The 144,179-nt window shown below is 37.8% G+C and overlaps 8 protein-coding genes across 8 annotated transcripts in view; 6 read left to right on the top strand and 2 right to left on the bottom strand.

Annotated features, from left to right (window-relative positions):
- The window catches only part of LOC139735759 (probable thiopurine S-methyltransferase), a 5,578-nt gene extending 983 nt beyond the window's left edge, over positions 1 to 4,595 (top strand). Inside the window, exons 2-4 of the mRNA XM_071646510.1 lie at positions 2,218 to 2,310; positions 3,107 to 3,239; positions 4,536 to 4,595. Coding sequence (XP_071502611.1) covers positions 2,218 to 2,310; positions 3,107 to 3,239; positions 4,536 to 4,595 — 286 coding nt within the window. The remainder of the gene's footprint in view (positions 1 to 2,217; positions 2,311 to 3,106; positions 3,240 to 4,535) is intronic.
- A 7,640-nt stretch (positions 4,596 to 12,235) lies between these two features.
- LOC139735790 (aromatic-L-amino-acid decarboxylase-like) lies at positions 12,236 to 37,291 on the bottom strand. Its single transcript, XM_071646540.1, has 11 exons — positions 37,088 to 37,291; positions 24,444 to 24,557; positions 22,850 to 22,969; positions 21,429 to 21,563; positions 20,083 to 20,226; positions 18,874 to 18,940; positions 18,124 to 18,218; positions 17,531 to 17,689; positions 15,669 to 15,767; positions 14,659 to 14,760; positions 12,236 to 13,458 (listed from the first exon to the last, which is right to left on the bottom strand). The coding sequence occupies exons 1-11, from the start codon at positions 37,289 to 37,291 to the stop codon at positions 13,237 to 13,239; spliced, it is 1,461 nt and encodes a 486-aa protein (XP_071502641.1). The 3' UTR covers positions 12,236 to 13,236.
- A 19,644-nt stretch (positions 37,292 to 56,935) lies between these two features.
- On the bottom strand, positions 56,936 to 72,420 carry LOC139735789 (solute carrier family 15 member 4-like). Its single transcript, XM_071646539.1, has 7 exons — positions 71,716 to 72,420; positions 66,997 to 67,123; positions 65,764 to 65,938; positions 64,434 to 64,596; positions 62,669 to 62,737; positions 59,356 to 59,701; positions 56,936 to 57,294 (listed from the first exon to the last, which is right to left on the bottom strand). Exons 1-7 carry the CDS (start codon positions 72,319 to 72,321, stop codon positions 56,936 to 56,938), a joined length of 1,845 nt encoding a protein of 614 aa, XP_071502640.1. The 5' UTR covers positions 72,322 to 72,420.
- A 9,152-nt stretch (positions 72,421 to 81,572) lies between these two features.
- On the top strand, positions 81,573 to 89,731 carry LOC139735788 (C-signal-like). The gene is made up of 5 exons (XM_071646538.1): positions 81,573 to 81,896; positions 83,963 to 84,014; positions 84,416 to 84,603; positions 86,068 to 86,214; positions 87,724 to 89,731. The coding sequence occupies exons 1-5, from the start codon at positions 81,771 to 81,773 to the stop codon at positions 87,952 to 87,954; spliced, it is 744 nt and encodes a 247-aa protein (XP_071502639.1). The 5' UTR covers positions 81,573 to 81,770; the 3' UTR covers positions 87,955 to 89,731.
- Positions 89,732 to 92,987: 3,256 nt separating this feature from the next.
- Positions 92,988 to 100,108, top strand: LOC139735786 (C-signal-like). The gene is made up of 5 exons (XM_071646537.1): positions 92,988 to 93,113; positions 95,462 to 95,513; positions 96,398 to 96,585; positions 97,674 to 97,820; positions 98,449 to 100,108. Exons 1-5 carry the CDS (start codon positions 92,988 to 92,990, stop codon positions 98,677 to 98,679), a joined length of 744 nt encoding a protein of 247 aa, XP_071502638.1. The 3' UTR covers positions 98,680 to 100,108.
- A 2,567-nt stretch (positions 100,109 to 102,675) lies between these two features.
- Positions 102,676 to 111,313, top strand: LOC139735758 (C-signal-like). Its single transcript, XM_071646509.1, has 5 exons — positions 102,676 to 102,801; positions 107,072 to 107,123; positions 107,764 to 107,951; positions 109,438 to 109,584; positions 111,083 to 111,313. Exons 1-5 carry the CDS (start codon positions 102,676 to 102,678, stop codon positions 111,311 to 111,313), a joined length of 744 nt encoding a protein of 247 aa, XP_071502610.1.
- An 8,630-nt stretch (positions 111,314 to 119,943) lies between these two features.
- Positions 119,944 to 128,165, top strand: LOC139735785 (uncharacterized). The gene is made up of 8 exons (XM_071646536.1): positions 119,944 to 120,029; positions 121,428 to 121,615; positions 122,269 to 122,373; positions 122,990 to 123,113; positions 124,306 to 124,748; positions 125,675 to 125,763; positions 126,648 to 126,734; positions 127,961 to 128,165. The coding sequence occupies exons 2-8, from the start codon at positions 121,499 to 121,501 to the stop codon at positions 128,163 to 128,165; spliced, it is 1,170 nt and encodes a 389-aa protein (XP_071502637.1). The 5' UTR covers positions 119,944 to 120,029; positions 121,428 to 121,498.
- Positions 128,166 to 134,061: 5,896 nt separating this feature from the next.
- LOC139735757 (uncharacterized) lies at positions 134,062 to 141,957 on the top strand. The gene is made up of 4 exons (XM_071646508.1): positions 134,062 to 134,179; positions 136,663 to 136,785; positions 138,231 to 138,326; positions 139,158 to 141,957. The coding sequence occupies exons 1-4, from the start codon at positions 134,098 to 134,100 to the stop codon at positions 141,713 to 141,715; spliced, it is 2,859 nt and encodes a 952-aa protein (XP_071502609.1). The 5' UTR covers positions 134,062 to 134,097; the 3' UTR covers positions 141,716 to 141,957.
- The last annotated feature ends 2,222 nt before the right edge of the window (positions 141,958 to 144,179 follow it).

The following is a 144,179-nucleotide window of genomic DNA, read 5'->3' as shown; positions in this document are numbered from 1 at the left end:
GGGGAGGGGATCATCGATCCTGCATGCATTCATGCTACGCCTGACTTTCCGCGGGTCTCTTGTCCATATATGGTACCGTGAAACGTCTGCCTCCTTTTTATGTGGATTTACACCATAGCCACAGCTTATGTTCCTTTGAAATCAATTTTCAGCTGACTGTGTTGTGTTGTGCAGAGTTAGTACCTATGGTATCATTCATTCATTAGTAATTATTCAAACTTGCAACGAATAGCGGATACCAGGTTAGAACTTACTGCACTTTCTAGTGCACGCGATTGGTTCGAAAGGCACAAACTTGAATGAGACAATTCGAGAAAATGAAGTGAAAACCCCCCGTAAATCCCCAAATAGTATCTTACAACAAAATATATTTTCAAAATGTTTTGCATTCTGTTGATATTAGACTGCGTAATTACCTTACTGCTATAGTTGGATGAAGTCAATCTGAAATACGTGTATTAAAGGTCGTGTTTACCTTTGGGAGCAGTAATAAACCCCCCCCCCCCCAAGATATTACATACACTATGTGTAGGTCTGTTGTATTACAAAACACCCTATCATAACATTTTCACTATAAAGCATAAAATATAAGGAGATATCAGTATTTTTCTCATTATACCATAACTGTATTGGTAGACGTTTAGTCTGGAGACATTTTACTTATAACTATTGTTCACATTTTGTGTATTTCAATATACTTAACATGGAGGATTCAATAATCTTTACATTTGTTTTTTTTTATATCCCTAACTCGCATTTCAGAACTGTTTTAAAGCACTAATGCTTGGTTCTTGTTTCATCTGCAAATGGTTAATTAGGCCTTTAACACTTTTTAGAGAACACTGCATTGTTTTTTCGCGGAGTGAAGGAATTTACAAAAAAAAATATGAAAGAACAGATGAATCTCAAAGTCAGGTGAACAATGGAAATATACGTTAGTCTCAAATGTTTTGCGCTCTGCTATAGCTTGTCAGTGTATTACTGTTTGTGACATTGAGGTCGTTCCCATGATTTACATTTAATACCAACGTCACGGTCCGGATACACTCATGGAACACACTTCCTGAGGAATTGAAACAATGTGCCTCCTTGTTTTCATTCAAAGCAAACTTAAAGAAGCACATATTATTACAGTATACTTCAAATACGAACTAAAAACTAATAATTTATATGACTATAGAATGTTGGTCTCCCGATAGCAACATCGCATATCGTCCCCTCTTCCAGCAAACCAATTCTATTATTCTAAATTCCAGCCTATCTGCCCTTGCGCACTTTCAAGCACTTGCACGCACACACCATCACACATCAGAGTTTATTTTCCCCTGCTATCTTCGCTGCAGAATTTGTATTGTTACGAATCTTGTATAGTACGTCCCTACCTTTTCCTCGGGCCGGTCATCTTTTCAAGCAATGCTTACAATGGCGGCCCTCTGCATAATCGCTTCTTAAATTGTTGTTGTAATCCCCGCTGCATAGACATGCATATTGTATATCATAATATCATTAATTTCCTTTTATATCGTTGTTTATGCAAGTCTAACGACTCTGTTTTGAATTTACTTTGTATATTTCCCCACATGTTCATGATTATGTAACTTATATGTATATTGATTTGCTGATTGAGTTATTGATTTGCAGAAAATAAAGTATCTATTAAACAAAAACAAATAAACTTGAAATATCACCACTTCATTAGTTAAAGAACATTGGTCAGTTTAATAGGAGTCCATCCTTGTTTTGATGGATCACGTTATTTGTTTTCTGCAGGTTTTAAAATCTTGGTGTGTTTTTGTTTGTTTGTTTGTTTATCTGAAATACCGAAATATCGAATTGTAAATAATAACAAACCCAAATGATGTTAGATCTCCCAGGAGGTATCTTTAATTATAATGGTCACTTTTTGTTTATGAGTATTGTGTACTATATTTCTGCATGTTTTTATGAACTATCTTATCGATCGTATATGTGCTTTCTATGAAGAGAATTAAAGGATACGATGATGTATGTTTTGTTTTGTTATGTTTTGATTTTGTTTTGTTTTATGTGTGTGTGTGTGTTTTTTTTTACTTTGTCCAGGAATCTGATTAAATATGGAGAGAAGATAACCCGAGGGAAGAAAATCTGCAGAATCTTTGTCCCATTATGTTTTGTTTTGTTATGTTTTGATTTTGTTTTGTTTTATGTGTGTGTGTGTTTTTTTTTTACTTTGTCCAGGAATCTGATTAAATATGGAGAGAAGATAACCCGAGGGAAGAAAATCTGCAGAATCTTTGTCCCATTATGTGGAAAGTCTGCAGACATGAGATGGTGAGTTTCTTGTGTGTGTGTGTGTGTGTGTGTGTGTGCAATGTGCGTGTGAGTGTTTTCTTTGAGATCATTATAGGGCAACATTGTGCTGTCAAAAGGGCCAAACTTGACGTTACATCGAACGGACAAAGGACTAGGAGTTCAAAGGACAAAATTAATGTCGTAACGAATTTGATTATGAATTGCGTTAAAGACAAAAAGGAATCGAATACACCAAGAAAAAAATACCGAAGAATGAATACAATGATGCATCGTTAAGTCTTCTACCACCCAACGCCAAATCAGCTACTAGTATGTAGTGATAAGACGTACGTCTTCCAATTTATTTTGAGCCAAACGAGTTATCTTCCTATTCCCCTCTGTCATGGCATTCAAAAACAAAACGGATGTAACATCAATTTATTCCAATGCTTTTGCTTACACGTAGAATAATATTAAAGATAGCAATTATTTCACATTGTAAAAATACTCAAGCACAAATTAATGTTGGCAATCAGTCGCGTAGAAGTACATTGTATGTATATTGGGAACATAACATATCATGCTCGCAAAAAAAAAGAAACAGCATAGGAATAAGAATGTTTGAGAGATAACTGGGCTTTGTTTCCTATGGAGAGACTATTCTTATTGTTATACAGATTAGTTGATTTAAACCAGAACCTAAACTGGCTTGAAAGAAGGATATAACCTCTGAAAAATGTGGCAAAGCTTGTGCCTCCATGAAGTCATTTGAAAAAGCGCATTGTTTCCTTTAATTTTTATTAATTTGCTGATCTTTCTTCTGTTTTTTCGTCAGGTTGTGGGAACAAGGCCATTTCGTTGTTGGTGTAGAGATCAGTAGGAAAGCAATAACTGAGTTCTTCCTGGACCAAAGTATAGACTACAGTGTGTCAGATATCCCCACGGTTATGAATGGAAAACTGTATCAGGTTTGACAGTATGATAAATTATTGTATGTAATTGCTTTATTGTTAAAGGGATCATATAGTTTTGGTTGAGACCTAACTTCAGGTCTGTATTTTTTTTTTTTTTTTTTGCTGTGAGATAATGAAAAACCTCTTATGAAACATGAAAGAGCAATGAAATGAGTCCGACGTTTATTTCATGAATTTTTTTTTTTTTTTTTTTTTGGGGGGGGGGGTGATATCCAAAATAAAGCGACCCACGTTTTATATCATGATCGCTTTGTTTTACTTTGTTTTTGGATGTTTCAACCATTCCAAAACCGATTTTCATAAAATGAACTTTGAATTCCTCTTAAAACGGTATTTTCTTTAGTGCTATTTCATTAGTGATTTCTTGGTATCTTGCAAGTAGTTAAAAGCCTAATCCTCATCTCCACCAATACTATATCTTCCCTTTAAGCAGTTAATTTACGCGGAACAACTCGATGAAAGAAAAACAAAACAAAACAACACAAAACAAAGCCGCGATTTTTTTTTTCATTTTATCCTCGATTTCATAAACTTATCATTTGTTCTTCTTTTTAGGGTGGGGCATTAAAAAAACAGATCGGTCTCTTTTTTCTTTTCTTTTTTAATTTCCCCGATTTTTGCCCTCATAGCGCAACTGCTGCTTCCCGAAAAAAAAGAAAAGGGGTTCGCATTCTAGGCTCACATTCCTACAACGCCATCAACGATGAAATATTAGTATGCTCTCTCATAGACTGTACTGTGTGGAAAGCTGCACGGACGAGGGCGCATTATGTAAAAGGAGTACAGTTGGCAAAGGGTCTAGAAACCAGACTAATGTTAGATTTACTGTATGCATTTATGACGGCTAAAGAAGCACACGATTACCTATGAAGGTTAGAAAAAAAAAAGACCGATGAAGAAGAGGTTATTTCCATCCATCCGGGCAGAATTTCGTTATAGCCTCTTGACTATGACAACTGACAAATGTATTGTATGGTTTGTCTGGGATGTCTTTATCTGTCATGTATAGAATCATGATTTCTATATTGTTTGATTGTTTTCTGGAATTTCTTTATCAACTTCTTACAAGAAAATCGGTACAGACATAGATTACTGATACATGCAATAGAATGACAACAAATGAAATGATTTCAGCAAATTTGTCTGCCCTCATCGACTAGGAATTTCAGTCTATTTCGTTTCAGATTCTTATACTTCAAACTGTTACACCATGTTTTCAGCACTCACACATGAGTGCATTCGACAACATTTTTTTTTTTTAATTTGAAAATGTTTTTCTTTTGTGTACAGAGCAAGGATCTGAGGATAACGATCTACCAGTGTGATTTGTTTGTACTCAACAGGTATTAAAGAATTTTTAAAATATTGCATTCCAGTAAATGTTCTGCCTATCATTTGCAGCCATTTATCTTTTAGACAATGTAATATACAGGGACGTAATTTGAAGTGCACTCAACAAAAACTGTGCTTTTATTTGATGTTCTCGTTTTCAGTGCATTTAAGTTATGTTTTGTTATTTAACATCCCTCTCATACTCAAGTCTGTCAATAAAAATCTCTCAATATAAAGAAGACAATCTGGTGTAGACGTCTAATATGATGTATCGACTACACGTAAATATTGGTATTCTCATCCATATGTCCATTATATTATTACGCAGCCTCACTGCTCATAATATCATTTCTAAGTTGGAACGCTTGTGAATTGTGAGGTAATGGTAAGCATATAACACTATTCGAAACACTATAACCGTGTTGCAGCTTTTGCATTCCTAAATACCCCATACACCTTATTTTCGGAACATTTTTTTCATCAAGAAAACTATCAAAGTGAATGATTAGATTGAACAAAAAACGAAATCAAATTACATCGTCATCAGCTGGTAGTCGAGATGATTCTACATTGGTCATTATCATAGTGGTAGCGGTATATAGTAAATATAGTTGTAATATCACTACTTTACTATGGCGTAAGGATCTGACAAGCCGCCGTGGAAATAGCAGCATGATTGATATTGTATAAACTGGCGCAATTAATATTAGAGGCTTTCATATCTCAACTTTTTGTATACTTATGCGCAACAAATGTAACGATGTTTTCTCTTTTATTTATAATAGTGAACATTTAGGAATATTCGATGCTGTTTGGGACTGCGGATCAATGGTCGCCATAAATCCAAGCGAACGAACAAGGTAATTAATTCTACACAGTAAACATCAATTTTTATAACGGAAATCAATAGATTATTTTGATCAAAGAGATGGAGATAAAGATTACGTACTTACGTTAGATTCCATTTATCAAAACAAAGCTGTTTCTATATCAGTATACCTAATTCTTATTCAGTGCGGATATTATTCTCCGAAACCATATACATGTATACTCCGTTCTGTAAACATAATTCCCATTCCTGTGTAGGAAAAACAAACCGATATTCATATTAGTACATAAAGTGGAAGCAGATGAAGAATTCTACCCAGATGTAGTGCATCCCAATCGGGAGCTCTCCTTTATTTTTTGATAAAACAAAAGAAATGAAAAGGAAAAATGGGTGGAGGTGGGGGGACGTGCGCCCACCTTTGATTTTGTGAAGGGACCCCTCTTTACGGAATCCCTGGATCCGCCCCTGGTGCATGGACACAATCATACAGAAGTCTGTTGTCAGATGTTTGTTTTTATGGAATTTAGTTGATGATCATGACAGCCATATATTTTTTTTTCCTAAAGTGACCCACCGCAATAGTACCCTGCAAATTCTGTTTAAATTCAGATACGCCAAGTTGATCAAGTCTTTACTCCTGAGGGAAGGGAGAGTCTTGTTGGAATCTTACCTATTTGACCCGACGGGGTACGCACGAAAGAGTAAGTTACTATATTAGACGATGACTTGTATACTTTAAAGGAAACCAAAACCCAAAGAGAAATGGGGATTGAGCGAAAGCAGCAACATTAGTAGAACATATCAGTGAAAGTTTGAGGAAAATCAGACAATCGATGCGAAAGTTATGAGTTTTTAAAGTTTTGGTGTTGGAACCGCTGGATGAGGAGACTATCACCAGAAGTTATGACGTATGTGTAGACAACAATGTAAAGAAAATATAAAGGGAGTTCCACAAAATTCACTTTTCTAGCATGTTATTAAATGAAAGAGCACTTGACTAACCGCTTTCAGAAAGCAGGGGGAATAACTGCTACCCTTAACATTATGTCAGTATCAAGTTGATGGTATAATGAAAATGTGTAATTTTCATGAAAAATGATTTTTTTTGTGTGGAATTCCCTTTATATTTTCTTTATAAAGTTTGTTGTCCACAAATGACTTCATAACCTCTAGCAGGCTCCTCATCCAGCGGTTCCAGCACCAAAAAGTTTGCATCGATTGTCCAATTTCCCTCAATTTTTCACTAATGTGTTCTACTAATGTTGCTGCTTTCACTCAATCCACATTTCACTTTGGGTTTTGGTTTCTTCTGAAGTATTTCATTTATGACATTTCCTGAAAATCACGGTTGTATTACTATTATAACATAATAGATACGCGATGGACAATCTTATTGTAATGGTAAAGACTTAGTGAGGCACCTAAAAGAGGCGCCAGAGGCTGTTTAATGATATGTGAAACGTACCTGTCAGATATGGGGCTTTTCCCTAAGTTCTAACGACATTCTGGCTTTTCGTGTCTATTTGTATCTTTTGTGTAATGAGATCATGCAAATTGTATTCTCGTATATTTTATGTATGGTGTACAGTCCTGGCAAGATTCAGCATTCTCATTTTGCAATACATGCGTTTGACACATGCAGAAGTAAAACTTTTTCCCTCTTTGGAACGTGCTCCTAAAGGCAAGGAGGCATAAACCCATTCCCTTACATGCTAATTCTATATATAATTATAATAACGCTGAACAAATCTCGACATCAACAAATCTCATACGGAAAATATTACACAGTACATACCAAAGATATAGATATCAGTTAGGCGTCTTTGGTACATACCCTATGCTTTCATTCTGGTGTTTTATATACTTGCAGGTCGTGCTCCATTTTGTCTTCCTCTGCGTCAAGTTCAAACTTTATTTGGTAAGCGTCACGTTACCCATTTTTGAAATATATTTTGTAGTGGATCTGTTTAATGTATAAAAATTGCAGACGTAGATAAACATCCATTTCAGCATGCAGCCACAACCACAAAGAAGTAAAATTATTCTGAGATAAGTTGGACTGTGTGATGTTTTCAATTTTTTCAGACATGGCCAACTCAAAACGTAGTTTACAACAACGAAATCCGTTAATTTATAGCGAAAACATTTTCGGTGATTAGAAATGATAAAGATCTTTACTACTTCACTGACCGCTTCAACGTTCTTCTATGAATACATTCTTTTATTTTTGGCAATTGGGGAATAAGAAATAGCAAGCCATGGGATATCGTTTGATAAAAAGTTTACCAATCGCTCCCTTCACTCCCAATCAAAATATCGATTTTTATATTACAGCGCACTCCCGTTATAATGGACACGGTTTTAACGAAATTCCGCTTACAATGAAGGAAAAATTCAGGCCGCATCATTATCCGCTCTGTGCACTTTTATTGTTTATTTGTTCGCATAATAAAGAAACTTCGATATAACGAAAGAAAACCGCGAATTTCGTTATAACGGGAGTCAATTGGTATACATTGTAACTACGAGTATGTCCTGCAGGTTTTTTTTTTTTTCTCTCTCTCTCTCGCTTTGGAATGTGCATCATAACTTTGAAATATTTCATTCCTTCCATATTTCGTTTCATAAAATGTTGCATCGAAATCCAAGGTTCAGACTGTGTGGTGGAACTGCTGTGTACGAAGGACGCACTCAACGACCACTACAAACAACAAGGTCTCCAGTCCCTGGAAATAGCAATGCTCCTCGTCTGTTTCAAAGCCATATGTAGTTACACCCGATTATAGCTCCGGATATAATGCCGAAGCGTTATATCTATTGTAATGCGTATTGTTTTGTACGTTTTACTGGCCATATTATAGAAAGCACCTTGAAAGATCACTCATCCCATGACTTTTTTTTTCCATATAGGCCCTAAAGACATGATGGATTAGGGCCTATTGCTTTTTCTGGTGATGCACTAGTATGGCTTGTTGCCACCTGCCAATATGGCGTCTTGTCAAGGATTACTAGTAACATAACGACCACTACAGACAACAAGGTCTGAAGTCCCTGGAAATAACATTACGGTCCTTGAATATTTTGAAACCGCAATGTAGCAAGAACCCATAATAGCTCCAACTTATTTAATACCGAATTAGTTCATCCGTAACCATGGTAACATACAATACAGTACCTTGTACCTTTTACTTGCCATATTATAGCCCCGGGATTATAGCAAGTACTTCCAGTGTCACTCATTCTCTGAATGTTTCTTCGTATTGTTTTACCTTATGTAGTGTTAATTCTTACCACCTGGCACTAAGGCGCCTTGTGGAGGAAGCTAGTGCCTCGTTATGGCGTACTGCTGATGTAGAACACCAGTTGTAGTGAAAAAATGTGGTACACACTACATTCAATTAGCGCCTTAAAGAGGAAATCCACTCCCCCCCCCCCCCAAAAAAAAAAAAAAAAAAACTTCAAAAGAAAGAGAAAATTTTATCTACAAAACGAAACGAAAATGATACAAATCGGATGAGAAATAACTGGAAGATATTAAATTTTGAAATTTCACATTTTTTTGGAGAACATTTCTAGGACAGTCCTCATGAATATTCAAATTAGAGAGTTGAGGTCAGACCTCACAATTTTACATGCTTGTTATATCTGAAATTCGAAATTCTCATACTTACATCAAGATATATCAGAGTTAACATTTGTTATTTTTTATTTTGGGTGGTTTCAAAGCAAGTTCTATCTATGCAGCTGAAATATGAGATTTTTGTCATTTCTGTATATTAACTGAATAAGAAATTGCGAGAGCATGACATCGTCAACTTGCTCACATTTTCATAAGGACTAGTTAAGAGATGTCCCCACCCCCCCCCCAAGAAAAAAAGTCATATCTTAATTCCTTACTTATCCGATTTATGTCATTACCGTATCAGTAGGGAAATATTTTTCTTTCTTTAGAAATTTATTTAGTTTGGGGTGGATTTCTTTTAAGCCTTCTGAGTTAGATCTAAGAAGGCCTCCATGATATGACGCCAGCCACCACTCATCTAAACTACTAAAGTGACAAATATTCTGGATGAAGACCAGCCACAATTACCGTAAGGTATTTCCCTTATTGTTCCATTAACATTGCACATATTATGCAACATACGCACATGTATACACAGACGCAGACACAGACACACACACACACACACACACACACACACACACACACACATGCAGTTACATTGCATAAGGGTATTAATCATGCAGTCTGCGTCAGGACGAGTGCCATCTTGAATGGAAAGAAATTCGTCATTCAATTAGCTCTTGCTCAGATCAGAGAATATAATATGCATGTCTTGTATGTGTATAAAGGAACGATTATTTTTGAAATGAAAAATAATGATAGTGCAGAGTTGAATTGTACCATTTTAATGTTGTAACTCTAATTGTGATTACAAAATAAGGTCTTACAATTTATAGTCGATTTTAATTTGTTTTGATAGGTCTTAATTCTGACTTTCAATTGCAGTCTGACAGAACAAAAGAGTTTTTCAAGCACTAATACTATATAGTAGATAATAATAAACAGTATAAACAATATTGTAATGTTTGTATTTTACGAACAAATTTATGGAAATGAATATTGTATTACTCCTTCCAAATCAAGTGCAAGAAAGTGCAAAAAAGTTATAGAAAAGTAAAAGTAACAGAGCAAGATTTGTAAGAGGGCCCCTAACTGGTAATATGGTGCCCATAATCATTATGACACGCGTATATTTACACTTTCGTCGGATTCTACGTCGAATAAGTACAACAACGGATCATACCCGCGCTCACACATTGCATATCAACAAAAGAAAGCAAAAACAAACGACACCCGAAAAATGAATCCATGCTATAAGGGAAATCTTATTCATGGTTAATCGTAGACGGAATCTTTGTCCATTGTGGTAGATCTTAAACGATGTTACGAAAATATCGAACGTCCTATGTGGGGCAATCACCGTTTCTCACTGTGGTATTATAGTTACATTTGTGTGCGTGTAAGTTTGTAGTTATATGTCTTTCTTGTTGGTGGAGGTCAATTTATTCACTCCTGAGTTGAAACTTTTGATGCAATTTTTACGAAATAAGAATGCATTTACAAAACTCAAGAAGTGAATCAAAAAGTTTTTATTCGTTTAACTTTTTATTTGTATATAGGTAGATGCATTAATTCTGAGAGATGATAATCACCACAAATTATAGAAATATATTGCCGAGATAAAACATAAAAACACGATTAAATACGAGGGCGTGTTTTTCTATCCTTGCTATTGCCTATAGTATCACATGTTACTAAGTTTCAATGCAAATCTATAGCTATTAAACTTGCTTGGTGACATAAGATCTCTAATTATTGTAAAGTTGAATCGTTCTAATTTTATCTTTTATCATTATCTTCTGTATATGCTCCGTCATTCACGGTAATGTTCGTTGTAATTTCACACTTCCGCCGTCTTGTCAGAAAAAAAATATATGCATGTATACATACATATATATATATATATATGCATATATATGCATATATATATATATATATATGCATATATACAATCTGTATTGTGTCGATGTGGCACCCATGAATAACTATCTATTGGAAGGAAAGAAATCAGGACATGTGCTGTTCTTTTTGTCGGAATCATCAAAGGCACTGAGGTAAATTGACGGAAAATAAATTCGATTAATTTTCAAGACAGCAGCAAAATACAAAACCATAAACATTCAAACTTGATATGTCTATTCTATTTATCAAGAGGTCATGGAATGCATCTATACATCATGACTCTTCTCCGTTAATTACTACTTATGAATACTATTTCCTCTCAGACTATTTGAATAAAACTATTTTGGGGGGTAATTCTTTGACTATCTTTGCAATTCGTGTAATGCCATTCCGTCTATACAATCTTAGCAAAATCATCAAAGGATTTTTTCTTTCTAACCAACTCAGGATTTCCCGGGTTTTTTCTCTTTCTTTTCTCTGTTTGGAAACTCACTATGAAAAAATTATTGCACATCGACAACGTTAAACTTTCGGCTTTGTACCTATTCAGACTCCTATAAGGTACACACGTAAAGGTTGATAATGCATGGATTATTATTGTTACTATAACTACTACTAACAATAATGACACTAAACAAAATGATTCTGTTTAAGTAACCAAAGGTAAAAATAAAACCATATTTTAAGTTTAAACTTACCATTCGGGAATAAGGAATGTCATGACAGACATACCTAAGATTTAAACAATCTATCGGTGAAGAATATAGCAGTGAAATGACGTGATGTTGTAATCTACCATTAGTGCATTAAAGACATATCGATGTACTTGCTTTCTTCTATATCACATAATTATGCATGCGTTTGTTAAACGTACTTACGAAAAGTTGAATCTTTCTTGTACTAATGCTTCTGATTACAAAATACGTTATTAAGATTAGCGCAAAAATGTGCAACAAGGTATGTGTATCCCATTCTTCCCATTTAGTAATTATATCAATGCGAAACTCGGCGTTTCTCAATGAGTACAAACGTAATCGTTGTGTAAATACATAAACGTGTATTGGAATTGTAATCATTTGTAAACAGTTCATGTATACATGTATCATGTATATAGGACATGTTATATATATGTATATATATATATATATATATATATATATACATGTATATATATATATGTGTGTGTGTGTGTGTGTGTGTAACTTGGAATGTCAAGTGTCAAATATCCAGTTTTACTTTTTGTTTCTCATGAATAGTATATCACTTATTATGTAGCATTACTCGAAACATGCATGTCAGAAACAAGTGGCGGAATGTTTATTTTTAATGTTTGAATGTGGAAGAATAAAGATTATTGAAAATAAAATCAACCCACTGCTCATGATAATTGAGATTTTCTTACTAAGATAAACTATTTAGTATCATATCAGGGGCCTATACAAAATCAACATTGTTCACACGTTCCTCCAGTAACCATGGTAACCATGTAATCTGCTGGTGTCCAGTCCATCCATTACAGGTTCGTAAAGTTTAGATCTCTATCATTTTATCATCTTCTAATCATGAGTAAATTGCCTCCTCCACCAATACTTACAATACCGTCCGTAAATCACCTAGAATAGATACACTCTGACAGAATAAATTAAGATATCTACCGTTGCCCCTGCACCCGTAAAAAGAATAACAAAAAAGAATCTCCACACTGTAACACCGTATAATGAGTAGAGAAAGTGAAGTATAATTACACTTGCGTGCCTATATAATCCACGGCTGCTACCTGTATAGGATCATAAACCAATACCTACCCTCCATCTTTCTGAATCAGTCTACGAATTCAGGCACGTGACTCATTGGTTTATCTCTTCGTCACATTTTTAGGACGGAAAATCGAACAGAATACATTCAGCAATAAATAATTCAACGGAGTCACAAATTGATACTATAGTCTAGACCTTGTGCTTCAGAAATGAAATTACCATTCGCATGATTATAACCAAAAACCAACTATATTATCAAGAAACCATTCCGAAATGTGTCTCACTACATGAGATTTCGTATGCTGACGGAAATCTTATACTACATGAAAGAAATATATATTCCTATGTAACAACGTTGCATTTTTAAGTGCAATAAAATCGCACGGAAGATGATGAACGCGGGCTCTTTCTCAGAGTAAAATGTATACAACAGCTTGGTAAGGCGTTCTTGATTTATCTGACCTACAGGCAAGAATTTGTTCTATATAGTTGAGCTTGTTTTAAAATATATCTGACCTAATGATAAGACCCACTCCTGCGTTCGTTTTACTTGCCGCAGACAGCGTGCCCATTCGGGCACTCGCCCCCAAGTTTCGCGGTCTCCTCCCGTATGACGTCCCAAGCCTGCGCCATGTGCCGCGACTCGGTTTGCGTGCCGCAGACCGCTAGACGCAGAATGTAGCGTCCCTTGAGAACAGAACCCACCATGTGGATCTTCCCGCCGGAGTTGATGCGGTCCAGGAGAGTCTTGTTGACGTCATCTGAACCCTAGATTATCAAACGCAGGGACAAGGAATACTTCAATGTGTGAACCCAACATGTCTGTTGAAAATCCTTCTTCAAACCACAGGACTCTAGAATATTATCAGCCAATTAAATGTGGAAGTTGTTGGTATGAGAGTTGTTGATGGTAATGACTTTTGAGAGATGAAGAGAATTTGTCAGGTTAGTATCCAGGGAGGTGGCTCTCACCTCCCTGGGTTATCATAATCATTCTCCAAGAATCGGCGGGGTCGGGTAAGCTTGTTTATTTATTCATTTATTCCGTTTTATTTTCACAGGGTAGCGCTTTCAGTTAAAAAAGCATCAGTTACGTCTCGTTATGAGAGCCCTGGCAATCATTATAAGTGACTCCACTGTAGGCACCCTACTCGACCTGCAGGCTGATAAATTCTTCCTCTGAATTAAAGGAGTCATCCAGATTATATATAGACTTTTGTATTTGAAAATCTATGACTTGGTTACATTGGGTAGCCTACAGAGTGTCAGAATTCGTGATTAGGATGAGGAATGAGAATGTCTTCAAAATTCAAGACAAATCTCAACGAACGAGGATGATGACATAGCAGCTTCACATTAGAATGCATGATAGACCGCTTCTGTATAATGTGTTTAGATTTTATGCATGCTTTGTCCACAAAAGTTGATTTGAGTGTCCGATTGCTGTTTATATCACTACAATTCTGTGAAAACATCTAAACCCTCACAATTTCAAATTTCTGTTATCTATTAGTATTTGTTCATCTAATTTACGTAATTCAACTTGAACATGGCCTTGAATTGCTTTTCTACTATAATAAGTTTGCAACGGAGTAATGCATACATAAATATTAATGATGATCGATTGATTAGTAGCAGATGACTGAAAGAGCTAGACTGCCTTGTCTGTTGGCTTGTGCTGAGAGGGGCTATTGATATGAATCAATTCAGATGATCGATGAATTTAATTGAGTTATTGCGTTTAGTTTTCAACTTATATCTTTTTTCTCATTCACAAGAAATAAACTATCGATAAAACAGGTATTTCTGGTTATAAGTTCAAATCAGAACTTTCGCAAAAGCCAATAAATTATACAGCAAATTGTGTGAATTTTGAGAATAAATTCTATGAAAGTTCGATAGCGAAAACTCCATCAATCCTTTCTCTCTCTCTCTCTCTCTCTCTCTCTCTCACACACGTTTTGTTACCTTCAGCCTGAAGCACACGAGTCCGAGAACGACATCGGCCACGATTTCGAAGCGATCATCAGCAGCGACCATGGCCTCAAATTCCTTGGCCAAGGACACTTGCTGGAGTGAAAAAAAAATGAACCAATCTCACAAAGGTGTGTCTGCCTTAACAGGGTTAATTGACCTTGTAGCCAGTATACCCTGTCAATTCATGTATTATCGCCCATTTTGACTAAATCCTTTTTCTATTAAACGTTACACATTTCCACATTTCACTCCTAATTTGACACAAACTGATGGGCAAAAGGAAGTTTGGAACATGACAGGTAATCTTCACTTCTAATCTATTTTTTTCCCGACATGTTTGTTAAAATATGGATCAGCAGTTTCGATCATATACATCAATTTGTACAGAGCGAGAATATAATGATAACAATCTTTCATAACACATCTTCCCCCCTCGGCCTTAATAATCTCTTGATTTCATAAAAAAAAAACCCGTTGGTATACAGCTCGGAGAGTACTAGTATTTCGTTGTTAAGAAATATGATTTAAGATGTCTTTGTTATTCAATAGAAGTAACTATTCTGCTGATGGGTGCAACCTGCTATAAAGATGGTACCTTAGGCAACTATACTAGTATTTTGAAGAGAGAAAAAGTTAGTCGTGATATTCTATATAGCAGCAAGACAACGGCATGACCAGTGCTGTGTACAACATCACACATTATTTGCAGTCTCATTCGTCATACATTCTGGATTAATGTGATACTACGTTCTTGGAATATGAACGATGTACAACATTAGTACAGGGGCGGATCCAGGAATTCCGTAAAGGAGAGGCGCCTTTACAAAATTAAAGGGGCGCACGCTCCCCCCCCCCATTTTCTTCTTTTTATATTTTGTTTTGTTTTAACAAATAATCAAGAGGATGCCCGCGCGCGGTGCGCCCCCTCTAGGTCCGCCACTTTACATGTATTACGACTATTAATGCATGGTCGTGTTACCTCTTTCAATATAGTTGCTCACCTTCCTGACATGATCTTGAAGCTTCTCAACTCCAAACAGCCTGAAAACAAACCAGAGTTTCAGCGACCTGAACCGACGACCCAGTGGAATCTGCCAGTGCTGAATTTGAGAAAAGTATTATTATATCATGATTAACTATAAAGTGAATTCACAAATCAAAAAAAAAAACAACAAACACGATTTACTTAGTTCTTGACAACAGTTGTAAACTCATAAGCATAATTAATAATGTTTAGAAAGCGTCGCGAAGAAAGAAGCACACGGTCTGTCGTGCGTTATTCCAAATTCGCTCCTTCACGTATTTGTATGTAAGTGTATCATATAGTTCATATGCTTTTTGCGCCTTAGTCTAAATATCGCATTTCACTCCTTCGTACACGCTCTGTACTTACACAATGTGATCTTCTGCTTAGTCAACACTTGGTCTTCAAATTTAGCATTGGGCATAACATCCGTAAGCTGTACTGCAAATGTGACAATGTGAACAATATTGCGTAATCGTTCATGTAATTTTCATTCTTCGACTTCACTAGTTGTTTTATCTTTTTATTTGATGACTGCTTGTATGTCAGATCTATTTGATCTCAAAACATCCAAAATTTTAATGAAAACTGCTTTAAAACGAGCTTGCATTTACGTAAATATGCCCGTCAATGGTAATTTCGTTACATGGTATTCAGTCAATATCATCGTATGCCACCGACCATTTGGGTCATTTGTGTTTATGTTCAGTAATAACATTCAGTTGTATTACATTTGTCGTTTTAATGTATTGTATTCAATTTAGTATCATCGTTTGAGAAATATGAACAAGTGGAGGAATGAAAATGAAATAACAGGGCAACAAACATGGGGAGACTTCTTGTGATATTGAGCGATGTTCTTCCAACAGTGCAGGTTATACCTTTGCCTACATTCTGAGTTGGGTTTTTTTCTTCTTTTTGTTTGTTTTTTTTTGTTTTTTGCTTTGTTCATCTCTCGGCGCCATCGTGATAAAAACATTACGTACTGGAAATTTGCTGCAAATTTATGTAACTTGTTAGAGAGAGATTAAGGGCTAGGGACCAATCCCGAGATTCAAAAAGTTTCTCAGCCTCAGAGATTAGTGACCATACGAATAGCTCGGAAAACTAGCTTCTTTTTTTAGCTCTCAAGTTGTTCGTTTTTGTTTGCTTGCATTTGTCTTGAAACCCGAGTATGATTTTGACCAAGGATGTACAAATTCTATTCATATGTTCGCTGCCTGTAGGCTTGACGTCAGCATGACGTTTACGAAATAAAGCCTTACCAATCTACAATGAACAAGAAAATCATCATCAGTGGAAGCAGTATGTGCAAGTTACGTAGGAACGCCCTTCGTTTCTTCTTTCCTTGAGAGTTCAGTCTTTAATTTTACAGTTATGCCACTCTACTACGTAATTCTAAGCTTTGATTCTGAAGTTAAAAAAAAGGAAGAAAAAATATTAAAGGGAGAAATCATGGTCTGTTCTTCTCTTCTCTTCTTGCACTCATAGAACTTCACATGACGTAGACGATTTCGATGTACGTTGTATTTAGAATCATTTTCAAGCTACCATGAATTTCCTTTCGTTATATTTTTAGCCTTATCTGTGTCGGAAGACGAAAAAATGAGGACAGGTTTTCTAAGACGGAAATCCGGAACTATTTACAATATTTCCCCAGTACCTTTTATCACATTGATTGGCCATTGATTCTTCTGTTGCCATGCAATAGCCATGAACATTAAAATGACTACTGGTTATCATTCGCATAAATCAGCATTTAAAGCAAGGTGAGCTGCAAAATAGAAAAGTGTATCGAATTCACACGACCATTTACGAGACGTGCATTCTTCCACCTACCCTGTAATCAATAACCACGTCTTCGTGGTTGTGTTTCAGGTAAGCCGGGCTGACATGAAAAGCTCCCTCTATAGCCGACCTGTCTCTAGTCCACAGGGTTGAGCAGTCAAAGGTCACGTTCAAGAATTTGTGCGGGTTGAAGTTGAACGAATCTGCATACTGGATATAAATCATGTTGAAAGTGGGAGGGGCATGATGATGAACGAAATTTAGCAAAAATCACAGCATGTTTATTTACACGGGGACATACAGCTCACAGAAGAAAAGACATTAAGCAGCATTTGTTATTCAAACTAATACCTCCAAGCCATTTCAATTTACAAAGTTCATATACACATCCTTTAAGGTCAAAGGTCAAATTATCATTTCTAATTTTTTCACTAGATTCACTTCATCGTATTTCGTGGAATGATACAATATAAATTCACCATGTCGACTTTAGTTGATTCTTCCACCAGTTTACATCTATCTAAACAGATACAATAATTTTTTTTTTACCGTAGTCGATGATTTTAGATGCATAAGAATAGTAAACGCTGCAATTGTCAAATTCTTCTCTTGAAATAAAATTGTCGATTTTAGGATCTACTTACTTCTACTCCATTGAGGAGATGTCTGAATTCTGGACAGATGAAAGAACTTCCGGCATATGCCGCGTCAATATGCAGCCATATTCCTTCCTCTTGGCCTGGGGGAAAAAATCGTTCGAAAACATGGTGTTACGAACCGAAGTTTGAAAATTATTGCCACTTAATCTAGGTCAGCGATATTAGTGGTGGCTCATTACATTCGCCTTCTTCAACGAAAACTAATTTGTTCCACTTATTACGTAACTCATGTAGCTCTGTCACATTGTGGCTTCATCAGACTTTATATGGAATTCAGAAGTTTCAAAAATAGCATATAATCTATATAATATTCTTATCGGATTTCCAATTAATGCGTTTGGTACAACTGCTTTACATATAATTTATGAGGAGGAATGTACATAAATACATACCTTTTGACAACAGTATTTTTTCAACTTATGTTATTCCTTTCTGTATACAAACAACTTTTGTAATCTTTTTGCCAAGAGTGAATACGAATGACAATTACCATCTTATTGACGTACACACAGGCAATGACAAAAGTTGTCGTCGTTCAGTTTGGCACAGTCATTTTCTGCATAAAAATCCGACCAAGCCACATCAAGTGCGGGAAGCAAGTGGTAGCAAGATTTTGACGACATACATTTTCTTGGTGAATGACGTATATAGATTAATGTCATTTTATTGAATAGAGAGATGTATACTCAGTAGTCATATGGAATACATTCACGGATGCTGACTATGTCTACTCACATACGAGTCCAAGCTCAGAAATGTTGTCGAACGCACACGAAGTTGTCGTGCCAAGCGTTGCGCAAACCTGGAAAGGAATATAGAATCAAATGCAAACAGTTGCTATACATACGCTGGAATATACCTCACATTGCTGTCACACAATCAATCCACATTCATCTTAGGACAAGATTCCTCCTCTCCAAACCTCAGCGTCCCCAACTCTCTCCCTAAAATGAAGATGATTAACCCTCAGCATGTCATCAATTCCCTGTCCATAGACTTTGTGTGTGAAACTAAATTGTGCGCAATAATTCATGGCACGGAAGGGGTTAAAAGATACCACACGTAGCCCACCCCAATCTTTACCTCACTTTTATATAGCTCAAGTTGAGCAAAGAGACATGAAAACAATATTTTTTAAATCTCCATTGACTTTGAATTGTCTCTGTAATCTAAGCGAGATTTCAAATAACTGTCAGAAAAGTAAATTCGATTCATTCATCAGTTTGCAGGACGTGTTTAAATGAAATGGAACTCATTGTGTGCTTTGGTTGCCGATTAGTACAGAAAAGCACATTGCGTTGTTAACACCATCCAAACCACTGGTTCAAGATAGGGTTAATCGTCAGTGCCAACTGTTAAGCGTTGCACCTTGCATACAACACCAATGGCATACTGAGGGCCCGACATGGCCATGAGAGGGTTAAAACAGGTGCATGGAAAGTAGTCGAGGCTCCCCATGACTCCCGCATCCCAGAAAATGTTCACTCCTTTTATGAAGTTGCTTACTTATGTGCATTTTATACTTTGTTATGAAAGTAATGTATCTTCGAGCTGCGTTTTTTTTTTTTCACTTGATATTACTATTAGAAAACTCTGTAATGAAATAGCGATAGGCAGTGCAGTGATACGCTTTTCAAACAGCATTTGAAAACAGGCAAAGCGGTTTACTATCCATGAATGCAGGTTATTAATGTTTTGGAAATGACATCGATTCTTGTTCGACTGAATCCAGCAAAGCAGAAAACAGGAACAGAGGGAGATACACGTGACTCTTTGCAGACTTCTGACGAAACCCAGTGTGCCACTACAAGGCGCCGGTTATGATGCATGCATATAAAAGATACTGATCCAATAATAAGAAAGTATTATCCTTGAGAGAGTTAAGGGCATGTCCAGGGAAGCATACGATGTGTTTGTAGGGCAAGGTAGGGTAAGGTGTCTTACAAAGACTGGTATTCGTCCCTTCGCCTTATCCTCCTCGATGGCTACTCGCAGAGTCTCGCCCCTCAGCGCGTGTTTCTCGTCCGTTTGCAGTGACCTGATGCGCACGCTGGCGATCAGAGCTGCACGCTCTACAGAGGAATGGCTCTATAGAACGGATAGAGAGAGAAAATGTTACGTGAGAGTAATCACTTTGAAATGGCCGACACGTAAGATTTCAACCATTCACTTCCACTACAACTATGACAACTACTAGTACTTGCTACTTCTACCACTACTTGTATACCACTACTACTACTACTACTACTACTACTACTACTACTACTACTACTACTACTTATACTACTACTACTACACTACTACTACTTCCTACTACTATACTTCTACTTCACATTTGCTCCTACTAATGATTTAAACAAGCAGAACAAGAAACGTTTGATTCTCGGTGTCATATTTGCGTGTCTTTTTTATTATATATTATAATACACACACATGAATGTAGTGTATTTTCATATATATTTATAGTTTCTCGCATTTCTCAAATAATATGATATAACATTGTTTTTGTAACAATTATTATATTATATTCAAAAGAAAAAAAATAAACCTAAAGATTATTGTACAGAAAAGGGAAAAAACAATTGAAGGGTATTAGAATATAGATTAACAACAAAAAAATTGAGTGATTTTGTGAACAGTTTCCTATACCTTTGTATACTTTTTTATATATACATATTTACCTCTTGATATATCTATGACAGTTCATCCTTTACACTTCTACCTGGCGCCGTATCCACATTTTATGACATTATTCTGATATATCTCTGAAGCAAGGCCTACTGGTATAGATCATTAATGTGAATCTGTCCTTGGGTCATGAACATGTCAGTTATACATGATGACAAACAGATATGTTGGGTCTGATATTAATGGCACATCCTCTACGATTTCGTCAGGGTATACGACTACTACTAATGCCGTTTCTATACTTTCAACAGCATCACTTCCATACTGCCACTGCCATTACTACTACTACTACTACTACTACTACTACTACTTTACTTTTTAAACTACAAACTATGACTACTTGGCTTTTGAGTGGTAATCCTTCACATTACCACTGTTTTAACTGATTATCCCTCACATAACCACCATTACCACTACTATACGATGTACATTACTTTTACCATATGATATTCTATACTACAATTTCATGTACATATCCAATACCGTCAGTACTGATATTGGAGCCACTACCACTACACCTATACTACTTTGCGTATTGAAACTATCAATATATTGATCCTACATTACATAAAGTGTTCCTAATTATACGTTGCCAAATGTACCTGGTCCGATGTATATGCGACGAGTTTGGACATGATGTCGTACTGATCGAGGCCCGGGTTGGCCGCCTGCTGTTGTCGAATGGCTCTCATCTTGGCGGCTAGGAGCGCCACAAGGGTCGCTTCGCTCGCAGTCCCCTGTGTGACGTATACGTCAATAGAATGTATCATTATTATCCCTTATAGCAGAAATCCTGTTTGGTGATTGGTCTACATAGCGTCATGTGACCAAACATAAGATTGCCATAATGCAGATGCTGTTGAAAGTACCAATGGAGAAAATGTGCTATACCGTGACGACATTTATAGCGTCTTATACCATCAATGTCATACATGTACATCATAAGATCAATCACTGAAAATGAAAATGTATTACATAAAAACAAAAATTAAAGAAGATCGAATAATAGATTCGCATGGTCGTGAAGCATTACTCGATATTTGGCAGTTCAATAGCAGAAGGGACGAGGGTAGATTGTTATCAAACGTTATGGGTGTTTCCTCCTTTATGAACATGATGAAGGGTCGAATGCACGTTGTCATGAAAAATGGATAGAGCAGTCTCTATACTGCATTGAGTGTTTTATGGGACTCCCGGATAGCACTTAACTGTCTTCTGTAAATGGCTTCCAAGTTTCCATGGTAACTAATATTGCAATGCTTTGGCGGATCGCTACATATATATTTTGATCTTGTGCCAAAAATGAAACGACTTTCAAGTTACTTTATACGCTGGATTTGAATTTTGGAAGCGAAACCAACAGACAGATAAAAACTTGGGCAATATTGTGCAAATATGAACAAAGATAATCGAGAAGGAGTGTCCTCCATTCATCTCACTCAATATCTAACGGGTATTTTCACACAAATTTACATGAAGTTAACATCACTGACGATTTTTTTAAATGGTCGTCGCACGAAAATAACCAGCTCTCATAACAGGAGTGTTCCCTCAAAAGAAAAAAATCCTGCATACATGTAGATGCATCAATAACATTATGTCTTTACATCATCCATAGGGCAGAGGTGAACATCTCTTTTCTGTAAGATGCAAGGAAATAGAATGATATAGGTCTTTTTGCTTGTAAAACAAATAAGGATCTCCATTGATTCGGAGTCGCATTGAAGTACGGCGATAAGAGCATCCCTTATCATTAATCAGATAATACTCATTTAACCGCCTTTGTCTAAGTTTTTTTTTTTTTTTAAAGAAAAAGAATTTGATTGATACAAAGGACATTCTCAGTGAAAAGACAATGATATAAATTTCAGGGAAATAGAAATTCCTTCAAATATGATTCTTTCTCGGTTCAAAGAAACTAATTAAAATATGAAACATACTCAGTGAAAAAGATGTGATTAAAATGTAGAACGTTTCCTCTCTTGGGCAAAGCCCCATTGGATTTGATAGGTAGCCTACTGACCTGTATGACTCCTCCGCCTCGGCTGTCCTTTCCGAAGAGATATTCCTCGGGAAGATGCAGCATTCGTGCCAACCAGTTCATCATGACCATCTCCAACTCCGTGCAGGCGGGACTCGCGATCTAAGATTGTTATAGCATGATTTCAAAACAATATAGATAACATGTACATATACAAAATCTAGAGCTTCCTTAATAGATACAATTTGGGGTCCGGTTTATTATGCGTACACGATGTCAGACGATGCTAGACGCGATGTTAGTATATGTATGATGTTAGGGTTTGGTATTGTTAATGGGCTGTTGGTTTTAATGAGAAACTTGAAATGCAGTTTATGGAAAAGCAATGAATAAGGTGTTAAATGGATTAAAGGAAAGTTATAGAGTCAGGGGAAGGGCAAAAGAAAGGAGGGACCTGAAGAGTTTAAAAATAAGGAGGGTATAGGGAGAAAGAGAGATAAGAGGGGGGAGATCGTGTGTTGTGCAGCAGGGGGCAGGTAACAAGTTAGAAGGAGGCTGATGAAGATTAAATGGAAAGAGAAAAAAGAGTGAGCTAATAAAGGAAGGAGAGGGAGAGGGAAGAAAACAGAAGAATGAGACAAAATTGTGTGATTGAGACAGAAATGTAGCGTTTTAGAATCAAATATGAAATATATTTACATTTATTTGTGAATACTTACAATTTTTATTTGGTTATATTTGTAATTGTTGAGTGCATTTATTACTGTGTAAAGGCATATTCAGATGCTATTCTGTATAACATATATATATATATATATATATATATATATATATATATATATATAATTGCAGGGGCGGATCCAGGGAGGACCGCAACCGGCGCACGCCCCCCCCCCCTTATTTTTTGTTGAAACAAAAGAAATAAAAAGAAAAAAATGGGGGAAGGGGTGCGTGCGCCCCCTTTAATTTTGTAAACACGCCCCCTCTTTACGGAATTCCTGGATCCGCCCCTGAATTGTTATATATTTGTAATTGTTGGGTACATGTTGTACTGTGTAAAGGTATATTCAGATGCTATTCTGTAAGATCTTTTTATGAAACATGTGTCATGAATCTCTGTCTGTTATGCTTTTCTTTTCTTTCTTTTTCATCTGTGCCTTGTGTCTCCTGCTTTATTCACGAAGCAACCTAGGCTTTCCATGATATATTGTTTGTTGATGTGATAAAAGATGTTGAACTACAACCAAGATTTATCGATCAATGATTACATTATGATTCATGGCCGTCCAAACTTGACTTGCTATTTTAATTTAATATTGATTCGTCTTATATGTGGGGGCGCTGTGGCATAGTGGATAAGACTCCCGACTCCCAATCGGAGGACCCGAGTTCGATTCCCGCCGAGTGCTTACGGCCTTGTAAACACAATGTCCCTCTCGACACAGGTCTATCAAAAGGGTACGTGGCAACGCTGGGGTAATAATACTGGCAGAACCCTCTTCTGGTAGAGCAGTGGCGACACTGAAGAGGCTACCCTGTTAGATAAGACCGCATTATTATTATCATTATTATTACTATTATCATTATTGGTATTATTATTATCATCATCATCATTATTATACACTGTGATACACACCCATGAAAAACCGATACAGCCAATGGCGTCGGATACCATATCACCCAGGATGGCCGCGAAGGAGTTGGCGGTTGGGAAGTAGGCGTGGAAGTTTGGATGATTCCAGTGCGACACCTGTTGTGAAGAGGATTAATATAAAGTCTAATATTACCCACTGGTATAGATGCAGTGTGTTAGTGGTCAATGCAACCCGTCCGGAAATGTTCAAAGGGGGCAATTCCGAGCCAGTTACTACTGAGTCTGAAAAGAAAGAGTAGAATTCTATAATTGCAACAGTAACAATTTGATCAAAATCGGATGAAAATAAGGGAAGTTATATTAAAAAAAAATGGTGAATTATGAATATGCAAATGAGTGGCCTGATGGTGCAATCATCTCACAATATTTCATTATGTAAAAAAGAAAATTGACGAAAGTTCAATGTTTGTGCTGTAAAAGTGCAAAATTTAATGCCATTCCTGGCTAAATAATTCAAAGATAATGGTCAGTCTGATACATAAGGATTTTTTTTTTTTATTTTATTTCAACATATTTTGACAGGATAACAAGATCAGCAAGTGAATGCTGTTTTACATCAAGGTCCTGTACAATCCAACTATATGAATACAAAAATCATGTTACATAAATATAAGCATAAAAACCACTACAATTAAACAAGCAATCAGAGCTGAAAGGAGCAATACGTTAAATTGAAATCAGTAGTAACCAGTCTAAGTATAATATAATGAAACAATATGATGCAAAAGAATATATTAAAACAGTGAATAAAATGATGCAAGATTATATACACAATCATACCATTTGGTGTACAAAAGGAATGTAAAAACTCTGCCAGAAAGGACTTGAATCAACAAGCCCACGATCATAAAAAGCAGATAGAAATTCTATGTAAAAATCTACACTAATAAATAGATTACATGCAATCTGGCAGTCATGCCCGTTTAACCTAATCAGTCGAATGCATGTATACCCATAACACACATTCATGGATTCATGCACACATAATTTGCACCAGGCAAGTGTGGGTAACACAGTGTGACAAAAAATAATATGGTACATATTATGTAAAAACAGGGCGTTTGATAAAATCAGTGAAAATACATTTTCTTATATAACAACTTAAAAGCTGACAATGACTTTGATTTCTTTAAAACATTTGGTAGTGAGTTCCATACCTTTCCTCCTGCATATCTAAAACAGCTTTTAAAACACTCTACATTCGGTTTAGGTGGTACCACATTCAAAGAATCAGCTGCTCTTGTGTTAAACCCATGCCTGTCAAAAATCATCTCAATATTATTGCACATTCGTGTGGGGGCAAGTCCATCGACACAGGTCTATCAAAAGGGTACGTGGCAACGCTGGGGTAATAATAATTTCAGATTTGAGAATGGGGCATAATTTCGTTTAACAAAAACAAAACAAAAACCCCTGGAAATTTCAAGACTTTGTGTACAAACTATGTGGCAAGTAGAAAGGCGATGACTTGGTCAACTCACTCATTTGCAAATTCATATTGACCGTTCAAAATCCGCTTTCTGAAAATTAGAGAAATTTCAGATTTTCGTCACTTGTCGAATTTCATCCAATGTTGACAAAATGTTCACTGTTGAATTATGCTTCACTGTTTCTTTTCAGGCTAATTTCAAACTGGTCCTGAACTGCAGTTCGACGAGGTTAAATTTAAGTTAGCTCTAGTGCGTCATCCACAGTGGAGGATTTCATAGATTGTACCTGAGAAGTTGTGATGACGATGAAAGTTTTGGGGCAATCCCTGACGCAGTTGCCTCATTTATTGTCCCATCTTATACATTTCTTCTCTATCTCTACTGATCAGTGAGCACAAAATGAACCACTTTATAGTTGAACACCCGATCATCTTGATTTCCTTCTTTTTTCTATCAGATAATGTTTAAACTCACAGCAGAAATTACTATAAAGAATGAATAGACAGGAAAATCCAAAACATTTTTAGAACGTTATTATGAAGTACGTATAAACTGATAATGTGCTGTTTGAAAATTAGAAATGATCTATACATGTATCATTGCACTGTTGTACCTTTACTAGTTTGTCCGGCAGCAGAACGTAATAACGTAACTGACGATCTAAAGTAGATATAAACATCTATGTGCGCATACGGGTGGCCAAGTGTGTGTGTGTGTGTGTGTGTGTGTGTGTGTGTGTGTGTGTGTGTGTGTGAATGTGTGTGAATGTGCGTATAAGCTAGGGACAATAGTGTAAAATATATTTGTTTTACCAATAACATGTGAGTGCACTGAGTGTGCAAATCATGGAAAAACGTAATTGGCATGGCATAGCCCACTAAGAATCAACCAAGTTTGGTGTGTACCGATGTGGATGTATCAGAGCTGTACTGTAATTGCAAGATGACGCCAGGGTCGATAATGACATTTCCCCCCTCCTGAAAAACCACAATATTCACGCAGGCTTTATTACAGCGCAGATTAATTACCACAGCGATAGAAGCATGTATCGCCATTAAACAGTTAAAAGTAAACACTGTAGGATGGGTGTTAATAGTAATACGATCCCACTCGTACCTACTTCATACGTCACTACACTGTTGGCTAGGTTTTCCTCTTTAATGATAGCAATTTACGAGTCTTTTTTTTTTACCTCCCTTGATTTTTTTTTACTTCCATGAAAAGTTACCTCTTCCATTTCTCCCTCATTATCACTTCACATATCTGTACTAAGACACGTACCCACCGACACACACCTCAAAACATCCTCTTACACTTCAGCAAAGTATTTAAAAACACAACAAAAACAAAACAAAAATCTAACAAAAACGAGAGAACTATACTAACACACACACACACACACACACACACACACACACACAAATGAAAATCGGAAGATGAATAAATACGCCCATTGGGACTGGTCAATTAGCGAGAATAAAAACTAAATTTTGCTACATATTACAAATATACCGTTAAAGTAGATACGTGGGCAAACATAAAGAAGACAATTTCTGATTGGAAGCGAATATCTCCCACAGGGTGTAAAATATCATTCACTTCCACTTAATTCCCCTATGCGCACAGATTATTCTCAAAATGAGGCTTTTTAGGGTAATGGAAAGCTTTGTCTTCGAGTAGCAATTAGTCTTGGTTGCCCCGTATTATACATCACTACGTCTGGACTAATCATCTGTGTTCTTGAATCTCTTGGTAGTTGGACCTTTGGACCTTTGCGTCTCATCAGGGAGGTGGTACCACCTCCCTGGTCTCATTAGAACTATCACGAAAGACCACCCAGCTTACGAGTAATTAGAAACAGGCTGGCTCTAACAGCGGTTATAGTTATAAGGTTTAATGGGTCAATCGGCAAGGGTTCACTGTGTTTCGAGAAATTTCTAGCGAATCGCAAGGTTGAATATTCCAACGCCATCAGCATCGGAAATGTAAGACACGCATGTCTTCATACACTTCTTCTTCTTATAGAATAGAATAGGTTTATTGTCATCAAAACATGCAGACAGGTGAAAAGTCTCAAGACATAATTTCCGTTTACAAAATACAAAAATATATAAAAGATTAAGATATCTTTTAAAATACACAGTGTATCATAATTGACAAGAAATGATTAAAATAACGAAGGATCGCTACACACACGCACACACACACATACACACACACACACACACACACACACACACACGCACACACACACACACACACACACACACACACACACACACACACAAGAAAACAGGTACACGAGCTAACCAGAAACACGTCATGCAATGGACTTATCAATCCCAAAATACTGTACTCTTAAAAAGAAACCTTGACCTTGACAACCCCCCCCCCCCCGTTCCGGAGCGCCCCATCCCACCCCGCCCACACACATTGAAAACGTTCCGAGGCCCCTGAAAGGTCACAAAAGTATCGTGACAGAAAATGTAAACAGTAGAGGCCTATGTACAAAATCACATGTTTCAATGTTTCCTGCTAAAAATATGCATTAGTGGGGTAGAAAAAATATATATACCTGTATATAAGAAAATCGAGAAGTTTTGCTTCGTGGGGGACAATGGGGAGGGAAGGTCTCGCTCTATATCACAATGGATGTCTACGGTGGAGGTAGGTGGGAGGTATAAACACTCGCGCTCCAAGGCAGACAAACACATGCATATCATTTTCTATTTTCTTCTTCATTCTGTTGAGATATTTGAAAAGCTCTTAATTCCTTGTCATCAGTCAACCGTGCATTTCGGTACTTGGCAGTCTCACTGGGACCCTGTACCTCATTTCACCTACATTGCCACTACCACCGTGGCTCTCGATATGAATATCATAACATGCAAAGGGGTAGAAGGTACCCATCCATAATCACGATCAATGTATCATTCTTTGGTGCTATTTGGGCTTTGCTCAGTAAGAACATGGCAGAGGTCATTTTACAAAACTCTGATATAGCAACACTTCACTTTCTCTTGTTACTATCATATATATATATACATTATAATGAATTATTTGCTCTGCGTGTCAGCACTTTCATTCCTGACTAAGGGGGAGGCCCCCGAAAATTTGGATTTTGAATAAAAACCAAGGCAGTTGGCATTTACTGCATTCCTCTATCGTGACATTACTATATTCTTACAATAACACTAAAATACCTGTTGTTTATTTCTTTCCACCACTGGGTGCCCTCACTTCTCATGTAGATGTAATACTCTCGATCCGAATGGCGATTATGAACACGACAATGTCTGAGAAATTTCTATCTAATGCATGTACTGCAATCCGCAGTGCCCACTGCGTCCCGACAAAAAAAAAAAAAAAAAGAGTCATCGCCGAAAATGCGACGTGTAGAACGTTAAGACGGCGGTCATCTGAGATCATTCGTCCGTGTTGACGTCTTTCTGTGCTCATAGTTGGTGCTGGCCCGCCTTTCCTTGGAATATTTGAAGGATTTCGCGGACACGTTTGAACTCAAAATATTTCCATGACCACTAACATGCCCTCCTTTAAGAGCCCTTTGAAATACATTGGAATGTTTCGTCTTTTGTCAGTAATCTCGTACTGATTAATTTCATGACGCGTATGTGCTCCCCCACCCACAACGTGTTTTCAGCTTCTTTTTAGTGGCGACGATTGGTGTACAATCTTAGCACGGATAATGAATGACAGGATTGTTCGGGGACACAGTCTAATGATTTCTAACTTTTCAGCAGCGGTCTGCTCTGAACCTCACCAAGCAGTCGCACGATAGGTCTCGGCATTCACATCTATACATTTAAAGTTTAGACATCTGAAGTTTGCTTGTCTGTTTGAGGTGCAACACAGTTGTCAGGTACAGGCCACTTAGCAAAATAAATGCATGTGAATAACACCAACTCATTTACTCTACTTTAGTATTTCCCTCAAGTGACTTTAGGCCTAACATGCCTAAATGCTGATTTAATGAGGTGCAGGTATATCTGGCATCTAAGTTTTCTTTATTACCTCCTCAGCATTTCAAACACACATACACGCACACATTTATACACATACACTTTCTTTCTTTCTCTCTCTCTCTCGTTAGAACTCTACTAGCCTTCAAGGTTGCTTGGAAAACTTGATCTTTAAAGCACAATTTTGAATCTGCTAAAACTCCAAGGTCTTTCTCAACATAACCCTCCTTGAGAGCTACATGTGCATAGTTCTCTCTTCCGAATAAATCTTCCGAATAAAGCTGCCACTTTACAGTCCATTTTCAACTTACTCAGTCATTTGTTTAGGTGAAAGATTATCTCCCCCTCTCCCACCCCCCCCCCCAAAAAAAACCCCGATAGATTTCTGTAAAAAAAAAGAAGAAGAAGAAGAAAACGGCCCCCTGGGCAATTACCCCGGACCCTTCCCCTGGCCCTAATCCTAATCCTGAACCTAATCCTAACCCTAACCCAAACCCCGAACCCTACAACCCAACCCTAACCCTAATCTTTACTCTGACCTTACCACTAACCAGTATTTAGCCGGGGGTAAAATTGCCCTCTGGGGGTAATTGCCCGGATACTTGCCAAGAGCGTTAACTTTAACGCATGATATAAAGTGCCACATTTGTAATCAATCATGTTGAAAAACACATCACAATCATTAAAAACACACACCTGATCAGAACTCAAGCGCAAAACCACGTTATCACACAAAACCATTAAATCAATTATTCCTAATGGCTTTAATCTGTGAAGGGTAAGCTGTCTTGCCTATGACAAATCCCTATAATTCGAAAATATATGTAGTGATTAGAATATGGATACAGTAATACCATAAGTATCCACTAAAAAAAATCTGATTGCTGTGATTGAGTGATTAAACACAATAAACCATTTTTCATATTCGAAGCACTGCTGTCCATCTACAAAGAGACACAAAGTGTAAAATCGTATCTCATTTCAAACAAGCCTGTTAAGAAGCCCTACATGCACTCCAAACTACCTGAAAGATTTCCATATCAATCACAAAAAAGACATATTGTGATTACACTCATTAATTTGATTATACCGTGTAAATCACACATTTCCATTCATTGATTTGTGAATCTCAATGGAATGATCTGCCGTTGCCCATACGGGAGTGCACTTCAACATACTCATTAGGTAGATCTCTAAAATCACATTTGTTGGCTGTGCAATACCCAAAATATAATTGTGTACTTTCTCCAATTCAACTGTTGAATATATACAATACTATATGTATATATATAATTATTATATTTATAGTAGTATATTTCCTTGCTTATTGCAGCTACATTGTTTTAGACCCACATATTCTATTTATACTAGAACATGCATTATCATGTCAAGATTTCTACTCAAATGTATGTAAATAGTTGTAAATATAGATATTCATATTTTCATGTATTTTCAAACTAGAACTATTCATTGTCCATGTACTTACTAATACTTATTTAGAACATTTGCATTATAGAGGTTTATCAAACTTTGTTTGCATTCATGCAATTTTCTGGTACATCTATCGTGTATTAATCCATGACGGCGTGTGTCATTTTGTTATATGCATTATGCCATCTAAACATGTGAATATGGATAATGATAAACTTCAACTTCAACTTCAACCCCATTTCTGCGGTCACTGAGAGGCTTACCACAAATGCTTCATGACTAACATTTCAATAGATCAGAAACGGATTTGGGTAGAGGCAGTGATTGTAGATACGAAAGTCATAGATTAAACGATAGATGCAAAAGCCGCCATGTTACAACAGCGTATGGTCATACTTCATCATGAGGGACGTAACAGATGTTTACGTGCCATCGCGAGGGATCCACCGACCCCATCCCCGAATTCTGCATCACGTATTTCACTCTTTGCTGTGTGTCAGAGGCATTGGGCACTAATTACAGTTCAGACGACGGCACATTTTACGACGATTCTGCCATATCATCAAGCAGTGTCGCAGAAGACAAATTAATTCCTCTACAATCCAGAGCCCCGCACTCTAGCATGTTGTCAGGACGTTTGGACGCGTTCAGACAAGAGTGCGTACATGATACAACGTATAGGGGGGGTCTAGGGCAATTACCCCCTGGGCAATTACCCCGGACCCTTCCCCTGTCCCTAATCCTAATCCTAATCCGGAAACTAATCCTAACCATAACCCAAACTCCTAACACTAAACCCAACCCTAACCCTAATCTTAACTCTAACCTTACCACTAACCAGTATTTAGCCGGGGGGTAATTGCCCTCTGGGGGTAATTGCCCGGATACGTATAGGGGCAATTCTGCGTCCCGTTTCAGTAACAGATCATCTTTGCTACAATATTCTCATTTGCTCATCGCCAAAAAGCATATAACATATTGTTTTTGTTGTCGAATAATCACATTATAAAGAAGGTAGTTTCCGTTTATACACTTTACATAGCCTCTCGAAATTCTTTTGATTTCAGTTCATTTCTGCATTTTTCAATAAGTAACAACCATAGCGTTACAATAACTTTTTCCACAAATAATTATGCATAGGACCAAGAAGTACATATATCAATCGTAAATTTTAGTAATACATGAACAGAAAAATCATTAATTGTTCAATCAAATTATTACGAACAATGCAGGAGACCACTATCTTAAGCGGAAGGTTGAGTTTGGTGACGGCCTCTGAAAAGAGGCCGTCATCATTAATAGCGCCAATGTTAAATGGAAGGTGGCGCATGAATTAATGATTTGTGTGTTTGTGTGTGTGATGTTGTGTTGTGTTGTGTACGTTAGTCTGTCGGGGAGTGTGTATGAATGTGCCGGTGCCCATGCACGCATATAATCGTAGACTCACATTCACACACAGGCCACGTTCAAACTGGTCAAGAATATTACATATAATTAATTAATATAAATAGGCCACCACGAAACCTGGTGATGATGGCGTAACCATAGTTACACATCATATAAGAAACCGTATAAAAACAAAATCTACAACAAAGGAAAAAGTCAACAATGTCAACAAATCCGCCATACATCATTCCCTTATTCATTTAAGGAAAGTCGTGCAAGGTTGTAAACAAGAATGAAAATGAATACAATAATTTTCACGTTATGTTAATGGAAAGAGAAAGACTGTGTCCTTACCTCTTAATCTAACCTATCCATCTTTCGTATCAGACGAGCAATAAGGAATCAGTGAACGAAGCATATTTTCCAGAGCCATCTGAACGCGATTCATTTTGCCCCCGCCGAAATTAGGCAGACGACACCTTCTGTCTATTAATAGCCCGCCAGAGGCCGAATGTATCGATCCTAAGCGTGGAAGACCAGAATTATGTATCAAATTCTTCTTCCGATTTCGTCTCGGCTTGTTTCTTGCAAGGCACTCTATTATCGGTGAGTGAGACAAGCCTAACGAATGCCACGTCAACTAACAAGATGAAACACTAAATAGACGAAATAAAATAAAGAAGAAACTTGAATCGTCTCTAACCTTATTCGGAATTGAATTTGTTATCTATGTTTAGTAAGCAAGGAAATATAATGAAAACAGCTGTTTCACTTGGTTCAAATACTTGTAACGCTACCTATTGATGTATTATTTCATGAGTCCATGATTTTCATATCCTACATGCTTATAGGGAAACTTTCCAAAAAATTGTAGAATCGTTGTGTGGTCATCCCTGCCAATCAAAGAACAAAGACAGTTAGATTAATTCAGATTCTGACGAAAGGTTATGCCAGATGACGAATGAATTCATATAATGGACAATGTTGACCTTGGTTTATATACCCACGAAATATCCTTCAAGATTAACGGAAATATCATCTTGAAACGACATACCTTGCTTTTATGGCAGTTTGTTTTTATTTTCGTGATATTAATGTGTCTGGAAACACATCGGTCTTTATCTGCATTCTTGACTCGTCTCAAAAAGTGCAGCAGTTATTAAAATGAAAAATCGTAAACGTCTAAGCTGTATAGTGGCTTTCTAGGTTGGTCCCTCCAACATACAGTTCTGAACACTTAATGTTTCTTTTTTCCTTTTGCTGTTTATTCCCATTGTTTATGCTTTACAACTTAATCAGTACAATTTTTGTGATTTCACCCACATTATGCGTGTTTCGTAACTGTTTGTGGATTCTGTTGTTAAAGAACCACTAATTGATGTGCCCCCTACAGAGCAGATAAGCTCAATTATATACTTCCCGAGAATATTATAGAAAGACGAATGACGTAATATTCATAGGGGATGATAATGACGCAGAACAAATTTAAGAATGGCGTACGGTGCATCACAAGGGGTGGAAATTGCGTAAATCCGATTAAAAATGACCATAGCGCAATTGTTAGGAAAGTTAACCTATACGTGGAAAGAATCTGCGTGATAAAGGGATCATGGCTTATTCTTTTCTTTTTTTTAACTGTTTGGACTTCGTGTAACCCATGATGTAGACTTTCCCAATAACAGCTCGGTCCCATTGGCCGGAAAATAATTTCGAGTGGTCTATAATACAGATGTAATGATAATATGTGCAGAAATGACATAGCAAAGACGTTACAGCCAGGCCCTGAATCATAATGACAGACGGAATGATAAGAGTTAGTGTCAAATACATTAACTGGTGATAGAATTAAATGAATAGCTAGATGAATAGATCAACATGGACTATGGAAGAGTTAAGGAATTGAATCATTTAGCCCCGCAAAAATTACACAAAGAAAAAAAAAACCACAATGACTCCTAAGTTATTGTTGCTTGACATCTTAATTTAGATAGACGGTCATTCACTTTTGATAATATTAAATCATTAATCATAATTGGAGGAACTTGAGTTTTAGGTCAATCAGTGGCAGATCTACGGGGGTGGTTTAGGGGTCTACTTACCTCCTCCTCCCCCCCCCCCCCCTTTAGCTCTTTTTTGTTTTGTTTTGTTTGGGGTTTATGGGAGGTTTAACCCCCTTGGGTTTTTTTTTTTGTCTTTGTTTAGCTTCTTTTTTTTTTTGCTAGTCATGACCCATATCGGCATTGGGTTAACCCCCCCTTCCCCTTAGCAAAAAGCTAGATCCGCCCCTGACAATATAGTTGTTGCAAAGTTTGTATTATTTCCATCTTTGCGGGGTTTTGTCTCAAATAACGTTTCTTAAACTAAAGGGCTCTGACAATTACCCAGCATTGCATTGTAAATTTGAAGCAATGAAGAGAGCGCATTTCAAAGACGTGGCGCCTCAATGTTCTGCGTCAGAAGGACGAGTACTAGTGGTTACATGCAATCACTTAATAGTTTCATGATAAAACTTGCGATGATGAAGATGAAAATAATCTTGATCACGGCGATGCTGACATCAGCAATAATAGAGTGAACGATTGACATTCCCCTTTTCCACCTACGATGATGATGTGCATTTAAGAGCCAACTAACTACCAGTATGCGCGAGCCCGAGCTCGCACACACACAGATGCACACATTCACACACGCACGTAATAAGAAATACTATAAACGGGGGAAGTGGAGGAGAAGGGTATGCTTTGATAAAGACAAAGGGTAATGAAGCAAATTAAGAGAGACATTTTATAGATCTACATCCTAACTAATGTATGTAGGCCTATATATGAATATTATATATCCATATCATATCTTTATATCATATTCTGCATGTCGGGAGAATATGATATTAGATATATTACACTACATACAAACCATACAATGGTCACCATAAAACAACTATGCTACAAACATGAATTTGAAATCAACAAGGCAGAAGGGTAAACATTCAAGGACAAAACCGGCACGATGTTTCGTGTCACATTAATGATAAAAACGTCGAAGAGAATTATCAGGTCACGACAGTGCCTCACTACGTCTCTTTGTACTGCGTTGCCTGCTGCCTTGTTAGGCAGTTTTCACGTTTTCCCAGCTCGTATTTTTGAATGTATGGCGTCAGACAGCCGATGTGATAACCAACCAGACCACTGAAGGAATGACTTGATGGTTTAGAATTTGGAAACAGACGAGCCTTTGACCGATCGCAGTCAGCCTGAAAACTATGTAATTTTTCCAATTCAATTCAATTCAATTCAATTCAATTCAATTCAATTCAATTCAATTCAAATCAAATCAATTCAATTCAATTTAATTTAATTCAATTCAATTCAATCTAATTCAATTCAATTTAATTCAATTCAATTTAATTCAATTCAATTATTTTTTATTCTCATTAAAACCAACTCGAGAAAATCAGAACATTACGTAAGTGGAATATAGTTTCTAATAAAATGGACATGAAAGGGATGAAGGAAATTATGCGGTCTACTTGATTATCACGGTTTTTAGGTTGTGTATTTTCTATGAGTTTCATGCAACCCTCTTCTGACTGAGTCAATGTTTGCGGAGTATTCGGTGTTAGCACCGATGATGCCTGCCCGCATCTTCCCGCCGCCCCAACAGGATATTGCCGGCCAGAAGTTATGTTGACAGAGAAATCTCTGTCGGAGAGAATTGACAGGGAGAAAAATGAACATCCCAAGACGAAAAAAAAAAGTAGAAAATTAGCTGATGCTGACATAGAGTGAGATCAACATTCATCGTGAATAATCGAACGTCTATATTTGACAAATTGACGAAAACGTCTTCCGTAATGACGCAGATAGATCTGAAGTGAGATCCAGGCAACCGGGGTAAAAACGATCCATTTATCAGCAGAGCATGAATTACTTTTATTTCGATGTCTTTTCCGCACATACTTCTTCCTGTTCTAGTGATTCTTTCTTTTAATTTCTCTTTTTTTCTATCTCTCTCCTGTCTTCTCTGTGTTTGATTTATAATCTGTGTTCCGTTGGAACTAGGCGTGTAAACTTGATAGCATTCACGATCAAGTCATAGGATCTGTGTGATGCGCGCAAATTGGCATGAAATCAAAATTGCCATGAACAAGATTGCATGCATTGCGAGCAAACAAGTATGCAAAATCACCGGACACCATGGACAAATAATACACTGAGGCCCGAATTCACGATGATAGTTCAATCTTTGTCCATGGTTTTAACTATGGTCTAAGTTTGTACCAGGTTTACATAGACCACGGTTTCAAAGCATATGGTTTAATCTTGTTCCACCTTCGTGATTTCCGGCCTGAGAGTTTATCATTGCGCAACCGGTAACATTTCAAACGACTTGATGGCCTTACCCCCGGCATAATGAGTCGCTCCACGTCGGATAGGACATCCTTCCACTCATCAGGCTTGACCGGGGCCTCTTTGGGTATCTGCTCCAGGAGATAGCCTGGAGAGACCTGGGCCAGGGCGGGGCGCTCTTCGATCTGGTCCTGGTAGTCTGAGATGTAGTCCACCATCTCCTTGCCCCATATTCGGAAATCATCTGAGTTTGTCATGGCAACGATCGGTCGGTAAAAAAATCGGCGGTGCGCTCACAGGCCTGTCTTGCTTGTCACAGCGTCATACGTTGGAAAAGAGCCCTGTATCTGACAGTGATCAAACAGAGCACAAAATAGATTAACATGATGATGGTAATGTTGATGTTGATAATAATGATCATGATCATCACACTTGATAATGATAATGATGTTGCCAATATAATGTGATCTATATAACCAATAAGATAAGCGCTTCATTGAATGCAATGTTTTGCTGGAGTTTTCGGCGTTCTTCAGCTTACCGGTGTCGTAATGAGCTTTTCTTTTTATTTTCATTTAATCATTTTTGTGCTGTTCAACATTAACAACAAAGCAAGGCAGAAAGATATAAACACTAAATTACAGTATATAATAGGCCTACTTATGCATTACCACCACCAACGAAAAAAGCAAAGAACAAAATTTTTGTCTAAAGAAGTTTCTTTCTGACTTATCTAAATTTCTTTCTGCATATTTGTTTTTTTTTTCAATAGATACCTGCCAATATTATTGGCCAATGTGATAGAAGTCGCCATCTTGGTAATCATGGGAAATGGGATGGTGGGGGCGGGGGAGGGGCGATGCTTTAGAAATGCGTGGCTTCGATACAACGCTCACACCCGACTTACAGTCAATGTATATACAGTAGTAGTTGGAAACGTTTAATACGAGCAAACACAAAAGGCTAAATTACGTAACAGTCTCGTAGCAAGTGTTTGGGAGAGCGCTCTGTATATGAAAGCATATACGCATTGGTATGGGTAATTGCAATCTGCCACGGGTCGGAGGATCACTGTTGAGTATAGTTGTACTATGGAACCCATTCCCGAGAGAGCTGAAGATGGGATACAATGCATTAAAGTCTCTTGAAGACATCAAATTAATGGTGAGACTAACAATGGTCTACAAATGTAACGGGCATGATGAGTGCAATGTTCTATTGCAGATCGAAGGTCGACATTGTATAGCTGTATTGTTTACACTATATACATTCTTCGGCGCCCGGCGTCAACCAACTTATCTGTTCAAGATAAATATCCGCCTTCGATTTTATTTCGATGAGTCACAAACTAAAATGTGTAGAAAACACCACATTTTGGACGAATGCAGCTCTTAAAAAAAGAAGGAAATACCCTTCTAGTTACACCATACAAGGATGAACAATATTAAACTAAATGGCATTACTCGCTCAGTTAATTATCTTGGACGTCGAACAGATTAACAATCCTACATCTGGTAGACTCTTAAAAAAAACAAACACGATAATCAAAGTGATAGACAGGTACAGATAATTATATCAAACACAAAGCCAAAGCGTCCAGTGAAAGTGATTCTTATCACACGCAGATGCGGATAGCTGAAGATGGAGTAAGGAAGAAAAAGTAATAAAAAAATAAGGAGTACTCACAAATGAAGATTTTATTATGAAATGAAGAGTCGTATCTTCTTTTCAGTCGCACTTTTACTCGAGATCAAACTAATATGTCGAACGAAGTATTGGACGGAGGCAGCAGACACCTTGCAGCTATCCCGAATGGCGTCGAGCGTTCGTACACCCGATACTTAAACTTGTTGCACACCCGGCCGAGCGATCGACGCGCGGTCGATCGTCGCGATCCTCGTACGCAGACGACACTGGCTGATGGAATACTGGTACTCGCGGCAAGTTAAGGACCGTATGCAAACAGAAATAGGTAATACGGCTCGCGCGGGCATAATGAACTATTTGTGCATGCTGATCGACCAATGTTTAACGACAAAAGATTGATGGTGTATGCTGGGTAAGATTATGTTCTCGTGTAAGATAGACTGACGAAAGCAGACGGAGTGAAGACACCACACCCAAACCTACAACATTTCCCTCCTCCGGAGGAATGTGATGAATGGTATAAGCTTAGACCTTTTTCGAACAGAAAGATAAAAGGAAGATGAAGGAAGAAGACAACGACGAAGAAGAAGAAGAGTGAGAAGTAGATAATGGAAACAGGTCTATCAGACAGAGTAGAAAAGTAGAAGAAGTAGAAGGGGCGAAAGAAAAAGATTTTGACGATTGCTGATCATAACCATAATGGAGGATCAGGAAGGGAACTTCAAGGTGATAATGACGAGGAAGAAGAACAAACAAAAAGAAAGGAAGACATTGAAGATATGAAGAAGAGAGAAAACATTGGGAAAGAAGAGAAAAGAAACCAAAAGAGCAAGTAAAGAGCAAATCAAATTCATGGTGAATGAGAAAAAGAGATAGAAATAGACATAGTACTATCTGTCAAAAACGTTTCTATAGCATACACACACTTAGCTTAATAACTCCAAAGAGTGATGTGTAATATAGAAACTGCTGACTTAAGAGTGATTGAAGTTATGCCAATCATGTAATGTGTGTCGTCATGCAAGAGTTATTGTATTATAAATCAGACTATATCCCTCTTGTGGTTATGACTGTATGGGCAGGGGGTCTCTTTGCTCACAAACAAACCATTTGTATTTCGCAGCTTACATTTTAATTGACTAATTCTATTGTTCATGCCCACCGATGCCTTCAAAAGAATTTAATGTACTTTACAAAACTACATCTTACTTAGACTTTCTTTCGCGGTTATGATAATTATATACGTATATATGATATATATATATATATATATATATATATATATATATATATATATATATATATATATATAACTCGTTACAGCTGATCAACCCGAATGAAAGTCAAACAAGATGCTAACGTGATGAACGTGATTGTCATTGTATCACAAATGTAGCTACTACAGCACAGTTAATAGAATGCATTTTAGTGATTGTGTGGAGGAGATAAACGATTTGGGTATAATACTTGACCAGCAGACGACACTAATGACAGCTAACGTCATGCACTGGTCACTATAATCACTGACCGAATGGCTGGAAATGCGCGCTCTGGATGACGAGCACTTGTTGCTTCCACCTTATAACATGCTGTCCTGATAAGACGCACTGATCGAGCGAGCACATTATACGCGTGTTCTCTCATCTGCCCTTTATCACCGGCGACAATATTATATGGCTTCGCATCGACCGTGGCGGACGGCTTCGATCAATAATACCGAGGAATCTTTATGAGGAGAATTTAGATTGCACGGAGAGACATAGCTCGCAAACCAAGAAAGATGAGCGGTGTGCGTGTGTATGTGTATGTGTGTGTGTGTGTATGTGTGTGTATTTGCTTTGTCTTTATCCCTTTTCTGTATACAAAATTCTTTCTTTTTCATTCGTAATACTGACAATGTGGAATTTATGTTGTCATAAAGAAATTTGTATTATTTTGTAATTAACCAATTTGCATATTGTTTATATGAAAAAAAGAAAGAAAAACAAAAAAGTGTACGTAGGCGTGTATGTGTGTGTGTGTGTGTGTGTGTGTGTGTGTGTGTGTGTGTGTGTGTGTGTGTATTCAATTTCAATTTCAATTTCAAAGTTTATTTCATTTTTGGACAAAATATACGTATTTCACTTGCTTTGATAACAGAGAATAAGGTAAAAAGAACATTGTAGAATGAAAAGACTATACAATAATATTGAGGAACCGTATAGTAATTATACATTTTAGTAAAAAAGACACAGAAGCGGTCGAAGTAAAGTACATGACCTTGCATAATGTGCGAAAAATAGAGGGACCACTAAAATGACAGAGCTTGTAGAATGTAGAAAAGAGAAGACGAAGAAGTGGTGAAATCCACTGAAATATAGATTAACAGATAAAAACACTTACATAGACGCGAACAAACATGAAACGAGACTAGACAACAATATAACTACTGAAGGAAAGGCTGTACGAGACAAGACTAACAAACAGAAGACAAAATAGCAAACAAAAACGCACAACGGAAACAGCGATCTTCGGCAGAAGTATGTCCAGAGAAACAATTGATGGGCGATTTCAACATAGAATCTCTATTGTCTCTCCGTTATTTTTTTGATAGATTTTGTCACTTCATTTATTATTGTAAGATTATTAGGGTCTACAGAAAATAATACTGTCCTTATGATTCTGATTTGGGAATAAGTTGATATAGGCTATTGCTTATTTTCAACATCAGTAGTGGATTAAAGTTAGTACGAAATTTCGTGTTTTCATAATTATGGATTTATAGAATGCTTATCAGTAATTTATTCGTTCACATAATACACTTTGATTCTGTGAGTCATTTATCAACAATAATTTCGTAACTGTGTATACCGAGTACTAATTTGAATATTAATGATAATAGATATCAAAATGATTTATTTAAAAAATTGTGCGTGGAAGTAGGTGTGCGCCAGAGAGAGAAAAAAAAAAGATTATGTGTTTCTCAGTGTGAAAGTGTATGAATGTACGTGCTTTTCTCGATTTACACGTCGATGTTAGGAAGTTAGATCAAGATCTCGCTGGAAACTCAAAGAGGCTCTTTTTATTATCAATTAATTTCCATTCCAAGTACCATTTTCCTTCAATACCATGCAAATCGTTCCAATGAACGTTTAGGTCTATACAAACACAATTTATGTACACTGAAGGAGGCGTTGCACCAAAAGTATACAGCTTGTATGAGGCACGCCTAACAATGTAACACATTTAGAGATAGTCTTCAACGAAAAAACAAAAGAAAACAACAAAAACAATAAAAACAAATAAAACTAACAAATTAAATAACCAGATTGATATGTTTTCTGATAGGGGCATTATAAAAATAATACATGTACTTCTAAACTGATTTCATTTATTGCAGAGTTGATATATCAACCGAGTGAACTATTTCTTTGTTTTAAATAAAGAAGACAATTTTAATGTTTGCAATTTCTTATGAATAGTTGACAATTCATTCCATAGTTCGGTTTGCTTAAACAAAGCTGTTATATATCTTTATATTGTGCCTACGAATATCCTGGGTTAAATAGAAATCTGCTTTAAACTGTGCAGGTATATCAATATTCATTAAGTAATATGCTTGTATACATGATATTACATTGTCAGACCACATTGATCTCTAAAAACTTTACTTTATAAATTCAACTCATGAAATATCAGATCAGCATGAGCTCTATAATGACCCCAGATATAAAATTCGGTTTATCTTTATACCCAGTATTTTATCATAGGCCTACAGTTTCTTAAATTCGACGTTTACTATGTACAGTTGATGTACTGTACCATATTACATTACAACATGAGAAGTATCGTATAAGACTAGAGCACAATACAATAATCGGAGTACATAATGTTTTGGCGAAAAGGAGTAAGTCAAAACATAATACATAATCATTAGTGGAGGGCGCAAGAGACTTTTGGGTTCAAATTCTTCCAAAGGCACCAAATCTGGCACACAAGTAGCCACAACCATACTATACAAAAAGCTAAAGCTTGATAGTAGAAATTGAAAGTTTCCAAGGAAATTAATGTAAATTCTTATAGCATCAAAATGTTAATCGGAAATGATTAAGAACTGACCAAAACCAATTTTCATATAAGAAGAAACCCTGCAGGCTTACGACAAATTTTTGTATTGTAGCATAACTATATAACTATTCATTTGGCTTTGTATTATCATAGTCTCGCGGAAAAAAAATACTAGGCAAAGAGACGGGCTTCCGATAACACGCTGTTATATGAAATTAAGTGCGAAAAAAGTAGTTTACCAACACATCCAAATATTATGCATAATGATACCAGTTACATTGCGAAAACCTGCTTAGGTGTACTCTTTACGAAAACTGAATATGAAATTGTGAAGTTCGGGTCACCATGTCCAGGGGGTAGTAATATTCATGACACTGTAATGCACTCACAAATCGGTCCATTTTTATGTACCACCCCACCCTTGCAAAGAGCAGCAAGTGAAAAATGCGATATATTTCATGTAAATAAACCAATTGTGTTGTCGATTCAAACAACATATATCAATAAGATTCATTTCTACGCCACATTTTTTTTTCAGTAAAATATCAATAACTCGGATTTAAATGATTTGTTGACCAACCCCCACGGTAAAATAGGACTGTACGTGTACATAGAGAATCAGTATGTAAGAGAGTAATCGTTATTAAGAGGAATGACTTTAATTTACGTTTGAAGACATTTGGAGAAATGTAGTCTGATATGTTATATACGGGGCAAATCATTGTGCTATTTGCAGTTTTGTAAACACACTTACAAGGTGTATATCTTTAGTGAAAACTGTTCGAGTGGACGGTGATGAGAATAATCACTCTGCCATTGTCTGCCGAGTGAATTATGTACGAGCCGAATGGTTTCTTTTGAACATGTGTTGAAAAGTTGTTGGTAACTCTTTCGCCATCAAAATGTGTAGACCTACATGAAAATTCCAACTTTAAAAGTATGTGGTGGGAAATGTAAACAGTATGTGCGATTGCTTCCATGTTGCCTGCTAAACTTGTTTGCTATTTATAGTGGGGGAAGAGAAAAAGAGAAGAAAAGTCTCGCTTCGTGAGAGATGTTAAGATGCCGTCCTACATCACAACGCCTACGGTGTCTCAAGATGGAGGTGGGTTGGAACGTCTTGTATAGAGCATCAACCGTGGGATGTAAGTGCAGACTGATTTTGAAGAGGAAACAGTGCTGTGTTTCACATCGCGATGATAGCAGACAGGCCACTCCTTGTTGAGTTACAGTCTGTTAAATATGTCAATATAATGTGACAAAAAATTTAAGGCCACCTGCAAACAGCCTCGCGTTTTCCAACATCACATCACTAACTTTGGTCAACACATTCCATTATTTACTCGTGATGAAGAGAGAAAAACAGGAAACAACAACGTTGCAAGATTAATGCATTTGGGCCAAGACAATTGATGGGAACTGATTCCACGTAAAATACATAAACATGCATTTTGATTTGTCCATATTTCCCATATCATTACACTCAAAGCAACACATCAGTGAAAGTTTGGGGGAAATCGAGCAATCCGTTCAAAAGTTATGAATTTTTAAACTATCTACGCAGTCACTCCTGGATGAGATGACTACTACTGCTTGTGATCCCACATAATTATGTAGAACGATATAAAGAAAATGAAGGTGAACTTGTTCTTTAACACATGCATGTATATGACATCAATACGAAATTGAGGGATGTGTACTTTTCATAACAAATAAAACTTTGTGGAATTCCCTTTGTGATACCAAGAAGATATCTTTATATTGTTTCCCATACTTGACGTCACGATCTGTAGTAGTCTTCTCATTCAGCGCGGGTTGGCTGCACCGGAAATTTAAAAATTCATCTTTTGAATGCATTTTCCTATATTTTAGTCTATTCACCGATGTGTTCTACTAATTCATGCGATTTAAGTTGATAATTCAGGAACTGTTATCCTAAAGTACGTGTTGCTGCTACTCCAGAATATTTGATAAGGAGAAATATTTGCTTTTTCGTATCATTCTAAAAAAGCTTAATGTTAAGACGCATGCCCATGGCAGAGTTTTGAACATAATAATAGGGACATCGGCGACGAAGACCTAGCCTCTGCAAAGAAGTATGTTTAACCACGCAGTATTATGATGTTTTCCTGAGAGTTAGAGAGAGAGAGAGGGGGGGGGGGGTGACAGGCAGATATTGTTAATAGATATCAGCAATATTCTCAAAGAGAAGATGGCTCTAATATGGACTAGGGTGTAATGCAGGGAAGCTAATTTCCCAGAGGGTCCATGAATAACAGAGAGATGTTGACATTACTGTATGTTGACAGGCCAGTAAAAGAGCACGGACCTATGTAAGAGGACGGTAGGCTTTCTGCATGTGCCTGTGCTTAACTTGAATTCCTTAGTGTAGCATTTTTTTTCTTGTTCTTGTTTGCGCATATATTTCACATGGGGGGTAGCGTGAACTGTTAGCATGTGTATATAACTACGCAACTATCATACTAGTACTCTCATCGAATTGGTCTAGGTGCCAAGGGTTGAACTTTGTTTTTTGAATAGCATCCTCCCTCCACAAGAAATGAAAAAAAAAAGTTTTTTTAAATGGCGTAACCCTATTCCAAGAGTGCTGAATCCGAATCTGATGGTGAAAATGTTGCATCCTTGAGGGTTTAGAGATATTCAAGGTGACCGACGAACTGGCCACCAAAATGATCCTCAAAACGGCGCCAATATTGGAAGTTGCTTTATATTTCAATATAAACTACAAACAGGATACTAACAAATGGTAGAAATTGATAAGAAATAATAGTTTTTACTCCTTTACCAGCGGGTGAAACCGAATTTGGATGATGCCACCCTTGTATCATTGAAAGTTTTGAGGTACGTGTATTGAAGATGGCTGCCAAAATTTGAAATTTCTTTAGGCCTATATTTTCTTATGTACGTATGATGAAAAACTATGCACTAAAGTGATTCAAGTTATTGAATAATAAATTCTTATTTTGATTTGCATTTCAGATAAGCTAATTTGTCATATCAGTAAGAATGGTATCCAAAATGGTTTCCTCCACAATGGAAGGCTTTATTATGCCAACTAGAAATGTCGCTATGGCGACTGGTATGCCTCCGCCATAATGCATGATTCTCCTAATAGGTCTAGATAGTACATGTGGACAATATGTGATTACATTTTCACAAAATTGGCAAAATATTAGAATGACAAGTTTGTCATAAATGTGTTGAATATCCACCTTCCCTGACCTAGGTTTAGTTGGATGAATAGGAGAGCATGTATTTGGGGATTTAAGGACTTTAACTTGACTTTGACCCATTCATACATTTATGCATTGAGTAATTTTCAAGGTATATGCAATTTCTGTATTGAATAGTAAATTGTTACCATTTTCATCTGGCCTTTGACCCTAAAACTCATAAGATAATCACTGTGAGGCAGAACATGCATACAAGTAGTAAGTTTCAAGATAACTTGAGCCACTTCCAAGACATGGAGGAAAAAGTTAGTTCAGCACTTTCACTTGATCTTTGACCTTTTGACCTATGAGGAAAAAGAAAAGAAAAAGAAAAAGAAAAACTTTCCAGAGAATTTTTATTAGGTTACACATGCATACACCAAGTGTAAAAAAAAAATAATCCTGCTGGCATTGCATAAACATGAGAGAAATAGTAAAATTTTGAAGTGTTACACTTGACCTTTGACCCCTGACCTTTGACCCCTGACCTTTGACCCCATGAATCCTACATTCTCTAGATAATCACTGCCAGTCAGTACATATGCTATGTTCCATAAAGATACCTAGAACAATTTCTAAGGTATGGAGAAAAAAAATGAAATTTAGATATCTTCACTTGACCTTTTGACCTTTGACCTTTGACCTCATGACCCAAACTTTCTCCAGAGAATCTTAACTGAGTAATACATGTACACACTAAGTTTCAAGAAAATATATTCAGGCATTTCATAGATATGGTGGAAAAAGTGACATTTTATGTATTTGACCTTGACCTTTTGACCTTTGACCTTGAGCATGTGCACCCAAAAGTTGATAGGCACAACTTCACCCCCCAATACATATACATGCCAAGTTTCATTAGGATACCTCAACAGGTTTTGATAGTTACCTTGTCCACAAAATTCATTACGGACGGACGGACGGAAGGACGGACGGACGGACGGACGGAAAGACGGACGGACGGACGGACGGACGGACGGACGGACAGACGGACAACCCGAAAACATAATGCCTCCGGCACCACTTCGTGGCGGAGGCATAAAAAAAGACATACAAAATGGCCATGAAAAATGGCCCAAAGATGGGGATTACTCTATTTCGGCAAGTGTCAATAAAAAGTGTGATTTTTGGGTTAAAATGTTGATTAGCGAAAGTTTGAGGAAAATCAGACAATCCGTTCCAAAAGTATGAATGATTTGAAGTTTCAGCGTCGCCATTGATGAATGAGAGGACTAGAGGTGGATAGTCACATGATACACAACAATTACGGAAGCATGCAGTGTCTGTGTGTGTGTGTGTGTGTGTGTGTGTGTGCGTGTGTGTGTGTGTGTGTGTGTGTGCGAGTCTGATAGCAGTGGACGGCACTAACATCAAACAGTAACACTGCTATGTTGTACAAAATTAAAACAATCAATTCCATTATGAAACTAAGACTTCTTTAATATGTCTTTCATTGCATAATACATCCATTTGGAAACAGTACAATGTTTACAAAGAAGTGCCACAATGCACTTGTTCTGCCGTCTCTGATTTCCGTACAATACAAATTCAAACAACAACAGTCTACTTCTGCTGTGCAGAAATAAAGTTAAGTCAACTCAATGCAGTATAGATACAGTAGACATACAGGTCTATTCTGTCACCTGAATATTATGGATGACATCAGCTCACGAGTTAAGTGTTGAGGCTACGCTGTGGAATAAGCATTTAGACAAGAGCAAGAGAAAGAGAGAGAGAAAAAAAGGAACTCGAAAAATGCCCTCTAGCAAATAAATTCAAGGAAATCTGCGTATGTACATGTATTTCCTGGTATAACCTGAGCAAAAAGATTTGAGCGAAGTAGCTCTGTGGTTAAACACTTATTTGTTGCTGTTCATCCTGGTCAGGATAGCCCTTAGCACACAAGGGATTCTCCGCCTCAAAGATCGCATGATAACGAATATATTACAGTCATCATCGCAATGATCTGTTATACCCACGTTGGCCTGTACAGTAGTAGCGGGTTTCTAGTTATCATTGCCCAAGTACTATTAGGCAGGAATTTATACAAAACTCAATAAAACACCTGACATACCTCGTCCAATGGTGATTCGAAATATGAACATGTATTATGAACCTCCTTTTCCCATGACCAGAGCTGCTTCCATTTTACCACACACTTGTCAGATTTCTCATTTAAAGCTCAACACCACACAATGCTAAAATTGGTTTAATAATAATAATAATAATAATAATAATAATAATAATAATAATATTAATAACAACAACAATAATAATAGTAATAATAATAACAATAATAATCATAATAATCATAATCATAATAATTACAATAATAATAATAATTATAATATTAATGATAACAATAATAATCATAATAATTATAATAATAATAATAATATAATATTAATAATATGGTTTTCTTTATCCAGGGTAACCTCTTCAGTGTTGCCACTGCTCTACCAGAGGGTCCTGTCATTATCATTATCCTAGAGCTTTGCCAGGTACCCATTTATACATCTGCGTCGAGAGGGGCAGGATGGGTAAAAACATCTTGTCCAAGGACAATTTTCACCCTAAATCACTTTTTGCCGGCAGCTGACGCATTAGTCTTGACATTTACTACATGTTCATGTAAAAGCTTACATGTTAGTTCAAATATCAATAAATCTATTTTCAACTGCTTCATACCAAAATGATTGATACTGAAAGTGGAAATTAAAAATATGACTCTAATATATACAACCTTCTTGTATGCTTCAATAGGCAAAAATGAATGCTTGCTTCAACAAATCTGCTCTACAATGATAAAGCAACTCATCATACACATACTTATTCTTTTATTCAAAATATTAGCATCAATTTAAACTTTAAATAGTACAATATTGTACTAGGAAGTATTGCCTCTTCTTTCAGCCTGCAATTCAACTGCAAAGATTCTCACAAAGATTCTATGTAATCTTGTAAAGATGGGAACTCTAAGTGAAAGTTCTTTTTTTTTTTTGACAATCTCATTTGCCTAGATAATCAATATCTTCCTTGCCTGACAGATATGCTATAGTTTTACTATAGATTATGATAGATTAGGGATTACTACTTTGCATATTATGACCTTTATCTAAAGATGTCTCTCTTTATCATGCTACACAAAATCTATAGACAAAGAAGACAAAACTGCCTTGCACTTATTCCCTGACAACATGACCATACATAATACAGTTGAACCTCTCATATCTGGACAAGTCGGGACCGGGGCTCATCCGGATAAGGGATTTGGCCGGATATGGGAGACTCAATGCTTTATACATGTACATATACATACACATGTACTGATGTAGCCCATTGTCGTACCACATGTAGTAATGTGTATACTGCAACCTTTTCATTGTTACACTTAGTAACAGACCCCAAAATAGAGGTTCGTGTTTGCAAGAATGAAATCATTTTCTTTTATAAATTCTTGGGATGATTTACCTGTATAGTTATTAAGAAATGTATCAAGTAGATCTTGAAAATAAACAGTAGGAGTCGACGAAACTACGCTTCAAAATTCGATCATCACGGCTCGGCAAAATCGACTGTAGGTTGCCATTGTTAGATTGAGTTGGGAATCCCCCTTTCCTCCCGTAATTATAAAAAAAAAAAAAAAAAAAAATCACGGCGAGATTGCGTCCATATAATAGAGAGATACGGATAAAGGGAGGCCGGATAAGAGAGGTTCAACTGTAATACAATACAAAATCATCACTCTATAGACATTTGAGCATCTCAAACTCGAATGAATGGAAAATAGCCACCAAAATTTACAACTCACAACTGTGGAATATGGGCTCCCTAGAAAACGAGTTGAAACATGACCACAACATGACTGTTTTGCCACTATTATCACTGCCATTTTTAAGCTCCATTCTGTAGAAAAATCTCATATAAGAACCTGGACAAAAGACTACATCAATATACAATGTGCAACAGTATTTTCATATCATGGTTCACTATCCTTGTGTTGATGTACACACACGTACAGTATTCCATTTACAAGCGAAGTAGTGACAACTCCACCGACAGTACAGAGTAACACATGTTTACAAGTGCATGTGCAGTCAACCTTGCCCAAGTCAAGTCAAATGGCAGCTGGGAAAATCCTTCAAATTATATGAATTTGGACTTCCATCTGCAATAAAATTAGCACATATTCATATCCGTTTAGAGTAGAATTTTTCTTCAAATTAGCCAATTTTTAAACTCGTGCGAGGTGGACTTAAGCTAGGCTGACTATACAATGTACAATATGTATTTTGCTTTGACATCTCCTCGACGGTAGACATCTTGCAATTGCTGTTTGGAGTACTTTTACAGAACATGACATCACAGGTTTCCTAACATTAGATTAGATTAGATTATAAGATTAGATCTTTCAGCCTTTCATAGGTACACCACAACCTTCACAATTATTTGCTCAAGTCATGCACAAAGGGAAAGACAGCCAAACACATGCATCAATAATATGACACCATGACGCTTAGCTTAAGTGACTCACTGAGATATGTGTGTCAGTGGTACACTGTGCTCCTATCATACTGATCATAGTTCTAACAAAACTCTCATTACAAAACAGTTTAGGTGCCACAATCATTACCGGTAATGAAATTCTGATATAACGAAAGAAACCTGGCAGTCCAGAGGACTTCGTCATAAAGAGAGTCAGTGGTATACAATAACATTGTGGGTTTTTTTTTTTCCTTGTAGTTTCACACGGACAATTAAATTGTTCCACTCTTGTTTTTAAGAGTGCCCACTTTGAAACTCAAAAAAACAAACAAAAAACAAAAACAATACCACAAAAATCGTATCATGGCATTGCCGAGGCTTGAACAGCAAATTTGAGATGAATATCACATCACAACTGATGGTAAAACAAGGAGTAAAGGTATTTCATACCTGCACGGCTGTTTGCATTGATCAGTGGCAAGACAAATTAATCTTTCTGCAATAGTGTTCTGACACACCGAGTCACAATTCAATAGCTTCATGTTTATTCTATGCTCATTCCTTTTTTTTTTCCTTTTTTTTTTAAGGTGTGGGTGGAACATATTGCATTGCAGATATAATGGTAGTGGTTTTGATTCATTCCTTACATTTCCATTAAAGGGGACCTCCGGATGATTTTCAGACTTTTACATTTGAACAACTATAAATTAGTTAAACTGAGTACAGAGTTTTGGAATTTATAGTGATTGGGATGAGGAATAAGAATGTTTTCAAAATTTATAACAAATTGCAATGAACAAGGATGATGACATGGCAGCCTCACCATAAGAATGTATGAGTTGGGGCTCAAGGAAGCAGAACAAAAGAAGAAGGTATGCATATATTTTTCACAGGTGAACTTGTTGAGCAAGTGGTGTTGTAATGGAATTACACTGCTACATTTCTGAAATATATGAGGCTCTGATGTCATCAACACTGTTCAGTGTAATTTGTTTAAGATTTTAAATTCATTGGTTTCTCTGCTCAAGGACCACAATAAATTCCACGAATCTATACATGGAGCTGTCGATTTATGTACTACATGATGTGAAATTATGAAAATCGTCCGGAATGCCCCTTTAAACTTCGTCTCCCACAACATTTGAAATATTAAAGTTGCAGAGTACAATTTAGAAGGCTACGGCAGCAGAATTTCAATGAGAGGGATATAAGGGTGATAAAAAATCCTGGAGCCAGTGACCGACTTAAAGGGCCAGGAATATGTGACGGGGACAGACAAAAAACACAGGTGATTTTGTTTTCCACAACGTTCCGCTTATGATTTCATTGTCACTAGTCAAAATCACTATTTCTGCCAATGCTTTGGTTATGATTTTGTTTTGTTTTGATTTGTTTTAGTATGTGTCCTCTTCTACTGGAAGGGGTCATAGTTATTCCAGGCTTAAATATACTGAAATTTCTTTCTCTTTTTACATTCTGTTACTTTGACAAGCTACAGTAAGGAAGAATGAAAATCAAACTGAAACAAAGAAAGGAAATAGGAATAAAAGTTAGTACCTTGTGGTCACCAATAGGCTTACTCCTTCATTACACTTAACCCCATAAAAAAAAAAGACCTGGATTCATCATACAATTTATGTGTACAAATACATTAGTAACATGGTTTGTAAAAAAAGTACTTTCATAAGGGGTATTACAGAATCACACATTTCAAGAAGTATAACCAAACTGCAAGGACGCAATGTGAAATGACAACACAATGCTCTTTTAAGTCAGCTATTCTAAAGGAAAACTACTGCCCATTAACATGAGAAATAGCACTGCTTTTTGTCCTCACTGAAACATATGCTATATTCAGGTGCTTTAATCTTAGCATCCAGCAATACATAATTTCAGTACATTGCTAATCTCTATGGTTCCAAGCAGCAAACATTGTTTCATTTTCCATCTGAGAAGATGGCTGGGTAGTCCATAATTCAGCTATACTAGCTGGTCTTCCATGGGGTCCAGTTAGGTGTTAGGCAGATCACCTCACCGGGTGATGTATGCACCCTTCCCTACGCAATGGATGAATGAAGCGGGATCTTTTACATGCACGAGTTGTGACTCACACATACATGCGACCTCCATTTTATGTCCTACTTGAGAGACAGAGTATTTTGCCTCTTTAATACCAGAGGGGGATGGTATAATAACACACAACATTGGGCAACTAGACTCGGGGAATCAAACCTGGGTTATGTAGATTGGGAGGCAGACATGTTACAAACTGAGCCAAATCACTACCCTTATTAAACCCTTTGAGGACCACACCCTTAAAGTATCATTGAAACTGTACTCAATATGGTTGCCACTTCTACTGACAGGTTAAAATGAATGTGGCGCTGATATCGCACTGAATCAAAAAGTGTAAAAGTTCATCTGAACCTCTCAATTCACCACTCCGTGCCCACCTGCTGAATGCATCTGAAGCCCTCTTGTGGTCAATCGTTTCAAGAAATAACTACGAAATGGCGTGTGTAGGAGTGGATCCACAACTGATTGATTACTGACCTTGGATTCAAAAGGAAGCTGCCACTTCTTTATCTTTCGTGGGGGGGGGGGGAGAGTTTTACAGGTAGAGCTCAATTCTGCATTTTCTCTTAATTCTCCAACCTTTATCACAAAAGCAAAACAAAACAAAAACAGTTATCTTTCATCTCAGTTCGCAACCTTAAGGAGTAAGAGAGATTGCATGCAGTAATCCTTGTTGGCAAGATTTTGGGGGTTGAGGAAGAAAGGGGCTAGAACGGAAGTAGAAATACTATGGCCAAAAAAAAAAAAAAAGAATCTCATGTAAAGAAAGAAAACAAAAATGATGCTGAATCCAAACTGAAGTGATTCAGTCAACCTGTTAAATTAGGCCTCATAGCTTTTGGTATTTTTTTTTTTTTTTTTTTGGGGGGGGGGGGGGGAGGGGTTTAAGCACAAGATGGACATAACTCCTGGACTAAGTATATGTGAACACCTTTCTGATTCTGAAGTGGTGACTTGACAGCGACAAAAATTATCTCCAGTATTCTCAGAAAAACAACACAAAACACCATAACATCCTTCATGAATTAGATTCTTTTTTTTTTGATGTGGTTGGCAGATACCCAAATGACTTCTAATGTTGAACATAGACTTTAGAATAATTTTGCACGAATACCATATCAATATATGTTTTTGCTGTTTTCAAATATAACTGCCCCCTGTTTTTAAAGAGCAGAAAACTGTGTTGCCGTAAAGACACTATACTACTGTAGAAGATGAAATTTTCATGCATTTTCGCCCAACAAGAAGCTAGTGCAAAAATAAAAGCACACAAATATTTGCTTGCCATGTGTTCCAGTACTTGATGTCTTGATTTCCGTGGAATTAAAAACATACGAAACTTATCTTACCTGGCCATGTGCATGAAAAATTACTCAAGCGAAAAGATCTACTTTTTCAGTATTCTGACTGGATCTCTAAATACATTTTTTAGCAATGTGATTTGACAAAGAGCCAGCTGACAAAAGCAAGAAATCATGACCAAGACCTTTTTTTTTTCTCCATCACTAGTTATAAGATGAGCAGATCTTCTCGATCGAATGGATGTGAAAACAAACTCTGACTTTACTTTTTCATGCTCACATTAGCCAGGGGAAAAAAAAAACTGCCCCCCACCCCTCCCCCCCCCCAAAAAAAAAAAAAAATTCATGTAAAATGCAATCATGCAGCTTAGTAGTTGCAGGCAAGTACACAAAAATATCATCATTCACGTTTTAGTACAACATATATAGAATAGCAGCATTATTTCAGACAATGACTGAAGGTTCGAAGGGATCGTATAGTTTTGGGGGAGACCTAACTTCAGGCTTCTAACATTTTTTGGTGAGATAATGAGAAACCTCTTATGAAATATGAAAGAGAATGTAATTCTAAGGGGGATTCAACATTTATTTGATGAAAGTTGGTTTTCAAATGGCTGAGATATCCAAAACAGAGCAATCCTTATAAAAGGTGGGACCCACTTTTTATTAGGATTGCTTTGTTTTACTTTGTTTTTGGATGTCTCTGCCATTCCAAAACCGATTTTCATCAAATAAACTTTGAATTCCTCTAAGAATGGTATGCTCTGCATTACTGTGGTTTCTTGGTATCTCGCAAGAAGCTAAAAGCCCAATTCTCATCTCCACCAATACTGTACCATCCCTTTAAACATGACGACAAAGGCACATGAGGTCGTGAACAATGGCATACTTTTAACTTATAAAATAACAAAAAGATAACATCGCGTCATCACCTTCTGGGTGGTCTCTTTGGTATTAGCACCGCTCCTCCATAGGATATTGTAATCCCTATTAGCACGCAAACATTACCAAGCCTCATACGTACATTAGGCTGAACAGGGAAATATTTGGTATAATGCCTTATCTAAGATGGATAGCCTGGCAGGATTTGAATCCATGTTCACATGTCCTGAGCACTATCCACAAACCTTGCCCGTTTCTGTGAAGTCTCTACTAAAAGAAATGAGCCCACGAGTTTAAGACAAAATAAAACTCATTTTCCATCACTTGAGAAGTTACTTCCAATAAATTGAAAAGGTCTGCCAAGGAACTTACCTGGCTGACTTGATTTGCCAGGATGATGAGTTGTCTTGAAGGAAGTGTTTTGTGTAAACTTTAGAGTAATAATTGACAGTTCAGCTGGCATAAAAGAATTATGTTTTGGCTTTAAAAAGCCTCACTTTCTCCACATTTTTTCAAACACAGAAATCCAGCAATGGACGTTAGTATCTTTCCCTCGAATTCCCTTACCTGTGGTACAAACAACTCCAAAGACATCATGTTTTACTTACGACATCGCTCAAAAAAATACTCGCTACTCCACTACACATCTGATATGGTATGATGGATTCAAATCTGCTCCTATACTTGCAATTATCAAAATATGCAAACAAAAAAGTGACAAAATTAACTTTGGATATTGTCATAAGTTGACCTAAATTTCTGGTCATGTAAAGTGTTTTGCGGTATACACTGTCCTTCACAAAATAATGTCAAATATGAGGATGTTAAGTTTCCTACCTATACAGCTATATCTTACAATAGATCTTCACCTTTGAATGAAAGACCTTTATATTAGATATGTTCCTCCTGTATATTAACAAAAAACAGATGAAGATAAAACTTGATGCCCTTCATAAAACATACTCTAACAGGTTATATCCAGCATGTAAATATAAATATGGACAGTCAATCATGATGACCACATACTGAATTTGCACCTGCGAAAGAAGGACATATCCAGCGCTGTTAATGACCTTCATACATCAATAATCAAAAATTATATCGTCATACCTTGTTTTGATAGAACTCCGACAGATTAACAGCCCGTTATAATTCTTTATATTCACACACATTGGATAAAAGTTTTAATAGATGCTTTCCTATCTATGAGAAGGCATACAGCAGGGCCATCAGGTGGATGAACACACATCTCTACAGCATAATGCCCTCTGGCACTCCTTTGTGCAGACATGAACAACATACCGGTAGTAGGAAGCACCACACAAGACATGATTGACAACGAATTGACATTATTACCATGCACTGATTAGCAGCCGAAATGGATCACCAAACAAACTGTTGTGCTTTTTGACTGGGAGGGCGCTATTCACACAATGACTGACAGATTTATGGCATATCATCGATCCAATTACACTGAGTATATTTCTCCACTCGGATCCTAAAGGTAAGGTTTCCAGCATTTTTAGGCAATTGCTGTATTATAAAACTAGTATCACTTCAGCCCTTTTTTGTTCTTATAGAATTGTTTTGGTGGGAAAATGATCAAAAGCCTCTTCATTACTGAATTTACTGCTGGTTCTAAAATTGGTGAAACATTTTAGAAAATTAATGTTTCCATTCTCTCTCTCAAACTGGCATTCATTTATTTATCTATTTATTTATTTTTCCTTTTCTTTCTGATTTTGTGCAGATTTGATGAACTTAAGTAGTTTCACCATAATTCTTCTCCAATATGAGGTAAGCAGTGACATTCTAAGTTGCCAATTTAGTGATTACGAGATGACAATTTTGGCAGCAAACTTCCTCCAGGACTGGATGGATTAAGAATTTGAAATCGGACTGTGAAAAAACTCTAATGCTTCTAATATTATAGGTCATGTAACTTAAGAGGATATAGTGAAATGCCTGTTTGGTTTCATGGAGCGAGTTTCTAAAATTAGATAGTCATATCGCTTTTTCTTTGTAGAGAGATGTTTGCCCATGTCTAGCAAAGAAGCTGAAAGCAGTCTTTCATCCGTTACACACAAAACTGTCTTCAAATTGAATTCTGATCCACTTCTCTCCGACATCAGCCCAACTCCTCTTCAAACTCTGCATGCTCACAGCTTTAGTTCGATTGCTTGCCCACTTTGTGACAGCTCTGCTTCCTCTTCACCCCCCACCTCGGGTGTCACTCTCCCGAGCTCGACGTCGAGTTCTTCCGCTGTACGTGCACCTGCCTGGACCTCGGGCCCATATCGGCCGCACCGTGCTGCGCCTCGCTCTTGCCCATCGCGGAGCGCGCCTTCCCGATGCTGAAGATGAGGGTGGCCGCGACCTGGATGCCTGCCAGCAGGAAGAAGTAGTATGCCAGGTGGCCCTCATTGATGTTGCCGCCGTCCCGAGAGGTGAACCATTCAATGCCATCCAGTGAGACGAGGGCCATGAGGGCGCTGCCACACAGCGCGCCGATCCCGTTGGACAAGCAGAAGAGGCCCATGATCAGACCCTGCATGGATTTGGGCGCGTGAGAGTAGGCGTACTCCAGCGCTGCAACCAAACACACATAACAATGAGAATACGGTGAAGATTGGAGGGGTATTGACTTATACTCACTTTCCTATATCCCACAGTGGTACAATGGTCATTGGTATTAGTGTTCATTGGTCTCATGACCTTAACATCCCTTGCATAGATCTTCTCACCGGTCACGTTTTTCTAAAACGAATATCAAAATATTTCTTGTTTTTCATATTTCATCATTAATTTCAAGAATGTAATTAGCTTTGATTTCCTTCCATGGGCAATAGACTGGGCTAATCACCTAACGTTGAATAGAATATTTCTTTCTTTCATCTACAGAACAAATGTTACCATACTGTGTGAGACTAACGAACAGGGGGAAGTGGTATAAAATGGTGGTTAATTGTGATCAACTGCATCTTGGAACAAATGCAAACGAAACCTTCAGTTGATCACAAGTTGCATTGTATAAACAAGTTGCGGTTGATAGGAATTCCTGTTTAACATTTTGTACTTTATTTTAAAAGAAAAACATTGTGGATATAGTCCTCATCTATAATACACAATATCACTTGGATAGTTTATTGTCTGTACATAGCACTGGAGATCAATGGTTATTAAAAATACTCTCAAATCAGCAATACATGGCACACTAGCTGGTGGTTAAGTTATTCTAAAGCTGCGGTTTATGATTTAGAAAGCTATGCTACGTGATATTTCAACTCACTTTTGTGAATTTCAGCAACTGAAAAATTAGACATTAATATGACCAAAAAAAAAATCATATTATGGCAATCAGATATTGCAACAATGATTTTGTAGGTATGAGTATTGTCCAGCCATGTTTCCTAAATGAAGAGGTGACAGGCATTTTTATAAGATATTCCTTTTGTGAATGGACACCGAGGCTATCATGCACTACAGGGGAAACTCGATATAACGAGATGGTCGGGACCGAGTCGTTTTCCTCGTTATAGCCGATATCTCGTTATATCAGTAGGCATAAAAGAAAGCATAACATAGAGACATTAATTTGCACATGTGGGACTACCCATCATCTTTCAATCAATACTGATAACTTTGTAATGTGTGTGAGGCCTGAGGGAATTACTCACCTTCATGGGTAAGAAGATGTTTTTCGCCAATGAAATCCAATATAAAGAATGTGTTTCTTATTAATTGTAGATATTTGAATTTGTAAATTTATATAGCTTGCAATTGTGTCAAGATCGTCTGTGGATTGGTATGTGGTTATTGCAAGCGTGTGTTATCACTGTAATGTGTGGATATGGTCTGCACAATGCTGTTTGTGTATGTGACACATTCTGTATTTATGTACATTATGACAGCGTGTGTGAAGATGGGGAATTCCCTACGTAGAAAGCCAATCACAGCATCAGACTGCCTCACACCTGCTAAAGATCATGATGATGTCTTGTGTATGCATACGGCCGTCCCACCACCACATTTTCTGCATGTATCAGTGCGCACACACACACACACACACACACGTACACATACAACATGCGGTGCTAGCTGGAGTGCATTGAAGAAAATATGTGTGTACAAGACACAGTTTTTGGCGCATCGAGCTTTACAATCTCGGAACATGATAGCACAGGTGAAGTAAAGCTTTACCCGAAGACATTTTGCTTTACCTCGCTATAACAGGTTTGATTGGCTATGTTTTTCTTTGTTTGGAAATCACAAAATTTATCTCGTTATAGCAGTTATGTCGTAATAGCCAATCTCGCTATAAGAGTAGCGTTTTACATAGACCTGTGTGGAAGGAAATTTGGGACCGGGAAAGTTTCCTCGTAATAACCGATATCTCTTAATAGCAGTGTTCGTTAAACCGAGTTTCCACTGTATAACCCGAGCACATGGCAACATTTTCCTGTATTGCTGAATTTGCAGTCCAACAGCAATTTGCAAAATTTACAAAAATTAAATGTTCGCAAAAAAATAACAGCTTATACAGTATGTATAACATCTTGTCTAGATAAGAAGAGTCAATCTAATATTTTAAAGAGCCTCCTGCAGTATTGGCGCAGCTCGGTACCTCTAACAGAATCAAATCAAGCTTACCTGCAACACTCGCCAGAGCTTCACTGATGCCAATCAGCACGAACTGGGGAACCTGGCAAAAGATGGTCATGCGAGCTATTGTGAAATTTGTGCCCATGATGTCCTGTGTGTCGTTGCATTTGGGGTCGTTGGCGCAGTCCCGGCGGTAGATCTCCAGCACACCAGCGGCGCACACCCCGAGTATGCTGAAGATCATCCCCACCAGGATACGGTAGAAGAGGGATATGTTGTAGCCCCGCCGCACCAGGCATGGGTAGATGCATCGGTCCAGGATTGGGAGGAGCAGGATTACAATGATGACGTCAAAGATGGCCAGGGATGCCACAGGAAATTTGACCTGAAAAAGCTATAACAAACAGAGGCATCAAAAAGATTTAATGATAACGATGATGATAATGAAAATAACAATAAACATCATCAGCAGCAGCATCAGCATCAGCATTCATCATCATCATCATCATCATCATCATCATCATCATCATCATAATACTAACACCTTGTTTTTGTATAGTGCATTTCAGACTTGTTGAGAATTTCAATGCACTTTTCACAGTCTATCAGTACCTCTGTCACTGGATACATTATTTCCATCCAGTACCAACAGTGCTCACTCTCCACTCAGATCCCTGGGAAGCATTCCAGCCATTTGTGGTCATTTTACAGGCTCGTACATGCTGATCAGCCAATCTAAACATTTTCACCCTACCGTGTACCCATTTATACTACTGGGTAGAGAGGAGCAATGTGGACGAAGTGCCACGCTGAGGAGCACGGCTCTGTTTTATCAAAACATATAATCGATTGTAAATTCCCTTACCACACTGGCAGCCATAGACTTATGATAGAAATCAACTATATAATCCATTATAACTCTTTATAAAACACGGCCCAGATGTGTGGGGCTTCATGGGACTTGAACCCATATCTTTGTGATTCAGAGGCAAGTGCTCTGATAACTCTAAGTGCTCTGCTCAACTCCTCAGAATTTAACCTTTTCCCTCATGTCGATTTTGCACTTGCGCAAAACAGGTTTTTTTCCTCTGAACATCCATATCGCAAAAATCTAAAGCTCCCTATTGACTCCAATGGTGAACAGATCACGCAAACATCACAACAAACTCCTCATTTTTTCCGCCGCTCCCATTTTCATTCACGAGCTACCACACGCTAGATTCCAGTCAGCAGAGTTACAACTACTATCTGTATAGCAGCTAGACCGCCACGAAGTCGATTGGGATGGCTGCGCTTCTCATGCAGTCACTTCATGTGCTGCATAGGTATATGGCTCTCCATTACCTCCGCCATGGGAGGAGGTTAGGTTTTCATTACCGATGGTTTGTTCGTTTGTTTGTTTGTTTGTCCGTGTGCAAAATAACTCAAAAAGTTGTGCACAGTTGTCTGGATGAAACCTGGGAAGGTTGAGAATGACACAAGTAACAAATGATTAAATTTTGGTGGTGATCCAAGAATTTTGGGGGAATTTATGGAGAATTTTTGATATTTTGACAGGTAGGATCAATGAACTTGGGAGTTCAAGCTGCGCATTCTCGAGGTTTTCAAACGCGCACTAAAGTACGTGCTCTTGTTTCTGCTAGGGCGAGGTGCGCTGTGCAGCTGAGGGTTTATGACGTAAGAAAGGCTTCTATATTAGGAAATTGGGCAATTTTTCAGCATGTACACCTATTGGTGGAAATCACTGATCTCTATGGGGGGGGGGGGGGGGTATCTCACTGAGCGGCAAACGTTTGCGAACGTAGCAAATTCGTGATTAAGCCAGGGTTCGTAAAGGGTTGAAAAAGATTCATTAACACATGCAAGAAAGTTCGCAAACGGTTTTTATTGTCGCAAACAGTTTTTCTTGTCCCAAAGAAAATTTGAACATGTTCAAAATTTCTCTGCGAACATTTGCGAATTTGTATTTTCGCTAACAGTTGCAAACATTCGCAAAACACTCGTAAGAATTTGCAAACGGTCGTAATACGGTGTCACTAACATTTTATTTGATTCGCCACTGCTAGCGAACAAGTAACCATATGGTACCTATATAAAAGCTCCTGAAACAGGCAAGGTTCCACTCTAAGGAAGTTCTTGAAGCTCTTGACATCTCCATCATGTAATTGCTGCAAAAACTTTTCATATTGACCAAAGTCCGTCCTCTGCAACAACCACTCTTTGACCAAAACAGTCTTTCTTTTCTTCTTCCTTTCTTGTTTTTCTTTATCTTCTTTCTCTTATGCTGCACGATATCTGTAGCAACAGCCTGGCAAAGCAGCTCTTCAAGGATAGCAGCACGTTGAGCCTCTTCTTGGCAGAAATTTATTTCCATATACTGGAAATCCATTTGGAACGGCTGTCACAAGAGATCTGAATTCAGTGGAAGGTTGTACGTTCGTTTTATGGGTCTCACGATACACAATCGCCTGGTGCTTTTCTACGTCCCAGAACATTCGCATATTTTCGCAAAGGATTTGCAAACAGTTGCTAATATTCGCAAAACTGTCGCTAACATTTGCAAAATTGTCGCTAACATTTGCTAACAGTCGCTAATAGTCGCCACCTGTGTTTCGCAAACATTTTCGCAAACATTCGCTAAAGTGTTGCTAATTGTTGCTAAACATCGCTAAAAGTCGCTAACTGTCGCTAATGGCAGAAGCGAACTTGCTAATGGCAGAAGCGAACCTTGATTTTTCGCAAACATTCGTCAGAAAAATTGGCGAATCTCAAATCGCAAACGTTCGCTCAGTGAGATACCAGCTTTAGGAAGAGCCCGAGGAACTTTTCCCCAGTGGTGGAGAGGAGAAAAATCTCTTTGGGAAGAGCAAGATCATCGGTGGAAAGTAGCTGGTTGGCGGAGGTCTGCGCTCTCAGAGTGCTTTTCTAGTTGACATTTTGATGAAGTTTACTGATAATACTGACCTTTAACTCTCTCTGCATGAAAGAAATACTTTCAGCAAATAACTGACTAAAACTTATTTCACACTAGTAGTGGTGGATTCATACTTCTCAAAATAGGATCAATTTGTAGGAACACAGTGTGTGTTTACACCAAAACATTGACAACAGTCTTACTTACCTGACACTAAATAGAACTGAGGCTAGGAACAACAGATCATACCACCATAAAAGCATGCATTATCTTTAAATATAACAAATGATAATCTTAAAGAGACGTGCAGCCTGCTGAATGATGAACAGGACAATAAAAGGAAGGAGAAAAGTAGAAAGGAATGAAAAACGAGAAAGGAAAGAAAATCCCTGTAAAAGAAAGTCTGCAGGCATTTCACAGCAGAAATGAGAAAACGTAAGTACTTACTGCAGCCACCCGTCCTGTAAACAGTGATAAATCCATATGAACTCCTTGGAGAACAAATGTACTCTGCATCTGGAATACAGGAGAGAGAGACAAAAAAAAATAATCAAATTTTGATATGTGACCCACAATACAATATCCAACAAGAAGTCACTGAATATGATTTTCCAATTACTGTCAAATTCTGAATTGGGAGACCTTCAGCTTTAAAACGATCTAAATCTCATCAATATGGCGTGTTCCTAACCCACCAAAATAGTCAGTGAGGAAAATCACCTATGATCTGATGCTGCTTGTGCAAAATAAGGGGCTGTGGAGTTCAAGTAAACTCAGTCACCCTTTGTTGTGTGTGGAATATCTAGACCCCCATAGGAACTAAAGTAAAGAGATTAACATCAGATTTACCCAATACCTACGTGCACTTATTAACAACAGTTTATTCATGATTATATTCCATTTGGTACATTTTAAGCACGCTTTCATATATAAATGTATCTCCTGGGTGAAAATATAAAGGAATATAAAACTGTTGGAAACTCTACAAATGTTTAATTCTTTGCCTCCATTCTTTTTATCATTCTTTCCAGAAATATCAAAACCAAAAAATCAGCAGAGTCAACTTCAAATGCATATTTTTCTATGTTAGTAAAAACGTAACATGACATCCCCTCCTCTCTCCCTCCCCCAACTCAAACTGTTCTTGCTATGTCACTATGCTTTTGAAATAACATGTGAGAGAATTCATGTGTTTAGCTTCATTGCTTTAATTCAAGGAGGCAAAGATCAGTGATGATTTGTGTGCAGTGAGCGGGATTCGGACCTGTAATATCCCCAAATGGGTCTTGGGCAATTACCCCAGTCCCTTCTCCCGGCCCTAACCCTAATCCAGAACCTAATCCTAACCCTAACCCGACCTCAAACTCTAAACCTAACCCTAACCCTAATCCTAATCTATATTATCACTAACCAGTATTCAGCCAGACGGTAATTGTCCTCGGGGGGTAATTTCCCTGATACGCCCAAAAATGGTCCCTTCCTTCCAACCCCCCCCCCCCCCACAAATGGTCCCTTCCCTCCAACCCCCATCAGGTGCAATGCATAAAGAAGGGACTGCCACCTGTCCCAACCCAACTAGTATTTCATCCAGTATAGGGTGAGGATTATCATTCAAGGAGGCAAAAATCAGTGAAGATTTGCATACAATGGGTTGGATTTTGCATCTGTATTATCCCTCATATTCACCCCTCCCCCTTCCCCTCCCCCCTCATCCACAGTGATGCAGTAAGAAGAGGACTCCTGCCCCCATACCTGGTAGTAGGTCATCCAGTATGGGATGAGAAAGATTATAAAAGGAGGCAAAAATCAGTGAATATTTGTGTGCAATGGGGTGAATTGCACCTGCAATATCCCCCAAACCATCCCCTCCCCTCCAACTCCACACCTGGGGTGATGCAGAAAGAAGAGGCCTTCTGCCTGACCCTACCTGGTAGTACGACATCCAGTATGGGATGAGGATTATAAATTAGTGAAGATTTGCACCTGTAATATCCCCATAACAGCCCCCTCCCCTTCAACCCCGCCCAGAGCAATGCAGAAAGAAGAGTACTCCCACGTGCTCCTACCTGGCAGTAGGACATCCAATATGGGATGAGGGAAATGGAGGCAAAAATAAGGGAAGATATATACATGCAATGGGATGGCTTTGCACCTGTACCATCCCAAAATGGTCCCGTCCCTTCCAAGAGGACTCCTGCCCGCCTGCACTTACCTGGTAGTAGGACATCCAGTACGGGATGAGGAGGATGAAGACACCGATGACCTTCTTGAGGCTCTTGACGTCCTCCACCATGGAGTCATGGAAGCTGCCTCCGTATCTCTTCTTGGCCATGTCCAGGAAGGTGATCTTTGGACACGCGGTCAGCATATGGCTACTGCAGGGTGGGGCGGAAGCGATGGAGTCATGAGTCAACCAATAAGGAAAGAGGAAATTGGATGAATATACATACTGACAATATCTATATCTTTCTATCTATTCTATATTCTGTCTATTCACCTGCCTTTCTTTCTGTCTTTCTATCTATCCATCTACTATGAAAGTGGATATTTTCGCTCAAGTAATTTTGTGTGTGCAAGTGTGCTCTGCTAAGTACAGGTATTGTACATAACATGAATGTCGCATGTTTTTGATTCATGTGGAATCAAGACATAATGGTTCAGTGGGCTCCTGTTACAATGATGTCCTTGAGACTGGCGGTTTTCTTTCATTACAGAGAAATTTTGGTATAAATGAACAAATAAGCAATAAAAAACATAGCATGGATAATGTTGCGGTCTAAATCTTTACTTCACTGAAACCAGAATTTCGTTATAAGGGTGCTCATTTTAACAGGAGGGCACTGTACACAATGCAAGCAGAAATATTTGCATGCTTTTATTTTTGCACTAGTTTCTGACTGTGTGAAATGTGTGAAAATCTCCACTTTTACAATATCTTCAGATCTACTGATCTACCTGCCTAACTATCTACAACACTTGTATCTATCTGTTTAACTATCTACAATACTTGTACACAAAGGTAAAATGAGTAACAAACTAATGGAGAATTATAGGTAAATGAATGAATTTCATACCACTGAATGAACTTGGTGCATATCACTTGACGGGAAACAAGGCAATTCAGTTGAAAGAACTTCCTTTTGGTGTGAGTGAGATATCTGGTCTACAGATGCAAACGGTGACAGATGAATTAAACTGTGCTTTGCATATATCCAAACATCTGAAATACTAGAAAGCAGGTTTAGGTGCACCCACCTACAGTGTACTCATTTGCCTCAGTGCAACTAAAACAGACTAGCAGGCCAGCAGAATACGGCACTTGGCTATACTACAAGAAATATGCTCCTGCAAAAATGCCCATTATGGCAAGAGGGAGAAATATTTTTGTGTCATCTCCTGACAGGGGCTTTTCATCTTCAACATTTCAAAAGACTTTTCAAATAGATTGGCACTTCAGATGCATCAAGGCATTAGCTTATGTTTCTTTGCCTCTTGTCCCTACCACTCTGGCCACCAGCTGAACACGCTGGACCACAGCGTACCTGACTCTCCTCCTGTTCGTCTCTTTCCGTAGCCCTCTCCGTTTGAAGGCCTCACCGATGATCTTGAACGTGTTGGGCAGAACGCTCCCCGTCGGCTTCCTCATCAAGTACGTACACTTTCCGCACACGAAGACGACCAGCGCCAGGACCAGCGAGCCAGCCACAATCGCATAGCCTGCCAAAATGGAAACAAAGGCAGGGTATTACAATAGTTATTTCTCCTACTGGTCTGATTTGGAAATTAGGGCACTGGCTGGACACTTTTTAAAAGGCAAAACGCCCAATCAAACAACTTGCCCCAAAGTGGATATAAAAAGCTCTCAAGAAGGTCGCAAGAGGGCAAGTGGGTTAGGAGAACCAGGACAGGTGGAGGGGTATGAGCACAGTTTAGCCAGTTAAAAGCCACAATATCACAATTAAAGGTATTGTTTACCATTGGGAGCACTGATTTAAAAATGTCGAAATATCGACATTTGATGCTTTGATGCCCCAGGACATTAAGCTCACAAAATAGCCTAGGTAAGTTAGGGTTAAATAAAGGAGATATCACTGTTTTTCTCACTCAACCATGACTGCAGACAGTTTAGTCTAGAAACCTTTTTTATTGTAACTATTGTTCACATTTTGTATATCTATCAATACTTAACATTGATTATACTGATTCAAATTTTTACACTGGTTGTTTCTATCCCTAACTCATATTTTAGAACTATTTGGAAGCACTAAAGCTGACTTTTTGTTTCATCTACAAATGGTAAATTATGCCTTTAAAAGCCACAATATCACAATTGACAGAAATGAATGAAAGTCATTATCAATCCTCATAATACATTCATTTGAATAACTGCATGGAACAAGGCTCCAGTCAATCACCTTTGGGGATTTTAGATCATGCTATGGCAACCTATGGGTGTGGCCACTCACAAGTTCATCCCTGAAACTTCTGGTCACTCTGGATACAACTAAAATCCTTATTAATGTTACTTATATCATAGGATTGTTTTATTCCCTGCCTCCTCTTATTTTTCTTTCATTTATATTTCTTCCTTTTATTACCCTCATTAACACTGTAATCATCTTTAAAGAAATATCATCAGATTATCATCATAATTACGGATGAAGCACTGTTAGGCAAACAAAGTTAGTATATCATTGAACAGCTCCAATGTCACACCTGGTGAGGTCAAAATCTAGGAGACATTTTAATAAAAAACTAGTTTTCCTCTCACAGACCTATGAAGAAGCTGACATTCTGCTGTACGTAGGCCACCCCAGCCAGAGCGAGGAGCGAACCGATGTTGATGGCCCAGTAGAACCAGTTGAAGAAGGTCCGTATCATGTCTGGTCCTTCGTGCTTGACCTTTGGACAAGGGAAGGTGGAAGCAGAGAAAAAAAATAAAATTGCTGAATTGATTTGATTTGATGTGGCAAAATTGTATTATCATGCACAGCAAACCAACATCTCATGTACAGCTGTAGATATACGTGTCATTAAGAAACCACTGTAATAATATGTCAAAGAGTCTATTTTGAATACTCCTACAAGGTGGAATGCACCATACATGTATGGCTTTATATCAACACTTTTTATATTAATGAGCAATATTCATAATCATCTTTCTGTTTATGAACAAATGGTTTGACATACACTCTAGAAAGGCAGCAAGATGTTTTTTTTTTTAATATTTTCATTTCATTCTGGGAAAGTACACATTTCCTTGTCTTGTACCTGATGTATGAAGGTAAATTTACTATTCTCCACTTTAGAATCCAGTCTAAATAGCAATTGAGAGGATATGGATGATCAACAAACAAACTAACATGAGGTGTAAACTATTTGATTTGTGTTTTTGCTTCTGTTCTGTTTAAAGATTACTGGACCTTACGAAACACCAGCAATGAATAGTTCACAATACATACAAAGATACAACCACAAAAGTAAGCACTGAAATAGGATTTCTGGGATGAAACTTTGTATCCTAGATTCTTGAATGGTTAATCTGCTTTTCTAATAATCCTTCAGTGACTGTTTGTCTGATCTTTCAGCATTCACCAAAATAAAATCACAATGAGATGTTGTGTTTGGGGACTCTTGTCCTCGCGCACTGGACTGCCAGCAGGTACAACATGTATCTGTGACCTTAACTATCAGCCTCTTGCCTTAAGTGTTTATCTTGCAAATACAAATACTATGTCCAATTTATTCAAAGATAAGAATGTTTGACCTCCCCCCCCCAAAAAAAAACAACAACAACAAACAAACAAACAAAACAAACATGTAACATACATTTGTACATACATTGTACAAACAATCAAGCAAACACACACACAAACAACCTGTAAGTCACAAGTTTGTATCTCAATAAATCTTATTTCAAATTCAAGACGGGAAAAACTCCCTCTTGCAGTACTACTTCTTGATATGGAAAGAGTTTTGTTTTTATACAATTATGTAATTCACACTGCTTGGCATGCTTTTCTTTACCAACTGGCATGGATATCATTGATCAGGGATTAATAAGGGTCCTCCTCCTAATCCCTATTGTGCATCACAATGAGTATTTGTGCAAGATGGACACACTGCTACACCTGACTGGGTTGCACATCAACCAACAAATTTAGGGAGGATACTGTCTGAATAGTAACGTAATAGCACAGCAAGTGACAGCTTATGAAACTATGGACATAGAAGATCCCAACGATAACTGTGAGATATCATCAATAACACACAGACACACACAGACACACACACACACACAAAATCACTAGCGTACATAATTTCCATGAAGCACTTGTGAAATTTAATCAATCTAACTATTCAAACTTTGAACTGCCAATTATACTTTCAATCTGATCTGCAGTGTTGAAAAACCATATGTTGAAATGTTCAAAGTAAGAAACATAAAACATTTACACCCATAAGAAACATAAAACATGCGAGTTCCATCAATAAGTTCAAAACTTTTTAAAAAACGTATCTGTTCAGAAAGTAACATAGTGATTGTAGATGATGATTAATGCAGCATTTTACAGTTTCTGTAAAATGTAATCTTTTTTGTATGTTTCTTTGTCTCCCTCCAAAGCGCATAGAGACCTTGCCAAAGGTATTATGCACTATATAAGAATGGTAATAATCATAATTCATATTAATAATAATAAAAAGCTCGTGGAAGAGGGCTATCACAACTCTCATGAAGTTTTGGCTCAGTCGTTGCCGCATCTACCTCCCATTCCATATAACCTGGGTTCAATCCTTTGAGTCTAACTGAACAATGTTGTGTGTCCGATCATACCATCCCCCCCCCCCCCCCCCCCAACTACAGTGTAGAAAAAAATTGTAAGAGGCAAAACACTCTGTCCCTCAGCTAGGACATAAAATGGAGGTCCGTGTGCCAGAGATTCACAACTTAGGCACATAAAAATCTTGCTTCATTCATTCATCATAAAGAGCAGGGTGCATAACTCAGTGAAGAAGAGTAGTCTCACATCAAACTGAACCCCATGGAAGACCAGCTGAATATGGGCTCTCCAGCCATCTTCTCAGATAGAAAATTAAACAAACAATCAAACAACATTTGGGTTTGAAGTTGATTTACACATACACTTGAGATTAGCACACATTGCAAGTGCCCTCAACTAGGTCATATTTGAGCAATGATGTTTTCATTTTAATAACAAGGGTCAGATGTACTGGACTGCCCCCCCCCCCCCCCAGAATCCTGAGATTCAGAGAAGCAACCTCTTACAACAAGAAATATCATTTATTTATTTCTACATCAATAAAACCAACCAGAATGTCCCTGAAGACAAGAATTATCTTTAAAGGGGAAGGCTAGTAACTGATCAGTGGGAATCAGTGGAAATGCTGGGAGATGATTGTTCCAATCCTTACGGGATTCATTCAAGAGTTCATTGTATATCTATTGTTGTGTGAAAATGATTTGCTTCAGAATGGTTTCATATTCAAGTAATGTGCAGTTTAATGCTTCCAGGTTAGCGTCCCTGGTCAGTGACGGAGCATTAATCTGCACATTACTTGAATATGAGACCGTTCTGAAGCAAATCATTTTCACACAACAATAGATATACAATGAACTCTTGAATGAATCCCATAAGGATTGGAACAATCATCTCCCAGCATTTCCACTGATTCCCACTGATCAGTTACTAGCCTTCCCCTTTAAAGAATGTCAAAAAAGGTGTCTGCACAAACAATCTTCACAATCTTTTTTTTTTCTGATAAGGCAATTGCTTATTTCTGCATAAATTACAAGACACCACCCACAAACAAAATAATTTACAAAATCAGAAATCGAGGTATATGCATTAATCTGCTGTACTTAACTCTCAGTACTGTTCTTTCTCAGCATTCATTACTGTCACAGGGGAGGTTACTGATTAAAGATTACTGCTGAAAGAAATTGACAGATGTATGTAGCAGATATGGTAAAAACTGCAGGACAAAGTTCCCAGGTTGCAAAGCACACAAACAAGGGAACAGGGGATGGAGTACATTGTATTTATATGGTTTACAACGAAAACAAGCCCCAGTGGTCAAGAGCAGAGGAAATGATCCTGCATTGAACATCACTCTTGTACTTTAAATCATATGTTCCAGCTGCATTGTTTCCCGAAAGCAAACCAAGTGGCAGATCTAGGGGGGGGGGGGGGGGGGGATTGTATTGTGTTGCTGATGCCAGGAAAACATCATTTACAATGTACAGGGATTCAAAACAAAACAAAACAAATAAACAAATAAATAAGTGAAATTGCTGAGTGGGGAAACCTTCCCCCCCCCCCCCCCCCCAGCAATTGGTCCTGACACCCACACATTGTGTCGTCACACTATGGTTAATATGTCACTTTTGAATCTTCACATAAAACTTTCTACTCTATACTCATCCGCTATTCAAAGCACATAGATATGTGTTTCAGTCTAGAGATATATGCAAGAACTCTCTAGGAAAGAAAAGCTTACTCATACAATTGTACACCTGTTTTAGGATTGGATTTCTGAACTGTTTGTTTCTTTCATTTCTGGGGATTGCCAACAGCATACATTTAAAAGATACGCTTTCTAAAATCAATTATGATGACACTCTACAACAAAGCAACTTAACAGAGACTATCTAGATAAAGGGACTTGTACTTCTGCAGGTGCACATGTACACTTTACAGTGCAGTACATGTATGTACATTATACATGTACTTATAAGGTAATCCCACATAAGAGGGGAGGGGAATTTGCCACATTAACTGGGCCTAACTTGTGGAGTCAGCCAAGCTAACAAAGTACAGTAGATCTGAACTGACCCCATAATACACTGTATGAAATACCCTACACACCTTGTACTTAGCTGAATGCTGATTGTTATATCTAGTGTACTACTGGCGTAAGCTGTGTATGATCCTTGCTTGGCAAACATATGGCAGATAACAAAGCAATTTACAACATATGATGAATCTGTCAGCAGTGACCAAGTTATGAGGGGGGGGGGGGGGGTAGTGCATTCATTCTAGTAATCTACAGTACAGCTGTAACTCTGTCATTCTCTGGTGATAACAGTGCAGTCAGGTACTGTAATTCTATAGAATTGTGACAAGAACGGTAAAAAAAAAGGATGAAATCAACATTTGTATGTGGACTTATTAAGGGTAATACTATGTGATGTCATGTGATGTTAAATTTGTGATTCAACCCCAAATGCCAAAAAAAAAAACATCGCGAAAGAAACCATTTTTACAGTAGTAGTCTCCTTATCTAGTGATGGTGACAGCAAAACTTTAAACAGTTCATAACTTTGAAATAGACTGTCCAATTTTTCTTCACACTTTCACCTATTGATGTGTTGGCTGCCATTTGCTTTTTTTACTAAATCCGTATTTATCGTTGCTCTGGCTTCCTTTAATTCCTGCTCAGGAAGATTTGTAAATATGTTCCCTCAAACTCACCTGTTCAGCCCCAAAGGGGGACAAGTTTGCCCTCATGGAGCCCCCAGCTATGGCTGTCAGGACAATCCCGGTAAGTAGTGGCCACAGGCATAGCACTGTCTTTTCCGTGGGTGGACCGACTAGTGTCTCTGTGTTGTTTATACCCGTCAAGTCTGTGCTGTTGTGTTTGCTCTGCTCACAATTGCAGAGCCTCTCTAGAAACTCCTTATCGTCTGCCGCTCTCCCCAGGAGGAGGAAAAAGACGATACCACACGAGTAGATGACGAGGCTGATCCAGATCGTCCTGAACCTTCCGAGACAGGTGTCGGCGACCAGGCCCCCGATGACGGAGAAGATGTAGGAGAGGCCCGTGAATGCAAAGAAGATGTGGGAGGCCTTGGACGCAATCCAATTAAAAGGCTTGCCAATCAGAAACATGATGAGGTTGGACACGATCCCGTAATACGCCAGTCTCTCCAGCATCTCAGTCAAGAGGATCGTCCCGCAGGCCAATCGCCGCTTGCTCCGGGAAATGTTGTAGATGACGGGGGTCTGCGGCGGGTCAAACACCCCTTCTTCGGAGATCGTCCGCATGAGGGGACGTCGCTCTTCAGGCTCATACTCCATTGTGGCTCTCGACGTCCACGCTAGCCTTACTGGCAATGGATGTGTGTCTTTTGCTGGGATGTATCAGCTGCGCATATATTTATGCTCACTCACATGCTTGAATACCTGAAATGACAAGGGAAATTATAAACTGGGTAGCTGCCATGGTAATAGGAAAAAATATCACATCTTACCTCATATGAGGCTTGAAATTTGAACAGATACACTTGTACAGTAATTCAGTCAGCGAGTTTTGGCTAAAATTTGACGCACGAGCTGGCTGTAACACATACTGTACTTTCTACAGGTAATCAAATCATGTCAGACATCTATTTAGGGAAAAAAAGAAACAACAGGAAAACCAAAAACCTCAATGACAACAGCACAATGAATGCTTGAACCATTCATTGTTTTAAAGGAGTATCTAACCAATGGTCATACATTGTATGATAAAATGACATAGAGTTCTAGTTTAAGAGGAGATACAGTATGACTTGCAAACTTTCTGATAAGAAAGGAAGGAATGGTCTTAAAATTGGGGGAGGGTGTGGGCGTATTCAACATAAACTCTCATGGATCTGGATGGTTGAGTTGATACAGTGTACAAGTGTACAGGGTAGTATACCTGGCACTTCTTAATCCACTCTCCTACCAGTTTAAATGTGTGGTAGGCCCCTTGAGCTGTACGGGGGACACATTACTCATGGGCAAGGTGCCTTAATACTTTGCAGGTACTGCATGGCTGTATTACATACATCACACCACCTGCCAACATACATAACATATATGTAAATTCTCCACCCATGCAATGAAAGGGTGGAACGCACTACAATTACTACACGTAAACACCACTGAATATGTTAAACTTGCAGTTGCTACTCACACTGGCTATAAACATAGACGAGCAAACTATTCTATTGAGTGAAACTAATTGCACAATGAATCTTCATCATGATACAGCCCTTTTCCTTGACTGGGATATTTGCCATTTTTTATGACCAGTTTCCCCTACCCAGTGCCCCTACCATAGATTGCTGAAGTTGCACTTTTACACACTTACTGAGGATAAAGTGTAACTATTCTATATCCTGAACTCTCAGAAGGGGTCAGTGACAATTGTGCGACATTTCCTTTGTCTACAGATACCCGGTTATACAAGTTGTTTTGCTGCTTAGAGAATTCAAGTACGTAACTCATTTATATCATAGACATATAATTGTTTGTGAACAAAATCATTACATCACTTTACTCTTGCCTGAAACATTGTTTCCTACCAAAACTACCAACCACAGTCAAATTTTTAAAAACAAAGAATTCCACTTTTGAAAAAAAAAACAACAACACTAAAACTCTGTAAGCAAACAAACAGTGAAGTCATTGCACTCTAAAAGTTAGAAATATAATACATCAGAATACAATGGACAGATCTTATCAATCCAACAATGTAAATACAAGACTCGAGCAATGCGTTTGGATTTTACTGGACGCATGGCAATGCGTTCAGATTTTACGGGAAGCAAGGCTCAGTGTGTGGATCAGTAAAAATCAATCCATGACAATTGACCAATCAGATTGCAGATATTCTAAAGCCCATTTTATAGTAACAAATAATTTCAGCAGAATGTGGGCATACATTTTCCAGATCAGGAGTTGAATCTGCTAGCAAGTGGCAGACTAGCAAACAGTTAATTACATTGCATTAGCCATGTTTATGCCTTAATTTCATTGTGGTCGACGGTCACGGCCACAATTGGATCATAATGGCATTGTGGAGAAACTGAAACTAAAAGTTCGCTCTTTGATACATCATAAGTACAGAGTCTTTAACACAAAATGTCTATAGGTTCTACACTCTTAAATTTACTTGTATTGTCTTGGCATTGAAGGCAAAGTTAACTCAAAACTATGCAGGGCACCGTAGCATGGCCATTCCATATTAGTCGTGACATGGGTCCTGACTAAGGGGGCATTTATCTGAAAATTTTCTCTGAGACAGCAAACATGATCCTTAATGCGTTCGAGGCATTTCCAGGTGATAGATAAATGCAATCATGTTTTCAGACGCACATTAGAAAGTACAAGCTGCATGCTAATTTGACACACCATTCAGGGACGCCAAGTTCAAAAAAATTTTATGAGTGAGATTTTCATGACTCGGCATCAGTCGGCATCTCGGCGCGCGAATGTGCCAGTGAGCGAGGGTGTGGGAGGGGTTTTTTCCCCCTGTGGCCTCCCACGGTAGGGAGCTGTTCCAATGTTTAGCTCTTAATGGTGCGATCAGGTGCATACTTAAGTGACCATTTTTTACTTATTTTGAAAGACAAAAGGGAAATGTACCTTCAATTGCAACTATCACTTTAATCTTTTGAGCTATGCTCATTATTATAGGCCAAAGTTGCAGACTTCGCCCGATGCGTGAGAAAAATGGGTGACATGCGTGAGATCGTGAGATGGCCCCTAAATGCTTGAGTCTCACGCAGAATGCGTGAGACTTGGTAGCTCTGCACCATTCAAAGGGCAATTTGTAATGCGTTTGAGACCACAATTGTCTTTTTGCAAGTAGACGTATATACAGTGTAAACTCTGTTTTTAAATGCGTCAATATCTCAGAGCTGCCAAGGTCAACTTTCAGTACACACGCCAACCGCCCTCAGTTACAAAAAAAAATGCACATCAGTCGACCTCTACTCTACTTCCTGGGTTGAACGAACAAAGCAGCTCAGCATGCAGCAGTTTGACCGAAAGATTGGTCCGTATCTTGTCATCGGGGATATCTATTCCACAGAGACTGTGTCAGGCTTTGAATCATAGAATCCCCTCCTGCTATTATGGCGAAGCCGTAAAAGTCTAAAAAAAAATGATTAAAGACATTTTTTTATTGTTATATTTAAAGCTTTGGTAAGACCTCCTTTAGAATATGCCCATGCGGCATGGAGTCCTTATTTGAAAAAAAACATATATTAGCTTTAGAAAATGTCCAACGAAGGGCCACAAAATTAATACGGTACGTGAAATAAAATCTTTATCTTATGAACAGAGATTGAGGCACCTCGGACTTTCAACTCTAGCATACCGCAGGGCACGAGGTGACAATATGACATGATTGAAGCTTTTAAATTATTTCATAAAATATGATCAGGAAGTAGTGCCTGATTTGGGTTTAATAAAGAAATGCACAAGAGGACATTGTAAAAAAAAATATTTTTCGATCACATACCACTACAAGAAGAAACTCAATTTTACATGCGTATCAGGAAACCATGGAATAGTTTACCAAGAAATTTAATAGATGCACCCAGTGTCTTCAGTTCTGAAGTTGGTTTGGATAAATTCTGGGACAATGAACCCATAAAATTTAAGTTCGACGCCACACCACCTGGTCATGACCCAGCTCATCTTAAAGGGGAAGGCTAGTAACTGATCAGTGGGAATCAGTGGAAATGCTGGGAGATGATTGTTCCAATCCTTATGGGATTCATTCAAGAGTTCATTGTATATCTATTGTTGTGTGAAAATGATTTGCTTCAGAATGGTCTCATATTCAAGTAATGTGCAGTTTAATGCTTCCAGGTTAGCGTCCCTGGTCAGTGACAGAGCATTAATCTGCACATTACTTGAATATAAGACCGTTCTGAAGCAAATCATTTTCACACAACAATAGATATACAATGAACTCTTGAATGAATCCCATAAGGATTGGAACAATCATCTCCCAGCATTTCCACTGATTCCCACTCATTAGTTACTAGCCTTCCCCTTTAAGGACTAATCCTGATTCTGAATACAGAGGCTCAGCCTGCGTTCAGAATCTTCAATAGGTATAGGTAGGTAGGTAGGCAAGACTCCTCCGGACAGACAGATTTTTATGCCTACCCAGCAGTGATAATACTTGAATCCCGTTTGATGGTTAGATAAATGTGGCATCCCACGAAACACATCTCAAACGTTTGTAAATGCCATTTGAAATGCATTTTGAGATGTGATACAACACACAACCCTTGCAAGTTATAAATGATAATCAGTTGAATATGTGGCCTGAACTTATGGATAAGCCTAGCCCCGGAGACCCGCCGCTCTGCGGCGGGGTCCTGGAGGCTACCCCGCAGTTTCGTTCAAGTGAGAATCACGAACAACTCCCTATTGCCACATATACGGCAACTTCACAAATAAACCATGGCTAAATGTTCATCATAAACACAGTGACAATATAAAATGAAATATACACTACCCCATTGCCTTGGTCCTTCTCACCAATTTATCTGGAAACTGCATAATTTTCCACATTTTTTAGGAGTAGGCGGTCTGCCCTAGTGGAGAGCTTTGCTGCTATTTTGAACGTGTATATCCATCAGTACGCATCTACGCATGCGTAAACAATGACGTCAACGTTACGGACGCAGAAGGATATGAATAATGCATCATCGCACGGTGAATATGCATCATGTAGCGAGTAATACAGCTGTCAATGCACTGCACTGAATGCATTGTGTGCGCATGTGCAAGTGATTGTGAGTTTTAGTGAGCATCGGTGAGCTGAAGATATTTGCCTTATAAGACAGCATTTTCTGCATCATAAGCAATGAAATGCATCAAACAGTCGCCGATGTGAATCATTTAGGTTTAGTCGACCCATGTAAGTATTCCCAGTAGTTTTTGTTGAAAAATTAAGGAAATACAGCGCCGGAACGGCACCCGTTTGGTACAACATTAAAATATCGATGCCAAAACGGCGCAGCCCCAACACTGTACGTTGTACGTTGGGGCTGCTGGTCGCAGTTAGGATAAGCCATGCTGGCCGGCATGGCCATGTAATGTTTTGGAGTACATTCAACCTCATCTTTTTCCACTCATCTCATTATAATATATTTACCTTCTTACAAAAGTCCCGGCCTCACCACCAAAAAAACAGCAAACAAGGCAACAGCTGGAGGTTCACCAAAATTGCAGAATTCACAGCACAGGGGCGATTTGATTTACAAAATTGTACACAAATCCTCACTGTCACAGTTTATAATATCGTTTAACGTTACTGGTAATTAATACATGTAGTCTACTCCGACTCACGACACACGAGCTCTTGTCAAGCAATAACTGGCGCAACAAACCTCACACCGATTACAGACGTTTTGAAACGTGCGTCTACCGCTCCACAACTGCTTCCACTGTATTCAACAACATGTGACACTGTACCGTGTGACTCAGTGAGATGAGGATGAGACGAGAGACGAACAGGCAGGTGAAGTAAACAAACGTTTTTATCGTTTTTCGTATCTCGTCTACTGAACTGAAGTACGTACTACTAAACAGAGAAAACATTTGGAGTGCGCTGTGTGGAAATGCTCTTTTATAGATATACGGTCGCCAGATCAGGTGGACTCGGCGTTCCTTCACTTCACCAACGTGGTGGGGTTGAAATACTTCCAAATTTCTACAACTCTCGCTACGGAAATCCGGATATCTTCTCGACCTCAGTGATCCTTGGTGATGGGGCTCCTGCACTCCACTCCGCGGCTCACTCCGATAGCCCTTGTGTGTACAGTACATGTACTCGTGCCGACGGAGAGCGAGTTTCTCAATACCACAGGTGGTCAAGTCATGTGACAAGTTTCCTCTTCTAGTACTGTTCGCCCTCTAGTGGTGGTGAGCAGGAGGAAAAAAAATCTCTTGGGCGCTCCTGAACAAGAAGAGGGAGGGAGCAATGCGCTTTGAGAACTAACCAAAGAGGCACTAACCTTTTTTGAACGAACTTGGTGATTTCGTCTCACGTGGACTTAGCCTACATTGTTGTACTGTACTTTATGCAGTGGCGGATCGGGGGAGGGGGGGAGGTGGGGGCGCCGGTCCCTCTTTAATTGTTGTTAAAAAAGAAAGAAAAAGAAAATATGAGATGAAACCCAGACGTAGCACCAGTAGCACCAGAAATATTGTTTGCGCCCCCCCCCCCCCTTTGCGGAATTCCTGTATTCCCGCCTCTGTTGCATGATAATACGTACCACTACGGGATTTGGCGTTCAACAATACAAGGGCAGCATAACGTTTTGATTGTTTTGCTTGCTTGCTTTTTACCATAATAATTATTCTGGACTCGGGGTTTATGTACTACTCAGTCACAATTTTGTGAGAGATAGCAGCAGAACTAAGGTTGCCAATCGGACTGGAGTAGGCCTATCTAAACTTCTTGCAGAAAATCAAAATAATAGGCCAATTAGGTCTGGTATACCTTTGATAGCTTTAGTGTCTAAATTCAAGGGCGGATCCAGGTATTACGTAGGGGGCACCTTTATAAGATTAAAGGGGCGCACTTACCCCTCAATGTTTTTCTTTTTATGTCTTGTTTTGACCAAAAAAAAAAAATAAGGGGGGGGGGGGGAGGAGGAGGGCGCCCGGTGCGCCGTCCCCCGAAGTGGATCCGTTAGTATCATAATTGTTGCCAAGTTGACTCATGGTCTATACTGATCGATCCACTGGATTCTGGCGCCGAGTGTGGCGGGTAGGCAATAAAGTTGTGTTCCCAGAGGAATCAATTATTGAACAGCTCCTGTAGGCCTTATGTGATAAAAACCTAAAATGGCATTAGACTAAAAACGCTTTATCCTAGCGAGGAAAGCGCATGATAAAGAAACAAGACACCAAACAGGTTCTCGTCACCGCATTCTTCATCAGCGACCAGGATGCGATGTGATGTTAGATTAAGATCCGTTTCTGAAGCAGACATACACACAAGGGTATACGTCTGCTCCTGGTCGAAATAAATAAATAAATATATATATATATATATATATATATATATATATATATATATATATATATATATATATATATATATATATTTATATTTATATATGTATATGTATATATATAATATATATATATATATGTATATATAAATATTTCTATATAATTATATTTAGATGAATATAATACAGCTCTTTTGTATCTTTGGGAAATAAACGTTTTTATGTGCACAGGCTGTGAGTGTGGACTGCATTGTTTTGTTGAGTGGAATGATAACAACTTCGTATACTACATGAGTGGGGATTGACCACATAAAAAGTAGATGGGAACTAACTTTGTTTGAAGAAACTTTTGTTAGCTGTGGTTAGCTTTCGTGGAGGAATTCCGAGGGGAAGTATGAAACTGGGGCATAGCTGTTCGAGGAAATCAGGCATTGGCTAGTTCGTAGTTTGGATAGAGTCTGAAACTTGAGTTCACTGCGAGGAGAGCAGTCATGACCTGTGACAGGTATAGCTCTGATCCGAGATGAAAGTCAATATTGTGGAATTTACTGTAGACGAGCTTTAGCTGCAATAGATGCGAAGGTGCGAAGGCCTGACATGGTATATACACACAAGTTTGAATCTCCCATCTTGTTTTTGATATAGGCGCAAGGACTCGGTGAACTGAGAAAAGGATCAAGAGAGAGAAAGGAAGAAGAAGAAGAAGAAGAAGAAGAAGAAGAAGAAGAAGAAGAAGAAGAAGAAGAAGAAAAAAGAACTCACACGGCACATATCACATTTTCACAGACCTCCTCCCTGCACAGCTCAGACGGGCAAAAAACGTGGGTGTGTGTGTGGGTGTGTGTGTGTGTGTGGCTGGCTGGCTTTTGTCGCTGCATATAGCCCTACAATTCGAGAGTGCAAATATTCTGAATGACTTATATTCATCAACAATCACTCAATATTATATACTCTTTAGTATAATCACGGGTGAAGAGAGTGTGAAAGAGTGTTCGACATTGTCCATCGCAAAATTAAAGAAAAAGAAAGGCTCCCTAGTTGTTTAGACATTATACAAGTCATACACGAGGCCTGACATTTTCAAAATTACCATCTTTCCGAAAATCCCATACGCCATTATTTTTTCCAGTACCAGATCTTCATGTGATTTTCATATAGGAAGAAAGTCTATCCCATATGACTACTGATGAATAATCATGTTTGCGTGAATGACGACTAGTGGTGAAAGGTTTAAGTTGAGCCGACAGATCACTGCACTTTATACACCTAATTTTTCCAGATGGATTCTTATACCTGTTTATATATTTATCATATAGGAAAGATTTCATAGACAACAAGAGCGGACCCAGGATTTCTGTAAAGGGGGGTTGGGGTGTAACACTATTTCTGGTGTTACTTCCGGGTTTCATTTCATTTTTTCTTTTTATTTATTTTGCTTTTAACGAAAAATAAAGGGGGCATGCGCCGGTTGCGCCCCCCTGTGGATCCGCCACTGAATAAGGTCATAAAAAGTCCATCACTGATAATGGGCTGACCCTCTTTGTCAGAGAGATTGTTCTTTCAATTGCTATATCGTAAACTGCCTTCTTCTCAATGCTCCATCAATTGTTTTAAATTGCTTACCAATAACAGAACCGGGAAAAGAGGTGGCGGAGTAGGCTTTTATGTTTCACAAACTCTGAATTGTCAATTGTTACATGAATACAGCATTACTTCAAAATGTATAGAGTGTATTTTTGTGCAGGTTATAACTCCAAACAAAGGTAACATCATGCTGGGGGAAATTTATAGACCCCCGCATTCTAACCCTACTGAGTTTATTGGGATGCTTGATGATCTCCTCTCTGATAAATATTTTGATAACATTGTGAGATAATGAGAAACCTCTTATAAAATGAAATATGAAAGAGCATACGAGCTATGAAAATCGTTATGGAATAGCAGAGGTTCTAATACCCTAAAAGGTGGGACCACGCACCATTTAGGACCTCTGTTTTACGTGGCTCGGTCTAGCGATCACTGTTGTTGTTGTTGTTGTTGTTGTTGTTGTTGTTGTTGTTGTTGTTGTTGTTGTTGTTGTTGTTGTTGTTGCTTTTGTTGTTGTTTGCTTTTTTGGTTTCAGTGGCGTGCAGGCCTTACTTACAGGAGCTCAGGAGTGAGTATTTACGCCACAGCCACCTGGACCCCATGGGAGACCAGCTTAGCATAGCTGAATATGGGTTATCTAGGCATCTTCTCAGATGGAATATGAACAAACAAACATACAAAAAAAGGGGAAAAAAAACATTGCTTAGTCTATTTTCAGACACTGCTCGGCAGACAAGTAACGCTCGAGGCCTTGTTGTCCAGGCTTGGTAGCTAGGACGCCAGCTGTTGGCTGTGGACCCGCCCCCATACCATTAACTCTACACACACAGAGTGTGTAGAGAGTTCTGTGCCCCTACCCGTACCATGCATGCAGCCTCCGGCGCTCTCCCTGTTTTACGTGCATGCAGCGCTACCGTTACCCGCGGCCAGAGCGACTCGGCTGAGGCGGTCGCTGTACGTCGGACGCCGGTATGATTGCCCTTGCGATTGAAAATAGGCGAAACACTGTAAATTCAACCACTGCCGACCACTGGAAAAAGGCAACATCGTGTGAAGAGCTGAAGTTTAGATCACTTACTGAGAGTTAGTGGTCACGCAAGGCCTCCTGAAAATCCGATTCTTAGACTATAGTCAGTCAAATTCATCATGAACTCGGTGTTTGTTACCGGTGCGAACAGGGGAATCGGTCTGGAGTTTGTACGCCAGCTCGCCCGGCGAAAGCCGCAGCCATCCCACGTATTTGCATCGTGCAGAAATCCACGGGAGGCGAAGGTAGGTTTGTAGCTCAGCTTTTTTATTTAGCATGTATGAGATGTATACCTCACTGGCACTGTTACTTCTTGGGCAGGGGTAATGATCTCCCTCTTTCCTGCAAAGAAAGAATGCTGTAATCGCAAGATGTCGTGATGTGTACTGTGCTGTGAGAGTGGAGTTTAAACTTTAAGATTTAGGGGGCTTAAGGCTTAAGCCTTAACCTGAATCAAAATCATGCAAATTGACATTCCGTCTGTACTCTGGGTGTTCTAGCTACTGCACTGATGATACAAGTACAGTACAACTACTGAACTAGCGTCTGCCTGGGCTTGTTTTGGTCCCATGAACGGAAAGTTTACTGTACATTGGGAGATGCAAGGGGAGGGGGAGGGAATACCATTGACGGTTGACCTTACCTTTCGGAACTCTGCCTCCACCCCCTTGCTGAAAAATGGTCTGCAGCCCTGGGCCTGCTACCATAGACAAATACATTGTAGTACTCACTACGCTGTTAGTGTTACTCTGTTACTGTAGTAGACGGAAAAATCCGTCTTTGCGGAGGAGTCTTTTTTTCTTTTTTTTGACGTTATCGCTCTCCTCCAGAGGGGATCCATGAAGCCAGATGCAGTCTCCGCGGAACATATCCGGACGACCAGATACAGACTGATCTTTCAGTCAATTACTGTAGTAACTATTTCTAAATTTGCTTCATAATCTCATCCTCGATTCTCCTCTTCCTCCGTAATTCTTCTCATCCTCAACATACAGACCATTCTCCAGTTAGTATCACACTTACAGCATCACTGCACTGGTAGCAAGGGCAAAGGAGCTCCTCAACCCTTGCTTGTACTAGTGTACAGGTACGGCGCAGTGTGTTGATGAGCCTTTTGAGTTGCATTGGTTGAAAGGCCGGTTTTGCAACTTAGTAAGGCAGATTAGCAAGCACATAGGAAGATAGTATTCATCTCCGTCTATAACGAGCTAGCTGGGCAATGTGCACCTCATGTCTTGTGTAAAATGGTTGAGATATGCAGCTGAGGTCTGCATCCCTTCATCATGTTCATGGTTTCATCAAGGAGGTACTAGGCTAGCCTAGTAGGCCTACCTCCTTGGTTGGTTTCATGGACATCATGAATTCCACATCAGGATGCATTTAAAAAGAGTGATCGTTGATCAGCATGCAAGGTTTTGTGCAAAATGGATGAATGATTGGGTTTGTGATGGCATCCTGTGTGAAATGTGGTTTATGTGCTGATTCACTCTGCAAGAGAGAAGTGTTTACCATTGAAATGATAGATGGATTGATCTGTATGTCATGTCTACGCCTACATTATGACAGTGCTTCCTAGCTTTTTTAAGATATTTTTTTAATTTTTTAATTAAAAGCGATGACTCAGCTGCAAGCATTTGAAGTGTCACTGAGATACTACTCAGCAATAGCAAAGGTCATTGGTGACATCACTGGCATAGATTCACTAAAGAATTTTTGGTCCTCTTCTTGTCTCAGAAGAATGCCAGAGTAGACCATACAAGCATGTTTTAAGTTTGAACATAGTACGGCCATGGCGCAGCTCGCCTTGGCTCGTTGCATGCTGTATAGACACTTCAGTGTGCAAAGGGTAGTAGACTTTGTAGCTTTCCTTTCTGGTCCAGTGGCTTTCTCATTTGCTCTGGCATTGCAAGATCAGCAGTAATGATGAAGATTTAACCATGATATGGATTTTGTTGTCTGGTGGTAAAATCCTTATACCATAGGATTTTGATGTGAAATGTAAAATCAGAAACTGTGCTCCAAAATACACTGAACTGTTTGGCTGAAAAACAGGAAAAAATATTGAGAATAAATGCACATGAGTATATGTACATGATTTTCTATTCTGAACCATACATGAAATATTTGTTTTGTACCAGTGTTTTCCTGTACATTAGGGAAATTAGAGTCTTGACGTTTTACCATGTATATGGCCAACTGAGGGTTGTATATGAAAAAAAAAAGAAATATTGAGTCGTAAAGAGTATCTTGTAAGATTATAAGGAAGAGAAAAAGCAATGTGTAGGCCTATTGCTTTCATCTTACTACACAGGAACTCAAAGCTTTAGCGGCAAGCAATGACAACGTTCACATCGTTGAATTAGGTACGTACATACTCTCTTGATCTTTTCACTTTGCAAGTCATCAATTATGTAGTGCTAGATTAAATTCAGAACATACGAAAAGTTTACCAGTTTTGTTAGAAATCATGCAATTTATGGTGATAATGATGTTAATGATATGGATAATTCACTTGGTCTTTTCTTTTGAGATTATGAACTTGTGTGATTATGAAGGTTTTGAAAATTTCTTGTGAAGAACATGCCTAAACTTGAAGGATTTTTCAATCTTCATTAGACACGTTCAAAATGTTTGTAATTTTCCAAGCCACACACAATTATTGGTGTGTGAAAAGAACCTTAATATTGTGCCAAGATATTTTTAAGGGGTAAAGTACACTTTTTCTTTGCAATGTAAATGAACTTATTTTTTTTAATGGATGCAGATGTCCAGAATGAAGCCACCTATCAGCCGGCTGTGGAGACAGTTTCAAGACTCGTAGGTGAGAAGGGTCTGAGCGTTCTGATCAACAATGCGGGCATTTATTCAACCAAGAGCTACGAGGATGTCAGCCGAGAACTCCTGACCGCTATCATGGACATTAATGTCATTAGTCCCATGAGGATCACTCAGGTTTGTAATATGCGTACATTTATCAGGGCTCGACACTAACGGTGGCCCGGTGGCCCGGGGCCACCAAAAATGAAAGTCGGGCCACCAAATTTCAAAAAAAAGGCAAATTTGGTGGCCCGCCTTGGGCCACCAAAATTTTTTGAAAAGTACGTACGTCAATTAAATCGTAACTTTTTGCGCCAGAAATTAGCAGTTATATTGTTTAAAGGATGCATGAAAAGGACTGAATGAGTGCCTGAGAGTGAGTGTTGCGAGTTTGTTGAGGTTTATTTATGAGTAGATATGTCCAACTTCCAATTCTTACTATGACTGGATAAAACTTAGATATCTGACTCATTAAAAAAACAGGACTTTAATGTTTTTTTATTGTTTTTTTCGGGGCCACCAAATTTTTCTCTCGGGCCACCAAAAATTTGAAATTGAGGATTTTGGTGGCCCCATCGGGCCACCAAACAAAAAAGTTAGTGTCGAGCCCTGATTTATGTTTGTTTGGGTTAATGTATGTACAAGAGTACAGGGCTCAACATTGGCTGTGGACTGGGGCCACTAAAAATTTTTGTTGGGCCACCAAATTTTCATACAGGCTATCTTTTGGTGGCCCAATCGGGCATCTAGGTTTACAAATATAAATTGTTATAATATGTTTCCTTTTTGATTTGGGCCAATGTACTTCTACAGTTGTACATGTATTTCAGGCCATCAAAAAGTGGCCTGAATGGGTCCATATCTTCCTTACTAGACCTCATACCATCAATCTGATTTAAAAAAAAAAGAAAAAGGTTCAGCCATGACACCTACTGTTTCAAACTGATGAAACTTGTTCATGTAATAAGTTACAAAAATTTGATTTGACAGAGATTGGGTACTCTTTGTTCTGAGTCATTGATCATGCATAGCATACACCTGTATTTATACAGTTGAAATATTTACTATGAGGCCTTGTTAAAAAATATGAAGGGTCACAAAATTTTGCTGAGTAATGTGCAGGTAAATAGTGTACAATGTACATACCATAGATATGAGTATATTGGAATGTGTTTTGGTGTTAGTGTTTCGCTGTATACATGAAAATAAGTATACAGCTGTACAATTGCTCCTTTATATCTTTCTCCTCAAATTACAAACAATATTTTGTTTACCATGTTTTTTTGTTGAATAATTACTGACCATGTTATTAAGAATAAAGGATGCAACTCTTCGTGAAATATAATTCATTAACAAAGTCAGAAATATGAATAAGGCGAGAAAAAAAATCTTTAGTAGTTTCTTGACAATAGAAGATCATTATGTGTTTCTCAGCAATTATTTACAGACAATTTTATAAGTAAAGTGGAATGTACTCTACAAATAAATCAGCACCTGAATTTCCTGTGTGCCCATTGTTATATAATGCAGTGACCTTTTGTGCTCTGTGTGATTACAGATTTGTTAACTATGCTTTAATTATTTCGGTTTCTTTTATAGGCTTTTTTGCCATTGTTGCGGCAGGCTTCTAAGAGAAGCACTGTTAAGCAGTTCAGTTTTGAGCGAGCAGCAGTCATCAACATCTCTTCAGGCTATGGTTCTATTGCAGAGAGTACTGGTGGCAATGCTGGTTACAGGGAGAGTAAAGTGAGTCAATCTCGTTGAAATACATGTACAATGCATTTCTGTTATAACTAATCTAGTTATACCTGTAACAAAATTTTGGATACAAGAAAGAAAAATTTATAATGCAAAATTGTCAATACTAAATCAATTAGATTTTTTTTTTAAATTCTTAATTTGTCTTGATACATTGAAATTTTAATATAAAGAAAGAAAACTGCTGATCCTGAGGATTGCGTTGAAATGGGAGTTGACTGTTCTACAAAAGAAAAAAAAAGGATAGATATTGACATGTGTCAATGGACAGCCATCTGTTTTGTTTGTTTTGTTTTTTCTGAAGGTACATTAACATATGTATGTCACTGGGCTATAATATCTCTAATTACTGGTGCATGTGTGGTTCTTGTTAGAAGTTAACTTTCCAGAAAATCTGCCACATGGCAGAAAGCAATTTGTACTATGATGGCAGTGACATGATCTAAACATTTGTACATACGTGTAGAATACACTGTCACAACACATGTATATTATAAATGTATGTATTATGTATATTGCATAGTAATAATAATGATACAGCACATTTATATTGCACAAGCTAGTAAAACTATCACGAGGTACATTTGTGAAGCAGAAGAACATACAATATGCTACATACAATTACAAACTTGTGTCAGCTTTTTACTGTACATATATGCTTTTGTGAAAAGGGCTACTCAAATTAGCTTTGGAAGAATCCAATGTTTGCAATACAACATACTCCCCCCCCCCCCCCCCCCCACACACACACACGCACACATCAAACTCCCACAGAGGTATTCAAACAGATGTAGTCTCAGCTGGCCTATACATTTTTGCTGGAGTGACAGGCATTGTGTTTTTAGGCTGTTTGTCCATCAAGGCATATAGATCAGCTAAGTATTTTTTTTTTTTTTGAAGATTAATGCATTATACATACAGATATTGTTTGCACAATGTCCAGTCATGACCAGTTATGATACTTGCATTTTTGACCAACGTTAAAGCAATTATTTAATGAAAGTACTCTAAATCTCATCCACGATTTGAATTTAATCCATGGACTATTTAGTGCAAAATTGGTGTACCTTGCACATGCGCATAAACTATGTCAGTGTGCTAGATGCCTGTTGCTGTAGGCGATCTGGAACACATATTTACGCAGACAAATCAAGTCTTTTTTTTTTCAAAAACCAAAATATCAAAATTTTGTATTGCTGAACGATGAATTATGTAAAATTATGAAGACAATTTTAAGACCTAAATTTTCACCCTTGTGTAGAGAAACTTTGTTATATGTTTGTTATAACTGGAGTGAACTGTGCAATTGAGAAATTGGGCCATAAAGATTGTATGAAAGAAATGTGGCAACACTCCTCTTATTTATGACTTCAGTTGCATTTTTGATTGAGGCTTAGCTCATTATACCTACATGTATATTCAGAGTTTTGTATTATGTGTTTGATGATAAGGTCTAAGTCTGGATTATCTTTTTCTTGGCACTCTCATTATCCAAAGGCTGCCCTCAACATGTTTACAAAGAGCCTGAGCTTGGGTCTGAAGAAGGACCACATCCTAGTCACCTCCCTGTGTCCAGGTTGGGTCCAGACCGATATGGGAGGTCCACACGCCAGCCGAACGCCGCAGGATTCCGTGTCCAGCCTGCTCAAAATCTGCAGTCAACTCTCAGACAAAGAAAATGGCCTCTTCCTGTCCAACAGGTTGCCCATCAGCGTCAACAAGTTCTGAAAATACTAGAGCCCTCTCATCACAAATCCCACAGAGATCTGAAATGATTCAAGTTTGTCTGTTTGTGTATGAGTGTATTTTTTTTTTCATTCAAGCAACTCGTGTACAACTGTATTTAAAATCAAGGAATCTAGCATGCAAGATTTGTCTTCAAAGAAATTCTGACTTATGTCCATTTTTTATTTATTGACAAGATTGTGAAAATTATTATTGTATTTTGTGGAACAGTGGAAAAAAGGAAACAAGATACTGCATTTCATCAATTAACTAAGTAGCTTCCCAACCACTCAACTTTATGGCTTCAAAATTGAATAGTATCTATATGGGTCAAATCTACTTTGATGTGGAAAAAAAAAATCAGTTGACCTATTGAAATTGAATTGTTACAAATCAGTCTGTCTTTCAGTGAAATACCCTAGCAAACTGCAGTTCTAAAGAACGTTGAATCAAACATATCCCTTTAGTATGATTTATGTATTAAAATCTTTGAGTGTGATCATGACGTCAGATTGATGCAACCTGTCTCTTAATTGGTCAGAACTGATTCAGTGACACTATACTGCCTTTATTACTGTTGTGTAGTTTGTGGAGATGCAGTTGAAAAACAATACAGTACATCGTCTCTTAGGAGGTGAGTGCAATTCAGCCAATAACACACCATCAAGGAGAACCAGCAGGAAAACTGCCTTAAAGGTGCATGGTCCTGGTGGCGTCTTTTTATTCCGCAGTATAGTCAAAAGCGTACGCGGGCGCAGGGCGTAAGTTTCCTATAGAGACCTATGCTATCAACTCCTCTTTAGCGCTTACGCTGTGGCCCACTTCCCCGAGTCCGAAGAAGTCCGATTCACTGTAGTCAGTGGTCCGATCACAGTTCGGCTCATGATTGGCTGAGGGAGGATGACAGCTTTAGCAAACTTCTTTTGTGATGTCATAATAAGAAGCACATATGCACGCACCGTGGCATTACTACAGACTGTGCGATGTGCAGAGAAGACAACGAAGGCAACGTTACTTAGCAACACCTACGCACTTTACTCTTGATGATAGCTCAGCTTCGGCAATCTTCATATCAATGCTAACGGTGATTGGCAATATCGTCAACAGCGCCCTCTACACTACAGGACCTATGCACCGTTAAGGCTGTATGTACATGTATCTTGAAACTTCAGTGAACATCAGGCCCACCAGGGCTCTTCACATTCCTCACCATTATATGAAGAGATATATCACAAAATGAGCTAAATCCATTCTTAAGTTGAGATATTTGTGATTAAAGCTGCTAAAAAACAAAGAAAATACAGGATATATTTAATCTTAACTTTTAGAATATTCCTTGTTATATTACAAGTGAGGTACGTGTATTTCTGGAAAGGTTTGATTTTCCCCCATCTGATGATGGACTTACTTTGAAATGTTTTTAAAAATGGCACTCAGACCATTTTGCAATAAATCTCTTCATGTGTTGGAACAAGTTTTTTCTATGTATTCCCAGAGCCTTTTGGAGGAGCTACTGTAGGTTTAACACAAAATTTTCTTCTTTTCTTTTTAAATTCTTTTTGTATTATGTTGTGCTCTTCCTTTATCAATTTTGGCAGGGAGAATATGAGGGTGTAATTGTCACAGTCTATATCTGTACCAGAGTTACCAACTAGATTTTCTTTTTTCAACAACCTTTCTTTGTCCTTAAAAAAAAAGAAGGAAGTTCGAGAAAGGATTTTTCTACTAGATTCAAATTAATATGCTTAGCATGTGCAATCTTTCTTACTTGACCGATATATGAATGAATAAATAAATAAATGTAATATTTTTTTTTTCACTTGACTGTGGATCAGTGTGATTTTTAATCATCTGCACAAGATGCCAGATGAGAACCCTGGTGTATTGATGAATAATAAAAATGTATGATGGAACGAATTATGTACATATTTGAGTAAATAATGTATATAATAAATATATGCTTTCCTATCTGCAACTGCTAATTTTTCCAAAAGATACTGATACCCTGTGTTATTTACTTTCCATGGGTTGGCTGTGTGTGTGTGAGTGTGTATGTGTGTGTGCCTACGTGGTAATGAAAGAAATGAGCAGTGTGTGTATGAAATTATAATTAAGCTACATTTGCAAAGGTACAAGTGACATACAGTGTAAGTGTATACAGTATGCTTTCTTCACGGGTAAGCTGATAAATTTAAATATAAGCCTTTTTATTTATAGGTACAAGTACATGTATAGATACAACATATACATAGTAGCTACAATTTTGAATGCCTTGAGTGAGCTCTCAAAAGGAAGGCTGAGAATTTTTATATTCTTTGTTTTGCTTAATGCTATCACAATTCAATTCAAATGAATTGAGATTTTATTTCCAGTATATCACAAGATGATGCCCATGTATCGATCTAGTGTAGAGTCCATTTGAATTAAATGAAAGTTTATTTTACATTTTGTATTTTGAAGCTTTCTCAGAATCTGCCCTTGGCTCAACAGCCATGTCTGGCGATTTTTTTTTTCTTTTCCGGGGTGGGGGTGATGCAGAGTCACATATCTTACAGTGTGTTGATAGATAATGGGTGCGTCTGCATGTCTGTCTGTCTGTTTGTCAGCTTGTAATATGTTGCACACGTCCTCATTTTGTATTTTGTTCACATACATACATAGCATTCTTGCTGGCAACTTTTGCTATATACCAAAAACCGTGCATGTTTCTAACGTTGTTTTAAAGGAAGAAAGAAGAGCGAGAGAAAAAAGGGGGCCATACAAATAATTTGCCCCAGATAGCACTTGACATAAAAATAAGGTTTCTAACATTAATTTAGGTGATTTCTGCTAGATTGCACAAGATGTCTATGAACTAGTCTGCTTGTATGCATGTGTTGTTGTTTAATTGTGATGTTTCTTTTTTTAGTTTAACATGGTTAAGACTATTACTACATTTGCCGTGATTTTTGCTTTTATAAGTTGCTCAATTTCCATCACTCAGCTTTGTTTGGTTGTCATTTCATTTCTTAGATATCTACTGTCCATCTCCCTCTGTTAACCTCTTCTCGCAGTTTAACCCTATAAAGCCCAAGCTATTTTGACCCCTTCCAGGCCCAAAGGGGGGGGGGGGGGGGGGGGAGGGGGGGGGACTTCTTATGTGATGTGTCACCGTCATATTTGGCACAAGGGTAGAACAACTCATACTCTACATGACCAAACATTTGACATCTCTCAGGGTCACCTATTGAGGGCGCTATTTGCCAAATTTAAAGAAATACATAGGAAATGGGTTAAAATCATATTTTTTCTTTATATTTTTATCCCCACTATGTATGCTTTTATTTTATATCAATCATTTTCATATTTGCCACAAAGGAAAAGCAAGTCCACCTTCATTATTCGTTTGGGATGAAATTTCTCATGGTCAACATGTGGGGGCGCTATTCATTACAATATCAAGAAATATATGAAACCATGTTTTCACTGGATAAGTGCAAATATTGGTATCTCATCTAATATTTCCATAATATTGGATTTTTAGTTTGCAGATTGATGATATGATCAAAAAATGATATTACAGGCAAAGTTTGTTTGATAATGTCACAAAATATAGTTCTTGTGAATCGGAAAATGCTGTAGGCCCTATTTCCGATTATTTCTATTATATCTATTGTTTGGTGCCTAAGTCGTATAAGAATAAAGGAAATAATAAGAAGACTATTTCAGGGTAATATACTTCACTTTTTGTTCACTCAGCAAATTACAGCCAAGAAAACCATAATTTCACCCATATATTATTGATTGAAATTTGAACAGAAAAAACATGCAAGATCTGGCGAACATGGTTGTCAATTTACGGTTGCCATGGCAACCAGCAATATCAGACAAAGCTAAATTATATATCAAAATGTTCACAATAAGATTTTAGGAAAAGTCACCAAATTTGGTTAAAATCGGATAAAGGGTATAGGATTGGCAAACGAAAATTTGGTAGGGGGCACAATGTGTCTCCCCCCCCCCCCCCGCCAGTCTTTATAGGGTTAAATAATATGAAAAGATGATCTTCTCGTCAAGATAGTTTTACTCTTCATTCTGATGTGACAATGGTAATCGCGTATACCAGACAAAAAAGTGTAATTCAAGGGATTGTGCACGGTCGAGATGGGGCTTAATCAGGTTGCCAATCACATTTTTTTTTTTTTTTTTGATGATGATGATTTTCTAGATAGTGAGAAACTTCTAGCGAAATATGGAAGACCACCGTAATTCTAAGAGGAGCTCAAAGAAGAATAACCAGTTTATGTGATGAAAATTGGTTTTCAAATGGCTGAGATATCCAAAACAAAGCAATTCTAATAAAAGGTGGGACGATATTCTTTATTACATGTACTGTTTGAACATCTCATACAGCCATAATTTCGAAACTGATTTTCATCCAATAAATTTTGAATAACATATTCCTCTCAGAATTGTGATCCTCTTCAATATTTTAGAAAGTAGTTTCTTAGGCCCACAGTATCTCGCAAAAAGTAATGGCTGTATCCGCACCTCATCCAATACTACACTATCATGGGGATGTTCAGTGACTCGGCATAATCGAGAGGCACTGGCCGGCCCACATACATGTAAGATATGATAGTTATACAAATGTACTTATGATGACCCTTTGACCTGTCTACTAGATCGTGTGCAGTGTGCATTGTATGATATATCAAACATGGACATCCAACTTGTATCATTTCCTGTTAACAAACCCGGGTGTTTAACAGAACCCTCAAAACGGCATTCGAGGGTGGAGACCACATAACAAAATACATGACATTGTGATAAAAAGCTAACAAGATCTATTCAGTATGCATGAGGAGCGTGACCAAAGTACACATAAAAATTATGCATGGTCATACAACTGATGCGGGCCAACACCCTGCTCCAACAAAGCAGACTAGATAGCGATAGCATTTGAGCAATACACACCAGCCTCATTTGTACACTACCGTTTCAATCTACCGCATATTATACACATGACCTATAAAGCTGGTTTGAGAAAAACGACCATGGCATCTATATTTATCTCGGGTGCGAACAGGGGCATTGGTCTGGAGTTCGTACGCCAGCTTGCTGGACGTGACCCAAGACCAGCCCACATCTTCGCTGCTTGCAGGAGTCCAGAGAAGGCAAAGGTAGAAATAACAATTTCGATAACTGTTTGGATATAAATTATTTCCATAATTCATAGTTCTTCGTCGCCATTTTGTAGTCAAATCTGTTTGCTTGGGAATAATATACACGTGTAGTACAGTTGCTTTGGACATGTACAGGTCGCTGCAAACACAGAATTTCCTTGTGTGGATGTGAAAACGTGCAGTATTGTGGTATACATGTACATATCTGTATGTGTGTCTGTATGTCTGTCTTTGAATCTGTCTCCGTCTCTGTCCGTCTGTTTGTCTGTTTCTCTGTCTGTCGGGGGCTGGGGGTGGGGTTAAGGGGACGAAGAGCTAATACAAAACGTATCCAGTATTATACTTCTCTTTCGGTTTGTCATATATTTGATCGATGATTGTGGACCTATTTTTTTTTAGCTTGTCTACTGCTTTCGACGATGAAATCCAGTGTGAGATTCATACGCTGCATGACCATTATGCAGCAACTATCACTCATAGATGTTAATATCTGCACGTATAATGGTCTTAAATCAACAGATCAGGGAGGTATACCCAAGTATATTACAGTACCGTCGTTTTATCGAAGCATGCAGTTTCTAATTCTGTGTATAAAAACATGGTCTATTTTGTCTTTGAGGTTGATAATTATCTCTTCCCCACTCTAAAAATAAAACAGAGATAAGAGTATAGTGAAGACGCTCAATTCTTATCACTGATAGAAATGAAGGAATTCTTTTGCAGTGAACAGATACCTGACGGAAGAAGAAGAAGAAAAGATCTGTTGCATGCATATAATACCCATGCCAGCGTTTGCTTACGATGATGTATACGTCCCATGCGCTTCTGATATATGTGGAGCTGCTTTTGAATTTGTTTTTAACTTCAGGTGATACACGCATGTACGTTAAGTGGAATATGAATTTAATGTATTACCTGCTTTTTCTTTATATGTTCTTTTATCATAATGTCATACATGAAAGTTTTAGTTAATCACTTATATACCTGATTCAACCTGAAGATCCAAACAAAACTTAACAACTTTGTTCACTGATTTTGAGTTGAATTTATGTGTAAAAAGAAAGGTAGAAATAACAGGTGCGGAGTTGTTTATATGCATAATCGTCTGTGAAGATGACGGAGTATGAAATGAGATCTGCAAACCAGTGATGATATAATAATTGTCATGTTTTTTATAGTACAGTGCATTCCCGTTACAACGAACACGGTTATCATAAACGAAATTCCAGCTACAACGAAGTAAAAATTCATGCCCCAACATTATCAGCTCTCTATTTTTTTTTTCATTGTTTATTTGTTCGGTTATTAAAAAAAGAATAAATTGATGTAACCACTGCCGGTCCAAAGGACTTCATTATAACGGCAGTCCACTGTATATGCATCGGTGTGGGTTTTCTCCAGTCATTGTATAACATACATGCAGGTGGAACACATCACAGGAAAGTTTATGAATGACATATAATATTCTGCACGAGTTTCAATGTACCAAATCTTTGCATATAATTATACAAAACCCACTATTATTGTCATTTGCAGAAGAAAAACAAATTTAGTGCTTCAAAATGGTTCTAAAATATGAGTGATAGGGATATTTGAGAAACCAACAAACTTAGAAATGTTAACTAGTATAATCAACGTTAAGTACTGTTGAATACAAATTTTAATAAAACGCAAGTTTTATTAAAATCATCTCTAGATCAAAACATCTACAGTATTTTATGGTTTATTGAGAAAATTGGTGATATCTCCTTATGCTTGCGGCTTTATTGCTATTTCTTTTTTTATGTGGTAGTATGTTTTGTGATACAAATTAACTATGCTAATGTATTATTGGGATATAATTCAAAAATATTTAAATCACTGCTCCCAATGGTAAACAGTGACTTAAAGGCATAATTTACCATTTGCTGATGGAACAAAAACCCAGCATTAGTGCTTCAAAATAGTTCTAGAATGTGAGTTACGGCTAGAAACAACCACTGTAAAAAGTTAAATCTGTATAATCAATGTTAAGTGTTGTTAAATACGCAAGATGTGAACAATAGTTATAATAAGAATGTTTCCAGACTGTACCGTCTACAGTTACGGTTTATTGAGAAAAAACTGATATCTCTTTATATTTTAGGCTTTACTGAGAAAATTTTATATGGTAGGATGTTTTGTGATACAACAGACCTACACATATGCATCAAATGTCATTTCTTGAACGTTTTTGAAATCACTGCTCCCAAAGGTAAACTGGACCTTTAAAGTGAAAATGGTAGCTTTTAAACAAATTTACAATTTTCTAATTTACCGATCCTTGATACATCTTTGATTGCCCCCTTCTCACTTTTTTTTTTCAGGATCTTCAAACCTTGGCCGCGAGTAACGAAAACGTTCACGTTATTGGATTAGGTATGTTTCAGAGTTCATCCTGGCTCTTTGACTACAAACGAAGGCGGAATATAGAAAATGTTATTTGAGATATTATCTTCACAAGCTTTTGATTAAATGCAAAGCTTTTACCCCTCTCAAACATCAACATGAAACTAACATGGGAATATCTTATACTGTACAGAGACGTAAATTAAGCCTTAAGCTATAGTGTTTTTCTTTTTAACTTCGATTGAAAAGCGTGCTCGACAATGCAGATTACAGATGGTAGATTCACTACTGAACAGAAATTTGAGTGGTGTTAAACACCTTTCATGGTATTTGATAAGGACCCCGTCGTATGTCATTCCGAACCAAAGTTACAGACCTCTCTTACATGAAATTATATACAATTAACACTTGAACATGTAGTTTGAACGGTAACAATATTCATCATACAATAGAACCAAGAAACTGTCTTGTACAGTTTTAAAGAGCGCTATTATACAAAGTAATGATGCACAGGACAGAGTGGATCGGTGAGAATTGGATGCGCGAGTTTAACTTTGGAACTGTTAAAACACACGAGCATTGCGAGTGGGTTTCAGACTGTTCCAAAGTTAAACGAGAGCATCCAATTTTCACTGATCCACGAAATATGGTTGTGCATCATTGTGCTATAAAATGGGCCCGTAGATTCATGATAATACAGCCATTTTCCCCATTATGCGTCCGGTAAGACCTGAGCCATGCGTTCGGATTTTACCGGACGCATATGACACGGTGTGGATCAGTAAAAATCAACGCATGACAATGATTATTGACCAATCAGATTGCAGAGATTCTAAAGAGTATTTTATAATACGTAATGATTGATTGATTTAAAGATGAACATATCCCTTTCAAATGCTGACCGTGACACCCAGATGTCCAGAATGAAGCCACCTATCAGCCCGCTGTGGAGGCGGTCTCGAGTGTCGTCGGCGAAAAGGGTCTCAACGTCCTGATCAACAACGCAGGCGTGAACAACAAGGAGGGCTACGCAGATGCCACTAGGGAGAGTCTCACAGCCGTAATGGACGTCAACGTGATAAGTCTCATTAGAGTTACTCAGGTAAATGATGCCTAACAAACAAACTAGCTGGCGATGCAGCTTTTGATCTCCTCTCTATAGTGCTCCCAGATGGAATAAGCTCCCTCCTCTTCTGAAATCATCACCAACACTGGATCACTTCAAACAAAATTTGAAGACCTGTTTATACTTATTTTGATATCCGGCACGAGCTACCAAGTGTCTCTGATTCTGCATGAGTCTCCCTGAAAATGTCAAAATCTGTTCATGTCTGAATAAGAGAATATTAAAATCTCCCTGAGTTGGGAAATATTTTCGCCCACTGACATGCATGTAACACATAGATACCTCCCCTATGATTGCTATGTGGAATCTCCCTGATTTTGATGTGGAAATGTTGGCATACCTGTATCCTATATGCGCAGGAACTTGTAATGTTACTGCCTTCTAATTTGTATAAATCTCTTGTAGCGACTAGGAATGACATCTCATAGCGCTTTGTATCCGGTGAAAAAGGCGCTCTTAAAATATCAACTATTATTATTATTTTCATGAACGACGCATTAATATTCCTCATAACAGGGCTCGACATTTATAGCGGTGACCCGGTGGTCCAAATTAAGTCACTAAAATTTTATGCCGGGCTCCCAAATTTCCAGAAAGGCTCTCTTTTGGTGGCCCGATTGGGCAGCTAAAAATTGAAAATGAACTTTTTATGTTTCTTTTTATTTCGGACCATCAAAAGTTCAACTTCAAAGATTTTAGTCACCAGAGAACAATATAATAAGTATGCGTCTACCCCAGTTACCATTATCCACTTGTATAGGATCTAGGCAGTCTGAGAGATCATGACATTTTGGTTGTTTTTTTTTTCATATACAAACTAACCGGAAAGCTGTGAGGCGATGAATGCATCGCATCATCTTCAATTAAAGATATGTGTTTCACATTTTTGCGACCAATATAAAGTGCTGTGAAATTTTTAAGAACATGGCAATTACAAATTCGATAACCATATATTTCATATCCAAATTTAAGGGTAACAAACGTTTCAGAAAATGTCAAACTTAATTACACGGAGCGGCATTTAACTTCAATTTCTTCTCTTTGCTGTCTACGATTCTTGACAGGTGTTTCTTCCTCTGCTGCGGCAGGCTGCCCGGAGTAGTAAAATCCAGACTTACAGTTTCGAGAGAGGAGCCATTATCAATATGTCCTCTATTCTGGCCTCCATATCGAAGTCAACAGGTGGCTTAGCAGGTTACAGGGAAAGCAAGGTAACCACGACGCATGGACGAAGCCAGATTAAACTGGCGTCATTAATGCCTTGGTATAACCAAAGAAAGTCGAATGTGTTCGGAAATATAAAGCAATCAATCTCAGTCCTTTCCTTGTTTTGAGACATTACCTTACAACCCTATAAATAACTAGTAGCACACCTATCCAAAAGACTTTCCCTGAAAACCTTGAAAAATGCTTGGTCTAACATTACATTACATAAAATTATAATAATCAAATGTGGGCCCCATATTACATTGTATCGTACAAACTCTGATTTTTAGTGTTACCCTCCATTTCCATTCCCATCCTTACTTAATTTGTACTATGTATCATGTATATACTGTAATAAAACAAGAAATACAAGTATGTTTCTTCATTTGTTACTCATTATCACATGTACTTTGTTAATTTAAGTTTTTTGCAATTATCATAGATATGTTCTGTTTATACATTGTATATAATTTTCTCTGTTTATTTGATGGAAATGAAAATAAGTTTGAATTTGAATTTGAATTTGAATATAATATTATGGCAGTTATAATATATACCACAGTCAGTGTATGCCGTTTCTTCTCTCGTATGATTTGTGTCTGATGGTTTGCGATATTTCATGTATGTCTAAAGGTTGCAGTCAACATGATCAGCAAGGGGCTGAGTGTGGAACTCAAAAAAGATCGGATCCTGGTCTTGGCACAGCACCCAGGATGGGTCCAGACTGAGATGGGAGGGTCAAACGCCGATGTGACTACAGAGCAATCAGTTTCCACCATGCTGAGAATCTTCTCTGCGGCTTCCGAGAATGAAAACGGTCTTTTCCTCGACCTCAAATTTCCCATGCAAATCTGTCCATACTAATAGATTCCGAAAAGGAACTCTTTTTTATTCATGTCGATAAGTTACTTTGCAAATTCAAGAGTCAATGCTTCCACTTTCTCTCTTGTGCCTCCCCCCAACAGAATCCCATGACGGAACCCTTGGAGATTGGCGGGAATCCTTGTGTTTTTTATTTTTTTATTTCCGTCCTTTTTCATTTTTACAAAAAATGCTTAATGGAGTTTTTATCACAGCTAATAGCCTGCAATACCGAGAACATTTATTCACAATGGTTATACTCGAGGGCCTCGAAACTGTTTTTGAGAAGATTATTTAATCTAATAACAGGAGATGGAAATATGAAAGGAGCTAAATGTAAACTTTGCTTTCATTGAAAAGCAAACTTTGAAAACAGTTAATCAAGTTGGTCGTCTTCTGTCTGTAAAGAAAAAAAAAGAGAGATAAAATAGTGAATAAAGATAGTATGTATACCACCACCCGCCATATACGTGGTAATCTTTTGTAACAGAGTGATCGACTGTAAATCTCTGGCTACCAAGCAAGAAAGACCTTTAAAAAGGAGAATATCATTGCCGGTATGTAACCCGAGTGTTTATGATTGAAACATTATAATGTGTATGTAATGGATAAAAGCTCATAATGTCCTGCCAGATCATTATGGTATTGCGTGTATTGAAAGTGAAATTCTGCACACCGCACGTCATGAAATTATAAGATTGGCAACAGTGTTTATAATACGTACTTCTCAAATACATAGAATAAAAGAAGGTGCTGTATAGATGCCTTCTATAATAGATATTATCAAAGGTGGCATTTGCTCGGTGTGCCCATGAACTTTTAAAATTACAACGAATGTGATGAAGAAGACAAGCAAGGATATATTCATGATAATGATTTTACATGCTTGAAATTACCTTTCACAGAGTGACATGATATTTGATTTGGCGATTACTCAGATAATGAAAGACGGAAATAGAAATTAGAACAATATAATATCTTGCGATACGTGCGCTCATTTTATAGGAAAGCATGCAATGATCAGAATGATATTCAAAACTCATTCTGGTAACTTTGTTTGTAGCAAAGGTCTATGTTGAACACTAACTCTCATAGATATACATTGACTCTTAACAAGACACCGACGAGTAAAAGAGAGTTAAGAATTGGGTTCAAGATAGACCAATCTTCAGGTCTCCGGTTAGAGTCCATAAACCAAATGCAGTGCAAAGTGTCCTATTGTGGGCATCTTTATTTTTCGGTGCCAAGCCGCGTCTGTGGAGGTGCCGTGTGTGCGCATGCTCACACGCAGCTAAATGCTTCAGACCTGGGGGGCATCTTATGAAGCATTTTGTCCGACAAAGTTGTCGGACAAATTTGCTCTCAGCCAATTAGATGCAAGGATTTCAGTAGCTTGTACCAGTTTGTCGGAAAAATATCCGACCAAACTGCTTCATGAAATGCCCCCCTTACATAAGGTAGCCATGTGAAAGAGTAAATTTAGAAATCTCCAGGTGCAGGCGTGAAGTTTATCGAATGATATAATAGTCATTACAATAAAGGGGAGTGATACCGAACACGTGTGGATTGTGTGTTTAATCAGCAACATTATTATAGAATACATACACAAAGTTGGAGGAAATGTGCACATTATCCGTTCAAAAATTATGAATTATCAAATTGTCGGTGCAGCCATTGCTGGATAAGAAAACTATTAGGCCTATGTACATGTAGTTCGTGCTGTCGGTGTGTACAATGCCTAAAGCAACTTGTTCAGAAAATTTCGCATATTGTCATATTTTATATGAAAAGTGTTCACGTTCCTTCGACTTGTTACTGACATAATCTTAAGAGCAATATCATCCCCCTGCTTTTGTAAAGAAGTGTAAAAGTCAAATGCTCTTTCATTATGAAAGGAAAGTGAAAATATCTTAATTTTCTTTGTACATGTACATTATATTTTCTTCATATCGCTGTTCATGCATGACGTCACAAAACTGTTGTCCTCTCGATCGTCCGGTGATGGCTGCACCAAGACTTTAAAAATTCATAACTTTTGAACGAATTTTCCGGTTTTCCTCAAACTTCGCTAATGTGTTCTTTTATAATTATTGCTGCATTCTCTCAATCCACATACGATGGGTACTTTGGTTTCAGTGTCCGTTGAAGGGAAACGTATTACCTAAGATTCAAGAGGACGCTGTTGCATAGAACCAAGCAGAGCCTTCGAAGGCTCTGGACCCAAGTGACCCAAGCTTACACATTCGTCATGTTTCGAACGTCCGAATAAAACCGATTCGTACAGTGAGTGTGTCGTAAATGGTTGAAATAATGTCAGTCTCAGTTCGTCTCTTGATTCGGTCGTTGTTTCTGGCTGGTTCTGCCTACTTCTTACGGATCCTTCAAAGACAAAGCTTGCTTGCTCAGCTTGTTTCAGTGTTTGCATACACTGACCAAGGCCCCGAGGCGGGTCGAAAATTTTGTTAATAAAAGTCTTGTTGGAACTACAAATGGCGTACTCGACACTCCTTCTCCTTCTTCTTCTTCTTCTTCTTCTTTTATATATATATATATATATATATGTATATATATGTATATATATATATATATATATATATATATATAGTGAGATGATGCTGATTCTCGTATGTACGCCTCTGTGATCTTTGGAATAATATAATCGATTATATATATATATATATATATATATATATATATATATATACATACATAGGCCATATATATATGTATATATATATATATATATGTATATATATGTATGTATATATATATATATATATATATATATATATATATATATATATATATATATATTATCACGATAATTTTGTATTGTAAGATGAGATATGTGAGTTGTCTGTGTGTTGTATATGTATAGATAATGGGTGTGTCTGCATGTCTGTCTATCTGAGCTCATTTTACATTACGTTACACACACATACATCCTCTTATTTGCATTTTGTTCGCATACGTTCATATAGCATTCTTACTGGCGATCCTGCACATTGGTAAAGTGAAAGTCGTGTTTGTAACATTGCATGCATAAATCACTCTAAAACAGAAACCGTTTATCTAAAAATCAATATTTGAAATGTTGTCATTCCTCCAACCTTTGTTAAATGTTAATTTATCACTCAAAATATTGAACTACCATTTCAGAAATGGTATACATCCAACATTTTGCGTGTTAATTCTCGCATTTACATAAAGGTTGGATGATTGACATTTTAAAAATTGATCTACCATGTCGTTTTTAGGGTATACCATTTTGTGCGTGTGTGTTGTTTCTGCTGTTTCTGCATTCTTTTTTTTAGCTGACATGGATATAAGACTATGTCCACATTTGATGGGATGTTCATTCTTTTGCTAAATTTCCATCGCTCAGTTTTGTATGGTTGTCTCTTATCAAAGCTTTTTGGTTTTCCTTTCTCATTGTTTTATCGTCCGTGTTGCTGCTTTATCAGAGGCCTAATGTCAAGTAAAGTCAATCAGGTTCTCTCTTTGTGATAGTTTCGTTTCTAATTCTCATGATATGATGGTATATTTTGTATAATTATGTAGAGAAATGGATAAATTGAAAGTTAGCGTGACTGAGGTTAGGTTTTGTAAGCCTAAAATGACTCGGCATCTCTCAGACAGACTCTAATAAGTACAGGCACTGTTCTGCTTTTATTGTTTAACAACCTTCCGACTTTATTGACATTATTTAGTTGAGCGTGGGCGTCATATCATAATATTATTTCGAACATTGCAGATCCTATACTTCTTTCAATCCGCGTGCTCACCCTTGGCCTAAAAACGGCGTTCGAGCACGGAAACCGAAATCTATCCATTTAATGTGCCTGAGAAGCGTGACTAAGAACAGTGTCCTCGCATAACGTGCATAATGTAAGACTGTAACGTTATTAACAAAGGAAATCAGACAGCGACACTCACCAGATTCAATCATACACAACAGTTACGACCTATTTTATATTATAACGTGCTCTATCTGCCGCCATGGTATCTATCCTTATTACAAGTGCTAACAGGGGTATTGGCCTGGAGTTCGTACGCCAGCTTGCTGGACGTGACCCAAGACCAGCCCACATCTTCGCTGCTTGCAGGCGTCCAGACGAAGTACGGGTAACTTTAAACGACAATTTCGATGGCCGTTTGAATGTACACTGTAAATGATTTACACGAGTCATAATATTTCTTCGCCGCCATTTTGCAAGCCCCTGGGAGCCGGGGGTGCTGGGGGTGCTGCAGCACCCCTGACTTTTTGAGCAGGGGGGCATAGCACCCCTGTGAAAAATAAAAGTTGGGGGTGCTTCTGCACCCCCAACTTATATCTTTTTACAGGGAAAATTGCTTGTTTTTTTTCTATAGAAAATTGTCCAAATATCCCACCTAAAGTGTGCATCAGATTGCTGAATTTCACTTCTGAAAATGTGAAATATCCATAGCGTGGGAGGGGTATCCCCCTCCCACGCAGAACAAGCTTATAAGTGCAGACAGCACTATTAAAGCATTTTCATTGTCCCTGGATATTTTGCTTTTCCTACTTTTCTATTGATTTTTTTTTAATATGCTACCTGAAGGGCTCACTTGATTGCTGAATTTCAAATCTAAAAATGCAGAAGTTCCCTCATTTAGGGGGAGGGTACCCACTTCAGGAGAGCGTCGATGGAGGGGGCAGCATATCATTTTGCCCCCCCCCCCCCCCAGTAATTTCCAAGATGTGGATTTTTTTTTTATTCGACACTGTCCCAATCTTCACACAAAGTGTGCACCAGTCAATTCTGAAATGCGAAATCTCCCTCGTATTGAAGGGAAATTCCCCCTCACGATATTTCCCTTTCTATTCTAGAGTAATGAAAAAGCTTCCTCGTATGTAGGGGTGCGGGGCAGTTGCCATGATATTACGCCCCTCCCAAATATTTTCGGGATGTCGGAGATTTTCTTGCTTTTTGTGATGGAAAACTGTCCAAATATTTTACCGAAACTGTGCAAAGCATTGTTGCAGTTCAATTCTGAAAATATAATGGGTTTATACCCTCTTCCACATCCTCCCCCTTTGGTCCTTTCCCATAAGATTGACATATCTCTGAATGATTCTTTCATCAATAGATCTGCCATTTCAGTTTAAAAAATGTGAAAGTTTCCTCGTGTGGGAATATAATATCCTCATTTCATTTAGGCCCTAACCATTTTCCCGCTTAGATCCCCTCCATACGTTCCATAGACGCAGTAGTAGTACACTTTGTGGATTGATAATTTCCCTAATTCCACCAAAATTTTTTTGCGAAATAATGTCAATTGGATTCTAAAAGTGCCACAGTTTCCTCGTATTAAATAGCCTCAATCCTGGAATAAAAATATTGGGTGGGAGCTATGCAAACACATCACTTTGCCCCCACCCTCCCCATCCCCCCCCCCCCCAAAAAAAAAAATCCCCACGATGCGGAAACATTTCTTGCTTTTTTTTTCATAGAAACTGTCCAGATATTTCACCAAAAGTGCACAAGATCATTTAATTTCAATTCTGAAAATGTAAAATGCCCCTCCCCCGTTAGGCCAACTTCTATCCACTTAGTAGACTTTTGAGATCGACACTTTCTGAATATTTCATCAAAAAGTGCGCACCAAATATGTCACTTTGATTTAAACACATCCAAAAGTGCCAAAATGTGGGAAGGGGATATTCTCTTTCAGTTTACCTCTATTCCCCCCACTACATTTAGTATGCTTATGCTTCTTTGTCTGACAGTTTTTCAAATGCTCCATCATAAATGACTGTAATTGTGTAGAACCAATATATTTTCATTTCAATCCTTAAAATACAAAGGCTCTCTCGATTGGGAGGGGTTAGAGGACACCCCCTTCTAAAACTCTCCCCCTTGCTGTATTAGCCTGCACCCCTTGCATTGATTATGATATGGCTACATTATAACATATTAAATCAAAAATGTGTGCCAGAAATTCCACATCTTTGAATCACAATCATAAAGATGCAAAAGCTCTCTCATGTAGGAAGGGGATACATCCTCCCACATCCTTCCCCCACTTGGTCTCCCTCCATAGATGACTCACTACACTTGTCCGATACAAATTCCAAGATATTCCACCTAGATTTTGCGTCAGATTATTGTACATTGTATTCAATTCTAAAAATGCAAAAGCTCCGTCGTGTGAGAGGGGGCTACCCCTCCCAACCCCGCCTCCTCAACTTCCATACATTTATTACTCAGTGATGATGCACACGCAGAACAAGAGCTGATTATACCCCCGATTTAATGGTCATTCACATTTCTGTGAATATTCATTTTTCATACTTTTTTAAAAATTTCACCAAAAGTGTGCACCAGACCACTCATTTTCAGGTCTGAAATCAAAAATCTCCCTTATGTGGGAGGGGATATATTCCCTCCCACAACCTTCCCCCCTTAGGTCCCCTTCCATGGACTTATACAAAGTAAAGACCAACAACCGATCTCCTTCGTGTGGGAGGGGTATACCCCCTCCCACACCCTCCCCCTTTATGTCCCCTTCCATGAACTTATACAAAATGAAGATCCACACACACACGAACGCTGATAGTAAGTTTCGAAATATTCCACCAATTAGTGTGCATCAGATCATTGTATTTCAATTCTAAAAATGTAAAAGTTCAATCGTGTGGAAGGGGCCTGGCTACCCCTCCCATCCTCGCCGCATCAACTTCCATACAGTTATTACACAGTGATGACGCACACGCAGAACAAGAGCTGATCATACCCTGATTTGATGGACATTTACATTTCTGTGAATATTTATCTTTCATACTTTTTTTTTATTTCACCAAAAGTGTGCACCAGATCGCGGAATTTCAGGTCTGAAAATCCAAAATCTCCCTTATGTGGGAGGGGATGGGTATGCCCTCCCAAAACCTTCCTCCCTTAGGTCCCCTTCCATGGACTTATACAAAGTAAAGACCAACAAACGATTCTCTGATACAAATATGGGGATAGTCCACTAAGACTGTGCATCATATCGTTGTAATTAAATTCTACAAATGCAAAAGCTCAGTCGCATGGAGCCACCTCCCATCCCCGCCTCATCAACTTCCAAACAGTTATTTCACAGTGATGACTCACACACGGAACAAGAGTTGATTGTAACCCAATTTATTGGTCATTCACATTTCTGTGAATATTTCATTTTTCATACTTTTTGAAAAAAACTCACCAAAAATGTGTGCCAGATCGCTGAATTTCAGAAATGAAAATTCAAAATTTCTCCAGGGTGGGAGGGGATACCTCCTCGCAGTGTTGACGCACACACGGAACAAGAGTTGATTGTAACCGGATTTAATGGTCATTCACATTTCTGTGAATATTTATTTTTCACTTTTTCAGAAATTTCACCAAAAGTGTGCACCAGATCGCTGAATTTCAGGTGTGAAAATTCAAAATCTCTCCAGTGTGGGAGGGGGATACCCCCTCCCACACCCTCCTCCGTAGGTCCCCTTCCATGCACTTATACAAAGTGAAGACACACACACACACACACGAATCAAGAGATAACAGATACCTCATTCAACAATTCATCCATGAACATAGTCCACGAGTATTCACTTTTTTTTTTGATTGAAGAATTTCAAAATTTACCACATAAAGTGTGTTGAATTTCACTAAGAGTGGAAAAGTTTCCTTGTGTGATGGAGGGCTTTCCCACCTCGTTTCGATGTCCCCATCCCCTCTCTTCACCCCCCCCCCCCCCCCCCCATTTACTGAAACGCTGTTAGTATGATCCGGCAACCGAACGGGTGGGTCAGGGGTTCAGCACCCCTGTGAAAAAAGTTGCTCCCAGGGGTTGTAGTCAGTTTCTTTGCTTGGATTGTGCAGGTGAAAAGTGTGTATATATAGCGTGATGCCTCATAACCAGCTCAGAACACTTGAACACCGTAAAGTTCATTGAAACAAAGTAGGTCTACATCAAATTGCAATTCAATGTCAAAGGGAACATATCTCGTTTCAACGTCCTTTATTTCATACAACTATTAGTCAGTTCGTGTTTTTCATTTCTAAAGATTACAACCATTGACCTTTGTGGGAAACGTTTCGCAATATATGAACATAAAGAGTAATCTATCAAGATAATTGAAAAGATGAAATGGTGATATAGTTGAGATGCAGTAGCAGTGGAATCGTAGTAGCCATGTCTTTATGTAAAGTATGCATTAATGTTGGTTTGTTTTCTGTCATCATTGGAAGAAACAAGTGCGGAATATGTAACCCAGGAAGTTCAATGCATGACTCGACCATGCACAGTCTTTGCTCATCTTCTGTAATTCAGTGAAAATAATACCTTACAAGCCAATTGCCAATCTCATTAATGAATCTTTCATTGTCTGTTTCTTATAATTTCTCAGGATCTGCTAACCTTGGCCGCTGCTAATGACAACATTCGCGTTATTGAATTAAGTATGTTCGTGGCGTTCCCGTTGATTGGCCCTCTATATCAAAACTCAAATGCCGAATATTTTGCAGGCCCATAGAATATTAGTTCAATTCTGTTCTTATGGTTGTGATTGTTTGCTAGGGACCTCTCCCTCACAAAGAAAAGAAATAATGACACAAAGAGTAAAGAGATGTTGTTTCACGATGCGCCTTTATAGTGCTTCTTTAACTTAAATGCGAAAGATGAGTTTTAACATTGATACTGTATTGAATCCATTGATTTTGAGTTGAAATGTCTGAAGTTTCTGTCGTGGTGTTCAACTCCACTATCATGACTATGTTTTTGAAGAACCCCGTAAAGCACGTCAGTCTAGCATGTATCGATAGGGTAACCCATCTAAAATAGATGTTACTATATATAACTTATCTAAATCAATAGTCTTATAACACAAACACACACACACACACACACACACACACACACACATATATATATATATATATATATATATATAATTAAAATGAAATGAAACTTACTGATGTTACAACTAATTTTTACGACAAAATAATTTCTTTCATAAAGTAACAGGAGAACAATGAATGATTAATGAATTTTTAAATAAAGATGAGCATACCTTTTAAAACTATTGACTGTGACACCCAGATGTCCGAAATGAGTCCGCCTATCAGCTCGCTGTGGAGGCGGTCTCGAATGTCGTCGGCGAGAAGGGTCTCAACGTCCTGATCAACAACGCAGGCGTGAAGAACCAGGAAGATTACGCTGAGATGTCCAGGGAGAGTTTCGAAGAAGTACTGGACGCCAATGTGATTAGTCTTCTTAGAGTTACCCAGGTATCTATAGATTTCCTTTTGTCATATAGGCCTACGTCACGTTTCCACATACAGTACACGATCGCTTATGTATATACATGTATAGATACCGTACGAATAATATCAAGGGCTCAATATTGAACAGTCGAGCGGTGGGCCTATTTCCCATGGGCCACCAGAGAAAAAAAGTTTTTGTTGAGCCCTGATGTATGTAGGCCTATATATATATATATATATATATATATATATATATACTATATATTATATATGTGTGTGTGTGTATATATACATATAAATATATATATATATATACAGGGCGTATCAAAAAGTCACACTTTTGAAAAAATCTTCTAAAGTACATTTCGAAATATTTGGAAGATTTTTCCATATTTATGGATACCCAATAGTCTCATGTATCAAGTGCAATCAACAAAACAAATTTTTTTCACGCTTGGCTGAACACTGACGCTCTTTGTCCAGAGTGTAAAAAATGGCTTGCACCAAATTGAAAGAAGATGGAAAGTTCAGCCAGCAGTCCAAATAGTGTTCTCATTCAAACAAATTGCTCTTTTACTCACAGTTTTGATTATGTTATGATAGTTTAGGAATTTTCTGGAGATTTTCTGTCATTATTCCATTGTGCTATGGAAGGTTGATTAACGACATCACGATCTCAGTTTTAAGCACAGTTATCACAAAATCATGCACAGACATATCGAACCCACATGCCAGTCACTCAGTCAAGAAGAAAAGTACAAAATTAATGCATCCTCAGATCATTCAATCAATACAATCGATCAAGCAAGCAAGCAATCAATCATTCATTGAATCAATCAATTAATCAATCAACCAGTCAGTCACAATTGTATGCATGTTTTATAAAAAGTGGCAGATCAACATAGGGAATATCACCTCCCCCCCCCCCCGTGGCTTAAAGGCTGATCAATGTTTGTAAAACTGATTTATTTGTTAGTTTATTCGTTCAATAAGCCGATTGATTATTTCAAAGACTGAAAAGTGATTGATAGATTATTGGATTGATTCACTGATTGATTTAACGACTCAATGACTGACTAACTGATATATCGGTTGATGTATATTGATAGGTTGATTGGTTGATTGATTGATTGACTAATTGGTCAATCAATTGATTGATTAATGGGATGAATGATTTGAATGTTGATTAATTTCGTACCACTACCGCATTAATGAATAACTGGCATATGGTATTGATGTGTCCGTGTATTGTGAAAACTGTGCTTTAAATATCTTGAAGTAATTACACACTCTAATTTTCACCAATTGATTTAGAAATGAAAACATTAAAATGATGATAAAGCTGACAAAAAAAATCAGACTATCATTCAGACTACATTCTTATTTCATATTCATTTTTAGTGGGTTTTTTGTTTTCTTTTATCATTACTACATTCATTGAAGTCAAACTTAAACACGGAGCAGTATCTAACTTCAATTTCTTCTCTTTGCCGTCCACGATTCTTGACAGGTGTTTCTTCCTCTGCTGCGGCAGGCTGCCCGGAGTAGTAAAATCCAGACTTACAGTTTCGAGAGAGGAGCCATCATCAATATCTCCTCTATTCTGGGCTCCATATCTAAGTCTACAGGAGGCTTAGCAGGTTACAGGGAAAGCAAGGTAATCGATGCGCGTGGACGAGCCAGATTAAATTGGCGTCATAACTTGGCATACTAGTAACTGAAGAAGGTCAAAGGTGTTGAGAAATATGCATGATATTTTCGTTATGGGGATACTCCCACCATTGTCGGCATATTTTGAAAGTTCATAATTTAGCCCCCTCATGTTTTCTCTATGCCAAAATTTACCCCTAGATATGAAGTAATATTATTTCCTCTTCGTCACAGCTCATCGACATAAACGACACTCTGAGAAGAAAAGGAAACACGGACAATTTGAAAGATGAATGGTAAGACCAATAAACTGTCATTGGAGAAGTGCAGGTGGTCCAGAGATTACCAATATGAACTTACTCGATGAAACCTTCTTCAGAGAAAATTATTATTTCTTTCATGTGTGTCATCACTTATTATCCTCGATTTATAGTTCAACAGTATAACAACAGTAGGCTCTGTTATGTACATTGTACATTATGACTTACACGGGTTTCGCATGAACTGTACTTCGAGAATTAAGTCGAATAATAGCATTTTCAACGTTTCTTTGCAGGGAATGTGCTTCATTAACTCTAACCACGTCGATGTTAGTGAGAGGGCAGTGTCCTTCCTCTGGTCTGTGATGCAAGTAAAACGTGAAACGAAATGTTTGATTTATTTTTTTTTTAAATTTACAAATTGTATTACGCTGTTGTGAGGTAAAGCTACAGATAAGTATTATCTGTTACTATAATTATTGTGAGTTATTATGAGTTATAACTGTATAAAAGTCGAGGAGGCCTATATTCTGTGAAATACTAGCGAGTAATCCATCACTTTGATGAACGTTCGAAGATTCGCAATAATGAACAGTAGCAATTATCTATCGAACAAAGTTGTTTTGTTTTGTTTTGTTTTGGGGTTGGTTTGTTTGTTTTGCTTGGAAAACGTGTAGATATCTTTTCTTTAAAAAAAAACGGCTTCACCTTATAGATATATGATATCACATGACAATGATTAAACCAAATTTATGCACATTCTTCTCTTATACACACTAAAAAAGAAAGGTTCAAATTTGCAACACAATATATTTGTCTCTATAGCAGCACCCTGGGGTGCACAATTGCTCCTCTTATCATGCAAGTAGAAATATTATAGATTAAATCTCTTAATATTTTTATTCGTACCTACAAAGATGCAGACATATCCATCAGAGTGTAAATTTGATCTTACGAGCAAAACCTTGGTGCTCGTGGTCCAAATTTTCAATTCACAATGTATTAATGTTTATGGTGCCTGTTTGCACCCTTGATTAGCACAAAGATGAGGGTGCAAATTCGCACCCCTGCAGGTTCACAATTCAGCGTATTGCACCTCCAAGGGTGCAAATTGCTTATTGGGTGCAAAGTTGCACCCTATAGGGTGGTTGTATAGCGACAATTTTGGGGTTCAAACTTGAACCCGTATTTCTTAGTGTGTATGTTTCTTATTAGTTTGTGATATTAATTGTGTGTCCAATTAAGGCTGCCGTCAACATGTTAACCAAGGGTCTGAGTGTGGAACTTAGAGGGGATCGGATCCTGGTCTTGGCACAGCACCCAGGATGGGTCCAGACTGATATGGGAGGATCAAACGCCGATGTGACTACAGAGCAATCAGTTTCCACCATGCTGAGAATCTTCTCTGCAGCTTCCGAAAAGGAAAATGGTCTTTTCCTTGACCTCAAATTTCCCATTCAAACCTGTCCGTACTAATGAATTCCGAAAAGGAACGTTTTCCTGCTGACAAGTTCCCAATTCAAATAAGGGTCAGTCCCCCCCCCCCCACCCCCACCCCCCCCCCCCTGGTGCCAGGTAAAAATGGCAGAGGTAAAAATGACAGAGGTAAAAATGGCAGAGGTAAAAATGGCAGAGGTAAAAATGGCAGGGGTAAAAATGGCAGAGGTAAAAATGGCAGAGGTAAAATGTTAGAAGTAATGAGAGCGATTTCGTCAGAGATAAACGTATGAAGAGGTTTTGAATAATAACCTAGCCAGAGCAAACTGTATTTATCGAATTATCATATCCAAACTGCAGATTTGAAGAATGTTTATTGAACTATGTTTTAAAAAGATTAGAGCACTCTCATTATTCTGAGTTTGATTCAAGTGCAGTGGCGTATTGTGTCTGTTCAGAGGAATGATAAACCAGCTAAGAGCCTAGTAGGCCTATGGGAAATTATTTTTGTTATTCATTATTATTATTATTATTATTATTACTGTTATCTATTATTATAAGGGGGTTCCAACAATGCTGCAAACCCCTTAAGCATTTAATCCTACGTTGTTTCGCCCAATGAAGTTATCACGCACACACAAGTTTATGTTTATTATTATAGTTTATTTATTCATTTGTCTTTCTTCCAACAATAGGCAATATAACAATAAAATAACAATAACATTGACACTTTCTTTCAAGAGTATATAGGAACAACAACTAATACTAAAATTTTTGCAAATACATAAGTATATGATTACATGTACATGTGAAATGATAAAGAAAGGGTAACAAATATTTTGAGAGAGGCAAACGAGGAGACCTTAGTGAAGCATAGCTTGTGAGACAAGGTCCCTCAGGAATAAAAGAAAGAAAAAAATACATTGTGTATATATATATATATGTATACGTAGTGGGAAAAAAATAACAAAAAATACACAATTCCAAACGTAAACAGGGAATAGACAAGGGAGGCTATGTGTAATGGGGTGAAGGGAGATTATTTACATAAAACAAGGGTAGGAATGAAGGGAGGGGGTGGAAAGGAAGGATAAAAAAAGGTTATGTGAGACGATAAAATACATACAAAAACACACACACTTAACAAAAACAAAAACAAAACAAAACAAAACAAAACAAAAAAACAAAACAAACAAAACATAACAAAACATAACAAAACAAAACAAAACATGACAAGAAGACAACTGGGTTTCAATAATATTATACATTGATACTTTCTTTCTTTTTTTTTAAGGGAAGTCTGACATAAAAGTACATGCATCTGTAATGTAACATACAGGACTTACTCTCAGTTATTGACATTAACATTGTTAACATTGTTTTAACAACATCACGAATCAACACAATAAGTATTTAAAAAATGAGACGTAAGCCTACGTTTGAAGGCTGATTTACTTGAAGTACTGTATGTTTAATGCTCGCATCAAGCGAATTCCAAAACTTGGGTCCAGTATGTACTAGCGTTTTAAGAGTAAATTGTGTCCTTGCACGGGTTAAGTGCAAACCTGAAGCCTGCCTTGTGTTATATCTATGAACATCACTATTTTTCTTAAAACGCTGTGCTAGTGCCAGTGCGAGTTCACCTGCATTAAGATCATACATTAGAGACCCTAACTGCATTAAATAGATATCTTCCACAGTTTCAGAATTTTATGTTGATGAAAGAGAGCATTAGTGTGACTACGAAAATGTACATTACAAATTATTCTTATAACTCTCTTCTGGATCAAAAATAGCTTTTCATTTTGCGATTTTGAAGAATTACCCCGCGCTACTATACCATAATTAAGATATGGAAGAACTAAAGTGGAATATAGGATAAACAATATTTCTTTGGGAATAACTCTTTTTAGTTTGCATATAACACCAGTATTTCGTGATAAGAGCTTACAAATGTTATTCACATGGATTTTCCAATTCAGTTTGTCATCAATATACAGACCAAGAAATTTTGTTGAGTTTACTCTATCTAACGCAACTCCACCAAACAAAACATTTCCTGGTAGTATCTTAACAGAATTACTAAAAAGCATATAATTGGTCTTCTGAAAATTCAATGACAGTTTGTTTGCATGAATCCAAGTTATAATATTACTTAGCTCAATATTAACTGTTTGTAAAAGGACCTGAGGATTCTTGTGTGATAAAAATATGTATGAGTCGTCTGCAAATAAAATAAATGAGAATACATCAGAGCAATATTGAAAATCATTAATATATATAAGAAATAATAGTGGTCCAAGTAGTGATCCTTGTGGAACTCCACATGTGACATTTTGTAACCCCGATTTTGCATCATTCAGTGAGACAAACTGCCTCCTGTTAGATAAGTAGCTTGTGAACCACTCCAAGGCTTTCCCTCTTACTCCGTAATGAGATAACTTCTGTAATAGAATAGTATGATCAACAGTGTCGAAAGCCTTGGAGTAATCCAGAAAAATACCCACTGTGTGCATGCGATTATCCAATGCCGTAGAAATTTTATCAATAAAATGTAAAATAGCATGACTTGTTGTGTGCTTTTCACGAAAACCAAATTGAAAATTGGAGAAGGTTTGGTTCACATTAAAAAATTTCACCGTCCTGACATATATAAGTTTTTCAAGGATTTTGGAAAAAGTGGATAAAAGAGAAATTGGACGATAATTACTCAATAACTGGGGATCACCTTTCTTAAAAATAGGTATCACCTTCGCTATTTTCATATTCACAGGGACAATACCATCATTCATTGATAGATTAAAAATATGAACAAGAGGTTGAACAACCCCTAATATAACATTCTTTATCAAATCATTTGAAATACCGTCATAACCTGGGCTCTTCTTCTTTTTAAGGGAATTCACAACATTAAAAAGTTCTTCTTCATTTGTTGGGATTAAAAATAAACTACTTAGGTTTGGTTCCCGTAAATAATCAGAAAACATCTTCTCGCAGTGAGGCACTGCCCTTGACAGATTGGGACCAATACTACAAAAAAAAAATATCATTGAATTTATCAACAATGACATTTTCATTTTCAATTAGTTCACCATTAATTCTAATGTCATGTATATCTGACTTTTTCTGAGTGGGTTTGAATATATTTCTAATAACTTTCCATGTGTCTCTGATATTATTAACAGTTGAGTGAAACTGATCAGAATAATACTTCTTCTTTGCTGTGCGCAGAGTAGAAGTCAAAGTGTTTCTATAATCAGCATACTTTCTATACGCAGATTGTGATCCTGATATTTCATTTTTATAATATAATTTATTTTTTCTATTAATTGACCTTAATAATGAGTTAGTGATCCATGGCATTTTAGGAATTTTCTTACGGTTTTTACCAGTACTTTGACACAATGGTATGCATTTATTGTACAGCAACAAAAACTTATCCCAAAAATTATCAAAAGCACTTTCAACATTCTCATCAGTTAAGACTTGACTCCAATCAGTTTCAATTAAGGCTTCTCTAAGTTGAGCAATATTATCCAGGCTGCTTTTCCGAATAAGCTTATTACGTTCTGGATTGATAAAATAATGCTTCTTGAGAGGCACTTTTGTACAGACAGGAAAGTGGTCTGACAAATCAGAAATAATTATACAAGCAGTAGGGAATGGTTGTAAGTTACTAAAAATATTATCAATAAGAGTAGAGGAAGTTTCAGTTATCCTACTGGGTTTAGTTATTATAGGGGCATAAGCGAGAAGGCCTCCATCAAGTTCAGAAAGTCATTACATTGATTATTCACATCACATTGTAATAAATCTACATTATAATCACCCATCAAAAATAGATCTTTATTACTAAATAAAGGATTCAGTAACATATCTTGCAATTCACTCATGACAAGACACACGCACACGCACGAACCCACTTTTGGTATAAACATATACTTCTATACGCAGAGATACTCTCACATACACACTCTTACACAAACGAATTCCGCTCACGTCCAAGCTAGTATATTGTCATCATTTTTCATTTTTTGAACTGTTTAGTGTAAAGAAGTGAAGGAGACATAGTCGAAGCAAACCGCTAATTTTTCACTTGTTCTATGTTATTTTCTCACATTCAGGTTTAGTAGGAGCCTATTTATCTCACAAGGCCTGATCGCGACATAATGTAGAAGTAAAAATACAAAACGCAAAAAAACAAACTACAGCAGATGTATCGGCAGACATAAGCAAGCTCTTGCAAAATGTTTTATTACATGGCGCAAAAATAAATATCTCGAAGTTTAATGAACACTTCGTGGTCACTTTACAAACTTATGCCTATTAAAACTGGAGACGAACTTTAGCAATAAACTGTTCAGTGAGAGAAAAAACCGATAGTTTGCCATGGGATTTCTTTCAATCATTGTTGAACGAATCCGCAGGCGAAAAAATGTAAATGTTTGATGCCTTTCAATCTTAGCTGTTGCCCCAAAGCATGGGCGTAAATCCTGGAACACACCAGAATCAGGTCAATAGCACCATTAGACCCAGAGATAATCGCAACTGTAGATTTCAAATGGCGACCATTTTGAAATCCAATATGGCGGACATAAAGAGAGAATTCCAAGTGGCCCAATATCTGAAAATGTTTGCAATATGTTAATGTACATTTCTGCCAAATTTGGTGCTTGTATCACAAAATGCACGATAGGTTTGCTAAGCTGCCCCACTAAGAGTATTTAGTGATACCCCTTTATATATAAAACATTTTCGTGTAATTAATGATTTGTTTAACCCCTAATTTTGGGGGAATGGGACATCAAGCGGGGAGAAATGAGACAACCTGGAGAGAAATTGGATAACCATCATGACCAAAGTAGGATTTACATGTGCCGCGGGGAGAAATGTAACACTGCCCTATTAAATTTCTCCCAGTGGTAACAGAAACAGTAAAAGATCCCTGCCAATTTTTCATACCTGCATGTCTGTTATCAAGCAATTTTATATCCATCAGAAGTTTGCACACGTATTAAAATACCTATTAACATAGTATAGGACCTACCAGATCTATAGTAAGTTTGATATTTTACTGACAAGATACCTGTAGAGCTGTATAGTGGTTAATATGTCTATTTTCAGGTGTACCGAGGCTCATCTTTTCACTGATATAATTGGATTGTTGACTGGCCAAACATTTTTCAAGTTACATGAGTGTCCCATATTTCTCCCCGTGTCCCATTTCTCCCCGGTCTCCCCCGTGCTTTATTTCAGAAGGCACGAAAAGCGCGTATTGCGAGAAAGGTGTCAGAAACATAAAGAAAAAAATCTGTCACTTTTACCTCGTCCTCTTGCATTTCAACGACAAAATTTTTATCAATGGCATTTTCATCTCTGGCATTTTGACCACTGACAACTTTACCTCTGACATTTTTACCACTGACATAATCATTTACCTCTGACATTTTTACCCCTGCCATTTTTACTTCTGACATTTTTACCTCTGCCATTTTTACCTCTGCCATTTTTACCTCTGCCATTTTTACCTCTGCCATTTTTACCTCTGCCATTTTTACCTCTGCCATTTTTACCCCTGCCATTTTTACCTCTGCCATTTTTACCTCTGTCATTTTTACCTCTGCCATTTTTACCTCTGTCGTTTTTACCTCTGCCATTTTTACCTCTGCCATTTTTACCTCTGCCATTTTTACCCCTGCCATTTTTACCCCTGCCATTTTTACCTCTGCCATTTTTACCCCTGCCATTTTTACCTCTGCCATTTTTACCCCTGCCATTTTTACCTCTGCCATTTTTACACCGAACCGTGCCCCTTCCCCTCCCAAGAATATTGAGTCTGAATCTTTGGAAAGTCAACTTGTTTCCTTGCGGTTTTTAAAGTACTTTTAACGCTTTTCCCGTTTTTTCCTCATGTTGCAAGTCAATGCTCCATGGAGTTTACGTCACAGCTGAATAGCCAGAAATGCAAACTTATTAATTTACAATTTCCTTGACAACCGATGAAATCCATGTTGTTTTTCAGAATATATATATATATATATTTTTTTTTTTCAGTCACGAAAAGGAGATGGAAAGATGAAGGGAAATGAATATAAAATTAGCTTTCACTGAAAAGCAAACTTAGAAAATGTCAACATCGATTTAGTCTTCCTTTGTCTGCTATAAAAACAAAATGGTGAATTTTATAGTGTATACCACTGCCCTCTCCGCCCTATAGTGTAGGACCTACGTGGTAATCGTTTGTGACTGCAAAACTTAGTTTGTTTGTTTGTTTGTTTGTTTGTTTGTTTGATTTATTTCCTTCAACATAATTTCATACATGAATCTAAATTGTATTCCGTAATATCTTAGAAAACATCAATATACACATATTACAAATGTAAACAATGTAGCCTACATGATTCGAAGGAGGAAAAATAAATGTCCACATTAATTCCATTACCAAAATATATTGCATTACCAAATTTGCAAACAATTAGGCCCTACATAAAATTATGCTGAATGACTTCCTCAAGGACTGCCACTATAATAAACTGTGCACAGTCTATATGTGCAAGACAATAATTAGCTGTGTGTAACCCGACGTTGTATACTCATAAAATTATATAAGATAGTAACTGTGGATATAAACTCGCGATAATGTCCGAATAAAACCGATTCGTACCGTGAGTGTGTGGAAAATGGATAAAATAATGTCAGTCTCAGTTCATCTCTTGATTCGTCGTTGTTCCTGGCTGGTTCTGCCTACTGTATAATTACGGATCCTTCAACGACAAAATTTGTTTGCTAGCTATAACCGCGGAAATTTGCGTGTAAATTACGCACGTGTAATAATACAGCGGTACTATCATACGTATAAGTATAGTCGGCGCATAGCTGTGTGCTGGAGCCTAGGACCTACCTATAAGACTAGATTTTGATCTAAGTAAGATGGTAATGGGGACATGGAAGTTCAATATGAAACGAATGAGAGAAGGAAATGACAGAATTGTATATGAGTGACGTTGCAAAGTGTTCATAGGAACATGAGTATAAAATCATAAATAAGAAGAATGTGTGATGAGCGGCGTTTCGTGTCATTATTTTCACGACACCGTATAGATTTCTACTTCAGTCTTGATGCCGGTATAGAATTAGAGTCATCATGAGTCGAAAACATTGAATGGTATGTAAAATTTGCGTTTTGTTCGAGGTGAGAATGCCCTTATCTCAACCTTGCATCTAACCCTTTGCACAAAAATATAAGATTACCATATAGGAAGGTTGTTAGTCTCTCTTTTGTATCTCCCTTGTAGTCATTCATTCCATTCATTTATTTTTTTTTATTTCATTCATTTATTTTTTTTTTCATTTCATTCATTTTTTTTTTCATTTCCAACATTTATAACGGAAGCAAAAATGAAAATGCGAGTGTGCAGATAATCAAAGAACATCATACCACGGAAATACTAAGTAGAAATGTTGAGGGCCTTCTAAACTGCAAGTACAAACAGTATAAAAACTCCATCACGAGCTACAACTTACACACCAAGGAACGAGGTATCACACACCCATAAGTAGGCCTATGGGGAAGGGGAGGGGCTGTTAAAGATTAAAAACATGGACAAAATGAAAGTTTGTGGAAACTCTCCCCAAAGTTGCAAATGTAACAGAGGAGTGTTTCTTTTTGTAGATTTCAAATTAAAAAAAAAAGAAGAATCCGAACCCATTCATCCATCAACGTTTGTGGTTGAGAGTCTTAATTGACCCTGACGAATAGAGTGAGATATCAACCCGTTCCATACTGAATTCTGAAATCTCCATAGACTTAATACACAAGCCACCAGGTTTTAATAGCTGAATTTGGTGAAGTATAAGGACTGTAAGGTCAAGACAATTTGGTATCGTTACGGAGATGGTCAGACACTTTTCTTCATGGATGATACATGTATTGTAATTCAAACCATGGAGCTATATCTCCATAGTCAAACCAAGTTATTGAAGTTAAAAAAAGAAAGAAAATGATGATGATGATGATGATGATAATGATGATAATAATAATAATAATGATAATGATAATAATAACAATAACAATGATAACACAAGTTAAAAAATGATTTCATACGTTTGAAATTATAAATCCCATCAGATCGTCGGAGGGGTACAATGTATATTTTTATAGAAATGCTCACTATTTATTAGAATTTTGAACCCACCCAAACACCCCCTTCCCCCTCCCCATCCCGTCCCCCGGATTCTCCCCCCCCCCCCCCCAAAAAAAAAAATAAATAAATAAAAAATAAAAAAATAATAATAATAAAATAAAATAAAAAAATAATAATAATAATGAAAAATAAAAATAAATAAAAAAATAAAAAAAATAAAAAAATAAATAAAAAAATTAAAAAAAATAAAAAACAAAAAATAAAAAATAATAATGATAACTTTGAAAAAATAAATAGATAAAATTTGAAAAATATATAAATGAACAAAAAATAAAAGAATAAAAACGCACACCCCCTTGCTTACACCACCAACGAAAGGGCTCTTGTAAAGTGTATTGCACTTTGTCATTTTCATCCGTACACAGGTGAACTTTTATGTACATGTACAGGTTTGTTGGCTCAGCCAATGAGAGTGTATAGTTTGGTGACGTATTAAATTGGTGCGAAGCTTGAAAGATTGGACCGCGACCGCGACCGGTGGACCGATAATACCGCCACCTTCTTGCTTGTGATTGAGGATTTTAGCGCAACTGCCAGTAAAAGAAGGAAAAGTAAGTACAATATGTTATTATTCCCTTCTTATTGCATTTAGGAAATTGGTATTAGAACGTAGCTTCGAGACACCTAGATTAGTTGTAATGGCCATTAGTTGCGTAGACGCTGGTAGAAAGCAAAATACAGTGGTCCCACCAATCTGAATTGGTGTTGCAAAAAAGACCGAACCATGATCACTGTACAACATTCTACTCTACTACTGTACTGTATAAATTTCCACTCCAGTCAGTCATGTCAGTGCGATGATCATTATAATACCACTACATACCAGAAAGATGATTTCGTCTCACCTCCCTGATAATACTAATCATATTTCATTCCTCCATGATCATGATGCTGATGATCCATTGTTAAACAATATTCAATTCCTGAATCCTGAATTTATTGAAAACCTGGCACCAATCAAGTAGAGTTCAATTTTCATCTTTTGTCTCTATTTTCAGACCTACCGGTACATGTATGTAACTCGGCCTAATTCTGTTAAACATCCTTTCTACACATACACACACACACACACACTCACATGTACACGTACTTGCATGTACATGTACACAAAATACACATTAGTTAATTTGAACTGTCGCTGTAAATCTTTCCAAATGCCATACATGGATGTGTCTTCAATACATATCGTCGCTGGGGCGACAAGACCTCGTATCTGAAATTTTGGTGAAAACTACTTTTTGGGATAAATGGTAAGAAAATCAGTTAAGTGATGTCCTGTCCAAATCCTGGCAGTCTTACCCCAAAAAATGAAGCCATCATGGCATGTCAAAGGAAAGGCTTTCCTATTTGATACAGTGCTTTGGCTGCCATGTTTTTTGGTCTCCTGAACATTTGACATTTTGTAGATACGAGGTCTTGTCGCCCCAGCGACGATATAATACAACAAGTTTGTACATGTACCTGCTGTGTGTACCTGTCAAGCCACGTCATTTTGCTGATATATCCTATTTCATTTTTCATAGTTATAATAAATGCTGATTGTTTTGTCATATTGCTTGCTTACCACGTATGTAAATAGTTTTTCAATGAGTGCTATTTCTGTATAGAAAGTGTTTGTTTATATTTGCTTTTTACCTGAAAAATTAGATGAAATGAATGAAACTGAATAGACCCTCTACTCTAGTAGTACATGTACAGTAATAGCAATACTTTACAAACTCTTGTGCAGACCACATCATAATGAAGTCCCTTCATTTTCATGCCATCGCCAACAAGTACTCTAAAATTCATAAATGTAAACTAAGCCAAGGCATACAAATTTGTAAGTGAACAGATTTGTTAATATTGCAGTTTGTACCCTGTTTAAGGAGCCTAATAAAAAGAGATATCTTGGACATCAGATTTCAGTGCATACGTTTCATATGTTGTACTTGTTCTACCCTGTACAGGTATCAAGTGGCATCCCTTGTCACATTGTGAGAGTAAAGGCTTCATTTTGGTTGCCTGCAAAGAAGAAGAGATGGAAACCTTTGGCGAATACGACCCAGCAACTCCGCTGGCTCAGAGTTACTGCTCGAGGATTTCTTCACGGGAGTATGAAGAACAGGGAAGCACGGAGACGTTTGCAGCCTTAGAGGTATTTTTCCACCAGTGAAACAAAGGGAACTGGCCCTGTTGCATTTAAAAGATGCAATCAAACATAAATCAGAAAATCAAGCATAACTCAGGTATCAGCCAATCAAACTTGAGTGTTCAAATGTTTGATTTTCTGACTTACAATGTGTGATCTCAATATCTAAGCTTGTGGTAGATAATGAGAGAAGGAATTTTATATATCTCTGTTTTTAGTTCAAAATTTTTATTTCACTGACCTCCATAATACTTCAATATCTTATCTTGTTTATTATGTTACTGTACTGAAGCATCATTATGTTCGAAGGAAAAAAATACCCAACATAACACAAAGTAAGTGTGGTTAGACCAAAATACGACCAACTTGTTACAAGTTTTGCATCGGGAAAAAAAAAAATTGCTTTAAAAAAAATGTTTACTGTCATGAGCCTTTCATTTCAAATGCTGAAAATACACATTGTATGTTCTTAATCTTCTCATGATTAATGTGTGCAGTAGCAGAGAAATAACTCAAAGTAACAGACTTTAACAGATATTAACTAGACCATTCTTTCACTTCCCAAAGAGAGTGGCTCATCAGTTTTGATGCTGTCACAAGTGACTTTATGCAAGACTTTCAGAAGCAGCGTGATGATTGTGTTTTGCCTTCTCTCACAGAATTTGCTTGGCTACATGGACAGCAATCCTGAGGTATTCAGGAAGATTCTGGCCAGGAAAAAGCAAGAGGATACGGAAAACGAGGGAATCTTCGCATACCTCAAGGTACAATTACCTGGATACAAAGTGATACAAAGCCGGAGCTTACAAATTATGCAGTTGTCGACAGTCGTGGGCTGTTGCATATCCCAGAGTGTATTAGTTGTAATGCTGAGTTCTCTAGACCATGTGAGAGAAAAGCAGCAGCTTATGGGATACATTTTATGACCATGTTCCTCCACCCCTGGCAATGCCAATATCACAGCATGTTAGGGGCATCACAGATTAAAGTTCTCCATCTTTCTATCATAAATGTTGATCTTACAACTTCATAGAATTGACAGCAACTGTGCCCTTAAAATGCAACTTGGTTTGTTCTGTATTTCTGACCTTTTCATTAAAGAAATGCTTTAATAGTAGAGTTTCATGTTTGTGAATGTAAAGTTTACCTTTCTGAGCACTCTGTGATGATAAGGTGTTTTGGTTTTCTGTGCTAAATTCAAGAATCTGTGTGGACCACATCTGTTGATGTCCGAGGTGTTGTATAGAACAAATAGTGTATAGTCTCTACTCATGCAATGAAACAAGATTTTGCACTCGTGAGAAATCTTGTACCATCGCACTCGTGACCATTCAATATTTGTATTTGTATCATTACACACAACACTTTTTCCCATGTCAGTGCAAGGTGTTGGAGAGATTCAAGGGCCCAAACTTTATGCTAAATGACATCACAGAGGAGGAAACGGAAGATAGAATCTGCCAGCTACAAAGTGAGATGTGTAAAGTCTTCAATTATGCTCAAGGTTGGTATTAGTCTCTTAGTCCTAAAACATAATTCTTGCTGTACTAGAAAGAGAAAGAAATTGAAAAAGAGAAGAAGAAGGGAAAAAAAATGCAACTATTCTCAAGATACTGTATATGGGTCTCCCAGCCTTGAAGCATGGTTACACACTCCACATGTACCTATTGGAAGAAGCAAGAGCACCAGTGTTGAAAAGAAAAATATGCTCAGATGATGTCAGAGCTGAAATAAAGTTCTAATGTGTCACTTGCAAAACCTTCTATCCTTCTTTATTGTGTGAGGAGAGACTTTTCAGGTGTACCTGCAAGAATAGTAAAGATAATGAAATTGTTAAAAGACACACATTTATAGATTTACTGGCACCAACCTTTTTTTCTTAAATTTAAAGAGGTAGTCGTGTTCGCCTACTGTAAAAGTGGAAATTTCGCGGTGTTGAAATTTTCGTGCATTTCGCGCATCCAAACATGAGCGCGAAAATAAAAGCTCACGAATATTATTGCTCGCCGTATGTTCCTGTGCATGACGTCTTGATTCCGCGGAATTAAAAATTAGAAACTCTTCTGACCCGGCCAAGCGCGAAAAATTAGTCGCGCAAAGATATCCACTTTTACAGTATGTTATAAAGTTGTTTGATCTTTTTTTCCCCCTTTTTTTCATTTACATTGAGCATGATTACTTAGATGTTTGTGAGCATGATATTTGTCTGACTGTACAACTCCAAACATTCAAGAATGGAATCTATGTTATGAATTACATCAGGTCAACAAGAAAAAGAAAAATAATGGAACATACATGTATATTACTGTTGAAGAAAAATGGGATTTTCTCAATTTTTTCTGTGTTTTTGGTAAACATAAAGTACAAAAAAAAAAAAGCACAAAAGCTGTGTGTATGCCTATGGTAGCACAGCTTAGAATTTTCAGAGGTTGAGAGAAGACTAAAGCCAAGGCTGGTAGGATTCATAACCCATTTGGGGTAGAAAATCTGGAAATCTTCTTGAGATGCTGTCAACTGTAACTTCAGAGATTGAGGTGCTAAAGTATCTATTTCCTGCTTCAAGAAGAATTGGATAGTATCAGTGATTTGTGTTTGACCACAAACAAAACAAAAGAAAACAAAACACAAAAATCTTAGTGCATCAAAGTTCTGTGAATACAGGTGAAGTCTTAATGTGGTTTTGCTTCTTGAAACAGATACAAAATCTAGTCCAGTTGCAAAGCGCTTCTCAAAGCGTCTGGCTGCAAAGCGCTCCACCAGGGGCAACCACCAGCGAGTGGCTCCGAAGAGGACCAAGGGCCCTGCACCCCCACCACCTCCTCCGTACCCTCCCCCCGGATCAAACAGGAAAGACTCTACCAAAGAAGACTCCACTGAAATGGGGGAGTCTGTACTTAGTATCACACCATCGCCACGGAAACCCCTCCGGAATGGCTCAGGATCTGGCAGCAGAAAAGATGGGAGCAAGAAAGGCTCCAGGGAGGCGAGGGAAATACCTGCTCACCCCTCAGTTGCCCCTCCCCCTCCCCCTCCTCCACCTCCTCCTCCCCCAATGTCCCAGATGCCTACACCCACCCCTGGGAGCAGCACCAAGAGACCACTACAAGAGAGGACAAACACAGTAAGCATTCAAAACCCCGTTCACATTTTAGAAGTAAAGCTACCGTAAAGTTTTGTAGCCCATTTACACAAGTGTGCCGTACACACTGAACTTTATTTTATGAAAGTACGGTGCAAAGAAAAACACCATTTGTTCGTTTAGATAATAATGCACTTGTTTGTTAATTAAGTGTCCAAAGTGTCCATATGCAGGGCTCGACACTAACGGTGGCCCGGTGGACCGGGGCCACCAAAAATGAAAGTCGGGCCACCAAATTTCAGAAAAGGGCAAATTTGGTGGCCCGAGGCCACCAGAATTTTTTGAAAAGTGTGTCAATAAATTCGTAACTCTTTGCGCCGGAAATGCATAAATGCATGCAGTGAGTGTGCGACTTATTAAAAAAAAAATGGACTTTTATCAATGTTTTTCTTCTTTTTTTTCGGGCCACCAAAAATTTGAAATTGATGATTTTGGTGGCCCCATCGGGCCACTGAAAAATAAAGTTAGTGTCGAGCCCTGCCATATGGCATCAAAAAGAGCAAAAACTTCCAAAAACAATACATCTTTAGAGATTCACAGACGAATCTTAAATTGTGTCCACCCAAAAGATGTGTTCATTGTCTATTACCCCCTCCCTCCCCCCCCCCTCCCGCCCCCCGAAAAAAAAGAAATTACTGTATATATGTACAGTAGATATTATGGAAATAATCAATATATAGCCATGCTAATTCACAGGCTTTGCAAAACTTGTGTTTTTGAGCCAGAAAGTGCAATTTAGAGCATGGCCAAGCTTGGAACCGCCAGACATCTTCTCTGGTCATGTGACTGTAGTGCTCTATGAAGAGCTTATCTGACAATTTGCTGGTATGTTTGGTTTGTAGAATCTTTGTTTGATTATTGTTTGTATTTTTTATTCATTTGTTTATTTATTAGTTTATACCTTTTTTTTCTCCTGCCCAATGCAGATGACCACCCCAACTGGCCTGCCGCAGAGTCCTGCTAAGAAGAGCATCCTGAAATCTGACCCACGCTTGACCCAACTCAAGAAAGTTGGGTAAGTTAATACTCCAGTTATCTGCACCTGCTGTCAAGTCTTGCAAGCAGACAGTATATCTGCTGTTTGGTCCAAGAAACCTACAAAAATTGCCAAGAAAATTCCCTCTGTTGTTGATCAAATGAGAAGTTCCAATACTCAACTAATTTCTGGGCACTTCTGAACTTTTGGCGGAAAATTCTGAAATTCAATGCTTCTTACACAATCTTCAGTTACCACAAATTAAAGAGATGAAGATTGAATGTTTCTTTCCAGATTGAAGCACTTTTTCTGGTCATTTGGATATTGTTTTTTGTGATAAGTTGCCATGATAATAGAGCTTCCACATCAAAACTCACTTGCCGGCATACCCAGGGGCAACCAATAGCGTTCTGAGAATTTTCATTGAATCGCATTACACTCATTGAGGCGAAGCCTTTTTGCCTTTGTTGTCCTGCAGTATTCATGATTTGAATCCATTCCTTTCATTGCAATCTATATGTATGATGGTAAGTTTGCACAGACTTGCAACAAACATCAAAACTTATTAAATGACTTTGTGATCCAAGAAAAGAAATTGATGTTGCTTTTTTTGTGTCTTTCCATCATTATTTCAAAACATTGGCTCATTTATTCTTGTATTTGTTTCATAATTCATCTCTTTTTATTATTCATCCGACTGTTACATTATGATTGCACATTTGTGTGTAATTATACATGTGTGCTTGTTTTCATGTGTGTATTAATGTATGTATGCATGTTGCATGGATGTACATATGTGCCCATTTGTGCCCATTTAGGACACAGAGTAGTGAGAAGCATTCCAAATACCCTATATTATATATTCATCATGTAATTATGTAATTTAAATTTGTTTTCTTTATCTGTTTCTTGCCTCCTTTCAGCTCCACCACGTCGTTGGATTCCATCTCTAGCATCCACGATGAACTGCTGGCCTTCGACAAGGGCAAGCTCAAGACAGTCAAATCGGGGTGAGCCTTTCTCCATCAAGGGTGTTTTGCTCATGGCCTTTCATCACTGCCCCTGCATGAAGCATTGTTACCTCCGCCAAGGGAGGAGGTTATGTTTTACTACTGTTTATTTGTTTGTCCGTGTGCAAAATAACTAAAAAAGTAGGGAATGGATTTGGATGAAACTTGCAGTAAAGGTCGAGAATGACACAAGCAACAGATGATTAAGTTTTGCTAGTGATCCAGGAATATTTGTGGATTTTATGAAGGATTTTTGATATTTTGGCAGGTAGGGTCAATGAACTTTGGACTTCAAGCTGTGCATTTATGAGTTTTGCATATGCGCACTAAAGTGCGTGCTCTAGTTTCTGCTAGGGCAGGCGATGAGTCGCACAGCTGAAGGTTGATGACATAACAAAAGGCTTCTATATTGGGATATTGGGCGATTTTCAGTGTGCATACGTATGGGTGGAAATCACTGATCTCTAGGGAAGAACAAGATCATTGGTGAAAATAGCTGCTGGGCGGAGGTCTGCGCTCTAAGAGTGCTTCTCTAGTTTAATGATGTGCCTGTGACAAAAGAACGGAAAGAGTTCTTTTTGTTCCAACTTATTAAAATTTGCAAAATTAGAAAGTCGGCCAAATATATGGCGTAAACATACAGTACGGTACTAGTATTCAAATTTGTAGCAGGTGTCTGCTCCTTAGCAATATTCTTACATGCAGTGCTAGTGCATCGTGATCCCCTTCACCCTTTCACCTAATGAGGCTGGGCTTTTTTGGCTATACTGAATCGGGGGAGGGGGGTGCAGATTCTGATGTGTTGTTTACTGTTATAATTATTACACCTCTAAAAGGGCAATGTCTGTATACTATTACACACTCTCTTTAGATGACTTTTGAGGCCTTTTCACAAGTCTGCCTAATAGTCTGCCCCACCCCCTTCCGCGCACGGAATGAAAAACTGATGCATGGTTGTTTCAGCCAATATGCATCTCGTACTGAGTGCATGAACGCTTGCTTAGTGCGCGAACCTTTGTTACAAGTGCGCGATAAACATGTTGCCCGGGGGTGGGGGAGGGGGGGGGGGGGGGGGGGGGGGTCGGCTAAGACACCGCAAAATGAGCTCATGGCTGCACCCAGTGCCACAAATTGTCTGTTGCCCTCAACGAACCCGAATCGCTCTATATGTAGGCAGTGAATGATTCATACTCTATTTTAATTCCTTTTCTGTTTTGTTTGTTCAGGTCACCTGGCCGTACACCAAAGAAGAGGGCTCCCTCCAAGCCACCAAGAAGTGGGGTGCCATTGACCCTGAACGTGGACTCCTTCAACCAGAAGATTCTTGAAAAGTTCAAAAATGTGCACAGTCCCAGCGGGCCTTATGGCAGCCCCAACAGCAGCTGCAACAGTCCCGGCGGGTTCGACAGCTCGTCAGGCTTTACGCCATGAGCCATGGTCTACACCGGGGAATCTTCCCACTTACGTATGGTTATATCAGTAAAGAGTCAATCATTTCACAACGACTCTGCGTGGGGTGTGCAAATGAAGGCTTTCCTTCATTGGTATAGTAGATACAATCAAATGTTAATTAGTGCGAACAAGCACATAGTTGACTAACGTGCAGTGTCATTAACTGTGGGAGGACTTCCTTGTTTTCAAATTTTTCCGTAAAGGTTTTTTCATACTTCAAGAATATATTCAGGGAATCTCTATATTGGTGATGCTCTGGTGATGTAGAAAGCATGTTCTGAAATTGTCTTTTGATTTCATAAAAATGCTTATTTCCATCCTTACCCAAGTCTAGGTGAATAATTTTGGGCGTATTTGGGGACTTTACATACTTTTTGTGCCAGAGCCAAATCCAAAAATCTCACTGTTTAAGCGCTGCATATTTTGGGCCAAGTTTTTGGCACAACATATTTTACTTCTGCTGACTCTTTATGTGTCTACTATTTTTCACTGCCAATTCTTTCCATGTGTTTGTAATCACCTTGTGTTCCCACCCATGCCTCTTTATTTCTAGTTCTTCAGCCGCCACTGAAGTTGCATACATTGATTTGGGCAGTACAGTTGTCAGAAAAGGCTGGTTTTGTGGGGTTTCTTTTTTTGTGTGTTTTACCTAGCTCTTGCACTTACTCAGACTAGTGTAAGATTATGCACTTAAACTTGTGTTTGTTTGCTTTTACATTCTAATATTTCAAATCTTTGCAATTTTTTGATAAATGTATATATTTCAAAAAGATGTTTACTTCAACTTTTGGGATGTGTTTTGAGTAGTTGTACTATGAATTGATTGATATTTTATGTGTCTTGGTTGATAGATTGATTTCCTTTGCCATAACATGGCAGAAACTTTGAATGAGCAAACAGAATTGGAAAAATATTAACAGCCACTGATGCTGTCAATGCCTTGATGTATCATGATATTTAATATTCACACAGAAGAAACAGAATTGTGCCGTATATACTTCACAAGTTCAGTGTAACATGTATTTGACAATATGTCTTCCTCAGTAATCTTGAATATTTTAATAATACATCTATATCTTTTTTGGGCATATGTCTCATTAGAATTGACTTTAGGGTCATTTACGCAGTGTATTTACTCAAAGCTTGAAGAATTTTGATATAAGGAATTGAAAATGGAATTTCTACTTCACCACAAGATATGTTCTGCACATGATTATATCCCCCATTGTAACAAGTAAGTGTATTCTGCAGGCAAATTAAGTCAACAGGAATTAGTGCAACAGTAATCACCACACTCTTCCCTTGATTATGATGCTATTTTCTTAATGAGAAATTGTGTATAGAAATTTTGTAGATTATGTAACTCCAGCTATCATTGTATAAAAATTGGAGGAATTCTTATCAAATGTTTTCGTGTGTATCATGTTGAACTTACAAATAATCTGAGAAATTTGTGCATTTTGTGAAAATTTTAAGCACTTTTATAATGTTTCAAAACTGTCAAGCAACATTGCAGTTTTGCTTTTATATTGCATTCATCTTGAAGAGGATATCATGGGGCTTATGACATCATGCAATGATTTAATGAAGAAGTAATTCTGTGGTCAACTTCAGTCATCACCTTTCCATACTAGATACTTTTCAATTTCATCTCCTGGACTTCGACGTCGAGGTAATGACGTCATATTAAGGAGCTGTGCATGCTCCAGGTACTCCAACACATCCTACACCAGAATCGCGAATGCGTCTTCCAAGGATTTCACGTCCCCTTAGATTCAGGACGTGAGTGACTTCATTGCTTGGCACACCAATTGCCAGCCCACTGGAGGGGATGGGGCCATGACTTCATAGCAGTACGTCGTGAACGGTGTGCACTGAAAATTGAAATGGGTGATACAGTAACACCAGGGACATAACGAGTGGACGGCAGCAATTTGGAGCCGTTCATATATGAAAAAGGTGTACATGTCCACACAATCGAAAAGTCCCTACTATCCCTCTGAATGCAATTTCTTATGAACATTTAACATTACAGGGGAATCTGGTCCAAACAAGCTGGTGTGAACCACTGAAATATCATTGTTATATCAAGTATATCATTATATCAGGGATAAAGACAAAATAATAAATATGGAATGATGGCTGCAAAATTACTTTGTTATCCAGCTTTCCCAACACATTGTATTATCAACCTTGTTATAACAAGGTTCAACTGTGTCTGCTTTAGCAAGTTAAGTATTTTAGGTCTGCAATTTACTTTCTTTTTTATTCAAAGAGCATGTTTACCTATAACAAGCCCATCAAATCTAGTGATATATTGAAGTAGTACATGTACGTGTATTTAGATTTAAAAAAAAAAAAAAAACATGATTTGATATGAATTTTGGATAGCATTTCTGGACTTGGAATGTATAATGGTGATGAAACTGACATATAAAGATAGGAACATAGGACTATCTGTACATATGAGCATGACAGGAATTGAATATTGGGTGTATATATCTAAATGTTTATTGTGTATTCATTGATGCATTGCAGATTAATATGTTTCAAAACTATGACCTGATATTATTGTTGCTTCTTGTAGCTAGCTACAAACAAAGCAAAACAGTGTTTTTATATGTGCATCATGTACAGTACATGCGATACCCCAACACATTTGTTTGATGATTCAAACTTAGAGAATCTTGGTCTTAAGCCAAGAATGTTTTAAGCAAAATGGACAGCCAAACTTGCTATCAACATTCAATATACTGAGAATCTTGTTCAAGTGCTCATGGGGGGGGGGGGGGGGGGGGTTATCTCACTGAGTGGGTAACAGTTTTTCTTGTTGCCAAGAAATTTAGAACATGTTTGCAATTTCTTTACGACAAGAAAAAAAAATTGTTTGCGACAATGAAGACTGATTTTTTTTACATCTGTTTAAGAAGTTGATCTCAACAGTGTACAAGTCCTGAAGAAACATAAAAGTTGTTATGTGTGAAAACATTTGTCACTCAGTATTAAAGATACCTGCCAAAGAGCAGGGTAAAATCCCAGTGACATGACTAAACACACATACAGAAAAAAAACCCCTGCTGATTAATGTATCTACAGCAATCTTCAGGATTGAAGGAAGCAGATTGCTCTGAAGATGAAGTTGTTTATCAACCCAGATGTTTTGAGATAATAAATGAATGATGATTGAAGCTTCTCTTATGTTTTTGTGTGCTGTATAATGATTTTATTATGGATGTGCCATTTCTGACTTCTTCATGATGATTGTATTAGATAATAACATCACTATGTCTCTGTGAATAAATCCTACTTGATCAAAACAAGAAGTGCTGCCAATGCTAACACTGTAATACATGTATATATACTTGTATATATATATATATATATATATATATATATATATATATATATATATATATATATATATTATATTATATATATATGAAGGGTTTGTTTGCAAAAACCGATAAGTCCATTTTTGAAGATTTTGAAGTACGATCTCTGTCATAAAGCACAAAATTATATCTTTTAAATGATATATTGGTCACTAAATATAAGGGTATATTTTTGAAGTTATGGTCAGAAGAAGCAAAAATATTCTTATTATTCTCTTTATTTTTCTTGACCTTTAATTGCAAATATCTCCATTTGGCAAAAACGGACTTATCGGTCTTTGCAAACAAACTCTTCATATATATATATATATATATATATATATATATATATATATATTCATACATATGGTGAAATAAATTGCACTTGGTTAATCACGCATTTGTCGTCCATAGATGTATAAACTGCATTCAAGACCATGTAATATTATTAATGCAGTGTAATACTGTACATACGTATTGGGGTACAACCAAAATATAATACATTGTATAACTAGGAAAGCACTCACAGAGAGTGCAGACCCCTGCCAAGCAGCTGAGCAGCTCAACATCCTACCCATACCAGGGGCAGATCCAGGAATTTCGTAAAGAGGGGGCGCGTTTACAAAATTAAAGGGGGGCGCACGCACCCCTCCCCCCATTTTTTTCTTTTTATTTCTTTTGTTTCAACAAAAAATAAAGGGGGGGGGGGCGTGTGCCGGTTGCGGTCCTCCCTGGATCCGCCCCTGCATACACAATAATGATGACAATCTTACTTATTTCCCAATGTTTCTATTACAAGCCTTTTTGTTGTGTCCAGGAACAATAAACCGCATTAATTGCCAATTGTGCCTCAAGCGCATGCTCAGTGCACATACAATGTAATATATCATGCACATCTCAAATATGCACAACTTTATGTCCCTCATTTGTTGGCCAATTATAATCCATTAAAAGAAAAAGAAAATTGCCCTGGATCCTGAGGGTTTTAATCCGCATCACTACCAAACTTCAATCATCTGTTCCTTGTGTCATTATCAACTTCTGTAAGATTTATCCAAATCTATATACAGTGTATGCTACTACTATTCAAGTTATTTTGCAAATAGACTACAAAATGAAACTAGCACTGACAAGAATTTGACCTCCATGGTAATTATGAACACACACATACGCAGTAGAAAGAAGGGAGAGAGAGGGAGAGAATCATATAATTACAGAAGGGTATAGATGGCTATGATGAAGATAATAAGATACACTCAGCAAAAACTTAGAAAGTAAACACTTTTTCAAGTTCATATTTTCCATAGATTTTGTTGATAATCAATGTATTATATACCATATTAAAGGTGATTTAATTGGCTATCAAGCCAGTAAGTTAATACAAAGGGAAAATTTACACATAGGTAAACACATTCATTTTTGTCCTTCAAGGCAGAAAATTAAGAATTGCAAATTTTGACACGTCTTTTATTTGGCAATATACCCTTCAAGATAACAATGACAAAAAAAAAACCAACACAGTTAAAACACAATGAGAGATATGAATGAAATAGCAATAACAAGTCTTTTAATCTCTTTATAACCTCAAACAAAAATAAAGTGAGAAACTAAAAGGGAAAATTTGAATTTTCTGTCTGCTTAAAAAATTTCAAATGGCATAGGGAGTTTATTTCTATCTTTTAATTAGTGATTTAAGGATTCATGAGATGAATTTAAGAACCAAATATTATTTACAATTTTTCTAATTTGAAAACAAATTGAAATTTCTACCAATTTTAAAATATTGCTTCTCTTGTTTCATTTGAATTTGGATTTGATTGAAGATTCTTCTTTTTTTCCCCCTATTTTTTGGCCTTCATTGATATCTTAGGCTTCAAAGATATTATAGAAATCAAAGGTTTATTTTTGCAACTTAATGCATGTATCTAATATTATGTTAAATTTGTCTTATGTTATTATTGTTATATGGAAGAGCACTTACACATAAATGACAACTTGTTCATTACTGCAATTTTTACTTCTGTGCTTTGGAGGAGAAAAACAAATGTGTTCACTCATGCGTAACGTTTCCCCTTTTTATTGACCTACCAGATTGATAGCCAATTAAATTACCTTCAATATAGTATATAATACATTAACTTTTAGCCAAATAATATATGAGAAATATAAACTTGAAAAAGTGTCAATTTACTTACTTTTTTATTTTTGCTGAGTGTACATGCTATAAATAATTTCTCTGTTGAGTTCTTTCCTGTAATTCATGCCTGTTGCCACCCATCAAGCAAAATGCTTAAGACTTGCTTTACTGGATGTCTTTTTCTACCACAAAGAAAAATAACCTTGAAATACTGCCGTATGAAAATCACAGTAACTTGACACATATCGTACATTAGGATACCTTGAGAGGGGTGGCACATGATCGTGACACTAGGTGGCGCTATTGTTATTTTCGTGCGTCGGAAAAGACTCTTTGAAGGAGCTTGCACGCTGGTGCCAAAAATCTCTTCAAATGTTGCGAAATTTTGTGACAGTCATTCATTATGGAAGACGTGACTAGTAAACCTTGGGAGGAGAAAAAAGCTGGCGACGATGAGTCTCAAGTTCAAGTTGTGAGTCAGAAAGGTGAGCTCAGTGAAACTGTTTGTATTTTCCCGCAAAATTGTTAAAATGGCCATCCGGCATTACATAGCTTATAGTGTATGGGCGGCCGTACTAACGTTAGATTCTAGGGCCAATGTGTTATGATCCCAGCACTGACTCACAGTGTTTGAGTTCAGTGGTTCCCAGTAAGTTGGTGGTGTACATTTGTCAGTACTGACTACTGTGCAAGGCGTCTGGGCCTCTCGGTCGAGCTAGCTGTTGACTAACACGAGACGTAGCTGGCAGACGAGTGTTAGTTATAGTGTAATGGTAGTGTGTTTCTCTCAGTCATCAGGAACTGGATGGAGTGGAGTTGATGTGTTTGCAAGCTGTGGAACAAGGTGTCAACTTTCCCATTGACATTGTCAGGCATTGATCCCAGGACCCAGGTACACCTGCACATGTAGTGACAAAAAATTAGATCTAGCGTTAGAACCGTATCTATAGTCAATAGGGCCTACATGTAGTTCAAGGGTCCTCTAACATGTTACAGACTGACCAATGGCAATGCTGACAGGAGGACCAGTCCTTTCGTTGGTCTGTATCAGGTGGATGCAAGGTGTTATGAACTGACTCGTACAGTTGTACGGTACCGTCTGAGCTGAGTTAGTGATTACAATTGTACATGTATGTGTGGATGTGGTGTGATGTGATAGCCAGCCAGATGTAGATACGTTTACTGTACTCTGTAGGTTGTACATTTTTGGAGACAATTAAGCGTTTAAACATACCCCTCTGGCGTTCCCTAGGCTCTAAACGGAACCCTGTCACTTTATTTAGATGGAGAGTCTAGTCGATAGTCTATAACGTTACAGTTCAGTAGCTTATCAACATTGGACATGTACCGGTACTTAAACTTAGTGTGGTAGAGTCTACCATAATTTATAAAATTTATGTCAATGTCCCCCCTTCAAATATATCGAGTCGCAATTTCTCACCATTTTCAGTGTCACTGGTCACTTTTTGGTCCTAGTCATAAACATGTTCATCTACGATCCACAGATTTGTACGTTTTTATCACGTTATTCTTCATTAATTGTGAGAATGTTGGTAGCTGTATACAGTAATCCTCATCTCGCTTTGAGTCTTTCGAAATATTTTACTCATACTTTATGCCCCCCCCCCCATTTGTTTTTCTGTGCTGTAAAAGTGTAACCGCACACATTTCCAAATATGAATTCAGCTTGATGGCGCACTTTGCTTTTATCTCCTCTTAACCTTAATAATAATACATTGTAACTGTCCTTGTCTCTCCCATGTCTTGCTAGAAATTTAATTTATGACTGGTTTTATTCTTGAATTTGAAAAAAAAAAGGCTATGAAATTAAAAATGCTTGAAAGCACAGGTCTAGTTCTACAAATGCGAAGTGCACATCGATCAGCTATGATATGATGTACAAATGTACATTGATGTACACTGTATGGTACTGTAAAAGTGGAGATTTTTGCAGTGTTGACATTTTTGCTCATTTTAGTGCAACCAGAAACTGGCACAGAAATAAAATCATTTATATGATATGAATGTTTTTGCTTGCCATATGTATGTTTCAGTATTAAAGGTAGTAGATCCTTTGATTCCCTGGAATTTCAAAAAACATGCCAAGCTCTTCTCACTTGCGAAAAATTATAGTTGCATGAAAATATCAACTTTTACAGTGTGCAGTGAGATAGAAAATTTGTGTTGTTTGAACATTTATAGGCCTATGATGTAAAGATTATATAGTGTGATGTAAAAGAGAAAGAGAGGTTGTAGTTCACTCAAATGTAAATTGCAGTGACACAATGCGTGGTGAAGTCCTTGAAGAAACAACTGTTAATGTGTGTTGGTTTGTAATCAAAGAAGTATTTGTACCTGGAAGGGGGGGGGGGAGGTGGAGGATAGAAGCAACATAAGGGAAGTGTATGGAAAGCAAATAAATAGCGAGAGTGGATGAGGTGGTGGCTGGAGGTTGAGGTTGTGCTGATGGAGATGGGAAAATTGGAGACAGGGACAATTGTGAGGAAGAATAGAGTGGGAATTGGCTAAAGGGTTTAGACGTCGATGGAAGGAGAAGGATGAACCAGGCAGAAAGGAGGGAGCAAAGGGAGAAAGAAGAAAGTTGGAAGACCCAATGTATTTAATTTATAGTATTTCAAATATAATATAGTCTGAAAATCATCTGCATGTCTCCTTTACACTACTGCTAATACAGTATGTATATTGACATTTTAATACTACTTGCAAGTAGAAAATGCATCTCAAGAATGAAGGTTTGCAACAAGGTTGAGAAGGAAAATTCTGAAATACATTGTGTCCTCGAGCAGTGACTGTTTCAGATACAGAGTACAGTGTATAACCCTTATAATATGAAATTATTGTATCCATTTGTTTCAAACCTGATACTCTGTTCTGTTTTATATCATACAAAACATGTTCTTTGTGTGACTGCAGGTTAGTTAATTGATTTCTGTTCCTCTCTCTATAGATATTCATGACTTTTGGGACCATGTTTCGGGAGAAGAGCGCATCTCTGACGTGTGCACTACATTCTTGTCTGAGACAAGACAGGTTACAGACAAGCTGTATGCAAACAGTGCATCTCTCTCAGGTAAAAACAAGTAATTTTTCTGTGCAAAATGGAGTTCATGAGGAATTAAAATTCTGAATATAGGAAAGATAGAGTTGCAAGAGAAAAAGAGGAAACCCCATGGTAATAAACTCGCCTACAACAATATACTTCAGTGATTCTAACAAGGTGAACTTGGCAATGTTGACTTTCCATGACTGCAGTATAATTTAGCTACTCCTTTTTTTAATTCATTCGCAAAAAGCACCTGTTATAGCAGGGTATTGTCAGCAGTCCTACAGTGGCCTCATTTAAAACACTTCCTTGTGTTTAACAGGTACATTGCATAGAAGACTGTCTTTGTGCAGATAAATCAGCATACAATTTGTATTTCCAGAACAGAGGGGCACAGTTGTGTTTCTTTCATAAGTTTTGAAGCTACTACTATAAAAAATGAATATTTTGTTGCCAGATCTCTAAGACTGATGAATTCAGTTATAAATGAATTTGCTTTGTTTATCTATATCTCTGTTTGATGCAGAAGAGAAGCGTAATAAATCTATACCATAGCCTCAAAGTATCTGAAGTATGACATGTCTTTGGAGAATGTTGATAATGTCCACAATTTTTACCTCCACCAAGGGAGGAGGTTATGTTTTTTGTTACCGTTGGTTTGTGTGTTTGTTCGTTCGTTAGTTAATAGTTTGTCCGTGTGCAAAATAACTCAAAAAGTAGTTAACGGATTGGGATGAAACTTGCAGGAAAGGTTGAGAATGACACAAGTAACAATGATTAACTTTTGGTAGTGATCTGAGAATTTTGGGGGGATTTATGAAGGATTTTTGATATTTTGGCAGGTACATTGTAGGGTCAATGAACTTGGGAGTTAACGCTACGCATATTTAAGGTTTGCATGCACGCACTAAAGTGCGTGCTCTAGTTTCTGCTAGGGCAAGGCGCGCCGTGCAGCTGAGGGTTTATGATGGTTATGGTTAAGGCTTCTATATTGGGAAATCGGGCGACTTTCAGCACACAATGCAATAAGTACATGTGGGTGGAAGTCACTGATATCTCTATGGAAGAACAAGATCAGTGGTGGAAATGAGCTGCATGCTTGGCGGAGGTCTGCGCTCTCAGAGTGCTTTTCTAATTCATATTATTATATCAGTTTAACTAGCTTTGCATATGTATTTTTTTTTTCATACAAAAAAAATGTCTAGGAGATTTTCATTGTTTTTAAGATGCTTTTGTGTTCTAATTAAACATAAACAGGGTTTTTTTTTGTGGAGTGCAAGAAACTAAAGGCAGCTTCTTTAGATCATGGTCACACATGTATACATTATGCCATTACTTGCACTAATTAAAATTTTTCTTGAGCTTGTCTTCCTGTAGAATGCCGTAGCTGCTCCATGCATCAGATTTGCTATTCAATAATTCAACATTGTATTGACATGGCATGTCATACCAAAAATGCTTACTTTTTACAGAGAAGTTTGCTGTGGCTAACTTCCTTCTCCAAGTCGGAGCGCTGCAGTTTCGCATCCAGAAGAATCCGGACAATGCTGATGAACTACAAACCATTAGTGAGTTTTGATATCTAATTATGAAAAAATCAACCTGGATTTTCATTTATCTTCAGTATAAAAGAAATTAAGAAAAAAAAAATCTTGATTTTGATAAAGCATTGATAGGTAGACATATTCTGCAGTTAGTCTCAGTGGTATTATCATTTAAGGCAAATTAACCATATTCTTGCGTAATATTTGCTGTTATGAAGTGTCTGGTGAGACCACTGTTGCAACTCTGTAATTGATGCTGGTATTGTTTTTGACAGAATCAGAGAAAAACTCAAAATTTTGTTAAGGAGGAAATTTTTATGCATATTGTACCACCAGAAATTGGCACAAAAGCAAAAGCATGCAAATATTTTTGCCCTTAATTTAATACATTACTGTGTATGCTGTTTTGATTCAGCAGAATTCAGAATCTGCAATATTCATCTCACTTGGCAGAGTGCATTATTTGACATGGAAATGATCACCTCTTCCTACTGAAGCTGTAGCCAGTGCTTAATGTTAGGTAATGTGTGGTAAATTACAATATTCAGTAGTTATCACAATGAGAGTCGAGACAATGTTTTCCTGGAAGAATACTGAAAAGTTAGGCAATCTATTGAACTTTGACAATTGTTTTGAATCCTTGCTTAGTATAAGAGGATATATATTTTGGACAAGGGAAATGAAATGAAAAAAAAATGAAATGGAGAGAGAATATGCTCTGAGGTACTCAGTATGGGCATGACTTGATAGAGTTACATCCAAATCGATTTATTTAAGTGGTGGTTCACCTCATGATATGGATTTCAGTGCAGGTAATTGTCCATTATTTACTTCCAAATTTCCACAACCATACAGTTATTTTACAGAAGCCAGAGCACACACAAGCAAAAGAAGATGGAGTGGGTGTTAAGGAAGAGGAAAAGGAAACTGAAGATGGGTTTGTGCCATATCGTGCCAGAGAAAGTGAAGAGAGTGAGGTTGGTGCCCCCATGGTTGAATCTCTTCCCATGATTGACTCTCCCGCAATGAATGACTCTCCCGCAATGATTGACTCTCACCCAGTGATTGACTCTCCACTAGTGATTGACTCTCCCTCGCATGCTAATCTGCAGCCGGTGGAAGAAACTGCACAGTATGTGTGCCACTTGTGCAAAGCAGCTTTCACCACTCCCTGGGATCTGGATTTACACATCATGGATAGATGTGGACAGCCCAATAAGAGGGGAAGGCCACGGAAGGATCATAAGGAGGACTCTGGCATGGATGAGCCATCAACTGATGTTCCTTGTTCCCCGCGGAGAAGCAGTCGGCAGCAAGTGCAACAGAAGATTGGGGGAAGAAGAAAGCGTGGAAGACCACGCAAGTTTTCACCCGTCGCTCCTGCTGAGGTTCCTAAGGTTGTTGGGAGTCGTCGAAAGAGAGGCAGGCCTCGTAAAGTCATAATACCAGAGAAAGAGAGTGAGGCGAAGATCCCACGAAAAATTGACAGGCCACAAAAAGTAAACATTGATGAGGAAGATGAGAAAGCCGGCAAGAGAGATAGCCGCAAGTCAGAAAGAAAACGTCGCTTATATTCTCCTGTGCTGAATGTCACTAGGAGCAAAAGAAAGATTGTGTTACCTCTGAAACTGAGAGACAGCTATTCAGCAGTGATCCGTAGGGGCTCAGAGTCGAGTGGCTCTGAGGATTCTGCAGCCTTAGAGATTGCAGATACAGATGTCCCAACAAAGTCTCCTGATTCAAAACACCCAGAATCTGATGACCCGAGCAAAGAGGGTGCTGTGCAGAATCCTGGAAGCAATGGACCAGCAGGTGAGGAACCAGATTGCCCTAGCACTGGTGACTCACATGGGTCTGCCCCTGAAGAGGCTGTCACTGGGGAAAGTGAAACGGGGACGGATAAGGAGTCACAAACTCAGATGCAGGATGCCAGCAGTGGTGAGGAAATGACAGAAATTGGCAAGGAGGATGCTGAGGAGGATGCTGATGATGTTAAAAAGAAGGGAAGGCAAAAGAAGAAAAGTAGTACGGTTTGTGAAATATGTGATAAGAACTTTACCAGTGCCAGCTATACCACAAAACATATGTCCACAGTACATGGTGAAAACAGGCATAAATTTAAATGCACTGCCTGCAACAAGTTCTATGCCAATAGGTCTGGGTACAGGAAGCACTTGCTTAATCACCGAAACAAGGCCAACAACACCGTATTTCCCTGCAGTATCTGTGAAGTGCTACTTTATGACAAGACCGATCTTAAGGCTCATGAGAAAACTCACACGAGCATTTTAGACAGAGTGAAGTGTGACTCATGCAGCAGAACATTCGCTAATGAAACCCGCATGAAGAGACACCGAAATAATGTCCACACCAAGGACATTGCATATCCTTGCACTCTGTGCGAGAAGGTGTTTTATATCAAGAACCGCCTCAAGGAACACATGGTAACACATTCAGGCAAGAGGGAGCACAAGTGTGACGTATGTGGCATGGAGTTCTTCCTGGCACATCAGCTCAAGACTCACCAGAAGGTGGTCCACGTTGATGGAAAGCCATTCCTTTGTGATCTCTGCGGTTCTGGCTTCAAGAGCAAGGGAATCCTCAAACAGCACCATCTGACAAGACACACAGATCGTAAGGAGTACCCTTGCCGTGAGTGCGGAAAGCTGTTCTCCCGCAGCTCGCTTCGAAACCAGCACGAGCGGGTGCACAAGGGCGTCAATCCTCACCCCTGCGAACACTGTGGGAAGAGCTTCCGGGATAAGTTCAAACTGCGTGTTCATGTCAACTGGCACCTGGGAATCCGACCATACTCCTGTGACGTCTGCAAAAAGACATTCCTGGTGAAGGGGAACCTCACCAAGCACATGCGCATTCACACAGGTGAGAGGCCCTACATCTGTGAGGTATGTGGGCGGGGATGCATTGACTCCTCGCAGCTGAAGAAGCACATGGCCAAGCACCACAAGATCATAATTGACAGACAGCTGACCAAGGGCCCTGCCCGCAAGGATGGCGAACTGCCCTCCAGACCCAAACGCAAGCAGGCACAGCGGGCCGCGCCAAATACCGCAGAGAGCAACCCTGAGCCAGCATCGGATGCCCAGCAAGGCAGTGCCTATACCATAGCCTCGGACGCACTGATTGAGATATCGCAGCAGCTGGCACACTTGAGCAACAATGGAGGGACAACCCAGATAGTAGTCAGCAACAATCTTGTCTCCTCCGCTGACATACAGGTCCAAGGTAGTGAAGTTGTTGCCACCACAGTGGCACCCACCCCAGCTACCACTGCTGATTCTGACAATGTGTTTCCTGTTGTGCTAGAAGTTGCTTCTTCAGAAAACGAGGTCACTGTCCCTGTCACCCAGAGTATAAATGATTTCCAATCACTGGAACTCATTTCCTTGTAGTTTTTTGTTTGTTTGTTTGTTTGTGTGCTTGTTTTTAGTGTCGTAAGCTTTGATCTCTTTTTGATCCCTTTTTGTTTTATTGTGGTAGTCTTTGTACCCCTTGATATGGAAAATGACACCCAAGTCTGTGCAAATGAAAGTCTGCAGTACTTCAGGCATGATGTGTTTTATAATGGTGATTTACATTTAACACAAGAGGTACCTCTTAAGTAATGTGAAAATATTTTGATTTATAAAGTGAATGATAGTAAACTGAATAGAAATTTACATCCTTGGCGGGAAAAATATGATAAAGAAGTATCAGATAGACTTGAAACCAGACAGTTTTTTTGTTAGTTGTTTCATCATTCTTTCTGGAAGGTAATACAATTTTGGTTTCAAGTAATCTTTTGACAACTCTTTTATAGCAGTGACATCCTATATGTGGTGCCTCAACCCAGTCAAAGCTCCAAACTTTTCACATGGATGATATTTGTAAATTGTTATAGAGCAAATAAGAATGTACACAATGATGCTAATGTTGATTTGCTGAAATGAGAATTTTCTGAGGATCTGGAACCCATCATAAGATATATATTGGACTTTACTGAAATCACAGCAATAGTTCTTTCCATTTACATGTTCATTAGTTCCAAAGCCTGTACAATTCAATAGATACACATGCATACATGCTTGTAAACTTCAAATAATTCTCTACTGTATCCGGAAAGGGGGAGGGAGGTGTGATATATACCCCAAAAATGATTAATTCTCTTTCTTTTTTCTTTTCTTTTTTTGGTTATTTGAGCGCTTTGTCTGGAATGTCATTCAATTTATGTTTAGTTTACAGTAATTCATTTCCTTGCAGTGAGTGTACAGTGTATGTCAGTGATGGCCGCAGCTCTTTAACAGTTTTCTTTCTTTTCATTGTATATCCTGCATTTTTAGCTTGTGGACAGAAAGTGTTATTGAAGGTACAGCTACAGTGTATAAGATTTTGAAAAACAAAACAAAACAACAATCCCAAACCATTTTTTAGTACATGTATGAGACTCGTTTGTAAGTAAGTTCTGTAATGAGAATTCTTCAATATTTCTTTGCATATTTACATTTTTTAAATGATTATTGTGTTGAAGATAGTGCCTACAAATTGGCAATGTTTTCATCATGCTTGACGGAGGTCTGCACTCTCGTAGTGCTCTTCTTCTTGAAGTTGTGATCAAGCACACTCAAATTGGCAACTCTTGATGTTGCATGTGAACTCACATTGATATGCCTCTGTGCTGTACGAAATGTTGATTTTTCTATCAAATAACTATCCAGATGTATTTGAACCCTTAAAACAGTAATTTTAGATAATTTCTGTACAACCATGGACACCAAACAGGTATACATATACAATGTATACATAATGTATATTCCATCATTTTCATCGTCACAGCATACTCTGTCAGAGCATAGCTCCCCTTACAGCAGCATAGTAGAAACATCTGTTTTGAGCTTTCTGCTCTCTATTCTATCATTCTTGAATACATGTATACATCCAAACCGGGTCAGCCTTCCCACTCTATGGTATGCCAATGCTACTGAGTCTTTTACAACATACACGGTACAACTACTACTAGCTTTACATAACATCATGTGTGCTGTCAGTGTGATACAAATAGGAACTGATTGCGGATGTATATGTGAGTATAATAATCCCAAATGATGTAAGACCACACTCTATGCACAAACATACCATAAATTTTGATCTTTTTCAAGAAATGAAGTTGCAGGGGGTCTGGATGTGGCCCATACGTGAAAGTCAGACAATTTAAATCCTGTGAATCTTTGGTAAACCTTACACACATGCATTTTGGTTTGTATACATGCATGGGACTACACTCCTTGAAGGGGGGAAAAAAAAGTGAACCGAAAGATTGCAATGCAGACGGATACTATTATGTATCAACAATCAGGAGGATAATAATTTTGTACACTTATGATCACATTTCTCGGTGTTGCAAGTTAGAAAAGTGCACCTTTGAAAGTACAATGCCTCTTCGTCATTGAAGCTGCATCAATTGTTTCTTCTTCCACTCTTTTTTTTTTTTCCAAATCATTCAAACAATTTCTGTAATTGCCACATGCATTCAACAAATCAGATTTTACAAGAAGTTTTACAGGGTTTGTGAATGAGATTTTCTACCAGCAGTGTAAAATTTATGGGTGTTGACATTTGAAAATGTAGACATTTCCGTTTGTGTTCCTTTTACACTGCTGTGCTGACATTACTGTACAGAAATCATGATTGCAGTTGTGGGAATACATGTATATTTGAGCACTTTGTACAGGACAAACTTGCGTCATGTCATTCGTTCATTTCCCATTATCATAGTACAATGTGATCACATGTATTCATGACTGAATCGAGAAAGGACCAGGCTGCAGGCCCCAGTCCGCATTGCTTGATTGATTGATAATCATACTCTTTTATCTATAC

Source organism: Diadema antillarum, unplaced genomic scaffold (genome assembly GCF_040938485.1).
Source record: "Diadema antillarum isolate AM-2024a unplaced genomic scaffold, OU_Dant_1.0 seq00000597_RagTag, whole genome shotgun sequence".
Taxonomy (NCBI): Eukaryota; Metazoa; Echinodermata; class Echinoidea; order Diadematoida; family Diadematidae; genus Diadema; species Diadema antillarum.
Note: the sequence above shows the minus strand (reverse complement) of the source record. Positions and strands in the feature narration are given on the sequence as shown.

Coding starts and splice junctions, on each gene's coding strand:
- LOC139735790 (XM_071646540.1), bottom strand. CDS start 37,291: ATGACAAACTCAGATGATTTCCGAATATGGGGCAAGGAGATGGTGGAC. Junction 24,558..37,087: donor AGCGACTCATTATGCCGGGG/GTAAGGCCATCA, acceptor TCTTCACAACAG/GTGTCGCACTGGAATCATCC. Junction 15,768..17,530: donor ACGTGGTTATTGATTACAGG/GTAGGTGGAAGA, acceptor TCTCAAATTCAG/CACTGGCAGATTCCACTGGG.
- LOC139735789 (XM_071646539.1), bottom strand. CDS start 72,321: ATGGAGTATGAGCCTGAAGAGCGACGTCCCCTCATGCGGACGATCTCC. Junction 59,702..62,668: donor TTACAGGACGGGTGGCTGCA/GTAAGTACTTAC, acceptor TGTTTGTTATAG/CTTTTTCAGGTCAAATTTCC. Junction 57,295..59,355: donor AGCTCTGGCGAGTGTTGCAG/GTAAGCTTGATT, acceptor GTTTGGTTGCAG/CGCTGGAGTACGCCTACTCT.
- LOC139735788 (XM_071646538.1), top strand. CDS start 81,771: ATGAACTCGGTGTTTGTTACCGGTGCGAACAGGGGAATCGGTCTGGAG. Junction 84,015..84,415: donor CGTTCACATCGTTGAATTAG/GTACGTACATAC, acceptor TAATGGATGCAG/ATGTCCAGAATGAAGCCACC. Junction 84,604..86,067: donor GTCCCATGAGGATCACTCAG/GTTTGTAATATG, acceptor TTTCTTTTATAG/GCTTTTTTGCCATTGTTGCG.
- LOC139735786 (XM_071646537.1), top strand. CDS start 92,988: ATGGCATCTATATTTATCTCGGGTGCGAACAGGGGCATTGGTCTGGAG. Junction 93,114..95,461: donor GGAGTCCAGAGAAGGCAAAG/GTAGAAATAACA, acceptor TTTTTTTTTCAG/GATCTTCAAACCTTGGCCGC. Junction 96,586..97,673: donor GTCTCATTAGAGTTACTCAG/GTAAATGATGCC, acceptor GATTCTTGACAG/GTGTTTCTTCCTCTGCTGCG.
- LOC139735758 (XM_071646509.1), top strand. CDS start 102,676: ATGGTATCTATCCTTATTACAAGTGCTAACAGGGGTATTGGCCTGGAG. Junction 107,124..107,763: donor CATTCGCGTTATTGAATTAA/GTATGTTCGTGG, acceptor TGTGACACCCAG/ATGTCCGAAATGAGTCCGCC. Junction 109,585..111,082: donor CAGGTTACAGGGAAAGCAAG/GTAATCGATGCG, acceptor TGTCCAATTAAG/GCTGCCGTCAACATGTTAAC.
- LOC139735785 (XM_071646536.1), top strand. CDS start 121,499: ATGGAAACCTTTGGCGAATACGACCCAGCAACTCCGCTGGCTCAGAGT. Junction 123,114..124,305: donor AGTCTTCAATTATGCTCAAG/GTTGGTATTAGT, acceptor TTCTTGAAACAG/ATACAAAATCTAGTCCAGTT. Junction 126,735..127,960: donor CTCAAGACAGTCAAATCGGG/GTGAGCCTTTCT, acceptor TTGTTTGTTCAG/GTCACCTGGCCGTACACCAA.
- LOC139735757 (XM_071646508.1), top strand. CDS start 134,098: ATGGAAGACGTGACTAGTAAACCTTGGGAGGAGAAAAAAGCTGGCGAC. Junction 134,180..136,662: donor TCAAGTTGTGAGTCAGAAAG/GTGAGCTCAGTG, acceptor CTCTCTCTATAG/ATATTCATGACTTTTGGGAC. Junction 138,327..139,157: donor TGATGAACTACAAACCATTA/GTGAGTTTTGAT, acceptor ACAACCATACAG/TTATTTTACAGAAGCCAGAG.